This window comes from Molothrus ater, chromosome 2, assembly GCF_012460135.2.
Source record: "Molothrus ater isolate BHLD 08-10-18 breed brown headed cowbird chromosome 2, BPBGC_Mater_1.1, whole genome shotgun sequence".
Taxonomy (NCBI): Eukaryota; Metazoa; Chordata; class Aves; order Passeriformes; family Icteridae; genus Molothrus; species Molothrus ater.
Genome location: NC_050479.2, coordinates 74,679,147 through 74,793,963, shown reverse-complemented (window position 1 = coordinate 74,793,963; position 114,817 = coordinate 74,679,147). Strand labels below are relative to the sequence as shown.

The window sequence follows — 114,817 nt, the reverse complement described above, 5'->3', positions numbered from 1 at the left end:
GCCAAATATCCTAACTACTCTCTGACCAAATTTACAGGTGAAAGAAGATAAATATTTCAACAGTACTCCTTCATGCCCATTTACTTTAATATCCCTTAGGAAAATAAGATTTATACCCGTATAGTAAGCTTGTACAAAGGGATAAATACCACATTTTAGTAAATTTGATATATCTAAAGGGTTTCCCAGTAGTTAGAAAACAGAAGTACTTTATAGGCAGAATAATATTTTTTTCTCTCATGGTATGAAGTCATCAATTGGAAAACTTTATCTTCTGTTTTTTAATTAGCTGTCTTTGATAAATGCAAAAAAAAGCCTATTTATTCAGTAAAATGATGTTAAGACAAAGAAATGTCCCTTTCTAGAACAACCTTTCTTATGTTCTTTGTTAGAAGAAAGAAGAGGAAAGAAAAAGATTTGCACATCTTCCAACTGTGGTATTGAAATTTTTATAGGGAATCAGCACAAGCCACTAAGCAACATTCCAGTCAATGGGAAGACCAGTGTCAGCTCACAAAAAAAAAAAAAAGAAAAGAAAAGAAAAAAATGCCAAACTCCACAGTTCCAGCTACCATTAATGTCAAACAGAGAATGTGCAATTGAAACAAAAACAAAGGAAGAATTCTAACAGTACTCTCAAAACTGGACAGTACTTGGAGAAAGTCCTTGGAATGAGTCACAGAAAGGCTAAATCTTTTGTACTGAGCTGGCCCTAGTAGTCAAGCAGAAATCCAAACATCTTGTTAGAACGAATCCAGTGGGAGATTGATCCAAGGAAAGAGAGAGCATCTCCGGAAATGCCAAGAGTTGTGCACAAAGGCTTGAAGGGGACATACAGGCAGAGAAAGGTCATGGCACAGTGGAGAGAAGTAACAACAGCAGAAATCAAAGTTAGACAATTGTAAACAAAATTTTTACAGAAAGGTAAAAATGGTCAAACATGGAGACAGGCTGCTCAGAGGGACTGTGGAGGCTCCATTCTCAGGGGTAATTAAAAGTTGCTGGATTTGGTTCTGAGCAACCTGATCTAACACTATGTCCTAGCTCTCAGTGGGGGTTGGTACGGAAACTTGCAATGACCTTGAGCTTCTTGCAAGTTAATTGATATTCTCTAAACATTTTTCAGTGGAGGCCTGTTTCCTTCCTGTCACTGGCTCTTCAACGTGGAGCAGCATTGTTCCTTGAATGGACAATCTAGAGAGAGATAGAAACAGTTTTGTTGTGGCCAAGCAGATCCTACGTAGTGATCTAAAGAGCAAAAGGCAGCAGAACTGGCTGACATGAGACTTTGGAGCCGTTCTTAAAAGTATATTGCATACGTGGGATTTTCTTTGCAACCAATGTGGCAGTAATGAGTCACAAAGATGAAGGAAGCAACAAGTTTCCTGGGACAGAAGGAACAGGTCGCTGAGCAGGAGGTTTATGCTTAGCATGTGATACAGCACTGTGTGCTGGGAGATGATGTGGAGGGTGCAATTTAAGGTGCTGATCATACACAAAATTTAGGAGCCAACAGCACACCCACAGATCCCGATTTGTCCATCCCGGTGGGGAATTGGCATTCTTCACCAAGGATTATTCATATCTAGTAAATGGTTATTTTTAAAGGATGAGACCACGTATTAAACAGTTGCTCCTTATAATGCCCAGCTTCCCCACAGCCCCTTTGCTCTCTTGGCTCCTTTCATGACCATATATTTCCCAAATCTCTTTCACTAAGAGAACCCCAATTTTGCAAGATCCATGTGTAGTTGCCTGAACTTCTACTGTCCATAGGCACACAGTTCCTTATATATAGGAAAAAGAAATAGTTTCATTTCTAAAAGACATTTAAGGAAAAGCATAGAGACAAAAGAATGGGGAGAGCAGCTATAGCAAAGTCCCAGCAGAGAAAAGGAGCCATGTGATAGATGCAGTGCTAAGGTGGTTATCATCGCTGAAGGGAGCAAACAGTTGTAGCAGAGTAAATGCAAACTGTTGCAAATTAATTATAGAATCATTTAGGCTGGAAAAGACCTTTAAGATTGGTAAGTCAACTGCAAATCCAACACTTCCACCTAACACAAGTCCACCACTAAAATATAAAGCTCAAGAGGTTGCTGTTTTCTGGTGTTTATTTTGGAAAAACACATCATAATGGTGGGATTACAAGGACATAAGCAGCATCTGCCAGCACACAAGATAATTTATACCATATAAAGATAACAGGGAAGAAACACTGGGGTGTAGGCTGGTCACTTGGTATCACAAGCTAATTTTTTGTGTGGTACATGCTGACTCCATCCCATGATACCCACCTACCACCTGGGGTGTTTATCTTCTTGAGGCACTTACACCTTGATTGTTTATTAGCATGGACAATTTGGGCATTCCCAAATTGCTCTTTTCAGAGACTCACAGGGCTACAGTGAAGAGGGAAAAATTACAAGCGTCTCACTGGAGGGCACATTTGTCACAGCCCACAGCACCTCCTGTGATGGTGCTGGGCTTCCAAATGCCACTCAGAACTGATTTAAACCCTAACTTTTTTCAAGGTTAAATACGGCTACTTTCTGCATCCAGGAATTTGATTGTGTTGTTTTGCCTTTATGTGCTAGAATACTCTACCTTCTGAAATCTCCCATGTAGATATTTCTAGACCTTAATCAAGTTATGTTGTCAAGATATGTTCTCTCAAATAAATTAAATTGATCTATTATTTAAATAGCTGATTGTACAGCATTTTTTTCAACCTGGAGCAGCTCTTGATCCCTGCACCCTTGGGCTGTGTCAGCACAATGCTTTAATCAGCCATATTTCATATGAGACCACTTTGGCAGGGGGGAGGGAAACCTCTCTGCAGCTGTGAGAGACCCATCCAGACATGTGCAGTTGAAGACAGAAAGCTCTGCCTTGCCTGGCTTTAGCTGTAGATCTGCCTGACCTCTCTTCAGGGACGTGGCAGGTTTGCTGTCCCAGCAATGACACAAATGAAGAGATGCTCCTCCCTGCTGCCACCCGTCCCTCCAAAAGCAGTCAAAGAGGGCAGTGCCCAGACCCCACCACAGCCACCAGCCTTGGACAGACCTCAGGGAAGAGAAGAATGAAGCCAAGCTCCCAGCCAGGACCCCTAGGACAGGTTTACCCGTCCAGAGCTGATCCTGGAGCAACTGGCCAAATCCCAAGGCAGCCACAGACTGTCAGAGGGAGGACAAGGTGGGATGAGAGCCCAACCACACTCGGCAGTGAGCTATTATCACATGCTGCAGTGAACATGTGGTGGCTTTTTCCCTGCCTACTCCTTGCGGGCCGACAACCTTGCTCTGGTAATTTCAGTGGGAAATGTGATGAGTAGGTGAATATGTCCCCTGAATTGGTATTTCAGGCAGAAAAGATTAATTTATGTATATTTGATAATTGGTGATGCATTTCTTAATTTGATTTTTTTTGGATAATTTCCTATGTACCCACACATACACAAAATAAAGGACAAAAAGTTTTTTGGCTGCTGTATTTCATTTATATTAGTAGCATGGTTGGTGGGTTGGACGGTTTTTTTTTTGCAAAATACATAGACACTGCTAAAATTTACCAAACAGACTCCATTTGAAACTGAAATTTCTTGTATAGCCCTGGGAAAAATATTCCACAGGCACTAACAGTGCTGGCTGCCCCCAGACCACACCAGTAAATCTTGACATCAGCCTTTATTTAAAGGGAAAACCACACCTCAGTTACCCTTCTCTGTGTTTTGCTTCTGGAGATGAACTGCCCGGTACTATGGTGACAAAGCTGTCTGTCCATCTGTAACCCTCCTGGGTCACTTGGTGATGTTGTCAAACTTGGGTGCTGAGGTATGGGAAACCACTGTAGGGGAATACCTGAGAATTGATTTGGGCCATTCTTTCTGCTGCTGACATAAATATGCTCAGCTCTTGCAAGCCTGTTTGTCCCTGAAGATTCTCATCACCTAAGAAACAGCATCTCTCAGGGCTGCAGAGGTTGATAGTAGTTACACTGGAGGTCAAATTTCAATAAGGAACAAGACAAAAATGTTAAATTTAAAAACTTTGTAGGTGTTTGGGTTTTGTTCTCATAAATACCTTGTTGGAATTTCCTTTAGTACTTGTTTGAAACAAGTTCCTATCTTTGCTCAGTCCCTACTATTTTCCTTCCTTCTCCAGTATAAAAAAAAAAATCTGTATATTGGGTAAAACTTTTCCAGCTAGCCATTGTACCCAGGATTTGGGAAATCTAAACAGGACACTTCAATTTTACTACCCACCTCACTATACTGGTTTAAAAAATAATTTAAAATTTCAATTTGAACTCCGGGTTGAATATGACAAAGGAGCAGAGATAAGTCTAGAAAAAATATCTCTAATAAAAATACAGGATTAATAAGATCACTGTGGAATTTACATTGGAAAAACAAAGACACTGTCAGAAAAGCAGCTTGATGGGAAGATATTGGTTCACCTGAAAATATAGTCTCAAAGTTCCCTGTTTGCTTCTTTTCTGGTATTTATTTTTAGTTTTCAAATTAAAATTTAGTCTAAACAATGCCATTGTGTCACATAAACTGTATCTGTCACAGCTCTGGAACTACTCACTCTTCTCAGACACTCATCCCAGGACACTTCCATAGCCCAGGCCTTTGACAAGAAATATTCCATCAGGAAAATCTGCTTTGCAACTAACCTGAGCCGTTCCATTCTGTCCTTCCAGTTTTATGATTTCCTTTTCCTCGGATGCACCACTAAATTTCTGAAGGTCTCACCACAGAAGTTCACCATTGCTTTTGGAGGAATGATTTCAGACAAAAATCCATTTATCTCAGTATCATAGAATCAGTTTGCATACCCATTATAGTCACTTCTTAACAATGGGACTTGCTTCTTCCTTTCTTTTTTCATTCTCAAAGAGGCACTTTTGCTTTTTCTTTAGTAGACTTTGGATCTGAGCTAATGATGTTCTTCTGGTCATTTGATAGGGCAAGTGCTTTAAATTTCCTTAGGAATTGCTAGTGTTAATTTGGTCTCTTCCTGATAGTATCTCTGAATTCTCTGACAGTCGTGGCTCTCCATCCTTTTGTTCTTTGCTGGTTCCACTTATAGAAACACAGCAATGGTGGGGAGGCTGTGAAGCAGATGGAAAACCTGCCACAGGATCCAGAATGCTTGTGCCATGCTGGACAAGACTAATAAAGGAAAGCAACAACCTCCTCCCCTCCTTTTGTGAATGAGTGTTGTAAATTGCTTAAAGAATCACCAGTAAAAGTATCAGTAAAAACAAGTTAATTATAAATATAAGTGACAGCATGACAAAGTTCATTGGCAAGGTTCACTCTGCTGCTTACTAGATGGTTAAGCACAGTGAGAAAAAACAGCAAGAAGAAATCCAGGGTCAATCAATCCAAACCAAAATGAACCAAAATAAACCCAAAACCATCTTTGCAGAGATGGGGGAAAGGGGGGGAGGTACAGGAAAAGAGTAAAGGATTCATATGGGATTTACAATAACACAACAGTAACATACTTACAGGCCTAACTTACTTATAAATCTAAAGTACTTAAGAATCCAGGAGAGCAGCAGGAAAAATCCAATTTTTCCCACTTTGGCTGTAGCACATACACACTTGTATGCACACAGACACTGTGGTCCAGGAGAGTTCAAAGGGTCTCATTTTGGACTGCTGTGTATAGGGCCTCAAGAGAGCGAGCTCTAGTCATAAGGATCATCCTGGCCGCACTTCAGGTCGGCACCCTTTCTTTGAAAGTTTGAGAACAAAAATGTCATTCCACTTGGGTTGGTACTCAGGCAAAAAAATGTTTCTAAGGCAGTCCATTACAAAAAATAACAAGGGTGGGAGGTTGTTAGGCATCAGAAGTTCCTGAGAACAGAAGGTGTTTCTGAAAAGGTCAAGAGGAGCTCTTTCCAAGGACTGTTTGTCACAGGCTGAGGCCTCACGAGCATCTCCCAGACCACAGTGTGGCCTGAGAGGAAAGGAGGGATGCACCACCACACGTCTCACCCATGAAAACCACCCAACAAAAATGTCACATGTGTCGGATCTGTAGCGCGCACCTGGGTAGGAGTACAGCAACACTTGAGGCGAGCGTTCAACTGCATCACCCACAGGCTGAGGGGCAGCTCTTATCTTGTGGTCCATGGGGTCCATCTCCATCAGAACCTAGATTCTCCTAAACCTCCTTTGGTTTATGTGCACACATAGACCGACACATTCCTGTCCATGTCTCCATCAACCGAAGAGCAGTAGAGATGCTGCTGAGCCTTCCAAGCTTCCCTTAGTGCAGACAATGGTGGGGATGCCAGCACAGTGCTCATCAGGAGAAGGACTGTGACCCTGATACCATCTGTGCCATGCAGAAGGTTCTGCTGATGCCAAGGGAAGCCGGCAGATAAAGTCTGCAGGTTGTTCCTTTTCTTTGACACAGCAGATTCAGGAGAAGCTTTTCAAAGTCTGCTCCACTTACACTGTTTTTGTTTTTCCCCTAACCTCTTTCTGAACTCTTGTATAAAAAGCTGTGAACTGAAGTTCATAGAGCTTGATTTCTTTCTCAAAAGACTTTTGTTCTACAGGAAATAACTCTTTTCTACAAAAAGAATAAACATATGAACTAAGACTTAAAAATGCTCATGTATCAAAAGGGAGAGTATGAAGAGGGCACAAGGCATTTATTTTCTGAATGGATTTGCTCATCCTGAATAAAAGCTGGCATCTTTTAATAGACTGAATTTTCTTTTCTGGCAAACAGTCCAGCTAAACTGACAAGCTTCTGAGTATAGCCTCCTAAATAAACAGCCCTTTCTCCATCTTTCAGAAACATTGCAACTATTATAAACACTGCAGATGGAAAAACAATCTGAAGGAAGGGAAGCTGGCAGGCTCCAGGAAGAAGGAGGAGCTGGCACGTGCACTTTGATTCACAGGAAGGGTCCTTTTGTTATAAAAATGAACTAGTTCAAGTGTTTGTGTTCACTCCTGCCCCTGAAAGAACTGCTACCAGAAAATATTTTGTTTTCAAGACAAAAAAATAGATTATCTACATCTTTTATATGAGGTCAACTATAAACCAGTACTTTATGTGACAATGCCTATTTGACATGACAGAAATGCTTTTTCTTGTATGTGAGACAGTTCAGAGGCTGGCAGTAACCCTTAGCTTGTCCTTTAGAAGTAAGAGCTCTCCTGCAAACCATTCTGGATTAGCCCACCCTTTTTCCTCTATATTTCTGAGCCAAAAGGTCTCTCCAGGTCCAACCTCTAAGAGAAAGAGTGTTAGTTCTTTTAACTGTAGTCTGCTCTGAGTGATTTAGAGAGCCATTAGTGCACCAGCCACCATCCCTGGAGCAGACCACATGCCAGTGCTCTGGGAAGTCTCTACAGGGAGACCTGCACACATCTAAAAGCAGCTGTACTCTTGCCCAAGCCCTCTGAAGATCTTGAAAAGTAGCACTCACACAGCCACACAACAAAAACTTTTTTTTTTAATGTTTTCATTAGACTGGTCCCTTTTTTTCTCCTGCCCTCAGCTCTGAGATTTTATTGTGTATTAAAACCAATCTGAAAGAATAGTAACACTTATCTATGTTTCCTTTCCTTTCTGTATTTTTTGCAATTCCTTAAGCTTTGGGGCAGTTGGAAGAGGACAACCACAGTTCAATAGGATGCTGAACCTCTCCTCCTCCCCAGCTGCTCAGAATTGGCACAGGCTGACCCCTGGGATCCCAGGCTTAGGGACAATCACACTCCCCAGGGGTCTGTGCTGATACTGCCCACCATCTTAGTTTCACCTCCTGAGGTCTCAGGTCCTCTCCAGAAATCTTGAGGCTTATTCCCCAAGGAGGGATCACCAAGCAGATCTCAGTTCTGCAAGAGCTCAAAGCACTAGCGTTGCTCTTGCTGAGCACATCTGAACCCAGGCATGGTGTCATGGTTTGACACTGGCACAATGCCAGTGCCCCCATGAAGATACTTTCTCTTTGGTTTCTGCTGTGAGATGTGACCAGGAATAAGCAAAGCAGGCTCTTACTTAGGGAAAAAAAGAACTAGAACTTTATTAACTACTCTACAACTACAGATAAAAAGGAACACACACACAGGGAAAATGAAAACTTCACAAGTGCATTTCCCCCTCCCCCCACTAAATTTCTAACACAATACATTTGGTTCTTCAAATCACTAACTCTCGGTCCAGCACCACCTTTTAGACAATCAATCTTCAGTTCATCAAGAGGAGAGGAGTCTTTCTTGTGCCATGGGCTTCTCCTGGAAACACAGCTGAAGCTTCGTGTGTTTCTGTGTCACTCGTGGCACCGCCCGGAGTACATCTGCCGTCGTGACCTCTTCTTTTTTATGTCCAGTGCTCTCACTACTGAACACGGACCAGAACTGCTTCTAGGGTTGTCTTTTTTAAGGATGCTCTGTCCCGTTCCAAAAAAGGCACAGTCTCTCTTTTGGGACAGCTGTCCCCACAATCTCTCTTTTGGGACACCTGTCCCCCCCATAATTTCACCCCCTGGGGCCGAGGGGCATCAACACTGAGCAGTCTCTGTATCACAAACAATCTCTCTTTTGGGACACTTGTCCCCCCCATATTTTCACCCCCTGGGGCCGAGGGGCATCAACACTGAACCTTCTTGGTTCTGAGGCCATTGCCTCCCCCTAGAATGCAGTCTCTGTATCACAAGGAACATGGTTCTGTCTATGGCTATACAAAAAGAGTCCAGCAAAAGCCACTCTATCATCTCTTCCTACTAGGATTTTTCTCTATTCTTCTACTATCTCTCACTCGCTCAGACCTCTCTCACACTGGCCCATTTCTTCTTCATCTTCCACTCTATCTTCTAGGAAAGGTCAATGTTCTGTAAAGTTCTCATTCTCCAAAAAGGGGTTAAAAGCTCCTACAAGCGGCCAGCTGAACCCCCCCCCCTCTTCTCCGTCCCAGCCGTGCTGCCGGCACAGGCCCATGTTTATCCAGCTTCAAGGTTACAGTCCCAGGCAGCGGCTCTCTCTCTCTTTCTCTCTCTCTCTTTGTCTCTCAGGGGGGGGGCTGCCCGATGGCTCCCGGTGTCTCTCTTTCTCTCTCTTCCACCCTTCCACCCCGGGCTCAGGCCTACCTCTCTCGGCCACATGGCTTTCCCCTCCCCCTGCCCAGCCAGCAGCTGGGCTGGGGGAGAGACCCGAACTCTTTCCCGCCGGAAACCCAAGAGAACCCTCCCAGGGGAGAGCTCTGCTTTTAACTCCGTGTTCTCAGAGGCGTGTCCATGTCTCAATGGTCAGGTTAAATGCCAATATTAAAGTCTGAATATCCATTGGCCAAAAACACAGCATCCCAAAAAACACATTTCCTGTCAAACCACCACACATGGTAAAATTAGTAATTCATCTGTTTATCTTTGCATATTCAGTTTCCCCACTTTTTCTGCTGCGTTTTTACTTTCTTAATTGCTATCTTGATGCAATAGTGATGCATAAGATGCATACCGAAAGTGGAGCGACTAAACAAATGATCTGTCTTCACAGTACTTTTCCAAAATTCTCTTGGGTGGAGCAGTTTGCTGTTCTCAGAAACCACCTGAAGTCCTTCAACTAAAAAACTTTTGGATTAGTAGGATGTATATAAAATAGTAGCAATGTTTCCATTTCAAAGTCAGTTGAATACCTGAATCAATAGAAAAGCATATTGATCCTATAGAGCCAAAAAGAGAGGTGAGATGCTATCCATTCTGTAGCTGCCATCATTCTTGGCCTTCACCCATGTCCCTGAAATTCACTTACTGACTCTACCGCTGTAATCCAATTCCAGATGTGGTCCTTCTGTGTTGTTCTTTTGTCATTATAGCTAGCCTTGCCATGTTGGTTTTGCTCATCTGCCATGTAGGGGATGCTGGAAGGAGCTGCTCTAATGGAAAATCCAAAGCAGTGCTGTATTGTTTCTTCTTGAGAAAGGGGAGGAGGCAGTGGAAGGCAGGCTCTGCCCACCCAGAATGCTCTGTCTGATGCCTCCTTTCCTCTCCATACCTCCTTGTCTCCCTACTTGTTAAGTATCACAGTTAACTCCTTTCAGCTGTCTTAATATCCACTATCAGAGCAGAGTGTGTACTACCTATTTCACCAGTGTAGTCCTCCTGCTGCCCCTTCTCCTTTGAACTACCCCTAACTGAATTCTGAACCTCAGACCTTTCCCAAAGTTTTGGATACAAAATGACCTTGAAATAATTTGAGACACAGCCATCTTGCCTTGCTTTGGTGAGATGACAAAATCCCCATTAGGGTGCCAGACCTTGGCTTTCTGAGGGGTTTTTAAGTTTGTTATTTCTCACTAGTGGGATCTCGCTGGTATTCCTTGGGAGAAGGATTATATACAAAAAGTGTGGCAGATAGGATATAAGATGGAAAAGTCTGAGATGCAGCCCCAAGCAAAAGTCAAAGAACAATGAAGACCAGAGAATTTTATAACATAAATAGGAAAAATTTGTATTTATGTTCAAAACTAGGAATAGGTTGTGACCTCCTATCTATAAAGATACTCAAGAACAAGAGTTTTGCTTTATTTAACCAAAGCAATAGTCTGTCTGGACAGAAATTCTGTCTGTGTCTCCTAGCAGGTCCTTTTCAGAAAAGTGTACACATGTCCCACTAGGATCAGGCTTTCCTCTGCTATAATCTCAGGGCACTAGGATGTCATTTGTCCCTAAAGGCCACAGCTCTCTCCACCTTTACTCCATTGGCGTGGCTGTCCTGCCATCCCTGCAACCCATGCTACAGTCTTGCACCCCATACTTGCAACTCCTTCCTCGCTAGGAAAAGGCACTCCCTATATCCTATGATTGACAGAACATTGCCGTCACTTCAGAAAATTGTTTTACTCACAGACACCTCTATGACAGAGGAAAAAAAACCTTTGGAAATCTTTTTTTCACAGGCCTAGCACTGAGCAATAATAGTAGTAAGATGATGAGCTCATTTCACATAACCCTTAGAATAGTTATAAGAAGCAGGTAATGATTTTCTCCAGTACATTAAACAGGTGACTAGAAGATTGGCAATCCATTAACAGAATAACACACAATAGCTTTCTGTGGAAGAACATTTAATTTTTATCTTTCCTGGTTTGCAAACCAAAACTTTATAAAATGCTTTTCAAACTTCAATTTTCTCTTTCAAGTTCTCATTTCTGTAATCTCTACAGTAAGATAAATATTGGTCTGCAAAGAAGTATTCAAGTAGCTAAATTGACAGAGGAGCAAAATTAAAAATTTGCTTCTTCCTTTAACTCTTATATGCTCTGTGATGGGGCTATCCATCACAAGTGAGCTATCTCAGGATTGATCACAAGTCTGGCACAATGTAATTACTGAACCAAAAGCATTGTATTATATAGCATGAAATGAAATAGCAACTCTGCCTTCCACATTATGAACCCGTTGACTAATGATGGAGTGTTGCAATTAGAAAGTATGGAAGTAACAAGACAAGGTATTTCACAGTCTACTAATGTATAGAATAAAACTACTGATAGAGTGAAGCAGGGAAATTAAAACCAATAAAACTGGAAGAGAAAATAACAATGGCATTCTTAATAATCTGTAAAAGGAGAGGATGGAAGCGTCCTCTAAAGCAGGTCAAGTTTACAAGGATTATGTGCAGCATCTGAAAAGGGCTTCTTCTGCTCTTCTGTCAGGTGACCTATTTTTTTTCCTAGTACGTTTTGTGATGGCTGAGAACTCTTGAATTCATTGGCATCATGTGACATAGCATCAGGAGATTTTGCTTTAAGAGACTAGAGAGAAAAACCCAAAGAGGTGTGGGCAAGAGCTCCCATTGTCCATAGCTCCCTCCCCAACTCCCCTATGATGCTGTCTGAATGGCAAAAGGCTGATCACTGTGTCACTGCTCGATCACCTGGGGCACAAGCCAAGAGCACAAGTGGCATAACTAGTGCTTTGGAAATCATGGGTTTGGTACAAATTGGCACACAAAAAACAAAAACCAAACCAAAACAAGCAAATAAACAAAAAAAAAAACCCAAAGAAAAAAAAAGGAAAATATGAAGTACTACAAGTTGCCCCAAGCCCATACTAAAGGTGTTCTTCACTCCTTGTATTTGCATCTTCAAGCTGATTATCTGGAAACAAAAAAAACAGGTGGGAATTCATTAAAAATGCAATCATTTTTCTTTTCTTCTCTTTTTTCCTTTTTTTTTTTGAACTTGGATTAAAATCTTTCCATAGTCCTAATACCAATTACAAACATTCTGAGCCCCTGATGCAAAACAAACCCATTATCCTACAGAATAATCCAGCCTACTTAAATTTCATCTTAATGTTAGCTGCAAACTTCAACAGTGTCTGAGTGATGCAGGTATTCAGACTTATAGTGATACACAGAAAAGAAAATGAAAAAGAGAAAGAAAAGAGAAAAAATTAAAAGCAAAAGGAAAAAGACAAAAGAAAGGAGGAAAAAGATAAAAGAAAAGAGAAAAAAGGTGAATACTATTGCATGTGGTGACATTTTCTGATACAGTCTGGCTTAAATTCACTAATAATTTCAGCAACAACATAGAAAAATTAGTCTTTCCTCCTCTCTCTTCTCCCACCTATCACTTCTGTCAAGGCTCCTGACTGACAGAGAGTAGGATTTTTGAGGGTATTTTTGTGTTTGTAAAATATCAGCCCTAGGTCTGACTCCATCTCCTTGGAGCACTCCGTGCCTTTCTGTAGGGAGCTTTTGGGGGCGAATGAGCCAGAGAGGTTACTCATCACTGATGCTCTTTTGTGGTAATTGCATGAACAGTTCTGTGAAAAGGTGAACAAATATAAATTATGGGCTTCTGTTCCCACTTGCAAGGGGGCTTTTAGAAACTCCTCCTCGCTGGCTGATAATTCCCTGGGTAGTAAAAATACCTTGAGGTGATAAGGATACAAATGCTTATGAAATCCAAACCATCTCTTGTTCATCTTAATAAACTAGTATTTTATACCTTTTGTATGTTTCTTGCAGCACCTCTTTTTGTGCAATGAAAGTTGCTCAAAATGTCCTAGAAATAACATAAGACCACTGACTCAAGGAAAGGAAGTTGTCTTTGAATCCTACTGTGCTTTGTCAGCTGTGTCTGTTGGGACACTGCTCATCCTGGGCTGTTTTTGGGGACTGCATTTACAACCTTTACCCCATGATCAATGTTGGTAGAACAATGAGTTCATGTGTATGTCCTAACCTGGGTGACATTTACAGGGTTGAAACCTTGACCTTAGGCTTCACCATCAGGATCACAGGTTGGTAAATCAAGCAATTAAAGTTTAAGGGATTGCAGATTACTATTTAAATATATGACATTTTAATTCAAATTATCACAAAATGACTGCATTTTCATATGAAAAAAGCAAGCTATAAAATAGACAAATTAAACTCTGTAATTTTCTCTAAATTTTATATTGAAACTGTATTTTCAATGATTTATCTTAATACTTAATTTCATCATTCAATATTTTCCAAGACGTTTTCTATAACCAAAAGATGTATCATTTCCCTAGGAGGCTGAACAGTTGTTAGTAAAAATAATTACTACACAGCTCTATTAACATTTGGAAAAGTGTTCAAATTTCTGAAACAATTAAGAATTCAGAGATGGTTCAGATTTATCTACCTATTTTTCCCTAAAACCTTTCATGCTCTTGGGGTACACTTCTGAAGTCATGAAATGTAAAATACAAATCATTATCCTAATGGATAAATGGAGTAATTCATGAAGACAGAAGTACTGGTATCAAACAACAGCTCAAATACCTGTCAAAACAGGAGCCAGAATCCACATCTGTTCCACCCTGGCAAGACACGTCTTCCAGGTAAGATTATAGGAATGTTCTCTCTTTCCTGGTTTGGTCCTTCTGGGCATTACCTCTTGTAGAGCTGGCAATGTTGCTCCTTGTTCCTACTCTGACCCTGTTTGGCAGTCAGAATAGTTATCTAGAAAGCTGGTCACCTCAGGGCACACAATCATAAAATCCATGCTATCCCACTATCTTGGTCAATGTCCTATGCACTAGACACCTGACTAACTCCGTGAATTCTGCCTCTTTCATGCTTTAAAAAGAAAAGATTTTCTCCAAATCACAGAAAGTTACTTTAATATCAATTTGCATGATGCATACCAGGGAGCTGCCAATTTGTCCCTTTGTTTTGGTATATTGGATTTGTGAGGTAATGTGTTGGTAGAAGGAGGGGCTACAGGGGTGGTTTCTGAGAAAAGCTGCCAAAAGTTGTCCACATGTCCAACAGAGCCAGTCCCTGGGGCTCCAAGATGGACTTGCCCCTGGCCATGGCCAAGTCCATCAGTGATGGTGCTTGTGACACTGGGATGATGTATTTAACAAGAGGGAAATGCACAGAAGCAAATGCAGCCAGAGAAGAATGACAATATCCAAGCAAAAAAGCCCTGGACACCAAGGTCAATGCACAAGGAGGGGCAGGAGGTGCCTCAGGTGCTGGAGCTGAGGTTCCTCTGCAGCCCATGGAGCGACAGCTGTGCCCCTGCAGCCCATGGGGGAGCAGAGATCCACCTGCAGCTCATGGAGGAGCCCATGCTGAAGCACATGGAAACATCTGAAGGAACAGGCTCCCTGCAGGACCTGTGGAGAGAGAGGAGCTCACACTGGAGCAGGTTTGCTAGCAGGACTTGAGACTCCACAGGGCAGCCACATTGGAGCAGCCTGTCCCTCAAGGACTGCACCCTGTAGGAAGCACACCAGAACACTTCAGTAAGAACTGCTGCCTGTGGGAAGGACTCCTGTTACAAAAATCCATGGAGGACTGTCTCCCACGTGATGAGACTCATGCTGGAGCAGGGGAAGAGTGTGAGGACTCCTCCCCTTGAGGAAGGAGGGGAAGAGACAGCATGTGCTGAAGTGACAGCAGTCCCCATTCCCCATCCTCCTGCACCCCTTGCAGGGAGAGGCAGAGAAAACCAGGAGTGAAGTTAAGCCTGGGAAGAAGGGAATGCTGTGCGAAAGGTGGTTAAAGATTTGGTTTTATTTCTCATTACTCTACTCTTAACTGATTGATAGCAAACTAATTTCCTCAAGTCGAGCCAGTTTGCCCATGACTGTAATTGCTGAGTGATCTCTCCCTGCTCTTATCTCCACCCATGAATCTTTTGTTATATTGTCTCTCTCGTCCAGCTGAAGAGTGATGGAGCAATATTGGTGGGCACCTGGCGTCCCATTGAGGTCAGCCCACCACATTTGGAAAGAAAAAACTCAGGGAAACTTTCCCCAGGGCATTTTTATCTAACTGGTTAGTATCACCTTCCTTCTTCCTTTCTCAAGTAAGTCCCAGGTGATTTAAGTCCAGCTCTGAGGTGCCTAATCTTTCTGACTGACTACACAGGGAATATAGGCACCAGCAACTCTGGGGTGCTGCAGTGTTCAGTATCCAGGTTTCTCTTCAGATGTAGCTTAGCTTCTCTGTGAAGAAAGCCTCAAGAGCCATTTTGGAGTGTAGTAGTCAAATTTATTTCCACTGTAGAATCACACTTGTTTCAGTAATAAAAAAATAATCTTTGCAGAATAAAAGTAAACTTGTAGTGGTATAAATATTATTTACTTGCACACAAATTCACCTAAGTCACTCAACATATGTTTAGACTTAGTATTCCCACAGTTCTACATTTCCAATGGAGTTAACACAATGGTTACTTGCAGAAAGATGAGAAAGGTGAAGTCTGGCTCAGTTGGGATTTAAACATATATGAAATAATAGAAAGCTTCCTTCCTTCCTTGGCTTTTTCTTTTTTCTTTTTTTTTTTTTTTGTTATATGACTACATTGCCTATGAGAAATACTAACAGCCTTCAGCACTGACCATTTCTGTTTGTCTAATTAAAATACATTACATAGAGAGCAACAGAAGCCTCTTCTGGCTGCCTTGCAGATGTGACTTTGGCACTGGCCAGGCAGAACCAGCAATGAGTGCAGAAGTGTTCAAGCTCAGAGGTTCTTAGGCTGAGCTCAGTCTCCATTTCTGAGATTCCTATCACCAGCTACTGCCTTCCAAGAACAAACAAGGTCTAGCAAGTTCCTACAGGAGGTCATCACAGACTCATTAGACAGCATGTCTGATCAATCAGTAAATCCCTGTGCTATCCTAACACAGGTGTTTTACTCCATACAGCATTACTAATGGCGAGGTGAAACCAACAGGCCAGCTCATAGTATGTATGGCTGATGTGTAACTTTGCCTAATATGAATATGTCAACCAAAAAAAAAACCACCATAAAAACCTCAAACCTATCTTCTGCACTCCCATTCAGTTCAAGCCATGGAACAACAGTAAACACAACTGCAACGAATTTAACTTGCACTTTAACTTCTAGATAACTCTTCAACTGTTTTTCCCAATTATGGGGGTGGAGAAAAAAAAGGGGGGGAGAGAATAAAATTTAATTAATTGCTCTCATAATGACTCTGTATTCCTGTTTTCTGCTGAAATGATACTTCTTTACCATATAGGCTATTGTCAGTACCATGTCCTCACAGCAAGCTGATTTATTCCGATCCTTCCTTCCTGTTAGTACGGTGACAAAAGTACAAGGTTCAGCCTGGACTCTTCTCAAGGCCTCTGTGAGAGGAGGACACCGAACTAATACAGCACAATACTGAAGACAAGAGAACATAACACTTAAGTTCTGATACACTGAAAAGCAATTTCACACGTAAGATCATTTATGTAGGCACACTGACATATTGAGCACCATTTTTTTTCAATTTAACATCAACATTCAACTCTGAACAGAAGAATGTTAAGCCTCTAGGACACTTTCAGTATCAAGGAAAGAACTACTTCTAATTTAGAAACATCGAAACACTAACGTTGACACCTTAGCTGAGATGTTCACTGCAAGTGACCCTCTCTCTGAATTCGAAGGCGCTCCTTCTCCACTTGCAGGCGCTCCTTCTCAATCTGCAGCTTCTCTGACTCAAACTTTAGGAACTGCAGCCTCTCTTTCTCTAACTGCAAACGTTCTTTTTCAAGTTTTAACTTTTCAGTTTCTAGATCCAGAGGCTGCATGATGGGCTTTTCAGTTTGGGTGAGGTCATTTTCCAGGGCAGGTTTTTCAGCATGCAGAGTCTCTAGCCTGAGTTTCTCCCACTCTATCTGAAGTCGCTCCTTCTCAATCTGCAGGCGCTCACGCTCCAAGTCAACGTGGCGCAACCGCTCCTTCTCAATCTGCAGGCGCTCCTTCTCCACTTGCAACCTTTCGGCTTCGATGTCCAGTCGCTGCTTCTCCAACTCCACCTTTTGCTTCTCCAGATTTATAAGCAAGTGAGAATCTTCATAGGCTAGCCTAGCTTGAGAAGAGCTCAGATTTCCAAACTCTTCCATGTGGGGGAAGTCTGGTAGGTCATTTTCCTTTTTTGAATCTGGTAGAACTGATGACAATATTTCTTCTTCTTCCTCAATAGGAAACTGCAGAGAGGAATGCGACAGACAAGAATTACATTCCAGTCTTTATGCCAGAACAAATTTGTTATGTACAACTTGACTGAAAAGAACATAGTGCATTTTTTTCATCATCTTTAAAGCAATTCAGAAGTGTTTAACTTATGTTGTAAAATAACCACGCTACGTCAGAAGATTTTTTTATCATTACAAGAAGAGAAACAGGCTTTATCTGCAAGTTAATATCTGGTAATGAAAAATGGAAAATCCTGTCAGTGAATATACAAAAACATCCATAAAATATAGAAGAGTAGTTATTACAGATAATTCAGAACAACTGATAAAAAACTGGATCTAGAAGACCATATGTTGTTCTTACCTTTCATAGAGCTGAGTGACATTTATGTAAGCCACCAGGCATTTGTTGTGACTAATTATTTATCAGAGCAGATGGATCCATAGGCTATGTGTTATGTAAGCTAGCCTAACCTTCAATAACTTGGGCTATTCCATTCCTAAAAAACATTTAACACTGACATTTTTCACATGCTCCTAACTCTCCCAACTCTATTAAGTGGGTCAATAATCAGGACTTGTTTAACCATTTTGTATTATCATATTTGCTATAAAGCTATTTGTGGCACATGATGAGGTGGTGAAGACCACTGCTTTCAGCAGACTGTAACATTTTGTGTATTATCACAGCCCTTACAAATTCATAGCACAAAAGAGATAAACTGTCTCCCAATATGCATGCTGCAAGAGAAAGGCAAACTGAGGAAGGCAAGTGTTCAGAAAAACTTAAGGACTAGGAGAGCCACTGCCAGTCTTCTAGCATTAGAGAAGACATACACTGTTCCTTCAGCACTGTCTGACAGCAGGTCTCACTACCATCTAACAGCTTACACTGGTTTTCTCCCAGCATACATATCACAGGAGTTAAGACAGGAGTTGCCTCCCCACTCCTCCCACTCAAAAAAAAAAATAACCCAACAAAAAATCTCCCCCCAAAAAAACCTAAAGCAATAAAATACCCCACACAAAATTGTTTGAGTACCCCTTCTGGAAAAGGGAACTATGTGTTTAAAGAGGAACAGCAAAACTATCCCAACATTTGACTGTACTCCAGCTCGTTGCCTATGCCAAGATGGTCACAGTATTACTAGGAGTATCAACTTGTCTATAGAATCCACTACTGCTTGCCAAATTCACACTAAAATTCTGACAGAGAGGAAAGGCTGACTGACTAATTACTAATTCAAGTAATGTTTTTATCTCCTGTAGGTTCATTTCAAAAAATGCAAGCAGTATCCTATATCTTTCTGTATTCTATTTCTTTCTGTACCTGCAGGTAACATTTACTTTCATTTGTTAAAGATGAGCACTTCTCTGTTCATCCATTGAGGCATTCTGAATACTAAAATGACCAGTTTCCTTCAACGGAGTATTTTCCTTGCATTGACGCAACTAATTCTTATCTGTGGCACATGCAAATGGAAAATACATGTGCAAAGACATACTCAAAGTTTAGGGATATCAAATCAGTAATCAACATCCAAGACCTTATAGACAATTCCAAGTTGCTAGATTTGAATACCATGTCTCTGAATTATATTTATTTCTACAGTTTAATTCACACGTTCAGAAAAAACAGAAACAGATGCTATGAAGAAACACAGTAAAACGCCTTATGCTGAAATGAAGCAAAGGCCATATTGCACATAGCTCATGTATATCAGTCACTCACTTCAAAATTCTGCGGGTCTTCCTCTTCCTCTTCCACTTTGATTTCTGTTAAAGATCCCCCGGCTTCTCTGAAGTCAGTGATATTTTGCCACTCAAAACTAGATTCAATTGCAAATCCCATTTTCTCATCCATGTCTTCATTGAGAGAGTCATCTAAATTGGATGAAGGAAGGTGAAACCCAGCACCTACTACTTTGATGTTTGCATTCAGACGTTTTCTCTTCATGAGTGCTCTCCAGTCAAGGTATCGCCTTTTCACTTCTGTCCCTGTTCTCTGCTCTCCTTCACCTACAGCATTGACACACTCTGCTATTTCCTCCCAAGCTTTCCGTTTCATCTCATTAATTGTTGTATTAAGTTGCTTCGAAAAGAGTACTTCTCTCCTTTTTCTGATTTCCTTAAGGAGAGTTTGAGTTTCCTGAACACTAAAATTGCTTTTTCTTTTTCTTTTTAACTGTTTCATTTTTTCCAGACTTAACCTAGTAATTTCACCAAGCAGACCACAGAGATAATCTGACACTAATCAGCCACTAATACAAATAAATTTAAAAGCAAATGAAAGCAGAGCTCAGTTCTCATGAAGTGAATTTTCTCTTCACTTTGTTGTATTTTTCTATTTGTCAGGCTTCCTAAGAGAAAAAGAGCAAACAAGATAAATCTCCAAGGTATACACCAGATATTTTCATTTAACAACTTGACTCCTAAGTCATCATTTAAGGAATGCATATTTTGAACTAACTGTTTATTTGATAAAGGAAAACCATTTTGCTAAACTTTCAATACAAAGTAGTCATAGATACTTTCTCTAATCTCCTATAAATCATAAAACCATGGATATATTAATATATCCATGTCACAAACTGTTAAGGTTGATTTGGTATTTCCATTACAAAACTACAGATATTTTCCTTCAGCTCTTAAGAGTTTTGTCAGTCGGGATTTCCTTAAGACTGAAATTTGACACATGCATTTCAGTTTGAACGCTCAACTACTTACAAAAGAAGCTAAAATTGTTATATCATTTCTTCAAACATATGAAATGTTTAGGGTACTGAAATTTTTGAGACACATTTTAAATAAGAAAACATTTTCATTAAAAAAAAAGTAAATTAATATGAAAAGTTGACATTTTCAAAGTTCTTCTAACTTAACATAATCATAAATAAAAGAACTGGAGCAATCTTGTTGAATGTCACAAAATAACTACTAGTTAAAACAAATGTCATTCATTAGAGACATTTTAACAGGAAATAGATTTAAGTCACTATATGCCCATGGTAAAACGCTCCTGCATCCTTCTCATGCTGCCGAACATCTCCTGTCAGACACCATGGCAGCTTTACAGGTCAGCCAGTGCTCTACCCTCAGCACCAGCTGGGCCTGTGCCTGATGGTGAGGAGAATACAAACCCCCCTAATTCACCTGACAGACTGTGTGCAACTCTGCAGAGAAGTGGAGAGTGAGGGGACTATTAACACAGTAATGAATATTATTACTGCATTAATAACAGATTATATTAAAAAAAACACCCAAAACAACCCACCAAATCGTGGAAGAAAAGACTACGAATCAAAAATGGCTCTTGCTCACAGACTGCTTGGCAATAGGTTCAATTTAGGATTATTCTGAACAGACATTTGTACCATGTTACCTACCACTGCAGGTAGGTTTAAAAGGCTTTAAGTCAAGTGGGCCAGGGACTCACTATACACTACAGGCAGCTTCTAGCTGCTCCTTGTTCACTGTTCATGCAGTAGAGACATTGGTCCACCTGAAGGGAAATGGCTTCCAGATTATAGATTCAATTGTTACTAACTAAAGGACTTAATTCTTAAATAACTCCCTCCCACCTATACAGGATTCTTAAATTACTAAGTATTTTTCCTCCTATTGTTCTCCCCAAACTTGATTAAAGCATACACATCAGCACACTGCACTACAACTCCCCACCTGGGGAATAAGGTCTCATAGTTTAGACATTGTTCTTCATCTCTGATATACTATTGACTGTAAGTAAGTGGCTCACTTGCAGTTTTCCATGCACATCCATGTTTTCTTTCATAGCCAACAAACACAGAAAAACAAACAAAAAATAAACTGGGTTTCCAAATTTTCATCATCTTCCAAATACAATTGTACATCAACATGGAAAATGCTGACAGGTAAGCTTTCTCCTTAGCTCTAGAGAAGGCTGAGAGTTAAAACATGCAAATGTTTTAAATGACCCTGTGGGCCAGCCCCCTGCTCCTTGCACCAGTGCCCTGCATCACTTGACTGATCTCCCCAGCCATGCTTTGTTAAATGTCTATTCTGTTTTGGATTTTATGCCATAAGCCAAGGACATGACCTTTAAGAACTACAATACTAACTTGGAAACTACTGGCATCAAATTCCTTTACTAGGTGAAGTTTTCTTTTAGACTTTTAAATAAAACTTTTGCTAGAACACATCTGATACAAACCCCTGACTTTCCCAGTGAAACATCAGCAAAACATATTTTTTAAAACTCATGACTATCAACTTCCAATTGGTATGGACATCCTGCCTCTTTAACTCTCTCCTTTTTGAAAGCATATTGCTTTGTTAAGGACAATTCCTTTCTAATTAATATAAGTTGAGTTAGTGAATTGTCTTAACAGTATATTTACTCCCAAAGATGGCTCTGTGTATCTATCTGATGTATTAACTAAAAAACATTATTATCTAACAAAAGCTGAGGTTTGGGATATTCAGTTTTTAGCCATTGCCAGATGGTCTCCAGGATATTACTCTTTAATGAGGAAAAATGGGCTGTTACATACTCAAAGTACCTAAGAGATGGGAATGTAAATAAGCTAGGATTTGTACACCTTCTAGATAGCTACAGGAAAAAAACCCACCAATATTCCAAACCTCAGCAGCTGGGATAGCATTACTGCTCATCCTAGTAGCTGGGACAATGCTATGTTTTGGACTAGTCTGCCAATAACGTTGGCAACACACCAATGTGTTGGTTGTGCTTAAGCAGTGCTTACTTTAAACCGAGGGCTTTTCAGTTTCCCATGCTCTGCCAGTGAGGAGGTGCGCAAGAAGCTGGGGAGAACTGCAATGCAAAATGCATACTTTGACAGTTTGGGTAGAAACATGAAGTGCTGGCTAAAAAAACCCAATTCTGATGACAACATAAAGACTTCAATGTCTTCCAGAAAAGATAGCAAGATGGAGCTTTGACTTAGGGCCTGTCAGGCCAAAAGCAACCTGTGCTCAAGAAGGCTCTCATCACTGCACAAAAGAAATACAAACTGTTGGGGTTCAGAAGACACAAGTACTGTAAAACTAAGCTGGAAACTCCACAAACAGACAGAATATGCATACACTGAGTACCTCTGGCACAGTTAAAGACAGAAGCATCCTCATTCTGCCTCTACATTTTCTGTCTCTTTTGTTCACACTTTTATTGTCTGACCACATGTTGGACCAACAAAAAAAAATTAGTAAAGGCACCAAACAAACAATGAGGCAAACAAAAAAATCCATGCATTCACCAGGAGTGGAAGACTGTTGCTAGCATCAAACTTGAATTTTACAAAAATCATTACTTTTTACAAACGATGATGTCTTGATTAAAAAAAAAACAACTTTTAGGGCTTATGCTTGAATAAAAAAAAAATCAAATTACAAGGACCTACTATCCCTAAGTTTTCTTAAACAAAATTAGGGTCTTGAGTATCTTCTGCTTAAGGCTTTCTAGAAAACTTTTTTGTGATTCCTAAGAGATGGCTACACTGGCTTGGAGCAACTTATGCTTTTGTACAAAGGATTTTACTACAGAAGCATCTGGACGCTGCACAACACATCACCCAACACAGCCCTGGAAGAAGCCTGCGTACACAAACGAAAAAGCAGGCACAGAAGGGAACCAACAGCACCGAAAAGGACAATTCAACGAAGCAGGGAGAAAGCGCGGAAGATGGGAAGCAGCTGAGGATTGAGGCAATTGAAGGCACAGACGTATCAGGCCGCAGCTCCCGTTCCCCCAGACGAGCCACGGCCACGCAGGGGAACACGAGGCCTGCTCCCCGCGCGGGAAGCGCCCTGGGAGGCGTCAGGGCGGGCTCGGCCGCGGCTCCAGGCTCAGCGCGGTCCCACCCAGAGCGCTGCAGGCAAAGCAAGGCGGCAACAAAGGGAGGCGGGGGCACGGCGGGCTGCCCGGCCAGCACAGCCCGAGGCCCCGGGAGCAGACGGGCCCGTGGGCCCTGCCGCAGGCCAGGGCCTCTCCGGCCGGCGGGGCCCTGCGACTCTCCCGGGAGAAGGAGAAATAGGAACGGGACATCCCCGTGGGGAGATAAGACGGCGGGCAATCGCCTCATCCCCCCCAGGGGCCGAGGGCGACGGAGCCCCACCGCTGTACCCCCCGAGGGCGGCGGGGGCTGCCCCCACGCCGCGGGGGGAGCGGCCGCCCCATCCCTGGGCCGGTCCCGCCGCCCGCCCCGCCTGGTCCCCGGGGGCCGCGCGCGCGACTCACCTGCGCCCGGCGCTCCCCTCCGGGCCGCCGGCCCTTTAACGGCCACCGCCCTCTCATTGGGCGAGCTGCCTGCCTGTCACTCGTCTCCGCACGCCTATTGGTGCTCCGTGTCCGCCGCTTCCCCCGCCCCGCCCTGCCTCGCCAGGCGGGCCGGAATCCCCAACGCGCCTCCGCCGGCGGGGCCGCGCCGCGCGCAGCCGCCGGGCAGCCATTGGCTGCAGCCGCCGCTTGTCTTCGCCAGGCGTGCCGATGATTGGCTGCGGGCTGTGGCGGCCCGCCCCCCTCAGCCAGGGACCCTCCGCGGGGTGGGTGTGGTGCTGCCGCTTCGCCGGAGGGCGCGGCCCGGGGTGGGGCCCGGCGCCTTTGGGCGGCGGCCTGCGTGGAAAGAAGGAGGGAGAGAAGGAGGGAGGCACAGGGGTGGCCCGACCGTGTGGGATAACCGTGCACAAGCCACCGGTGTGGCCGCCAGGTTTATGATGCTGCTGCCCAGAGCGAGCGCGCGGCAACCGGCTGTTCGTCCTGAACTGCGCGGTTTGTGATTAAAATTGAGAAATGACGTCTATCACATCCTGTTATGAAAGAAATAAAAGTATTTTTCGGGAAGTTCTGCACCACGCCATTGATGTGGCTCAATATACACATAAATCTCTTTCCTGGAGCTCTCGGGCTTGGGGCTCCTCGTCCCCTCCACCACACAAGATGTGTCTGGTCCTTTACTTCTGTGTTAGGTCCTGGCGCCTTAACGATGTAACCCCTACTTTTTCGAAGTTTGGTACCTCTAGTCTGCCGAACCTGATGTGTGTATTTAGTACTTCACATATTCATTAACAGTTACTTGCTCAGTCTTTCCAAGTTCTTTCACTGTATGGATAGTTATTTGATTAATACAGCTTTAAGAGATCATAACTGTGATGAAATCACAAATCTCCCTAAAACGGTATTTTCCAGTTTCAGCCAACTATTCATTTACCAGTTTGCTAACAGGTAGTGATTGTTTTGCTACCATACTTGCCCAGTGTGTACTGAAAATCCAGTTAAAAAGGAAAATGGTGAGGAGTAGTGGAGCAAGACCATGCCACATTGCTGACAAATATAATACTGGGGTATGTCTTACTGAGACCCATACATGAACTTGGCTTCCCTTTACATTTTTACCAGTATATGGAGGGGCTTGACAGCTGGCCTGCAAACAAAGCTGAGTTACTAGAAGAAATAACAATTGATGATTTTCGAGTGTATCCATAGCAAGAAAGAAGACAAGGCCATCAGCATGTGAACAGATTAGAAAAGATACATGAACATTTTTGTTAGACTACATGCATAAGTAAATGTGTATACGCATTTACTTATGCACGTAGTCTAACAAAAATTTCTGTAAATTTCTGTAAAAATTTCTGTAAATTTCCGTAAAACTTTTGCCAATTATATTGATGCTAATTGCTTTCCACCAATTAATATAATACATTATTGTGATGTAGTTAATGACTTAAGATCATGATTTGTTAAGAGTATATAAACGGGAGAATACGCAGAATAAAAACTTTTTTTCTTGGATCCTGATCACGTGTGTGTATGTCATGTCTGACCTAACGGTGACACCAGTATTTTAACTCGTAATTTTCTGGTGCTCAGAAATCAAATTCAAGCACTCTGTAAATGTCTTGCAAGGTAGTTCAAACTAGATTTAGGAGCAAGCAGGTGGATAAATGATGGAAAAGGGAGGTCATTAACAGTCTGATCCTCTGCTAGTCTGCAAAAATAATTAGTCCTAATTATACCTTGTTGAATGTCCTCCTTTTATTGTGAAAGACAAACCCACTAAATATGATTAGTATTCCTAGAATAATTTTAACTAGGAATCATATTATTTCCTAGAGTAGCTATGCACATAAACCTAGCTCTACTTTCTCCCAGAATTGTTACTCTCCTTTTATGGAGGCTGTTAATTACTGGTGAAAAATCCTGGTGTATAACAGATTCCTCCAAAAAAAATCCTTGGACCTCCTTCATTTATGTGAACCAACTTGATTTTATGTGTAATTTATGTGTATTTTAATAATTAAATCCAGATTCTTTCTTCCTTGCTTTTGATGACAGGAAGAAAATCCCTACCATATGGTCTACTTCAGACACAAACTGTTTAAGTCTATGGTGAATTCCCTGGATCTGTAGAACATACATATACAGTTTACTTTTGATTGTGCACAGGGTTATGCAACTTAAGCTCTCAGATTTGGTCTGTGAATCCCTTCATTGTTCAATATAAGCTTTTAAAATTGTGAATGCTTGGTACATGTCTCCAAAAGGCTTTTGCTAGTTGAAAGGGTATTGGGGCAAAGGCCTTGGAGTGTTGGAAAGTTAATTTGTATTGCTGTAACTCTAATCTATCTATAGAGGAGTCTCAGGGTTACAGAATTTTAAGTTTTGGAAGGATACAAGACAAAACTGGGCTCTGTCACTTTGTAGTGATGCCATTTCTGCAAGCCTTAGCATGCAAATTTTGGACTCTGTAGCCTTTTTCTCCTTCTGTATAAAGCTCCTTCTACTAGTATGGAAGGTCCATTTCAGTAACAATAAACACCCAATTATTTACAATACTTAAACTGTTAAAAAAACCTTTCTATCAATCTGATCTAATTTTAAAAAATTATACCAATTTAAATGAGTACCTTACAATGGTAAAACTTAAGAACTTTTCAGCACACAATTAAAATTAGCATGGGAACAATAATTCAGTATGCAAAGGAAATACAAATACAAGGTCCAAGGATAATTATAAACCCCCCTCACGGCAGTTTTCATTCATGCTAACTGCATTCTTGGTTATGGTATTCAAAATGTTCTCCAACTGAAGGGAAAAAAACAAACCAACAAACCCCAAAAGAGATTACCTGCATTAGAAACACTGTAGAATCTCTGCAGTTTAAAACTCACTGGGAAAAAAAAAAAGAAAAAAAAAAGAGAGAGACCCAAGAAGGATTCAGTTGCTCAGTGCTTTATTTCACAAAAGAATGAACATCTCAGCAAATGTGTAGTATCATACTTTCCACATATCAGCAGAGCCCAGGCAGCAGCGAAATGTTACTGTTCTCTATGCTTTACTGGCTGTTAGAAGGAAAAAAGTAAATTGAGCCTAATGCTCAACTATAAATATTGTCAAATACATCCCTGTTTTCAGTGTGTTTTAATTAAAATAGATCTTATGCTGCCTCCTGTTGGTCACCTACAAACAGAAACATCTAAAATTAGTCTCAACATTAGGAACTGCAGTCAGAACATTCTATAGCCTATACCTTACCTACTACCCTTTACTAACCAGAGGAGGTAAACAGTTTTCTTCACTGAGTAATACCATAAATAAATCTGACCCAGAAAATCTACTCAATTTTGTGAATATAACGAATTTTTAACAGCAGTAAACTGACTTACTACAAATGTATTTAGAATATAGAAAACAGATTAATTAGTCTTTAAATAATAATCATCAGGTCTGTGCAAACATAATCAATAAAACACCTGAATAATTGATATTTATTATAACAACTAAACCAGTATGATAACATTACCAAAGTGCCATAACATTTTGATAGCATTCTTTAAAAATTAAGATTATCCAATATAATCATCACTGGATAATAAACTCCCACATACAATATATATTATCTTCGTGTATATTATACTGGTCATGCTTATAATGTATTCTGTGACATAAAATAGAATACTATTAGAAATGTTTTGGTTACATCATTTAAGTGCAAATAGTAGAATATAATTTTACATGCATTTTGTATGTTTAAACATCACTCTATTTCAGTGAGAACATACATAGTCGTTAATCTAGTTACTATTTTTAGAGGAAGGTACTTTTTCATAAAGCTTTGATTCAAAGAGCTTTGGAAAGTCATAAAAGATTTTTAAAAACTCACTTTGCATTTATTTTGTGACTTTTGTTTTTAATTGCATTAATGCTCCGTAGACTGAAAAATCTGTTTGATCCAGACTACAACAGTTACTCAAGCAAATAATTCTCTTTTTTTGTGAAGTTCACTGAGAATTCTTACATCTTTAGCAATTAATCACAGAGTTTGGAACATAGGTCCTTTCTTCTATGATAAAGCCTTGTTTTTAAACATGACTTCCTAACACTTCTGCTTCTTCTGCATTCAGTTCTGCTACCAGATTTAATACTTTGTATGTGGAAATATGGCAAATTATCCTTTTTCCTTCTGTGAGAGCTGTAGTACAGGTTTACCTGCCTAACTGCAGAAAATCAGTACCATTTCACAGTAACTTTTCTGTAAGCAATACTAGAGAGTAACTGACATTACTACATTATTTCCTGATCACTGAGTAAGAGCTCAACTCCCTGTGAAATCCATGAATGATTTTTTAGACTGGGAACTGACATTAGTTCCTGCACAAGTATAGTGTAGAATATTAAAGCATGTCTATTTTCCCAATTCAGCTACAGTCAGTTTTCACTATCTATAATTCCTCTGTACTGAGGAATTTCTTACATACGTCATTGCTCTGTCTGATGTCAGATGCCAGAGTCTTATAGCAAGTAGCTGGGTGGAAGACTGCCAAAAAGATCTGCTGTAGGCAAAAACTTAGAGGAAAGAGCATCACCTGAATGACTCACTCGCTTGCAGTTTATGTGACCCAGCAATCTGGTCATGACAGTGGCAATTAAAACACCCTTGCAAATCTCTAGTCTCTTTCAATTTGCATAGCTATTTATACCCATGTACTACAGGCATATTATGTCACTTCTCTCAATGCATAAATTGTATACTCATATTACTCAGGTATAAACACAACACAAATACATAAGCAAAGGTGAATTGGGCCTTTTATTCCAATGATGTGACAAGTTGCAATAATTAATGGTTAATGAAGTCTCTATGCTACCCTGAGTAGCTTCATTAAAACTAAAACTACCATTTTCCTATGTGTTTGGTTTTTTCCTATTGTTTCAGTAAGTAGGAATAGCATTCTTCCTCTCTCTACTCAATACATTTGCTTTGCACTAACAAAAAGTAGTTGTGTCCCAATATAAAAATACTTGCATTTCTGCAAGGTGATTGTAGAGGTTACCTAGCTACGTTTAGTTAAAATATGGAGACTTATTATGAAAAAAAACCAAAATAAATGGGGAAGTTGCCTGAAATACTGTAGCAAGCTACTTACTTCTACAGAACTGACACACATATTAATATACAGAAATTACTGAGTGGAAGGGTCCTGCTCTCTTCCAAATGTACGTGATTTTATTTTACATGCTTATGAAAATTGCTATGATGAATGTTATCTAAATTTGTAAGGGTATCTCATAACAAATTACAGAGTCAGTCACAGAATCAGAACCTTCCATTGTTTACTGTTTAAAACAGAAGCCTGTTCTAGGCAATATTAAGCTTTAAGTATTAATATTCAGCTTGGGTTTTACAAAAAGTACATGCAGTAGTGATGTGATAATGAACTTACCACAGTTGTCTCAAGACATATGAAAGATGTCTCTGATGCCTCACTAAATTTTATTCATTATTTAAACTTCTTGAAAAGATGCGATTAAATGTTTAGAATCATTATTTTTGTCTGGCAGAAGACAACCTTACTACTTTCACAACACTTATAGGGAACATAAGGGCTCTCAGTGTCTTATCTGGATACCTGGTAAGAAAGGAAATTCTCAGGCTGTGGAAGAATCCAAATTAATTTATGAAACCTAGCTAATTTCAGTGTCCTCCTGTCAGAAAGAAGACTGACTTTGTAAGCATGAGATCAAATTTACTTCAGAATATATGGCTAGACTAATATTAGCACTAAAAGTCCATTACAATTTTAACATTATCATAGCTGACTATTTAAAGTTTATCAAGCAATATATTGTGTAGTGTTAACTGTGTAATATTTTAACATCTAAAAAATACAATGAAGTTCAAGATAAAGTGTTTGAATTAATTTAAACCACAAGAGATGATTTCTCACCTCAGAAATACTATTTACTATTGACTTTTAATTTGGGGGTGTAGTTTTGTAACTTTGTATTTGATGTATGACAAGATACAAACTTTTCCCATAGTTAACGGAAGCAACAGCTACGGTTCAGTTTACAGCTTGCTGCTATAAGCAGCCTAGTGACTGCTTAGTAGGTAGCACTGAAGACTTCAGAGATGAAGACTTCTGATAGAAAACATCCTGAAGTGTTCTTTCTTTAGTTAGCAACATGACTGAAGCAAAGATATCACATGAATCATCTGTCCTGTAGAAATCTTACCTACCCTGCAGTATGTTATTGAAGTTTACTTTGCCACAGTTAATGGCATGGAAACAGAAAATAGACCTACTACTAAGGCACAAGGATGGAGAAAAACTGGCAAAACTGAAGAGCTGAAGTAAGATGCCAGGAATTATCAGTCTCTTCAAGTTAGATACCTGGTTTTAATATGTGAAGGTCACTTTGGCTCTTGTCCTTGCTAAGGTCATTGTGATAAGATAAAGCTGACAATGAATTCCTCTTACAGGTTTATGAACATAGAAAATCTGAATAACACTAATGAAAATGTCTTTTAAACTTCAGTTACATAGGGAAAACAGTATCACAGTCAGTTTTCTCATTTAGCAATTTGTCTATTGGGACAACTGTGAATATTACAGAAATAATGACACATATTACACAACTAATTCCTCATGAATATTCTTTTTGGAAAATTAATATAATTTTGAAAATTATTCTAATAATTACAGAGAAAAGTTGTATATAAAATTAAGTATATAATACTGTCTGTATAACGACTAGCATGAATGACATTTTAATGGAGTCTTCCAAAAGCAATCCTACAGCATTTAATCGAAACTGAAAATTTAAACAAATAAGTACATATTTCTCCATCTGTAAACTAATACTTAAAAACTATTCTACAATTTGTGCATTTAAATAGACTCTTTTTAACTTGGGAGTTTCAAAATTCTCCAGAGCAAATAGTCAGTACAGGTGACCAGGGGTCCCTATATTTATTAAACTGAATGACCTGACAGTAAAACTCAGTTAAGGCTCTTGGCATTGGCGAAACTTCTTCCCACTCAGACCTACTACTGTGGTAGACTTGAACTTCATCTGTGATTTCTTCTGGAGCATAATCACCACCTAGTATATAAATTTTGTCTTCTGTCCCAACTGCCCCTGCATTAAAGCCAGCGCATTCAAAAGATCCTTCCCCTTTCCAAACACAGGTTTCTGGGCAAAAACTGTAAACCTTGTAGGTGGAGAGATCACATATGTACAATGTGCAGTTCACTGGAACAGCTTTGATTAGAGTTGCATGGAAAAACTGCCCAAATTCTGCTACAAGCTCAGACCACTGATCAGTCATAGCATTATACTTAAAGAAACAGTCAAGGGATGGATTAAAGGCATCAGTAATCTCTACTTCTGAGCCAAGGACATAAATTATATTCTGGCATGCACTTGCTTCCGGATAGTAGATACCTCTTGGTAACTGGCTTACAGATTTCCAGTCTTTGGAAAGAGGGTTATAGGATTCTACATCCAAAAGACTCCGAGTTTCTTGAGCTCCTCTGGTCTTTCCACCTATCACAAAGAGCTGATTTAAGGTTACAACAGATGTGTGCATTGTCCTCGGTTTTTTCATAGCTGACACTATGGAGAATTCATTGCTGACTGGGCAGTAGCACCACGTTTGGTCAGTGGCATCATGAAACGGTTCAGCAATATGAAGCCTGACAGTCCTATAACAATTACCCTTGCATCCTCCAGTTATAAATATTTTTTCTCCATAGCTAGACAAACTTGACCCTGGCAGATCAATCATGTGCGTATGTGGTAGTTCTTTCCATTTATCTGTTTTGATGTTGTAGCAGAACGTATGTCTGTTTTCTCCATCTTCATCAGTTTTATGAACGAATATATATTTTTCTGTTGTTGAAGGACGTGCATCTGGAAACAATCCACTGAAGTTCTGCACACTTTTAACTGCATCATTGATTATTACTGAGCAATTAGCACTCTTAAGTAAGTGCTCTTCAGAATGCAGAAAGTCCTGCAAAGTCTTTTCAGGTAACTGGTGTAATCTCACTTTTTTAATCAAATTAGGCAGGTATTTCTGCCGTGTTTCTAAGTTGTGTTTGGTCCATTGGAGGACAGCTTTCAACACTGATTCTTCCTCAGGGACATCTAGTTCATCAGCCTCGAGGCATTTTTGTAATATCTCAAAATTCATGTCCAAGAAGTCACTCGATCTGAGCAGCAATGAAAAGTGGTGTTGTACAAAATCTAGTGCATGATCAAACAAGCGGACAGACCCATAACTTTCTGATAGAGAAAGCAACTGTAAGCAATTCACAAGATCAATACTTTTTATTAGGAAGTCACTGCAAGCTTTGGAAAGGAGTGAAACTTGAAGAAATGACGACAGTTGGAACAGCATTTCCACATTATCATTGGTTATCTCTGTTTTTCCTGTGTAAGCATAATCAAGAAAAGCTTTCACTGCCTTGGGTGATAGGTTACTAATAGTAACATTGCCATCATCCCGTTCTTTCATATTAACTTCAAACATGGCTCTGTGAATAGAATACAGAAGATATACACACAAATTAAAGATTTAGGAAACAGATGAGAATACTGATGTGGAAGGAGACAATTACAGGCACTTAATAATGTGGGCTGGTCTAAAATTGGTCTAAATTGTGGAAGTTCTTATATGAACAATGAAATTACTTGGTGTGTTTGAAGAAAAAAAATATTGGTGATAAGAACATATTCAATGTGATGGCTTAACAAAATCATAGCAGCACCTGTGTTTTGTATGCATTTTCACAAATGGTGATGAAGTCTGCAGCTCTCAGCATGAGAGAATATGTGAAATATTTCAGGACAACATCAGTTTCAACTTTGGGAAAGAAAGCCTGATTTAAAAAAATACATAGTAAAAAAGCCCCACGAGTTAGGTCATGCAATGTGGATGAGTACATAAAATTATGTGGAAAAAAAACCCCTTCCAAATTGCAGGCTGAGCAAATGGCCAGACAGATGATGGGTGTAGTCCTCAGAAATAAAAGTAGGTAAGGGATAAATGAGGAGAAAAAACACAAGGAAACTTAATTTTTGCTTTAGAGTTGAAGAGAGATGTATGAGCACAAGCCAATGTCAGAGAAAAAATGAGATTTTGATATGAGTGCATGACATAATGAAACTGTGCAGAAAGTAGATTGTGACTGAATACAAAGATGATGGTTGAAATTGCAGAATGAACTATTGACCAGGAGATTTGTGGAAATTTTATTACCACTTTAACTGCTTTATTCTAACTATGTAATTACATTTAACTCTTTCACACAATCTAACACGGCAAGATAAAATAATTAATTTTACAAGCGGTAAGTGCAAGCAACAGAACAGTGCTGCAATATCCCTTGCCCTACCCTTCCAGAGACTAAGCCTCAAGCTAGGATATCAGTGGCTTCTGAATATGACACAAGATAATAAGGGAGGAAGAGTTTGATAAATCATCAAATGCCAAGCAGAGAATCTGGATATTAATAGATCGTAGTTAATTCATAATAAAAAAAGTGTTATAGTTCAGTTATACACTTAGTATCTCTGTTGCATGGGATTTTTGAAATCTCAGTTTTTTCTGAAGCCAAAGAGGAAAAAAAAACATCCCTGTGTATAGCACATACTCCTTGGGATGTGAACACCTGGTAAAGGAGGAACTTGTCTGACTTCCCGAACAAGAACACAAAATTACAGTAAGACAACTGTGTCACAAAGACCTCTTTGCATACTAAGTGATGATGTTTATAATCCTTTCCTCATTAACCCATGAGCTATTAAAGCTCTAATTCGGGAGTAAAATAGCAACTGAACAATACTAATAGAAGAAGAGCAATGTAGGCAAGGGCTTTGACTCTTAAAGCTAACAAGTGAGGATCAAAATGTTGCTGATTATTCGGTTTACAAAATGAAGCCAAAACTAAGAGAAGTCCAAAGGCCAAGGAAGACAAAAGGTGTTCCATATCAAAATGTTTGTAGTGGACCTAGGTACTTTTTATTCCTTGAAGGTAAAAAATGGGCCTTGCATTGCAGGACGACTTATGAACTTGATGGCTGCTATTATCTACCATATCAACCATTATGAGCAGGGAGAGATCCCTCCTGGCAGATTTTAATCTGAAGAGTCTGTAGGTAATGAAAAGGACACACACGTTTCCATGTGCTTAACTTCAATTCTAAAAACTACCACTGGAAGCTATTTCATCCTAGTATTTCTTTCTACCAGATCATCTCGGTGCTGTCAAGCAGTTAAAGACAAATTAAAGTAGTCTTATGTGTCAGAGAAAAAAAACAAATCTGCTCCTACAGTGGAGAAAGTGCTCATTTCATCCACATTTCTTCTTTTTTTCAGTAATTATTAGAACACATCTAGCTACCTTCTGTCATACATGGCAGACTCACTTAGGCCATGGGATATTCCAGGACATTTGAAAATAACACTCACCTATCTATGGGCAACCTAATTGAGGCTATTAACTCATTCCCAAGAGTCCATTTTTTCATTGTTAGAGTCTTAGCTTTGTTTTTAGTAAACTCTATTCAGAAACACCTTCAGTGTGGAACTGCAAGTTTGAACCTTTCTAATAAAAAGGTTAGCAAGGCTTATTTATAAATTAATATTCTGTATGTGAATGAAGACTGTCCCTTAAGAATACACAGCTTTAAGCACAGGAAGGAAGATCCATTTCATGCTGAAAGGCTGAAATCTCTAGTTTAGGAAAAATATGCATATCTATTTAAATGCCTCTGAAGACAATTTCTACAATATCGACCACTCTTCTTGGACAAACAAAAACCAGTTCCATTCCAAAGTTATGTACAATTTATCCACAATTGCTCAGTACAAGATGTATTTGTAATCAATCATTTCACAACATGAATGTGTCAAAGTACATAGACTATCATATAAAAATTGATATAAAAACTGAAACAATATCCTTGCAGACCTTCAAGTACTGATACAGGCAACAGGTAACTCTTAAACATACATAACCTGTGTCAGTTCAACCTAACAGCAGAATCACACATTTATGATTTGAAACTTGCATTACAGAGTTTCAACTGCTGTTGGAATCTGATTCATAAAGTCCTCATGGCTTTCTGAAAATACTAAGAGCTGTAGCTCGCATACCCCTCAAAGGATGTTTGAATGCTGTGCTCAAAACTCTGCAGATATATGTAAATTGTGATAATTTTTTTAACTTTTGGTTTGTTTGGTTGGGTTTTTTTTAAATTCTATTCCCTCCCTCCTTACCTCCCAGAGAACTTAGAATCTATTTCCAGCAAACTCACACCAAAATTAGGTTTACCTGAAAAAATCACTGCATGCTGCCAGTACGCAACGATGACAGGGAATTATTTCATCTTTCACACGAATTTTAAAATCAAAAAATATATTTTGTTCTCTGAACTTTTGTAGTACTTTTAGAATTTGTTGTCCATGACCTTCAGCCACTAAGGAATTGATTTTATTTTCAGGAACAGAAATTCCATTGCAAATAGGTCTGCTAATGTAATCCCGTTGATTGGCCATGTTTTCTTCAATCTATTCCTGAAATGGAAAAATAAGTCATTGATTCTACAGTCTTATCATTAAAAAAAACAAACTATATCAATACACCATAAACCAAACAAAGAAGTTCCCAGCATTGAATTTAGTTTGTGTATCATATCCACAGTTAGAAATTTGTGTTACAAGTGACTTTGATAATACTAACACTTTGTAAAATATATTCATATGGCAAATTTTGTAAAGTAGATTATCTGCCATATATCAGAGAACAATTCTACAGAGAATACCCACCTGTAAGAATTTTTTTAATAAAGTCCACGGGAAGCACATCAAGGAGTGTGTTTAATTGTCAATTAAGAGAAAGACTAGTCCTAGGCGTACCCTCAAAAAACCCCAAATTTTTACAATTTTATGTAAAATTAAGATGGAAAAAGAAAACTTAGTTACATATTTTACATTCCAAAAGGCTGATCACTCTACATCTTGTAGTGGAAGGGAGACAGTGGCTGTTAGACTGCATCCTAAGTGGATTCCCATGAGGCATTCTGGACTGCAATAATGGCATACAAACAACACCAAGAGCCTGGCTGAATAACAGGATTGCTGGGGCTTACCAAACAGGGTCATTTAGAGACAGTTTTTTGACAGTGCACCTTTGAGTGCTTAGTCAATTGAAACTGATTTTGTCATGTACCTCTAGTCATGTTAGGAAGCTTTGTGTTTGCCCACCCTAAGTTTCATTTACAGTGGCGTAAATTAACTGGCTTTAGAACACATTTAAATTTAAGACCATCTCCCTTTCAGCAGCTAAGTTTTTCTCTGGTGAAAATCCCTACACTGAAGTGTGTTTTTTTTCTATGGTAAATTGGTTTGAACTGTTTTTTACAATGAAAATATTTTATACCACTTTGTCAATATAAAGAAACTTCAAACATGATTATATTTTATTTACACCTATTTAAAGAGCTATTTATTTATTGCAGATGCATAAATTGCCCTTACTGAAAATCTGAGTCAAGACTGCCTATTTTAAAGCTTAAAGAAACATTCCAATTTTTTTTTATTCCAGGATTTTGCTTCCACAATTCCAATTAAAATCAGTAACAGATAATGGCCCACCTGAATTGACAGGGGACAAAATATTCCAAACAAAACCCAGAAACAAGAAAATACTGGTTTTGGTTTTTAATTTTCTAAAAAGGCTCATCTGATGACACGATATATTCAGCAGAAACTAAACCATCAGGCAGTCTTCTTCATGTGAGGTACTTTCACAGCAGACTGATCTATACTTTATCTAGTCAGGTAGCTCCAACCACAAATAGACCTCCATGTCTCCTGGAAGAGAAGAGATCCAGTGATCTTGCTGCCAGCACTGGAACCCTTGGAGCAGGCATCTTCTCCTTCCCATGGCCAGACAATCTCAACGTATTCACTCTTTCCATTCTAAGCCTGAGAAACTAGGAAAATACAGAAGAACAAGACCACCATTTATTCTGATAATGTATGGCCTCATAAACCCCAATTCCATAAATCATGAAACTTTTTCGTATGGTAGAATTCTCTAGAATACCTTTTTCTTATGAATTTAAAAGCCTGCTCCTCAAAAGGCTAAATCTTCAAAAGCAGAGTTGCTTCAATAACATTAGTTTCCCACATTTGAATGAAACTTTTTTTAAAAAGAAAGTGAATTTCAAAGTTTATTTGGCATCACATCAAATAACACTTCTTCTAAAAGAAACATAAACCTTTCTGCAAAATTCTAGAACTGACAATTGATACTAGACATCTTTCTCCACTTACATGTAATTTCTATAGCAAGCTCCAACCTACAATGTGCTTTCTGATGATAAAATTACCAATTTCAGTAATATTCGTATTTGTATTATGAACATGGAAACATCTACTGTAATCAAGTCAAACTATGCTATTTTAGGCAAGACATCATATGAACACTTTCATACAAGCAATCAATGTTTCAGAAAGTTTTCTTTTACCACACTATTACCACAAAAACTCTATTCCAGTACATTGGTGTAGACTGTAAACCTCTTAATTACACATCAATTTATTAATGCTTATGTATATTTGTTCTTCTGTTAAAATTGTTATTTGACTTAATTTTCCTTTGTATATTTATTCATTCTTACAATTATCAAGAGTATTGATATCCTGTCTCAACTTTCATTAGAATGAATAATTGTCAAACTTTCCAAGGTCCACTTATAAGGCTGAGTTTCTGGGTTTCCTTATTGCTTGCAGTTTTCTCTTTACTCTGGTTTGATCCTAAATTTCTTTCACTGATACAAGATTTGTTGTACAACATTATGGTTCAGACGTCATTACTGTCTCACTAGACCAATTTCCAAGTCATCTAGTGCATCCTAATCCTAATCTCTAATAGCAGTATCTCATAATTTTCTAAAAAGCAAAATTCAGCAGTGTATCTTTAATGTTTTTGTCCACAGTTAAGGAATATAGTAATGAACACTGTGCAGGGACTTAGCCTAATTCACCCTTCTCTCTATTAAAAAAATACATATTAATAAATTTAATTTCTAGCTGTCTTGTAGCCAATTCCTGACTTACTTTATAATTTTGGTATTAATGTAATACTTCACTGAATCTGCTGATGATTTTAGAGCCCTTCAAACTCTCTTAACAATTCGGCTAAAACTTGGTATGTTAAACAAGGCATTTATAATTATTTCATGCATTCTTCTACAAAGCCATATTAATTATGAGTAGGGGATTTTATAAATATTTGATCAGTAGGGGTTTTTATAAATATTTGATAAAAAGGTAAGAAATGTAGGGGGTGCAGATATACGTGGAAGAGGTCTGCAGCTCAGGAATGCTGGGCAACACCCCTCCTTTTATTTGCTCCATAAACTCCCCCAGGATTCCAATTACAAAGCCTGTCTTATTGTGGATTACCAAGAACCAAGCTCCAGTAAATGGTTCATTAGATCTGGGATCTCTTACTTTTCCTTTTAAGACACGTCTGTGTGTTGTTCAGCAACCGGCCTTGCAGCCTCTCCTGGAACATGACACAAGTACTGCTGTACGTGATCCAATCTCTCACCACCTGGCAAAACCTCCCTGCTCCTCCTGGACCTTTACAGTCTTACACTGGCAAATGCCCCCTTAGCTATTAGCCTGCTTTTCTGAAAAAAAAAAAAAAAAAGAAAAAACAACAAACCAACAACTGGTTGACAAAGACAACTGAAAACGATTCCAAAACTAAACTCCCCTAAAGTTAAAATTTAAACATTTGCCCTGGCTTCTTTTTATTGGATAACACCTGAAACACAAGGCCAGTTGGCTGCTACAGTGAAAACTGATATAAACTTCACAGTTATTAAGGTCAACCCCATATAACACATGTGTGGGGGACATATATGTACCTCTCAAAACTATCTGTACAGGTGTCCAGTTGAGGGGCCAGATTCTGCATGCCTGACAGTCAAGTGGCAAGCAATGGCCAGTCTGTGTAAGGCCACAGAGCAGCAAGCAGTTGAACAGAAGGCTGGGGATATGTCAGGACCCACGACATCCCTCTGGCTGTCCTGAGCAGCCAAGACCCCTGCCAGAGGTCTCAGAGACCCTGGCACAGAGCCCAAAATGACTGTGGCTTTGATTATGACCTGTGGAGCAAGTTACCAACCTTAGATGAAGATCTGCAAGCCACGACAAATTAAGTAGAATGATAGTGAATTTATCATGAGGTGAAAAAGTAGATTTTGAGGTTTTTAGAATGGCGGTCCAAGGGGCAAGATGAAGGGATCTGGACGTGTCCAGCCTTTCTCCTTCTTCTTCTTGGCCTCCATCTTCTGCTGTGATGTTGGCACTTTTAGATTGGTTTAGAGTAGAAGCTCACTGTCTAACATAGGCGATAGGAATTAGAAAGTAATTGTAAACGTTGTATACCTAGTTTTTAGTATAAAGACATAACACCGCCCCAGGGGCAGGCAGAGTGCCTCTGACTGTCTTGCTGAGGGGACCTCAGCAGGACAGGAGAAAGAATTTTATAGATAAGATACAATAAATAACCTTTAGACAGAGAAATGAAGAGCCCTGACTCTTTCTTCAAGTGCCGGGCTGGGAAAAGGGACTTTCCAACTTTTCTTGGGGCCACTCTGACAAGCTAGAGGCCCTGACAGGGATAGTAAGCTACTTTTGGTCATTATGGTGGATGAAATAAGGGACTGCCTGAGAGCTCGGAGGGTAAGAGCATTCTTATGATCTGTCACAGAATCCAGTAATAAGGGTCCAGACCTCATTAGCTGCACTGTTTATAAGACCCCTCTGTCGTAGAAGCATAGAGTGGTTTGGGTTGGAAGGGCCATTAGGGATCACCTGGTTACAAGCCTTTGCCAGATTTAACACTGTCCTTTTCCCAGGACACTAAGGGATGGAGCAGTCTAGAACATAAAGAGCTCATTGACCCAGATGCCAGGTAACTACACTGAGAACTCTGATAAGACCATAGTCAAAATATGAGATATACATACATTCCTCTTAGTATCTAAGCATTTGTAAAAAGCTACAAGAAAGTGTTTAACTGACCTTGATTCCATGCAAACAGCTGCCAAAACATCACTGAATTTTTAGTGGAACCTTTCACTTCACCAATGCTAATGTTCCCTTTCCAAAGATATATGGAGGATGTAACATATTTGATTGTTTTTTAGTTAGCACCGTCAACAATCCTTAAGTGTTCTTATAATTCTGTACCTAGAAGACACTGAAATGTGTAATTTATTTTCTTATACTTTTCCTATGGGAAGTTCAAATGACCTTTAGACATGAATTTAATAACCTGGATATATGTTGAATCCTAGATATTATTCTAAGAGACTATAAACACAGCATACTGTTAAACTCATAAAGGAGACTGTTGTGGTGTGTTAAGTTGGTATGTTCCGTTCCCCCTATTTTGTAATGGTTCTGCCCTGGTTGCAAATGTATCCTCTCCTGAACCCCTCTCCAGTTTCCTTAGAAACCAATGTATCTCCTTCTGCCAGTTTCCCTGACTCCTCCCCGGTCTCCCTGGAGACCAATGTATCTTCTTCCAAACCCTACCCCAGTTGCCTGCCAGTTACTCTGCACCCCCACCTTTTTCTCTGGAACATTCTAGCTAGGGCGTTGAGTGATTGGTTCAGGGGCCACGGCCCCTCCCTTAGTTTGTCACTATTGGTGTTTCTTCTATGTCAATCCCTTGTACCTCACTTCCCCCTGGATTCCCATTTGTTCCTGAACGGTTTCTAAGCCTGCCTCCCACACCCTTTATAACCTGACGTAACCCCTCCCTCTTCCTCTTTGGTTCCTGGCCCTCCCTGAATTTATAATAAACCCGGACTAGCTGCAACTGAAGAGTGCTCTCTTCTTTCCTGCGGGCTGAAGCTTAAGGCACTGACCACGTCCTCGCTCAAGGCAGCACTGCTATTATAACGTAGGGTGCTGACCTTAGGCGCTGTGCCTGACATTAAAGTCAGGATAGTGCCCCCTTGGCTGCAAGCGGTGCTGGCCTGCTTGCCGGGATGTCTCTAGCCACACCGCTTCAGTTCTGGCGCCCGACGTGGGGCCTGAGAGCAGCTCCTGGCCTCGCCTGGCCTGAGCGCATCGCCTGAGGGCGTCTACAGACCCCGCGGGCAGGATAACGAAAGTCTCACTGGCCGCCGAACTACCCCCAGTGGGAGCAAACCCAGTTCTAGTGGGTGGTGCTCCTGGGGGACCAGGAACAGCAGCTCCTCCTGCCCAAGAAGTTGTTCCCACTGCAGGACCCCTCGCTCCGGATTTCTTTTGGCCCCCATCGGATTTGTAAGTGCTTCTTCTTTTCTGCCCTGTCCTTTTAGCCCTTTTTATCCCTTTGCAGCACGGGTGGTGTCAAAGGTTTTTTCTTCTCACTCTTCGCTGTTCAGCTTTATACTTCTGACCAGGGGCTGGTGTGGGGCTCTTCCTTATTTTCTTTTGCAATTTTTCCGGAATAGGGGGGCGATTTGGGTTGCACCATTTAAGATCTTTCGTCATGGGTGCTAGACTTTCTGCAGCCCAAAAGAGAGCTTATACCCAGGACTGCGGGAATCCTTGCGGGGGGGGGGATGCTTTAAAGTTCAAAAAAGGGAGTTACATAAGTTGATTAAATGGCTGTCTTCTCAATTTCCTGAAGTTTCCCCTGAACAAATATATGACCCTGATTTTTGGCAAGGTGTCAATGTTAAATTACAAAATCTGGTTAAGTCAGGGGACGCCTCGTTAACAAATATAATTTATTGGGTTTCTCAAATTAGATCTATATTAAAATCAAGTTCAAAGTTGGGAAGACAGCCTTCATTTTCTAGTTTGTGCCCCAGTTCTACCTCTACCCCTGCTCCTAGCCCTTTTCCCTCCCCTGTCTGTCCTAAATTTGGGATTTTGAGAGGAGCAGCTCGCTCCAGCCAGGCGCAGGGAGTCCATCATTCCCCTGGCTCCCCTCAAAGCTCCTAATCCCCCCTGCCCTAGGAGTCCTGGCCAGATTCTCAGGGATCCCTTTCCTTCTCCCTCTTTCCCAGTTCACAAGCCCCCAGTTAGGAAACCCTCGGTTTGTTTCTGTCTCCCTCCACAGGACGGCTCCCATGGAATCCAAGATGGAGAGAGCCACATGGCTAAGGTTGGAAAAATCCCTTCTTCTCCCCACAATCCCTTTCAGTCCAGGAACAACCCCTTCCTGTCCCTGGACTCCTCCCAGTTTCCCTCCGCTCCTCCTCCCTTGTCAGCCCCTCCCATGACACTTCCCATTTCTCCCCCCCCCCCCCCCCTTTTTATGAAGCTCTGCCCCCTATCTCCTCCCTAGGAGCGGAGACTTTAACATCTGACGTTTCCACCCAGTCCTCCAGCCACTCCCCTTCCTCTCACCCTTCCGGTTCCTACGCTTTGGTGTCCGGCGGGGGAGGGGGGAGGGGGGGGGGAAACCTGGGAACCGGGGCCGGTTTCTATTCCATCTGCGGCTCTGGTCACATACCAACCAGAAAGGGAGGGGAGAGCCCAGGCCCAGTGGGTCCCCTTTCCCCACCACCAGATCAAAGAACTATGCAAGGCCCAAAAGGACTTCTCCCGGGAGAGTGAATACTTCCGGGGGATCCTGAGGGCCATGTTGTTGGAATCGGAGGTCACCCCCTTCGATCTCTGGCGCCTTTTTTCATGCCTCCTCAACCCCACGGAATTTGTGATGTGGGAGGAGGCATGGAAAAAGGAGGTGGTGGGGATCCTTCCATCCCTGTGGGACGACCCCCACAGAGGATACGACCTAGATGGCAAGGTCATTTCCATCGACCACCTGTGCAGGACTGGGAACTGGGCAGAGAGTCCCTCCCAGGCCAGAGCCATCCTCCCAGAGGTGTTCAGGGAAAACGCAAAGGCAGCAGAGCGGGCCTTCCTGGGGCTGCGGACAGCCGCCCCTCAAATTACGTATTCTAAGATCTTTCAAGGTGCAGACGAACCATTTATTGAGTTTGTGGAGAGACTTTGCGGATCAATCGAAGTGCAGGTGCAGAGTGAGGAAAGCAGAATGGAGATTCTGGAAGAGGTGGCATCCGCAAATGCCAACTTCACCTGCAGGGATGCCATTCTCAGTCTACCACTGGACCCTCCTCCCACTCTGCGCCTAATGCTTGAAGTCTGTGCTCGAAAGGTCTCATTACCATCAAGGGACTCCGATCAGAAGGTCAAACCACCATCTCGTCATGTTGCTGCTGCTGATTCTGCTGCCATGGACATTGCATCAGCAGAGCAATGCACTCCCTCATCAGACCACCACATCATCCTAACACTCCGGGACCGGCCCAGAAAAGGACCTCCCCATGCCACCTGTGTGGGAAGCTGGGGCACTGGATGCCCGACTGTCCTTTGAGAAGGGAGTTCTATGAGTTTAAAAAGGGGCAAGGGCTCTGGGGGAATCCCCTGGCAAAAAACTAAGATCCGAGCGCAGTCCCCCCCTGCGCTATGACAAAAATAAGGCAGGTTTGGTTCCATCTTGCGGGGAGGGGAAAGCAGGAGAACCGCCTGTTGCCATGACTGATTTTGACCATTACATACCAGGCTTGTCACGTTTATTACGCCTCCGACCTATGCCTGTACTTACTACCTCTTCCAAAACTGTACCTTTCAGGCTGCAGCTGATGGAGCCTCTCCACCTAAAGGACTCCAATTTCCACCTGGTGACCGCGTGCCCAGAGTGCCCAGGTAACTGGGGACGGATCAGCTGTAAGTATGTAGTTGTCGGAGACACAAAGTTCACACCACTTGAGGTAAACATTGTCCCAGGTCTCTTAACATCAGACCTGGGGCAGTTCTCCATCGGGCTGCCCTGTGTCCACCCCCTCCCCTTCCTGCCCAAAGGCCAAATTATTGCGCAAGCTATTCCTGTGCCTGGGCTGACCTGGGTCCCAGGACTACCTTCCACACCATCTCAAGACACACATCCTACGGTAGTCTGGACTCAGGTTCTAGGGCGGGAGAAACCTAGAATAACATGCCAGCTCTCGAGGCGGGGGAGACCAGAAACCTCTTAAGGGTCTATTGGACACAGCAGCAGATGTGACGATCATTCCTTCTCGGGAATGGCCGTCGCATTGGGAATTGCAGGATGTGTTGGGTCACATTCGAGGTGTTGGGGGTTTACAATTGGCGAAACAATGAAAGAGCACCGTGCAAATTAAGGGGTCAGATGGGCAATTGGACTCTCTATGCCCATGATTTTGGACTACATGGAACCCTTGTGGGGGAGAGACCTCCTTGCCCAGTGGGGAGCCTGAATTGACCTTCCAGCGGCTCGCCAGGTTTTTTGGGCAGCGGTCACTGAGGGGCGCCCTACCTGGAAACTGAATTGGAAATCGGATAAACCAGTACAGGCAGCACAGTGGCCGCTCAACAAACAAAAATTGAAAGCGCTCAACAAGCTCGTCAAGGAGCAGCTACTTAAAGGCAACCTGATGGAGACCATGTCAGAGTGGAACTCCCCAGTGTTTGTCATCAAAAAGCCAAACAAAGATAAGTGGCGGCTCCTTCACGACCTCTGCCAAATTAACATCATTGCAGATATGGGTCCTCTCCAACCAGGGATGCCGTCCCCAACGATGCTCCCCCAAAATTGGAATTTGGCTGTTATAGACTTAAAAGACTGTTTTTTCCAAATTCCTCTTCACCTGGATGATACCCTACGTTTTGCCTTCATGGTTCCTGCCATCAACCGTGGAGCCCCAAGTAAGCGCTACCATTGGCATGTTCTTCCGCAGGGAATGAAGAACAGCCCTGTCATTTGCCAATGGTATGTCACTTCCTTGCTGTCCCCAATACGTACAGCTGCTGAGGATGCCGTCATTTACCATTACATGGATGACATCCTCGTTTGTGCTCTGACCGATGACACTTACCCACGCGCTTGATCTGACAATCAATGCATTGGTTGCTGCAGGGTTCGAACTTCAGCAGGACAAAATTCAACGGATGCCACCTTGGAAGTACCTGGGTCTGGAGATAACTAGGCAGACCATTGTTCCGCAAAAATTGGCCATCAGAACTAACATTAAGACCTTTGAGGATGTCCACCGGCTGTGTGGGTCTTTGAATTGGGTAAGGCCTTGGCTAGGAATACCAACTGATGACCTAGCCCCCCTTTTCAATTTATTGAAAGGGGGAGAGGAGCTCAGTTCTCCTAGGTCACTTATCCCAGAGGCACAGGCAGCACTGGAGAAAATCCAAGGGTCCATTTTGGCCAGGCAGGCCCACAGATACCAACCGGGGCTGCCGTTCAGGTTTGTGATTCTAGGAAAGTTGCCACACCTCCAGGGGGTGATTTTTCAATGGGACGATTCTATCAAGGGCAAGGACCAAGGCTCGGGGGACCCTCTCTTGATCACAGACTGGGTTTTCCTGAGCCATCATAGGTCCAAAAGAATGACACAGCCATCAGAGCTGGTGGCAGAACTGATCTGAAAGGCAAGATCATGGATCAGGGAGCTGCCTGGTAGTGACTTCGACTGCATTCACATCCCTGTCAAATTGGAATCGGGCCAATTCAAAAAGAGAACTTTTGATGAACTGCTTGAAACTAATGAGATGTTACAGTTTGCTCTGGACAGTTACACCGGCCAAATTCCTGTCAATCAGCCGGCCCATAAATTGTTTATTCAAGATGTTCAATTCTCCTTGTCATTAAAAAGAATTCAGAGTCGGACTCCTTTGGAAGCACTGACTGTGTTTACTGACGCGTCTGGAGCATCCCACAAGTCTGTTATGACTTGGAAGGACCCTCAAACTCAGCGCTGGGAGGCTGATATTGCCAAGGTGGAAGGATCACCTCAGGTAGCTGAGTTGGATGCCGTCGTCAGGGCTTTCGAGAGGTTCTCTAGCACAACAGAGCTGTGCTACAGCACTCGCCAATTAAAAAAAATTAAATCTTTGTACTTCATAGCAGGTAACTTATGAGAAATAAATTGTTCTTCAATGGAACATTGTGTTTATTACATGGCCTTTTCCCAGCTTGGATCATATGTCTTACTAAGGACCAGGATTTTAAAAAAGGGAAATCTAAGAGCTGGTATTTTACAGAACACTTTATGCACCTAGGATGAAAGAATTAAGCACAGTGAAGATGAAGAAATTGTATAGATTTCTCTAGAGAACTTTCAGGGGGTGTTTTCCATACAAAATTTAACGGCACATTAATATGTGTTTTGAAAAGTTCAAGATCAGCATTCTAAGATCTAATATTAAAATATTGTATTATTGAGTCTACTGTATACCCATCAAGATGATTTGCTATTTTCATTCCTTGTCCGTTCAAAAGGAGAGAAATTAATAACTTCCTTTTAAAGAAGTTTTAAAGATACCACTCTACACTATGCATCTAATTTACATTCACTAAGATGAGTATGAGTGGAACACATATCTGTAGGATTTGGTGACACCTCTAATGAACTAAAAAGACTGACTAAAAAGCCAAGAGTCATTTAAAATGTAATTAAACTATAAATACTGAGTACAAGTTCTGTGCTTTTATATTCCATTAATGTGTTGATTGTCACTGATTGCCTAAGATTGAAAACACTAAGAGAATTCCAAGCTCCTGCCTGGAAATTTCAATGCAACTGAGTCTCACAGGTTTTTCATAAATAACTGAACTTCAAAGGAAAATCATAGTCAGTCAAACATTTCAGCAAGAAAAAAAATAAAAGCACAGGACCTGTTGAGACATTTAATCCACAAAAATGACATTTATCAATAATAAATGTTGGGATAATATTCTCAGATTGAAAGGTGACACAGAGACTTTAAAGCTTTGTATTCTTTAGAAGTGATTAAAAAAAATTGACATGGAAAAAAACCTAGCATGGTATCAGTAGGAAGTAAGGAAATTGCAGTAACTCCTGGAGGATTCCCACTCTGCAAGCAGTGATGATTAAGTGCATGTTCCCTGATAAACACATGAACCCATTAAGATAAAGCAGTAATCCTTTAAAAGAAGTAAAACTGGCTGGACTTTCTCTTAAAATTAAATTTCTCCAATTCATCAAGTTACTTTGCAAATTATTTCCTTAGCCAAAAAAGATCAAGAACTATAATTTTGATGAAAAAAATGGAATTAAAATGACACACTGTACTTCTAATTCTGAAAATAACTGCAAATTCTGTAAAAGAAAATGACAGCTTTTAATGGCTTCTGTAGTCTGTCACTTTTGCATGTGATTAAAATTTCAAAACATGCATGCAATATTGAGCATCTTTAGAGATTAATTTAACATACCTTATTATAATAGCATGTTCTACTCAAAAATGTGGGTTTATATGAATACATCCATAATTATATTACATATTATACAAAGCATCTTGAGCTTCAGATTGCACTTACACAAGAAGCTAATTTTTAAAAAAAAATCATCCACTATTGAAAAAAAGTGCTACATGTTTAAATCTCTTAAGTAGAGAGCATATCAATCAAACCAAAGGAGTTTTTTTTTTTTTTGGAACTAGGTAAGATCCACAATTCATTAGTATTATAATCTATCAGTAACTAAATATACAAACTGCCAAAATTTTCTCATCAAAGTGCACAGAATACAATGTTAGAAATGTAAGCCTCAGCTACAGTTTGATATCGGTGAAGAGCATTTTCCTGTTTTTTTTTCTTGACTGTGTAAAATCCTCCTCTGCTGTCAGTTAACTTTGTCTATGGGTTTGGATAATGCATCAGATTATGCCATTCCTTGCTTCGTTAAATCATGGAGAAAAACAGGAATAATATTTTAAAATAAGTCAGATACCCAATTGATTCCTTGATTAAACATGTTTTATTCAATGTTACTTCTGTGTTTAAAATATTTTGCAAAGACCAATCTATACTCAGCTATAACGGAGACTTATTCTGGACAGAAAGACCTTCTGGCCTGTGCACAAACAGCAGTTTTCCATATTAACAGTGAGCTAGCAATGGTGAACAACAACAACAACAAAAAAGGAGGATTATAACAAATACCTGCAATAATACAAATTTCAGCATTTTTGCATCATTTGTACATGGTCAATAGAGGATGGATGAAGTGCAAGTATTTCTAAAGGCAAGCAACATGAAAGACAGGTTGTAAATTTTCAAATAGGCCCCAGTTTTTTAGCTATGGCTCAACTCCAAAACCAAAGGGCAAACAAATTTATTACCTTTTGAGGATTTACAGATGGACTATTATTGAGGAAAAATGGGAATCCAGTTGACAACCATTGGAATTCTTAACAGAACAATCAGCACGGGATACAAGAGGCTTTTGTTTGCACAGATCCTTAGGAGCCAGAACCCCGCTAGAGTGATGCAGCGCGCTGCATCTGCTCTCGGGACAATCAGCTCCTCTTTATAGTCAATGAAAGGTAAACAGAGCCCAGCCCGCTGCGACAGCTCTGCCAGGGGCCCGGAGGGCTCTCCAGCGGGACGGATGCGCTGCTGGCAGAGATGGGCCGCGCATCACCTGTCCGCAACGGGGCGCGCTGCCACCAAGAACCACCTCCCCCGGACCCCCTCGAGGGCATAACCACCTCCCAGTGCCGCACAGGGCCGAGGGAAGCGGAATTTAGAGGGAAGCGGAATTTAGAGGGCAGCTACGTTCCCTGTGCCACGGCCAGGGTTATCTGCCATCCCCAGCCCCGCGTAAGAAGCGACCGCCATCGCCCCCGCCCCGCCCGCCGCGGAGAGGGCAGCGCCGACAGCGCCCCTACTGCGCATGCTCAGGCCGCCTGCGCCTGCGCCCCGCGGCGGCTCCGTTCATTCTAAGGGAGGACTAATTCTGACAGGACGGGCGGGATGGGGCAAAGGGATCCCCTTCCCTCACAGCGCGACCCGGCCGCGGCATGCGGCGCTCCCCGCCACTGCCGCCTCTCCGCAGGCGGCGAGGCGCCAGTCCCCCCTGAGCGCTCCCTCCGAGCAGCGCACACCCACCTGCAGCCAACACCCGCAGCTCACCGACCGCTCTAGCCCACCCTCCGCAGCAGCCACGCCGGCAGATTGGCTCCTTCCGGCATCATTCTCCTGCTCCTTGCACTCGGAATGGCTCTGCCGGCCGCCACTCCAGGTGAGGGCCCGCCCACCTGTCCTCGCTGACGACACCGCGGGTGCCGCTCCGCCGCAGGCACCGCCTTTCCTCTGATAGGTCGGTACCTGGCGCATTCCGCTGTCACTCAGAGGGCGCGCTGACATCGGGTTGGGTATTGCTGTCGGGGGCGGGGCCCTCCGCGCTTCCCGCACGCCGATTGGCCCCCGCCAGACGCGAGGGGCGGGCGCAGGGAGCGCGGCCGGGCCGTGGCGGCGGGGCCGGCCATGGGCAGCGTGCGCTGGGCCTTCCCGTGCGGCGCCTGGCGGCCCCGCCGCCGCGAGTGGCTGCTGGCCGCGCAGCTGGTGCAGCCCGAGGAGAAGGAGCGCATCGGCCAGTTTGTGTTTGCCCGCGATGCCAAAGCCGCCTTGGTACATGGGGAGCCGGGGCGCGGTTTTCTCTCTGCACAGTCAGCGGTGCCCAAATTCCTGATTTGTCGTGGGAAAACATGCCGTGTGAGGGCATTTCAGGGGTGTAAAACTAAAGGATAAGGCTTGTATAAAAGTATGAAGCTGTGCCTCACTGAGGAGCCGGGAGGGACGGCAGGCTGCTGTCAGTAGGTACTCTGAAAGACTTCACAACTTCCAAGTCGCGATACCAAGTCAGGAGACAAAATCAGCGTACCCTGAGGGACTACATAGGACATCGGGGTAACGACTGGGAGAATAAAGCTGTTTTCCAAGATCCGGAGTTTAAATCTCGCCTAATAGCATAGTAGTACACGCTTGCTAATTAGTCTGAAAGGAGTTACTCATCACTTTTAGCTGTTGAGAATTTCATTTAGCACCTAGGTAGTAAATGGATGTACTGAAAGGAAGTTTATTGAGATAATTTTACTGTTCAAGGTGGTGTTAAAAGTATTTATTTGTGCCATAAAGTATCGTAAATAAGTTACTAATGTAGAGAAAGGAACTACTGCGATTTGTCTGGGCTGGGACTTACTTACATTAATTGTGCTAATAGTGACCATGTGTTTGATGCTCTGATGGACTCTTCTGCTTAAACTTACTTGACACAGGTTTTATAAAAGGGAGAAATTTTAATTGAGATCAACAGTAATAAACCAACATTTTTTAGGTGGGTGATTTTTTAGCAACCACGTAGCACAATAGTTCTGTATGAATTACTTCCATTTTATTTCACAGGCTGGTCGCCTGCTGATGCGGAAATTAATTGCAGAGGAGCTGTGCATACCTTGGAATGAAGTCCACTTGCAAAGAACACCAAAAGGAAAACCCTTCCTGGCCAGTAACTTAGTTGGTATCAACTCAAATTACAACTTCAATGTCTCTCATCAAGGGGATTATGCAGTCCTTGCAGCTGAGCCTGAGCTTCAAGTTGGCATTGATATTATGAAGACTGATTTACCAGGTAATTCATTATGGTGACTGAAGCAGATTCTGTAGTGTTTGAATACTGAACATTTTCATGTTTCCCAAAGAACCAATCTGTGTCCTAGAAATGTAGTGTAATTAGCAGAGAGTGTGTGAATGTTTTGTGTATTTGGGATTTCTAATGCTGTTAAATGCACTCCTCGTTGTTTATTTTGGGGAGCATTGTAGGACAGATACAGATATATTTCTCTTTTATAGAAGCAGAACTCTGGGAAAATAAGATCATGAATCCTTCTATCATATGGGCAGCATCTGCAGATACTTTAATTATGGATTTGCTGTGTGTGAGGCAGAAGGAAGAACATCTTTCCAAACAGGGACAATGGGATCCATCCCCATGAGAACTTCATAGACTCTGTTACTCAGTTTTCCCATATGTATGGACATTTTGTGTGTCAGCAACACAGATTAGCTGTGAATGTGCAGTAATCCTCAGTGAGAAGGGATCATGAGGAGGGAACATGTGAGGTGGTCTTGGGAAAAGACTAGACTTTACAAACTTTAGCTATTGGCCTATTTATTAGTATGAAATGACTGTATAGGTTAGTGAACTTCAGGATCCAAATTAGGATTGTAGCAAAGTGTATTCTTAAATACAGTTTTATGGAGGTGATTTAGCTTGCAGATATTCATCAATGCATAGTCATGGGTTAAAGGAGAAACATACTGGGATTTCTGATTCACTGGAATTCTTTTTTTTTTTTTTAGAATCTTCCTTAAACATTTAGCCAGATATGGCAGTAGTAGTTGTGTTCTTAGAGGATCTTTCTTCTAATTTTTTGGAGTTGCCCAGCATTTTATGCTGCAAAATATGTGGTATTGTAAGGGAGAGGTTCAGGTAAACCCTGACTGGATAACTTTCTGTCTGATCACTTTACACCTTTTTAATGATAGCTACAAGTGTATAGTTTTGCACTGTCACATTCAGCTAGGGTTCACAGAAGCTTTGCTGCAATCTGAAGTTCATTCCTGTGACTCACACCTGCTGTAGACCCTCACTCTGAACACAGTGGTCAGCAGGTGAGGCCACAGGACAGCCTTTGGAGAGTCCTCCACCAGAGCTGTTGTGTGTTTGGTGACAGGAGCTGTGTCCAGTGGGTAAGGCTGCTTTGGTACAGGGCCACACCTGACAGGACTGCAGTAACACAGGGCCCAAATAACCAGATTAAGCTTGAAGCTGGTGCTTCTGTCATAGCTCTCTCAGGCAAAGCAAACAAGGTGATGTCCCAGCTGTGTCTCCTCACAGCATCTTGCACATGCTCAGCCTCTTCACTGGGGGAGCAGAGTGACAGAGAAGGCCTTGATGCTGTGCAAACACTGCTGATACCGGTGTGGTATCAACACTGAGTTAGGCATAGACCTAAAACACAGCAGTCCATAGGCTGCCATGGCAAAGGTAACACCTGGACCCAGTATCCTTGGAAACACTCTGGTTGGGCTGCCACTGGCCTTACCACAGGACTTGCTAATTTTAATTCTTCATTCCAAAAAGTTTCTAGTTTCAGCAGGTAAATAGTGAAAATCAAAAGATTCAAGCACTTGTATTTGAAGCTTTTCTTGGGAACTGCAAAATTCAAATTTATACAGAAAAATAAAAGAATTTATATGTGGAAGTAGGGATATCTTACATCCTCTGCTGGTATTTTATGCAGGGGTAAATGTAGCTGGCATTTTAAAGGCATGTGGTCAATGTCGAGCTGACAAGTTTTATGAAGGGTTTTAAACTTTATTTCTGAAGTCTAAAGACTAAGTAATACTTTGAGATCTGATACAGACAGGCTTTAGTGTTTTTGGGAGATGCTGGTGGTTTCAAAAACTGAACAGTGAAGGATGACTCATATGTCTTCCTTCTTGTAATTATAATTTCTATTTTTGAAAAAGAAATAAGATGCTAAGGGAAATGTAATAATTGTATGTTGAAAAGAGAGCCAGTAAATAAGTAATATTAAGGTTAGAACTTCTTATTACAGAGACTATAATTTAAAGCTGGCCATCTTCTCACCTGAAATTATTCTGAGGAAGATTTTTGTCTTAGTAGAATCACCTTCAGCTCTTTTTTGTTGCTGGGCTATGAATAAGTAGCACTGACTTTACCAGTATTATTTTCTCTGATAGTTCCACTGAGTGGTGCTCTTGTCCTGCACTTGCTAAGTACATTCTATTTCTGAAGGTGCATCCACTATAAATCTCTTTCCTTGGAACAGCTACAAGGACAAAGAGTTCCCTATGAACAAAGTACATTTCAGTAGGTTTGTTTGTTTTCTTCCGACACTTGTTTAAATACAAAGTTCTTCATTTTATGATGTTATCCAACAGAATCTTGATTGAGGTCTGTAGTATTTTAGCTCTTATATTCCTTAATTGTTCAACCAGTGAGCATGCAAAATCTGCAGTGCAGTTATACAAGAATATCGTGCAGCTGAAAGTTTTGAGAAGTCTGCTGTTTGTGTGCTACTATGTAACAAGGAATCCTGGTGCACAGAAACTTTTTTTGTCACTTCTTAATCCATCCTATGTATTTTTGTTTTACTTATTGTTCATAAGAAGCTGCTTCTTTCCATATTACTTGTGCTTCCTTATTAAAATCTGAGAAATGAAACTACTGCAAGACATAGCCTTCTTCAAAGGTGAAGGCTGGCCACACTAGAAGCTTTTCTTACCATTGCAAAAAGCAGCAGTTCTACAGAAGTTTCACAGGTGTGCAATGGTTTATCACCTTTTTTCCTCTATTCAGATATTGCAGTAAATACTGTAGTGATGGTAGAAAAGGAAAATATCCTCTTCAGGTATTGTGTGTTGCTACCTTTTGGTTTTCTGGCAGGTTATTTTAGATTTAAATAAGTCTTTCAATTTAATTGTTTTTGAAGAATTACTGAGATCAATGGCTATTTTTCTTCTCTTTAGATCAGTTTAAGATGAACTCTTGAGTCATTTGGAACAATGCACACTGTCCTGTAAATTTGTTTGTAGAAGTGTCTGTGTACATTATTTGGCAAGGTAATGCGTATGAGTTTATTTTAAGCCTTTCAAAAAAGAAATGAGAAGGATTCTCACAGTACTGTTAACTCCTGTGGAAAAAACTGAGCTTGTGTTTGATTTTTTCGTTTATGGAAAAGAAATTCTGCAACAAGTGTCAACTTGGTTTGAGTGGTGTGTGGGATGTTGATTGACCAGTCACTTAAGCTCTGTAAAGCACAATGTTTTCAGAGACTTAGGAAATAATTACAGCTTAATAAAGATTGCCTTGAGCATTTGAAAAAAGTTTAGATCTTAGGCTCAAGAGCTTTCCTGCTGTGCAAGTGAATTTCTTTTCACTAATGCAATTTTTTAGCTTAGATGGATTTGCAAAGACAAATAAATTAACAGTTCATTCCATATCTTTGAAAATCAGCCTGCAATCTTTCTTACATATCCCACTATATTTACTTTGATCCAGATGTCTCCAATATCAGTTTTATTCCAGAATTAAATATTTGACATGCAGTAGAATTAGCTTTTCTCATTAATATTTTGATTTTATGCTAGGCTTGCTTGTTAAAAGACACAAAAGGGTAAATTATCTGCATGTGAATTTCACAGAAAAATTAATTTGATCTAAAAATACTCAAATAAATGCTTTTTTAAGAAAGTAGGCTATTGTGTGCAAACACCTAATTATTTGAAACTGGTTTTCTCTGAGGCAAGGAAATATAAAAAAAAACTTGTCTCATTTTTCTCTTTTTATTCTCATGATCAGATTATTGAGGTGAGGGAATGCAAGAGATGGTAGAGTTCTTCAAATCAGAGACAGGTCAAACATGTATCTAAGTCCCACATGAAGAAGCTAAATACTGTACTTCAGTCTAGCTAGTGGAGGAAAGCTCTGTCTCCAGAGAGTTTTAAACTTTGTGCTGTTAATTTTGGTGTATTCCTAAGCCTAATTGAGTTAGGCTCACCTACATCATAGTTCAGATATTTGGCATGTCTTTTATCTAGCAGCCATGTTCAGTTTTTTTAATTGCAATGCTTCTTTAATTGCTGCATTTCAGCTTTTCAATAAGAATTTCCTGACCTAGAAACAAATTCCAAATCAGATTGTTCTTTAGAGTGCTTTTGTCCTTAAGGTGATTTACCTTAAACAAAGTTTTAACTGTTCCTGGTTTTATTGTTGTATTTCAGTAAATCTTATAGCAGCAATCAGTATCTAATCTTTTACTGCTAGAGATAAACACCAAATTGTTAGCTAATGTTACAGCTTTAGGTGTGTAGGTGCACTGCTTGGAATGAAGAAATTAACGAAAGGTTTGATTTAAATGTTACTTCTTACAGATCAAAGAAGTCCTAATTTATCAATACTTCTCTAAGCACATCATTTTTAGATGTGAAGGATGTTAAAACAGCTGATATCCTTGCTGAGCTAAAGAATCACAGTGATGTTATGCACTTACACTGAGTAAACAGGGAGGCATTTCTTTGTTCTTGTTCTGTTTGCAACTGGGAAGAAACAGCCATCTTAAATGTATTCTTAAAGGATGTATGATATGTAACAATTTCATTGCTGTGCTTTATTCACGCTTCTAACACAGTTTTAACTGGGAATCACACAATTCTGTAATTGATAAAGCACCAATGCTTGATAAACTGTGAAAGAGAGTTGATCTTGTGATTAAATCTCCTCTTTAAAGGAAAATTTCTTTATTTCCCAAAGAAAACACTCTTAATCCTTTATGACTATTTCTTTAACAGAAAAATGTAAAACAATTTGGATTAAAATATAAACTGATGGCAAAATGCAAAACTATAAAATTAAGTTGTGAAGAATATTTATTTAAAATGAGGAATAAACTAGTGATTAGGAAAAGAAAAATCCTAAACTAGGAGCTTTTATTAAAAATAAGAGTTGGAATAAAGAGTAACTATAAAAATGCTTGTCAGATTGTTTTGGTGTTGTGGTTTTTTTCATTCTGCACAATAATCACAATTTATTACTAAATTGGTATTTTGGGAAATTAAGTTGTACAGTCACAATAAGCAGCTAAATAGAACTGATTTTTTTAACAAAACTAAAAGTGCTTCTCAGGCTTTGACAGTTAGCTTTGGCTTTCCAAATTAAGAAAGTATAGCAGAAGAATCTGATCCAAGGACTAAGGTTATGTAATTACTATGTAGGTGTTAAAAAATTGCCATTTGAGGAGTTTCTTGCTAACACTGCCCAGTTCCGATAGCTTCAGCTCTACAGATACATGTATTTGTTGCAAGACTGCAACATAGAAGCTGACTTTGCTTTGTGTTGTTACAAGCTTATTTGGATATTGACTGTGCAGGTATTACAGTTTGGAGCCCTTACTGGTTTCAAGGTTGTGAGACAGCCTTTTAGAGACAGACTTGCAGATTTTTTTTATACTGACTTATGAAATGCTAGAAACTTATCTTAAATATTTCACAACTCTTCTCAGTAAATATAAGAAAAAATAGCCTCAGCTGTATTTGCCTGATATATTCCTTTCTAAGAGAAATTCTTATTTTCAACAAGGCAAATATTTTTATATTTCCTAAATAAAGATGACAGGTTGCTTATGTTATGTCAGGTTTTCAGGAGTGTTTCAGATTGGGAGACATTTGCTAGTTCCACAAGTAGATATTTTCTTTCCATTTATTGGGTTGGTGCTGGGAATTCTAAGTATTCATAGCTATTATGTGCTGTGTTGTATTTTGATAGAAAATGCAATTTTGTAGTGTATTAAAAAGTTATTACTTGCCCTGCACAGTTTTCTGGTTTGTTCATCAGATTTGTTGCGTTTTGTGTTAAGCTTATATATCTTCCTTTTTCTTTCTTAGTAAAAAGAAATTTAATAAAAGCAAAGCAAACACTTGGAGGTGATATCTACAAGAGTAGATACAGCTGATACAGGTGAATAGACCATTGAAGTTCATCAGTTTTTCATCTGTGGGCCTCTGCTTTTTCATCTGCTTTTGCCACGTTGCAGCACATTTATCTTACACTTGCATCTTTCCTTGTATATTTTGGCTGGATAAAAGACAGCTCCTGTAGTGGCAAAATTTAATTTGTGTGATGTTAAGGGGAAGGATGTGGGGGGACAACATGCCAATGACTAGCTGACTGCTGTCTCCTCTCTGTGGGAAGACCAAACAAAGCAAAATGTGCTGGATTTTAGCTGTCAGGTGGGACAAACAGTCTTCCATCTGCTGGCAAGCCAAACAAATGGCTTTATAAGGTTTTGGTTTTTGGATTTTTGTTCATTTGTTTTTAAAGAATGTCCTTATGTAGGAGAGATTGATTCCCAAATTTAAAACACTAATACTACTTCTGTCATCGTGTGGAGTTTTTAGGACTTCATTATTAAGGAGGGAAAGATGGAGTACCGACAGAAGTGGGAAAGTTCTAAGTCTGAAAATAAGGGATATTTTTACTGCATTCAGCTGTGCAATTCATGTTCTGGGACAGCTTCTGTGCAGTGTCCTGACTTCTGCCATTAAAGAGCAATTCTCATCAGACCCGTTCAGGGAAACCAGCTCAGTTTGAATCAGCTTCTGCTTTCTAAGGTCGCAGAGCTTCCCAGGAAAAATTTGCATTAGTCAGATGAAGGAGGTGTTAGAAAGTATGAATCATGTAGTGAAATTCATGTGGAAGATGAAGATGACTTAGGTACTGAGAATTTGCTACCCCCCCACCCCTTTTATACAGTATAGTATTTTATATACCAAATATCAACTGGATTCCAGTCCAAACCAAGGTTCTGCAGTGGTGTTAGCTTCTTAAAGATGGGCCTACTTTCCCTATAATTACATTGTTGCTAAATACCTAACTTTTTCTGCTTGATAAACTGTGAAAGGGAAATCATAAAATGTAATAAAACTTTTCAGAGATCTGGTGGCTTGGTAGTACTAGGTAGTGTAAGGCTGAAGGTGGTCAGACACCATCTGGACTTTCTGTTTACATCTGTAGTTGTGTCATCATGACTTGTTTTATAAAGGAAAATATATTTTTATGTTTATTTATATTTTTGGGGTTGTGTTTTAGTGTGATGTACTGTAACTTCCTAACTGTTGAAAGGAAGTAGAGTTCCTGCTATTCTGGCAATGCAGTGATTGCTGTAACTGTTTGATATATGTTCCATAATGAGAAACTGATCAAAATGTCTTTTTTGTGGGGTAATTTTTGTTTTTGCTGAAATATTATGGCTACCTAGAGCTCTGTTAGCTGTGGTCATGCAACTTCTTGTAAAGAGCTTAAGCAAGTAAAAGGTATAAGAGTTGGCAAGCACAAGTTAGGAAACTTCTTATTTTATTACTGCTCATTTTCTTATTTGCTATCACTTATTTAGTTGTATGTGCATTTTTCTCAAAGAGTTTGAGGTCCCTGAGTCATCTTAGTGATTAAGAGCTTTTGTATTTTAGATGATTTTATTTTCTCCACTCAGAAGTAAGCTAAAACCATGAGCTTGCATCTGGGTGAGTTTGTCTGCAAGCTCTTCAATAGCAAGTGTATATTCCAGCTGAATGTTTGGCATGGTAAGAACATGTAGAAATATTCTGGAGTCTGAACAAAATTTGAGAGGATCTGGATTTATTTTTTTTCAATTTTAAGAATAAATGACAAAAAGCATGAATCTGTTGCAGACAGTGTGCTACTTGTCTTTAAATTGATCAGCTATGTGATATGCTGTTAACAGCTTTTAATTTTATTTCAGTTTTTTTTAACCAAGTCATAGCTGCTGTTTTTCCAGCAGTTTTAGAGTTAGAGCTATCTAAGCCATTATGACTCTACTTCCTTTTGTTTTACATTGACTGTCAAGGCAGCTTGCTTAAAGTTTCATCACTGCTGTTAGACCCAACCACATTAATGCAATTGAAACCTTAGCAGTTTCTCTAATATTGCAGAGACTTAATGATGCTATCTGCAGAGAAAATATCAAACATTATCAAATTATTTCACTCTCATTATGGCTGAATTTTCCAGCTTGACATTTTTATAATCTGAAAGATGTTGGGTAATTCAAAGGAGGCAATGTCAAATTTTCAGACATTTTAGAGTTAGTGCTTCTCTGGGGTATGCCAAGATAAAACACGTGGAAGTTAACATGATGAGAATAGATGTTTAACATACATATAATTGGGAGAATTGTGGGATACCAACAGGAAGTGTGGAGGTCAGAGAATCTAAATCCAATTTCCAATTCACACGAAAGCTGTGTGAGCTGGTAGATTGAGAAAACATAAATTGTTAATGTTCTATCTGGTTCTTGTAAGTTACTCATTTATCTCACTAATTATTTGCCTTGTGTTGTTTCTAAATGTCTGTACAAGGGTTAGTTGGTATTAATAAACAATTAGGGCTTGGGCATCTGTTGCAGCAGAAATGTTTTCTCTGTATCAGGTTTCTTTGGTTTCCTTTAGAGATGGTAAAATGTGATCAAATATGGTCCTACATCAAAAGGATTGTCAGCCCAAGCATCCAGGACTTGAACCATCCATCCAATACAGTTGGTTAGTTTAGAAGCTTCATAGCTATCTTGTGTTTCACATTTTAGGTTCACATTTAGGTTTCACATTTTAGATTGAGCTGTTCACGCTTCAGTTGTTTGTTTTGCTATGTATGAGGTGTCACACTGCCACTCTACCTGTTTTCCATCTGACAGTGAACTGATCATATTGATTAGATATTACTTCTGAATCACTGACCTCTTTCTTTTATGCAGTTCAAGTTGGTGAGGAGGCTGTTTGCATTCTGGGATTTCTGTCATATTTTTGTTTTGGGTGTTTGTTTGGGCTTGGTTTTGTTTGTTTGTTGTGTTTTTCAGGAGATTAGTTGATCAATGAGCTGGCAGAAGTAGCTTTATAAGCTAGTTTGTTTGGATCTGACCAAACCAAGTTGAGGACTGTTAACTCATAAAACCTGAAGTGAAGATGGTCAGTCATCTACTCTTCTCATTGTTTTTGAGAATGCATGGTATGGTTTTAATAATTTTTGATACAAGTTTGTACCCTGCCTTTGTGAAGTATACACTGTATTAACAAAGCTGACTTAAGATTAACCTGATGTTTGTAAAAATGTAAAAAATTTCTTTATTAGCCTTACAGATTGTAATTTTCACTATTAATAGCATCAGAGTTTATATGGATCTTAATTCTGATTGTCTTTATCTTCCTACAAATGTAGCGTGTTGGGATTCTTTAGCAGGCAGAAAAATACAGTGTATTTATGTGCTATTTCTACAGTGCATTTGCAAACAGGACTAGAGAATACAGTCTGTTTTCTTATTTCTCACTCCTGCCTCTTTTTAAAATCAGTCTTTTATATCTGGTCTGTGGCATTTCTGTTCTACAGGGAAAATGCAAAGCATATTTTTGTCTAGTCTTTAAAAAACTGCAACAAAAACTCATTGTTGTCATTGCAGTGGAAAAAATGGCATTATGTATTAATGTAAATAGCTCATGCAAAAAAATCCAAAATGCAGACACATATGCACACATAGGAACGCACACACACTTACCTGTATATAGCATGTTTACTTTACAGGCTTAATATTGGAGTCTTTTTTCCAGTATCACTCACTATTTCCTCTCATCACTCTTCCTGAAATTTTCAGGGTGTTGTGTGCTTTTAATTTAATGAAGAAACTTAACTTTGGGTTTAGGGTTTATTTATAATGACTAGAATGCAATTTTTGAAAGATTACTCAGTTTATATTCTTAAGGAGCTGATGTACTTAAAAGTTGATTAACAAGGCATATATTTTAAAATCAGAGACAGCAATATGATTAATGCTCAGCATTAAAAGGAGTTAGTTTGTTATTTTGAAGAACTCTATTTCCTGACACAGGCAAGTAAGAAGTACTTACTTAAGAAGTCAGTTTATTTCTGAAACAAATTGACAAGGGAGAGCTACTTTAGAAATGCAAATTTAAAACCAAATAATTAATTTAATTGCTATATGGACTTGTTCCAGTTCTTTCAAATGAAGTTTTTTATAAATTGTGGCAAGTAGTTGGCCATAACTTGAGGCTGTTTTTTTAAATCAAACTAAAAGTAAAAAACATAGCATTTAAACATAATCTTTCTGCTGCTTCTAGTTTTGTCCCCTTCATATCTCCTATGTCATGAGAGACAATGGGAAAATTGAAGGGGATTTAGCAAAGGGCCACCAAGGTGGTTAGAGGGTTGGGGAACTTGACTGATGTAGAAATGCTGATGGAGCTCTGTTTGTTGAACCTGAAAAGGTGAAAGTTCTGAAGAGGGGAACCTAATCACAGCCTCCCTGAAATGTAGCTGCAGAGAGGATGTTCATAGTTGTCCTTATGAGGGTGCACAGGAACAGGGCAAAAGGCAGCAGGCTCAGGTTGCTTCAGGGAGAGTTCTGTCTCTGTAGAACAAGTCTGCACCATGAGAACAGCAGAATACTGGACTAGGTTCCCCAGAGAAGGGGTGAAATACTCTGCTTGACAGAGCCCTGGGTAACCCAACATAAGGCTCTGTTTTTCAACAGAAGTTAGACCAGGTGGTCTCCAAAGGTCCTTTTCAACCTACATATTCCCCATAGTTCTGTCAACCTGTCTTTCTCTGATACTGAAGCACATATGGAGAAGGGACTAGGCAGGCTGTGGAACTGCAGGCAGCTTGTGGAGAATAGGAGTCCTAAGTCTTCTGATCCACTCCTCAGAGCAAAGCAACTGTACAGCCTTAGGAAACAGGGAGTAAGTGCACTTAAGGACAAAGGGGTGCCCAAGCTTCTCAAAGGAGGAATGTGACAGATGGAAATGGAGGGGAAAGTGCTGTGTGACTTTGAACTTGAGTGTTGCGAAGGGTAGCTGAACAGTTGAAGAAACCTAGGACAGGAAAAGGGGTGAACAATGAGGAAGAAAGCAGTAGCATATGGGTTTGATATGCACTTGGTGTAGTAAATGGTTTAAGCATCAAGTATATTCACCACATGTGATAAAGCTGGAGTGGCAGGACTGACAAAGCTGGAGCCTTTATATACATCTGCATGCTGAAGGTAGTGTAGTGTGAATAGTCTTGGGTGGTTTTCTCTGGTTGTCCTGGGTTATTGAAAGGAGGAGAGCTCTCTGAAAGTAATAAGGGAGGAAAGGTACACCAGGACATTCTGGAGTGTTTTGTAGTTTGAATCACAAGAACAGGCTGGAACCTCACCACTGTTGTCTTAAATATTCAAGAAAAGAGAGAAGGGTGAGAAAAAAAGTGGATTAGAGCAGGTGTTAATGTAGTTATTTGATTGTAAAATGGGCCATACAAACACAGAGGTGAAAGATACTCTTCTCCAAGTTCAACAATTTTTTTTCTTTTGTTTCAGGGAAGTTGGATTGTGTAAGTATTTTGCCTCAGTAATGCATCAAGGCATACTTAACATTGTGGTTGCTTTTTTCTTCTACTTTATTTTCTCCAGAGGGAAGTTAGTCCTATCCTTAGACTGTTCTGGATCATTCCATTCATAGCTTCGTGCTTCAACTGTCAACAAAATTCTGTCTTAAGGTGTTTGCTTTAAAATGCAATTGAGGGCATCTCTGAAATGTCACTGCCACATCTTGTGCAATGTGTATGTCAGACTTTGCAGTATGGTTTGGAAATTGTGAGAAAACCTGAACGTGTTGCTTTAGTGTTACAGTGGTTTGTTCAGATCAGTGATTACTGCTGTACCTGTACTGCCAGTACCTGTTTTAATTTACTGCTTAGATAGCTGTAGAAGACAACCACTTTATAGAGAAGGCTTGATGCCTTTACCCATGGTTGAGGATGGGGAACATAAGCACAGAAAAGGAAAGTTCCTTGCCCAGTCAACTCAAAAAAATTACTGGCACAACTAGTTAGAATCTGCATCTCAAGCAATTATTTAGTGAGTGAGTTCTTCAGAGTAGTGTGGTATTGGGAGGGGGAAAATGTTGTGGATTAAATATGACTAATGTTATATTTTTAGTAGGAACATTGAGTAACCTATCAAAGAACTTGTCTCAATATGTGGAATTGTCTCTACCCAGACTTTTATTATCCCTACTAGAGAAAAGAGATTGTTTTCTGTCATTGTCTCTTTAGCCACCTGTAAGTCCAGTTGGACTTGGATGCTTGCATGGGATACTGATTAACACAGGCTATGGGTAGTCAAGCTTGTAACAAGGTTCACAGATTTCAATGTACTATAGAAATGCCATTGATCAATATAACTACCCACTGTAGTGTTTTCTAGAAGGCAAATTTAGACTAGTAGGGAAAAGTGGTGTAGCCCCCAAAGAGCTGCTGCAGTGCCACTCAGCTATGATTATTTTTAGAGGTAGCTTGAATTTAATCTAAGGATTTGAAGGTTTGGTAGTTTTTTTTGGAGGATTTTTTTTTCCATTGGTATATTTCTTACTGTTATTATGGGCACCTCTCTATCCCCATTTTCTTCCAGAATAAATCCAATCCAAATAGCTTAATGTGTGTGATAAATTCGGAAGACGGTGCTGTTACAAGTGCTTAAAAAAGTGTTTCTTCTGTATCTCAGCATCCGAGGGTGGGAGGCAGAATAGCTTGATAAATTTTGACAAACAGCATGCTATTTTATAAAATGTTACTGGATCAAGCTGTCAGGTGCCAGAGACTATATATCCTACTTTTGTAGTTGAATATAATTTTTTTACGTTTATATAAAATTATCATTGGTTGAATACTTTGCCTTTTAGAGAATGCTGGAAATACTACATCCTGTGCAACCATCAGCTCACTGCTTTGAGGCTGTATAAATTCAAATTGTGGAGCAGAGTTGGTTCATAATCTTTTTTTTCTCATGAGTTTTTTCTAGAGCAATAATGTGAGGTAATTCATTTGCTTATTATTACTACTCTGTTAAAATTTCTGTAAATATCTCTGTCTGATTTATAGGTAGTAGCTCAATTCCAAATTTCTTTCACATAATGAAGCGACAGTTTACTGAAACAGAGTGGGAGGTAATCAAGTCCATGAGTAATGAATGGATGCAGCTGGATATGTTTTATCGGCATTGGGTAATGCTTCTTTTCCTATTTAATGTCTGCAAATGTTCACATTCTTTTCTGATGTAATTTTTTATTTTCATTATAGTAAAAATGCAATCTTTTTGTATTTGAGTACAGTCATAGAATGGTTTAGGTTGGAAAAGACATCTAAGATCATCAAATCCACCACTAAACTATGTCCCTAAGCACCACCTCTACCCATATTTTAAAGAATTTCAGAGTCACTCAATCACTTCCCTGGGCAGCTTGTTCCAGTGCTTGAAATGCCATTTGATGAAGAAGTTTCTCCTATTATCCGGTCTAAACTCCCCTGGTGCTGATACCATTTCATGTGAAGACATTTGTGGACTTTATATTTCAGTGATTATTTTAATATCAGAATAACTTTGAGAACCATGGTACAGCTGACATTTCCAATGGGATTTATTAGTAGTTTTAAACACATAGCCAAAACAAGATAAAGCATTTATATCTCTATGCGCCACTGAATAATTTCAGTTGCATATTTATTTTAATGCAGCAGGTTAGGCTGGGTATAAACTATGCTGATAACTTTTTCTCTTGATAATTTCATCAGTCTACCCTCACATTTACAGTAGTGTAAGTCTTAAATTTATTTTATCTGCAATGTGTGCTCAGAAGTAATGTTTATAGAGCAGTAAATAGCAGTTTAAAAAAACAGCTTGTAGCCAGTATAAATAAAATACATTTTTGTCTTTTAGGCCTTAAAAGAAAGCTTCTTAAAGGCCATTGGAGTTGGAATTGGCTTCAACTTGCAAAGAATTGAATTTAATGTGTCTCCATTGCAACTGGAAATAGGAAAGGTGTCTAAGGAGACAAAGATGTTTCTAGATGGAGAAGAAGAAGAGGAGTGGACATTTGAGGTAAAGAAAATGTTTTCACTAGTGATAAGCAGTCTCAACTCCTTATCATTGCATTGCATGTTTGTTGCATGTTTGTTTGGCTTTTTTTTTTAATTGCAGCTTTGCCTCTTTCCTCTGTAGAGCCCCATTGAGCTTATATTAATCAAAACTTAAAATATAAATCTGCAGCATTTTAAAGATTTTTTTAAGATTGCAAAGACGCCCCATAGATGGATTAGTCATAATGCCTTTTTCTTTTTTTCTGTGTCTGGAATATACTTCCTGCACTCTGGGAAGGACATTCCTATGCAGGAAGTTCACAGAAATATATTCCAGCCTGATTTCTTGAACAGGTCTAAGATTCTAAAGTTCTTCATCAGAAGATGTAGAATTGTTGGTCTCAATAGTCTGAGTCTTAGAGTTTAGGCTTTTGTTTTCCTCCTTCAGAGTTACTGGGGCTTATCACTAAAATATCTGTCCTTTCAGATTTGGTAATCAATTATCAGTATCATCTCGGGTAGCTTAAAGGATGCATAGGGAAAAAATGGATAGGGACATGTTTACTGATGGACCTGGCAGTGCTGGGTTAACAGTTGGGCTTGCTGGCATTGAAGGTGTTTTCCAGCTGAGATGATTCTGATTCATAATGTTCTCAAATTATTTAATTACCTAAAACAAGCTTTAAAAACAAAATAAATGACAATCCCATATCTCTACACCCCAGAGGCATGTTTATTCAGCCCCTTTAAACAAAGCAAAAAATGGCACAAACTGTCAAGTGCACTTTTCAGTAAGATTATTCAGTTTCAAATACATATTTGCATTTTGAAAATACCTATATTGTTGGAGACAGCTGTTCCAATAGAGCTGTCTGAATGACTACTTTCTGCTGTATGTTTATTTTCTTTAGTATACAAACTACATGTACCCTGTGCACGTGGTCTGAAAGAATGAATGTTCTAGTAATGTTTAATTTCAGAATATAAGTTTTTTCTTCACAGTTCATTCCTTCATTCAGCACTCCTGTCCGTTTTTGGTTTTGTGTTACAAGTCTACGCATACTAAATCAGTCCCCTTACTCAATTCCTATATAGTATAACAATATTAGTATGTCATGGAATTCACTATTTGGAATTACACTGGCAAAGGAAGTTATTGGGAAAGCCTGTGGTAGGTCTTGTACCAGAATGCTTTCTGTGTTCCTGCAGTGTCCCATGGCCAAGGGAACATCTGCCTGTCTTCACTGAATTCTGGAACTCCTAATTTTGGAGTTCAATGTGCCTATGGTTCATTGACAGAAATAGCCTGTAGACGATGATGCAGATAGCTCCCTGTAATACTTAAATGCTTTCTAATTATTTGGATTTTTTCCTACTACTTAGTAATTACTGCTAGAACATTCATGCAGTTTTTGTCTGAGGGATGTCTCCACTTCCAAGCTTGCCCACCTGCTTCCCAAAAGTACAGTATTATAATGAGGCAGATTCTTGTATTTCAAAGACAGGGCTTAATATCAAGTTTCCTTTAAATACAAGCTCACTTGGGATATAATTTCATTTAAATATCAACATTCATTAAAATTAAATAAATAAAATGCTTTTCAGTTACCAAGCTCTGGAGAGCCAAAAATTAAGCATAGCTTTACTTTTTTGTCTCTTCCCAAGTTTTCTTTCAATTTTGTGTCCGTTTTCTTACTTAGAACAGTCTTTTTTTGTCTCATCACTTTTGAAATAACCTTTTAGTTGAAAACACTAATTTTGAGAAATCTGAAATTGACACTTGTATCAGTAATATGTAGTCATAAGACTACATATTACCTATACAGTCTTTTCCTTAGGTTCCCTGTTGTGCCAGTTTTACTGTAGGGAGCTTTTTCTATCAAATAAAAAAATATAATGACCTCACTTCTACATTCCAGAACTGCCTAAATCTTAGTGAAAGGAAATGATCAAAGAGAGCAAGACTCTTTAAAATTCAGTTATCACATATTTTTGATTGATCATTTCCGTTTTTAAGAGAAAGATTTTAAAGCTTCGCTTTAAAGAGAAGCTAATTTACTAAAAATGGAAGGGAGAAATAAAGGGGATTTTATCCATTTAAGTTACACAAAATATTCTGAAATCTCCTTCAGAAAGTACCATGTAATATGAAAAAGATAACTTTAAATTCATAAAGACCAAGAAAGATCCTCCACCTTATACTTGTCATGACTAAAAGGTCAAGAGAAATACTAATGAATCAGAACAAATCAAAGTTGACACTATTTAGACACCCTGTAACTGTTCACAGTCAGAGCAAAGCCAATTCAAATTGGAGATAGAATTTTCTGTGAACAGTGCAGAAAGGTTTCTCTTATTTCATTGTAAATACCAAATTAACTACTATGTAGTTAATAGTTGACTGTGTGTGGTCCTTTTACCAAGGGCTTAGTTTTGCTAGAAGTATCTTTGCCCTCTTTCACACCCCGCATTTTTTGGCTTCAATGGAAGGCAGTTGATCAGAAATAGGCTCTTCTTGTTTGGTCTTGATGGAAGGATTTAGCTTTAGGGTCTTGGTTTTGTATATTACTCTAGAGATTGCTACGTGGATTCCCTTCAGCTGTTTTGGAAGGAGTTGGAGGAAAAAAAGCTTTGTTTAAAAGCATCAATTTCAATTTAAGATATGTCTGCTATACGTGTTAAATATGCTTTATTCATATAGACAATACATGCTTTCCTCATTTTATAAAGGTGACTTTAGCTATTGCTTAACAAAGGACAGCTAGCCCAGTGGAGAGTGATAACAGTATTTTGTCAGGGTGTTGATTTAGGATGGAGTCATTGTGATGATGGTGATGATGATGATTATTATGGGTAATTCTGTATGCTCCATTTACTTCCTTTGAAGAAAATAAACTTGGAAAATTGTACTAATTTTATCTCTGGTACAGTTAATTTTCTTCTTAGTAGCTGGTGTAGTGCTGTGTTTTGAATTCAGGATGAGAGTAGTGCTGTTAACACATGGAAACAAAGTCAAGGACTCCAGCTTCTCATAGTACCCTGCTATGTGGTATGAGCTGCCTACTACTATGACAAGAATGAAGTAATAGTTAATTCTAGTAAAAACAGAAGAAGTTGATTGAAAACAGCTATGACAAGTTCTATAATTTAAAGAGATCAATGCAAGTTTATAAGATTGACAAATTTGTAGCAGATCTTAAATATGGAAAAATATATTGGCACAGGAAAAGGTTTCCCAGAGAACTTATGGATGTCCCATCCCTGGAAGTGTGTAAGGCTAGATTGGATGGGGCCCTGAGCGACGTGGTCTAGTGGAAAGCATCCCTGTCCAAGGCAGGGGTGTTGGAATGAGATGATCTTTGAGGTCCCTTCCGATGTAAGCCATTATATAAGATTATGAAAAATAAATTCCTAGTTAGTGATTTGCAAAATGTTAAATATATTCGTGACCCTTTCCTTATTAGTCCCAGTTGTGTACAATTGATCAGGAAGAATAACTGGATAGTACTTACTGGAATCGATGTTAAAGAAGAATCTTAAATGAGACATAACACTTACTTTCGTATGTACCTCAACTTTGGATACAATTATTTCATACAGGAAGCACATGATTTATCCTAAACTTTGCTCTGGGATTAAGAATCACCTGGCAGGACTGCTGTTGCACAGATAACATTTTGCATTTTTTCACAACAAATATTTGCTTGATTTGTTTATATGCAAATAAATTACTTCCAGAATATGAATTTCAAAGAGAGATTACCTGGGTCAATTTGAAACATATTTAGTAATTGCTGGTGTGCAACTGCAGTTGGCATCTTTCACCCTCAGTAAGAGAAGTTAATCCTGTTGCATTGTCAGGAATAAATAAGAATAGAAACTTTCATTTCTAAGACTAGCTAATCCAACTGGATTCACTCATCAATCAGTTCTACTGGCTGGGAAGGTACAGATGCATCATAAGCTGTCTGTTGTTGAGTGAATTCATAATGATTTGAATTCCAGACACATCATTCTGCCAAGTCTTTGAAATGAGATCATTGTAAATCTCTGTGTGCTCTAGTAACACTTTTGTTCTGTGCAGACAAAAACAAATTTTGGTCCATTATATGACTTCTGGTTTATAGAGAGGAATCTTAACAGAACAATCTCTCTACCCTGAAGGAATTCTATAGGATTGTCCTCTTTTTTTTAATTATCTATTTCCATTTAAGATACTAATTTTATAAGCTGGTATAGCAATATCTCCAGGGAAACAAGCTGATCCACTGTTTTTTATAGTTTCAGTATGTTTCATTAATTCATTGCTTAAGGTTTTTGCTGGCCACTAGTAAAGGCCAGGAAGGATGTTCCTTTCTGTATTTCATCTGGATTTACATTGCTCTGAAACAGCAAAGATAGATGAAGGGCATAGTTTATGTTTTATTGTAAGATGCTGAAAACTCTCTTGTGACCACAGAGGATACATGAAATAAATGAAATGGAACCTTTTTCATTTACTGTTCATTGGGCAGGGTCTCTGCAGGGAAGGTCTATCTAAACAATCACTGCCTGTTAAAGGCAGCTTTGAACTGAAAACACCATTATTTTGCTAACAATATGTGAAATAGCATCTATAATATGTTTTTAGTTGAACAAACAAGAAGTAATATAAGTTGACCTCTTAGCTGATAAAAAGAAAATTCTGTGCTTAAAGCTGTTTGCAGATTTCTGATTACAGGTGTAAGCCACTGCTGAATGTGCTGTACTGTGCCCTCTGTTCTGATCTGTCTTTGACCTCTTGGACGTGCAAAAAAAATGAAGAAGGGTGGAAAATGAAGCAATTAAAAAGAGGATACAGTAATTTTTCCATCTGGAAGAACACAAAACACTGCCACCCCAGAACTATAGAAATGGTTTAGCAACACCTGATCAAGTATCTAGTATTCAGAGTCTTTCTTATTTTTGAGGAAGTTACAGAAATGTACACACTGACTACAAGTGTTACCTCTGAGATAGCATTCTTTATGCTTGACTTACTTTCAGTTTTGTATCCTAGTAAAGGAGTGGAAAAGCCAGTAAAATACCCCATAGGAAGTACATTAATAGCTCTTGCAGTCATATAAAGTACTGCTTATTCTGTAGATTTATTAGCTTTTCTTATATGAAATATTTTTCTTAATCTAGACAGAATTGAAATATTCATTTTCTTACTAGCACTTTGCAGAAAGGTCTGACAGCACAGGCTTGATGGGGGTTTTTTTTAAGTAGGTGAGGTTTCTAAAGTTCACTGCTAAAGCTGTCAAATGGGCACAGTTTTGGTGCTGAAGAGATCAAAGTAAAAGCACAGTTCTATTTCCTCACCAGCACCTCTCAGCCAAGGCACTGTGTTTGCCAGACCCGTCCACCAACTTTACAGTTGTCCTGGTGCTACACATGAGTGGAGCAGCTGCTGCCTTGGCTGGGCTGGGCTGAGTAGGTTTGTGCTAAGCAGCTGGGCTTTTTTCAATATACATATATATGTTTTTATATATATATATATATATGTATATATATATGCACAGGGCTGTTTTGGAATCACAGGAATGGTATCCTGGCAACTGAAGCCTTTGAAAATTCTGCATAGTAGATGAACTGTAGAAAAGCCTGATGCCCACTGACACCATTCTTCTAAAAGACATTTTGCTTAGATTAAAAGGGGAGAAAAATAAGGCAAGCAACAACCTGTCAGAGGAAATAGGAGAAAATCATGGTGCTTTCTTTATATTATAATATAGCGCAGAAATATTTAAAATATTTCCCAAGGAAGCCAAAATTGGAGATTCAGTCTTAAGTCCCAGGAGAATATCCCAATGACTTTCTAATTTTCAGATTAATGGCAATATCAAAATCTGTCACCTTCCTAGGTAAAATTCTTGTTATTCTTAATTTCTAGTTTAGAAAATGTGCAGAAATTGCATGAAAACTTTTGAATAAATAAGCAGGGAAAATTTTATTTTGTCCCCTTAGATATATATATTTTTTAAAGTCAATGGAATTATGGCTTGGCTATAGAATAAGCATTATTCAGAAACAGTAAATGTCTTTGGGGTTCTTTTTCCTGAAATTGTTTAGGATAAATTTTTAGTCTTTCTAGAAGAAAACACTTTCAAACCAAACTATTAAATAGATAAAACACTACATTACTAAATATATAGTTATACATCTAAAAATTGTTGATTAGTATTTACACATAGCAGTACACAGACTATGTCAGGAATTCAAAGTTGTGCTCTTACATGCTGTCTGAAGCCAAGAGGGAAAGAGTCATTGGTTTAAGTTTACACTGACATCACTGTTTTTCAGAATACCTTCTTGAGGTTCACAGTTCATCTCCCTGGAAAAGGATAACTAAGATGGGTTATATGGTTTGGGACTTAGAAGGGACTGGTAAAGGAATGCTTAGGTCACAAACTTGAATATAAATATTTACAAATGGATAAGATGGTGGTAACCTATAGTAATCTGTCCTCAGCCCTGTGAACATTTAATGTGTCTGCATCATTGAACTCTAGGAAAACTGCTAAAAAGTACTATTGCTTTTTGAATGTCATTATTTTAAAGTATTTTAAATGATCTTGTGCTATTGTTCTGAACCATACTCTAAACACTTATATAGTCTGTACTCTGGAAACAGAGTAAAGAAAATGCATTTACATTGCCATTCTTCATCTTTACTAGGAAACCCGCTTGGATGACAATCATCATGTTGCAGTGGCACTTGGGAAACAGGAGGGATTTGCACAGAAGGATTCTGATGTAAGGAATTGTGAAGTAGTTCCATCTCTTGGTGATCACTTGAATATAAACTTAGGCTGTAGCTAAAAGTGTGTCATCTCATATACAGGGCCAAGAAGAAGGCTTATCTTAGGCATAGTATTAACCAGAACCAAGCAGTGTTACTGAAGTGTTTCCTCTAGTTCTGTTGTGCCTATTTCAGGAAAGGTCTGTGAAGGAGAAATAGTTTCAGAGGATAGCAACAGATTAATGTCAAGTCTGTAATGCATGTATTTAATGTGTTCATTCAAGAGAAGATTAAGTGATTTTTGTCACAGCCTGCTAGTACTCACGTGGGAAAGATGGTTTTCACAGAGGGAAATGGAAACAGTGAACCAATCTGGACTGCTAAACTTGGTGACACCTCACCAAGTTGATTATAGTGGGGGACTGTCAGTGTGTGTATCCCAGAGCAGATCCATCACTCAAACACCATTATGACAAGATAACCCTTGAGACAAGCAGCAACAACCAACAGATGGGAAGAACAGCAGTGTTAGTCTTTATTCCATGTGGTGTCTCTGTAGAGAGAAAGAGAAAAGCTACTTAAAAGCTTTTCATTATTTTCAGTGTAATTTAAAAAAGACCTCAGTCCTGAAAATAGCAATAAAAGTCAAATTTAAGGGACAGGCAGATTGGCAAGTTGTAGCCAAAACAGCCAGACAGTCAGCAAATGAGAGTGTGACAAATTGCCAGATTTTCTCTGTTGTTCTAGTTGCTCACAAGGAAATTGGTTAGTTGTTTTCTGTTATTTAGATACAAAGATTCTACCAGGAACTAGAAAGAAAAAAGAAAATTAGTATAGGAATGGATAAAAGCATGGAAGTGTTAACGAATACTATCTATCATGGGAACAAAGTCTATGTTCATGGATAGCAAAGGGATGCAGACCTTTTAACTAGTATTGGTTAGATAGAGAAGAAGAGGTGTTAAACTACCGTTGAGGATTTAATGTGATGAATCGGTGGACAAATATTTTTTAAGAAATTATGTGCATTTTTTTTGGCAGGACATACTTAAGTTAATTACCCAAGTATTCTACAGGAATCCAGGATTTTAAAGTATTGACTTTCACCATCGTGGTGACTTAGCTTAAATGTACCATAGGAAAAATAGTCCTGATATCAAAGGTTATGATGAAAAGTCTTTGAATCAAGAGTCTCAAAGGCTTACTTGTCTACTGACTAAATTTATGATGGCCTAAATTTCATTATTTCAGTTTGATAAAGGAAAGTAATTTTAAGCAGAACAAGAGCGCATTCTGCAACTCCCCAGTAAGGAAATTAAGTGCAAATTTATGTACTGTTGCATTGTGCCTCTTTAGGCCTCTTTCTAACAGGAACATGGAGGAAATGAACATTACCTTCTCTCTTTTTAAAAGAACCATAAAAATTATTCTATTTATTGCTAGATGTGTTGAAAGAAAAAGTTGTTAATTCTAGCTTAACGTGTGTGTAAATGTTACCCAGTTGTTTTAGGATGCCAGTGTTTGTGTCTGTTCCCTCTCTGCAATCACAGTAGTAATTCATTATGGCCTTCTTGCAGAACATCTATTTTCAGCTTTCTTCACAAAATGATGGCATGTGCCTACAATTCCCAGGAAAGACCAATTGTTATGTCAATGTACTGTAATTAAAAATCTATAGTGTCAATAGTCTTACCAAAATGCTAGTGACTGTTATATGCATGAGGAAGCAGAATGTTTATCTGTGCTCTTAACCTAGATCTAGACATTTATCTGAGGCTAGTCTCAATAAAAGATGACTGAGTTTAAAATTCTTTATAAATCCTGTGTAGGATATAAAGCTTCTTCTGTCTATCTCTTGCTGTACTTCACAAGAGTTGTGATGCATTCTGTCAGGACATGCTTCCTTCAGACAAGCATGTTCTGTGGTTCAGACTACATCTCTTAACAACTACTTAGCTCAGAGGCTTGGTTCATATTTGGTATGCATCTGTCATGTCACTTGCATGGCTCTAGGCACCATTCCTGCAGCTTTACCTCATCTACAGAATGTCAGATGAGCAGAAATGTCTCAACACCGTGTCACTTGTGTAAGGATGTAAAGTGAGAGGCAGCTCAATCTTTTTCACTTTCCGTCTGCATTGACAGCTAAGAGTTCTTCTGTGTTGTTACAACAAGCACAAACCATTTTGTTGTCTCTGCATTTATTCTTAATACTAGCCTATTGCTCAAATACTGACGTGGAGAATTTTTGCTTTTTGCCTATTTACTGACCTACCTTCACTGATGTGACAGAAAGGGATAACAATATCCTCAAAACTGACCTTGGACCAAGTCACCTCCAGCACTTGGATGTAAGGAAGGAAGGGTCTACATGGCACAATTTTGAACAAATTCCCCAAATCTTCTGCTGAAACTCAATGTGCTGGAGTGCCTCTGAAGTGCCTGTACACCAGTGCACTCAGGATGAGGAATAAACATGACAAGTCACAGATCTGTCTGTGGCTGCAGGGTTCCAACAGCATGAGATGGTGGAATTCAGGATCCTAGCAGTGAGGAGGACTCACAACCCTTAACATGAGGAGACCAAACTTTCTCCCCTCAAAGGACAAAGAGGGGTCCTGTGGGATAGGGCCTCAGAGGAAAGCTGAGGCCAAGAAAGCTGCTTTTGATTCAAAGATCATCTCCACTCTCAAGACAGTTCCATCTCATTGCATATGAAGTGGCAAAAAGGCCAAGAGGTCTGCATGGATGAACAGGCCAAACTTGGCCAACAGGCCAAACATCTGCATGGATGTCCTAGCCAAACTTGGACATAGAAGGAGAAGCATACAGAGGGTGGGAGCAAGAGTGGGTAACATGAGAAGAATACAGAAATATCTGAGCATCCAGGGATGACAGTTTAAAAAGCTAAACCTTGAAGCAGTCCAGCTGGAGAAAGATTGTCCTTCTCGGACGTCCCGGCTGGCTATCCAGCACCGCTAGCAGCAGTGGGGCACTATCTCAATCTCCGTGGTTCAGGACAGCACCTAAGGCAAACGCTCTGTGCTATGACAGCAGCGCTACCTTGTGGTAGAACGTGGCTTGGCTTATGGCTACAGTCAGCAGAAATAAGAGAGCGCTCTCCAGCTGTGGTGAATCCAGATTTATTGGGTCCCAGGGGAAACCAACAACCAAAGAGAGCGAGGGAGGAGTTGCAACAGCTTATAAGGAGGGAGGGACACAAGGGAGGAGTCAGTCCTTGCACGAATAGGGTTCCAGAAGGGAGTGGGATACAAAAGATTGACTTAGGGAGAACACCAATGGGGATAACTTGAGGGTGGGGCCCGGCCCCTGAGCCAAGCACTCGACACTCTAGCTGGAAGTTTCTAGAGAGTTCTAGAGAGAAGGGTGGGAGCGCTGAGTGACAGGGCACCGGGGAGGGATTTGAGAAAAGGTACATTGATCTCCAAGGCAACTAGGGAGGAGTTGGGATAACTGGCAGCACAAGGGAGGGAAGGGAGAACTAGGGCAGAACCATTGCATGATGGGGGGAACAGAACAGTCCAACTTATACAGACACAACACAACAAAAGCTCAAATAGAATTTAATCTGACCAGGATGTTCAAAGCAACAAGGAGCACTTCTGTACGTGCAGAGAAGCCAGAGGGAAGGGTTTTACTCAACAAGACAAATGTTGAAAGAGGCTGAGGTGCTGAATGCCCCTTTTGCATCAGTATTTGTTAGCAAGACTGGATGTCAGGAATCCCAGGTTGCAGGGATGAAAGAGGAAGGAGCAAGGAAGATGTGCCCTTGGAGGAAGAGGATTAGGCCAGGGAATGCTTGAGCAAACTGGATGAGTGTAAGTCAGTAATATTTATGGGATACAGCTGGCATTGCAAGGCCCCTCCACCAAAGATTATTGAGTCCCCAAATATCACGGGGACTGGGAGAAGTGCCTGAAGACTGGAAGAAAGCATGGGAGAAGTAGGACCCAGGCAATTACAGGTCTGACAGCTTCACCATGACTGCTGGAAAGGTGGTAGAACAGCTAGTCCTGAGCACCATTTCCAGGCACAGCAATGACAAAGAAATCACCAAGAGTGGTCAGCCTAGCTTTGCCAAGAGAAAATCATGCTCTACCAACTTGGTAAATTTGTGTCATGAAATGACTGGCCTGGTAGATGAGGTCAGAGCAGTGGGTAATTGTCTACCTGTATTTCAGTACCTTCTGTCTCTGGCACTGTCTCTCATAAGATCCTCCTAGAAAAATGCTGAGAGCTGGGTAAGCAAACAGTGATGTAAATTGGAAACTGGCTGAATGTTTGAGCCCAGGGTGTGGTGATAGAGATACAAGGTCTGGTTGGAGGCCAGTTATCACTGCTGTGCCCCAGGGGTCAGTACTGGTCCAGTCCTGTGTCACATCTTCACTAATCAACTGGATGATGGTGCAGTGCACCCTCAGCAGGTTTGCTGGTGACACCAAGCTGGGAGGAGTGGCTGCTACACCAGAGGGCTGTAGTGCCACACAGAGAGACTCTGACAAGCTCATCAAAAATGAGTCAGTTTGTCTGATGTACTGAGTAACACCACTGCAGAGGAGCCCTACTGAATTTTATGAAATATTAAACATAAAGAATAGGTCGCTCCAGCAAATGCCTATTTAGAAGAATCAGCTATATTTACGTTTGATTCATGCAGGCTGTACTATCTGCCCTGCTGTCTCCAAACAATTACATTTGGAGATGGCATACAGCAGGGTGCACAGTTGTGTGCTCAAAAAAAAAAAAAAAAAAGAAAAAAGAAAAACTGAAATCTTTTTCTTCTTTGAAATGTGATTTTTCTTTTCTTGGAGTGATGAACCTAACTTGGAGACTGTGAACCATCATCTCTAATATCTCAGTCCACATTTAATTGGTTTTAACATGGGGAATTGCAGGTTGATTGTGACCACTTCAGTTTTTAAGTAGCACTTGAGTCTGAGAGAAGCATGCAAAACATCAGTGACTACTATATTAAAATGAGTACAAATAGGTACACCTAGTGGAATAAATCCTCACACAATTGACTCAAATAATGTTATCTGCTGAAGAATGAAGTACAATTTGTTTGATGGTGGTCTTTCTCTTTACTGGACTTAAATAGTCATTCTATCATACTTGCAGCATTCTGTAGCCCTTATTCCATCAGTTTTGTGAACTGTGTTTCAACAAAAAGCTCAATTTTTCTGTGTGGCCTGTTACATGCTTCTAATAGTGACTGCATTGCCTAAATGAGGTGAAGTGACATTAGTCTCAAATATAGACTGTCTTCTTTCTTCTTCAGTTAGCAATGTGTAGTTTAATGTGACAGAAAATTTTACAGGAAGAAAATTGATATTTATTGATTCATGTTGTGCTAATATGTTTTTTCTTTAGGCCCATTCCATGGAGCCTAACCAACCACAATTTACTTTATTGACTTTTGAAGACTTAGTTGCATCTGGTATTCCTGTCGCACCTGAGGATTCTGCATATTGGGACAGTTTCTGTTCAAAGCAGGAGAGTCCAGTGAGACAGAGTTCACATTCAAGATAAGACTGTGTATAAGAAAAAGAAACTTGACAAAGTTCTTACGCTGTTATCCTGTTTAATTTGAAGTACATGAATAAGTGCACATATGTAAATGAAATGTATCTTTCTCTATTTAAGCTGACAACCTGATTTTCATGACACTTCATTGGAATTCTAAGGAAGACATGTTTCCTTTCTGAAGGAATTCTGAATCAGAAGCCTAAACCAACATGCCTTTTTGCATCTCCTTGCCTGTGGTTCTTACACTTCAGTAATTATCCAGGCTAGAACAGAAAGCAGCTGTACAATAATGTTGTTTACAATGAACAAGTGTTTATAAAAATGTGTTTCCATACTAATTTATGCTGAAACTTAAATTATGATATTGCTTTTTCTCTTACAAAAATTATTCATTTATTCTCAGGTGGATGAATAAAAAAAATGCTACAAATTCTTATGCTGTACAACACTTGGTGTTTGTGTAATGCCAGGCTGTAAAGGTCTGTAGTAGTCTGGAGCTACATGTGTGGACGGGAATTAACTTACAAATATTTCATAATCTTTTCACTTCTTATCTTTGTTTATTAAAGCTTCCTGTATTCAACTTAGTATTTGTCTTTTAACAGTTCTTTTTTGTATTTTTTTTCCTCAGCAACAGATGCAAGCCAAGCAGCAGTTCAATTTTCCTAGGCTTGCATTTGCATCAGTCATGCAGGGAAGGAAGCTCAAAGAAAAAAGAAAGCTATTCACTTTTTTCCAAATAGTCTTGTAATGTCTGATGACAGAACATTTTACTGTCCTAACATCAAATGAAGGTTTCTGGAGATCTGTAGATCTTGAGTGCGCATCTAGAGTATTTTGTCTTCTTTTTCAAAATAAATCCTGTTTTGTGCCATTACTTCTCACTCTTGTTTCTGGAAGTCATAGATACAATGTGGTCCAAATTTGAGAAAACATACTGAACAGAATGATCTTTGCACAAAAATAATTGCCTTCTGTCCTGCGGTTAAACATAGATCTTCATTGAATTTGGGTTTGTGTGCAACTAGGCTGCACCCTGTATTCTGGTGTACACCATGAAAAGGAGAATCTACTTGTAGTGTAACCACTGAATCTATCCCATATTACAAAGATGAAAATTTTGTGAGAGAGGATGATTTTTACAACTATTAAACAAGCAATTGGAGTTCTGAACTCCATTGAATAATTCTGAATTCAACATGCTGCTAAACTCTCCTGCTTCCAGTGCTGATTAATTTTTTTTTCCATTTCTATGAGTCTCTCATCCTGCATGCTAATCATAGTTTTTAATGTTGTGCTTTTTTTCCCCTCCAAAACTGCAAATCAGTGAAGCAATGACTCTTCCCTTCAGTCTCCACAGGGGCAAAATTAGATGTTCAGTAACTTCAAATCTGAAGTTTAAAAAAATACAGAATACCTTATATACAAATTCTAAGTCATGTATTCCAGAGTGTTTGTCTTTTAGAAAAATGAAATTCAATTTGCAGTAAATAATTTGCAATCCACAGAGGTCCAGTATATGCCAATCAGTCACTGGACCCATCAGTTGCAACTTTGCCAGACAGTTTGAAGTTGCCAACTTTTTTGCTAGGCCAATGACTCAAACTGCAAATATGGGATGAGCTGAATAGAAAAATTTCCAATCTAGATTTCTGGGGATAAGAGAATTAATTTCATATTAGAGATTAGTTATTTTTGCATGACAGCAGTGTCTCAAACCAGAAATTTTCTTTCATTGGAAAGAGTTTTAAAAGTATTAATGAAATTATTTATAATATTGTGCTTGCATGTAAGTAGAGGACAAGCCAATTTTGTTAAATTAGAAAATTGTGCTTGATTTTCTTGCAAGATATATGATAGTTTTCAAGACTATATCTAATTAGGAAGAGTTTGTTTTGGTTAGTTTTCCATTAAGTAAAATCTTAGTTTAGAGTGGTTCATAAAGAATTTTCTAGAAGACTGCAGTTTCTCACAGTGTGATTTTTTCTGTGTCTTTTAATTTACACTGAGGTGTTTGAAAAATAAGGTCAATCTCATTTTTAATTTTAATAGCAATTAGGTTAGGTGATGGTAATGCCTTTTGAAGAACCACTTGAGTCAGGTTGTTTTACGTCATTGCAAATGGACACAATTGTTATACTTGCTTTTACCTCAGTGGGAAAGAGCAGCTAGATCATTGTGGAATGTTTGGCTAAAAGCATGCTGCTAAAAGGCCAGCAGGACATTCTGACTCCTTATGAATGTGAATGATTCTTCTTAAAGTCAGAAGTAAGTTTTTCTGGATATCTGTGCTGTAGAGGCACATACTGAAATAAGTGTTGTTAGTGTGTACAAATAAATTAATGTTATTTCACAGTTCTAAGATAAATTTCTTTTTTAATTCACCATCACACTTTTTGCTGATAAAAAAGATAATTGAGCCTTTTCCCCAAACAAGGCCACAACACTGACATTTCCACAGAATACGGAGCCAATGGCCACAGAACCCCTCTGCCATTTGAGAACAGCTCCAGCTTCCCTTGCTTGGTCAAGCTGTCGGCCCAATCCAGGGTAGGTGAACTGACCTTTGCTGTGTCACATCATTCTTCTGTTCCATTTACATCTAAAAGCCTCAGGGCCTTTCTTTTCCTTCTCCAGAGCTCCATTCCTTCATCTGTTTTGTTTTCTATATAGTGTCCTTGACATAACTGTACCAGATGCCTGTGAGGGTAAGAAGCTGTAAAAACACAAGCTCTGCTCCACATGAGCCTTTCCCAGCAGTGGCTGCAGCTGGGTAGACTTTTCCCCTATGGAACAGCATTGACCCATCCTCCTGTTTCTCAAGTTCTCAGATTTCGGTCTTAGATTAGATCCTAGGTGGCATATCAACACAGTGTTTCTGAGAAGTATTTCTTAAGTCTCTGATCAAAAAATAAATTTCAAACGTTTTGGTCTGCAGTGAAAAGATGGTTAAAAGTGAATAGATGTGTTTTAGTTTGAACTTGTTCAAAACTTTTTATATCTTACATCAAAAACGGTCGAGTGGATTAGGAGCTTCAGGGAGTAAAACTGGGTTCAAGGCAGTTAGCAACTGTGTGACAAGAGACAGATGCCATTTGATGTGAAAATTGTAACTGAAAAGTGGATCATGAGAGTTCACTCAGCCTTTTACAGAGTCTGTAAACTTACACAAGATGTAGATTGTTACTATCTTATGGGATCAAGTCCACTGATGTTAATCAAGTATGCTCATCTTAGACAAGAAATCAGAGGTGCATCAACAGAAAAAATGTATATATGGTTGTTATATGTGTGCTCTGGGAAGCATCTGGGGAACAGCTCAACTTTACCATCTCTACCCAAGACACTGCAATAAGGAGATGATTTGTAATAAGGAGATGATTTGTGAAAAAGTTGAAAAGATGGTTATACAAGTCAGCATAGAGTGGCCTTTGTTGGAGCTTTACACAATTATATGCTACATTCTACAAAGATAAGTGGTTCTTGGCAGAATTGAAACCATGTCTAAAACAGCAATTGAGACTGTCAGCCTTAACTGCTGCCTAATTCTGCAGGTGTGCTTCATTATCCTCCAGAATTCAGTTAGTTTTGATTACTTCGCTCTTTGTAGAAAATGTAAGCATGAAAATAAATTCTGAATTTTCAAGGGAGACAGCATTTGAAGTAAGGTTTGTTTTTTTCAAAAAGTAATTTTTTGCAATATGTTATTTTCTTGCACTGCACAGGCAGATTATTATTATGAATCCTGTTTCTTCTAAGATTGGGTTTAATTTCTTTACTGCAATAAAGTGTGGACTATTTTGTGTTTGAGTTGTCTGTTTGTGGTTATTATTTTATCTTGCTATTACTTAGATTGCGACAGAGGTAAGATTATTGAAACACTTGTCTAGCACTCCTTTGCCATTTTGGAAACAAATTATGGGACCATTAAACTGTACATTCTTAATGACATCCTTTGGATGAATCTTGCAGCCAAGGTCTGGACCAGTTCTCCACTACTTAGCTTTCAATTTTAATTTTATAACATGCAACCCAGTTTCTGACAAATAGGACATAATATTGGTGCATTCTGTGCTGGAGTCTTTCTCATCTTGTGGTTGAAACTGGCATAGTGTGAAGTTTAGCACTCTTAGGAAGATGAACATTTTCAAATACTAGACTACAGTGCTGCCCAATGTTGCTTAAAATGAAATTTCTTAAGATTTGTTTTTTAATTAGGACATGGAACACAAAGGTTTTTTAGGCTGTAGTAGGAGCTTCTTCACACAGAAAAAGCTCTTTTACTTGCACAAGACTTTCTTTAAAATATGCAAAAACCTGTTGGTATTTAGAAGTGAGTTAAACAGTAAGGAAATGAGTATTTCAATTGAAATGCATCTTCTGTTTTCCAACACCTCTTAAGAGTACTTCAGAGGATTGCCAGGATGCTTGCCAGATATGTCCTAAGGATTTAGTGATGCCTTTTGACATTTGGAGCAGGAACACCAAGATTCCCAGCATTACCACGATGCAATGCCAGACCAATAGGCAATGCCAGAACTTGGAAGGACTTTAAGAGCTTTGATAAATGGTAACGCTATAGTTACAAATGGCAAAGCTCTGAAGGGGTTGTATAAGAGTTTTCTTCAGGTTCATACTTTTAAAAGTTGTATAAATGTCTCACTTTGGACTTGGTAATTACCTCATAAACACAGACATTTAAGTCTAGCCAGATATTCTACAAAAACACTGAGATTTTCATGGTATACTTGCCCTTTTTTGTTAAAACACCTGAGTAGACAGGTACCTCATTTCTGTCCTGTTTCTCTGTGTGTTGGTATGCCTTGTGCTGTGCCCTTGGTACCATAGGACCTCTAACACACCCACCTGAGGTACTTTTGCTGCAACAACTTTCCGTAGGGCTAGTCCCAGCATGCTGACAATTCCTGCTGGCAAAGTTGTCTTTGAGCTGAGAAGAAAATGTATTGGTACCATTACCAAACTCTAGTAGATTAATGGAAAATATGAGTAAAGAAATTACATGTAAAGACTTTAATGCTGTAATGCAAATGATGAAAAGTAAATATAAAAGAAAAGGTATATTAATGCTAGCTTTTAACTCACATTAGTTCTTAGTTTTGCTTTGTTCTAAGTTTTCAAAGCAGCTGAACTTGCTTCAATCCTATTATTTGGGCTTCTGGGGTTTTTTCCCCTCAAGGTTAAATAGCATCTGTGTTACAACTTCAAAGTCCCAGTTAAGATTTCCCAACTGTGAGTTTCTCTTCTCCCTGTAGCTTAATGTTTCCAGACTTGGTTCAGTGTTCTGAAAAATTGCTTTCCTTTAATCATGAAATAGGCTGAAGTTCACCCAAGTAGCCAGTCACATCCACTAAAGCCCTGGGAATCTTTGTCCAGAGGCAGAAGTCAGGAGCTTGGTGTGCCCTGCTTCAGCAGCCTGGTGCTGCTTGAGCAGGCAGTGATATCTCAGCTGTTGGGTGTGACACTGGTTTGCTCAGAGGAGGAGAGGACATGCTCCTGCTGCAGGGGCTCTAAAGCTGCCTCCTGGTTTCTGAATTACCTAGCTCAGCTGAGTGATGTCACTGAATATCAAACTCTCCATGGCGTGACTGTTTTGAGTTTTTGTTTTGCAGTGTTGGAGTCAAACATTCTGCCCCATGAATTTGCTACCACCTGTTGTCACCACTGTTTTCAGTTTTTGCCTTTGTATGAATATACCACTGGTTTTGGCTTTAAGGCATCAGAGATAGCAATCTTAATAACTAGTGCAGCAGGGAAATGCAATAAGACTAGCAAAAATATTAATAATCTTAATAAAAATGATTACAGATTTTATATATATTATTGCATGTTGTATGTAGTAAGCTGTATATGTAATATTTTACAATAATAATAAATGTATTATACATTTATAAATGCGGACTTCTATATAAATGCACACACTGCTTGTCTTTCAATTAAGCACAGGTCTGTATTTTCCTCTGCAAATAAGTAAGTACACAATTATCTGTACATAGTTGAAATACTAATCTGCTATTTTTCATCCTAGGGGTGTTTTGATATATTTAAATGATTCCCTATTGAAATTACTTGGGGTTTGCATTTAAAACAGCACACAGGCAAAAATCAAAAAATACTGCCTTGAAAATATTTTCTCTTTAAAATGGATACCCTTTGTTTTCTCAGCTTCAGTAGCAAAGTTTTCAGTAATTTATCACAGCTGCCATCAGGTGAGTGGATTCTCAATCCTTGTATCTGTTGTACAATGTACTCCTCATCCTAACTGAGAGCTTTTGTGAAAGGCACAGTGAAATGCTTATTCAGTGAGGTCACTGGTCTCTTTGTTAGAGAAATGGAATTTTCCTGCCGTTATTAAGTTCAAACACTGTTTACTGAATAGAATAATACTCTCAGCAAGCAGTCTTTACTACCTGCATAAAAGCATTTTATTAATCTTGTGACAGTTACGTGGTCTACAATTAATTAGCTGCCTGTACAACATTAGGAAAATGTATTAGATTAATTTTGTATAGTAAAACTGTGTGGGTAGAGGTTGTACTCTGGTTTTGTATTTCCACATACCACAATTACTGTTCTCATGTGAGTGAAAACAGTGTATTACAAAGAGACTGATCTTTCTGCTATCGTTGTTTCTGCCTAATTGCTTGTTAGGATCTTTAGATTATTTGCTTTGTTAATTTAGAATGCTTTCCCTAGAGTGCAGTAGGATATTTATTTGCATTTCAACTCTAGCAGTCAGACTTCTCATGTTTGCAAAATCATTGTTATCTCTTGGTCACCTTTTGGGATAAAACCAGAAAATAAGAAATTGCTGATTGCAGTGGAAGGACATTAGTTTCAGTTGGATTGGATGAAGTCAGATGTGCTGGCCATAGGGCTATAGAGCACTGCTTGTGTAAATGCCCTTAAGAAATCAGAAGATACTTTTATTCTCTGAGGTGAGCTTTCAGTGGAAGGAAGGAAGGAAGGAAGGAAGGAAGGAAGGAAGGAAGGAAGGAAGGAAGGAAGGAAGGAAGGAAGGAAGGAAGGAAGGAAGGAAGGAAGGAAGGAAGGAAGGAAGGAAGGAAGGAAGGAAGGAAGGAAGGAAGGAAGGAAGGAAGGAAGGAAGGAAGGAAGGAAGGAAGGCAATAATTTCTCCTGAAGGACTGCTGAAAGAGTGAAGATCTGAATGTAGTAGGAATTCTAAAACACATATGATTTATTTATAGATGCCAATTTGGGGACTTCAGAAGTCTTCTAATAGAATGATTATGGTTTTGGTTTTGTTGGGGCTTTTTTTGCGCGACAGCAGTTGGATTGCAGCATTGATTGGATTGAGTTGTTTAGTTTGTATACACAGGCTTTTAAAAGGCAAATGAAAATTCAATTGCATTAGAATTTAAATGTGTTGATGCAAGTATCTGTTTGCTACATTGATACAGATATGTAGAGTGCACGCACATACTTACGCATATATATACACACATAATCAGCCTTACAAGAACTAGAAACCAACCCCATCTTTATTAACTCTGTAATCAAGAAGTGTCAGAGAAGTGCTTCAAGAGTTGGTAATACAAATGGTACAAATAACTTGGGCTGATGCAGGAGAAAATTTAAGATCCAGCAGCTGAGAAATAAAAAAAACGGTGCCTTGAACAAATAGGAGAAGGAGCAGATTAAGATATAATTTTTCATCTGTTGGAAGCTTTTGTTAAAAATACATGAGTTAAAATACTGTGAAAATGAGTGAATATAGTAGGCAAGTATCTATTTTCTTTATCATTTAATGATTGGTACTTTGTATGAAGGAAGTCAACAGGAACTGAAGCAACTGCACTGAATTTGTTTTGCTTTAGTCCATTTCTCTTAAGGGCTTTCCTAGTTCAACATTGAGTGGGACACAGGAAAAATCCATGGTACCTTTACAGGACATGCTTGCAATTTTTTTTAAAAGGAGAGACCAGATGCAACTGTTTCAGAAAACAAATGCTTCTGAGAAAGAGAAGCTCATGGTGGCTTGGCAGGTAGCAAAATACCTGTTAATTAGAAGAACAAGTGGGCACATCACAGTCAAATAACTATAGTGTCCTGCTTTGAAAGGGTGGTTTCATGGTACTGGTGTAAGGCAGGGTGCAAGAAATGCTGCCTACATGTTCTTTGTGCAGTACAGGTCCTTAGGACTTAGACAAACCTGCTCTGGGTGTCTGTAAAATTATTGATAAAAGAGTAATCAAGAGTATAAGTGTTAATGGAAATCTGAATCTCAACTCTTGTGAATTCTTCAATCCTGAGCTTCTGAGAATGGACACCTGTTATCTGTTATGCGTGATGATTCCCCAGCTCTAAAGTATCCCATTTCTACCATAGGACACTGAGTCAGATGTTTGTCCATTACAGCATGCAGGTCTTACCTCCTGGACCCACGAAGTTCTCTGAGAATTCACATAGGTTGGGGAAATTTGGTGAGAAAAATGAATCAGGCCAAGCACTGCAAACCAGTCTAGCACCTGAGCTGACATCAAACAAGACTTTGGAAGAAGAAGCTTTAATTCTTAAAGTAAGTACAAAAGCAGCTAAAACTGGAATCTCTAGTGCACTATTTGTGGTGAAAACTACTGTTCCAGGATTTATAGAATCTAAGATAAGAGCCCCAGTCTGTCAGTTTTTCATTTATGTACATCAAAGCATGCACTTTCAATTACAAATAGTACAGGACAATAGCACTGTGGGGAGATAAGAATTAAGGAGCTTCACATTCTGGTGATAAAGTATTTTTTAAGGAGTCTTCCAGTTCTGGTGGTAAAATATTTTTCTCTATTCCTTTAGCTTCCAAAGTTTAATATTTCTGCATGTCTAACATACATTTTCTTGTTATTGTGATATATGAGTTTTTATTTATTTTATTTGTCTAAAATTGCCTTTCTTCTATTTTAACTATTGAAGGGTATGTAGTTATGTTTTAACTGGATGTCTGCTAATACAGAAGTGTCATTTAAGAATTAGTGTCTGCCTGCTGCCTGTATTTCTGTGCAACCATAATAAAATCTTTTCTTGTTGCCTCTGTTTTCCCTCTGTCTGTGTATCATCAGCTGAAACTGCAAGCCCCTTTTGAGAAAAAAAAAACTGTCTCCCAGTAAAATGGAGGCTTGGTCCCAGCTGGAGCCCCTTTGCATTACTCTTCCATAAATACTGCAGGAATAATTGAATCCACCAATAGCAAACTTAATAATCCAACAGCAGCTCCTTCGAGCTCTGATGATGTTGTTGTGCATGGGGATCATCCTGAGCTGCTGTGCTGATACAAGAATGACTTGATGTTTGTCTGCTAATACACTACAGAGATGAGCAGAGACCTTGGGTGGCTCCTGTGAGTGAAGACATTGCTGCCATCCTGGCACATTGCATTTCTCCGTCTGAACCGGAGGTGGGTTTCAGATGAAATTTCCAGCTGGTTTCATGCCTGCCTGCTCCTCCATTTGAATTAGTAAGTCTGTAATGGAATTATAGAATATCTGTGCCAGTAATGTTTATACAGCAGGCAGTATGCCAAAGGCTTGACAATATCATAACTTAATTAAATGTGAGTGTATGTATGAACAAAAAGATAATTCAGTTGTGCTTAGGGTATATAGCCTCTGCTTGTCAAGCTTTCCTGCTTAACCTACAACTTCTTGGACAGGATATTTTTATCTTCTGCAGGCCAAGGTCTCTTTTGTGATGCTGCTTGCATCCCAAGCCAGTTCACAAACACTTTGTAATCACAGCACATTTCCAGCACTCTCTTCCTCCTGCTCCTATTCTTTTACCCATTTCAGTTTAATTTCCTTCTATGGGGACTGAGTCTGAGTCCTTCCTTGCAGTGGAGATTTTCCTTCCCTTGACTGCAAAGGTGTTCTGAGCAATAGGCTCCCATTTTATACAAGTGAAATTGAGTATCTGCAGTGTGAGTCTGGGTATTTTCTCTCCCAATTTTATGATTTCCCTTTTTTCTTTCTCAGTTCCTTTTTATTTTTCTGGATATGTTTTCCTCTTCTTCAATCTAAAGCTTTTTCTATTTTTTCTCATAGAACATATCCACATTTTGCTTCCCAGTTTGCTCCCTCTTCACAGCCTGAAGGTCTCACCCTGCTGTGTTCTGCCTACAGAGGTGGGGAAGGTGCATTGAGTTAGACTGACTCAATATGCCCTGTGACACTGTTTTCAGGCAGGAGTAGAGTCTTCCAGGTTCTGGCATAGATGATGTTCACTCTTTTTGAACAGCAGTCAGACTAGGGTTATGTTGATTTAATAAATATTTTTTATTTTATCTTTTTGGGGCAGGACCTGAATTTATAATGAGGCAAGGAAAGTGTATGGGTTTGTACCACACGGGTCTCACTGGCCTTGTTTTCTTCTTCACGTGGGACCTGCATCAAGTTATCAATGCATTTGCTTCCTCACATGTAAAATGGGCTGAGATATTTCTATTACCCAGTGGTTTGATTTGTTTAGTGCCTCAGAGCCCTTGGATTCAAGCTTTTAAAGAGATGAAAATGTCTTAAAAAATTGTTAGTCTGGTTGGGTCTATGGGTTTTGGAAAGACATCAATGGATTTTAGAGGCTTTGGTAGCTGTGCTCAAGCAGAAATCAGCATAATCCATTGTGAAGGTTTCTGAGTGCATCCACAGACATTACCAGCAGAATAGAGTTAAGTTTTAGACTATACCTAAATGGATTTAGGTGACAGCCTACTGCTTTCTTTACCTCTAGTAGTGCAGTCAGAGCCAAAAAAGCCAACTACACAGCCACTGTCAACCCTCTGGGATGCACTATATGAGCTCTCTGGGATGCACTGAGTCACTGCTGCTTCTTTGCTCCTCCAGGCTGGTCCAGTCTGGCATCGAGTCAATTAAACAAAAATGTTCAGATTATCGGTTTGATGGAAAGGATGACATCACCCACAAAACAGTTAAGTCTCCTCACTGAGGTGGCTGATGCTAGCCAAAAGACTGCAAAAAGCAGATAACCCCACCCAAAGACTTCAAAAAAGAAGTACCCCAACAGTGTGGCAAGTCAAAAAAGAACACTGGTTTCCTGTGGTTTGTGTGAGCAGTCTGAATGCAACTGGAATTTTTGATAAGATCATTTGCATAAAGGGCATATAAAGTTTCATTTTAAGTCTTAAGTTATTTAGAAGTTTATAAGGATAAATTATTTCTCAGAGGTATCAAAATGTAGTAGATAGCTGGAGGTCACACAGCTAAGCTGTAGGAATTAGATAAATGTTCATTTAATGTGACAAGTGAATAATTTTACGTTAGCTTAATGTTTTCAAAAGCTTGGTTTTTATTTTAATTGCTTATCAATGATTTATGTTGCACACCACAGGAACAGAAACAGTGACTAGCTTAATTATGCATAAAAAGTAAAATGCTTATGAGTTTATTAGTTTCTGCAGTACATAATAAGTTTTCTATTGTTTCCCCATGAGAGAAATATGAATATTTCAGTATATTTGAATATATTATCAAATAAATATAAACGGAGCCGTTGCTTCTCTTCAATCTTTGTCCAACAGACTTATGAGGTCCAAATTACTCATTATGTCATCTGTGATAGAGAACTGTGTATCTGGGCATTGATCATCTGGCTGCTGACTTGTATTGGACAGTGAACAAAGCTGTAACCAAAGCAGCATTTAAACTTGACATATAAATAGTTTGCTCCTTCTCTTCCAGTGGACATATAAGTCATAAGAAATGAAGATTGCCATTGTGGGAGTAGCATGAAGCAATCTAGAAAAGATACCTTTGAGGTTTTAAAATACCAGCTGTTTTGATCGGTTTTAAACATCCTGAGGCAACTTCAGATGAAGATCTCAGGAGCAGCTATGTCCAAAAGGCATGTATGAGCCAGTGAAGAGAATCTACAACCCAGAAGCCTTTAAATAGCATTCTCAATAGAAGATATTTTGGGCCCAGATGTATATAAACTGTGAAAGAGGAAGCAGTATCTTCTGATTCCTGGAGGACGGACAACAGGTCAATGTATGAGATGGAATTCCATCATTGTAGCTGACAAAGCCCAAGAGGCAGAGACTCCAGACCTTTTATGCCCACAACCATTTCAGAAATAAGAGCAGTAGAGGCAAGAGAGAACATCCCATGCCCCTCTGGGCACCCACTGAATTTCATAAACTGTTACAGGTTACAGGATGATGGGTTTGAAATTCTGTATTATGTTAATTTAATATTATGTTAATTTTTTAGTTCTTTGTATTATGTCTGACTAGGGAAGGAAGATGTAAAAAACTCTGACTTACTGAACTCTGGTAAGAGCTGGATTGTGCCATACAGTGGTAACTCATAAGAAGCAGACCTCAGACTCTTCAAAAGGTACAGCCCTGTACAGCAATGGAGGCAAAATCAAATTTTACCACAAAGAGGATGAAAACAAAATAATGAGAATGCACTGCCTGGGCTAGAAAATGTATCATTGCCATACAGAGAAGGTGAGATGAAGAGAATATGGTTACCCTGTGCTTCCCTCCCTTTATTCTGCTCTGTGTCTAATGTAAAGACATTCCTCTATTGTGACCTTCTCCTGTCACTGTCATATTTTCTGGAAAAATCCCCTTGCCCAGGATTCTTCTCCTGGGAAGCTGAGAAGCCTCAGAGAAAAAGGAAAACAATATTATCTCATTTGCTTCTCCTGTGTTTTGCTGCTTTGGAATGTGGTTTGGAGATTGTTTATCACGCAGGTGGTTGTCTGATTGGTTTCGTGTGAATTGTTTTGACTTTATGACTATCACGGTCCAGCTGTGTCGGGACTCTGGCGAGAGTCACGGGTTTTTCATTAGTATCTTGTTAAGCCTTCTGTAAGTATCCTTTCTCTATTCTTTAATATAGTTTTAGTATAGCATAATATAATATAATAATACATTAGCCTTCTAAGAACATGGAGTCAGATTCATCATTTCCTTCCTGCCACGTGGGACCCTGAAAATACCACATTCTCCCTCTATTTCAGGGGTGGCCCATGGACAGTCACTGGGTGAGGACTGAGCTGGATATGCAGCAGGGTGGCCCAGCTGTCACTGGCACTGGGGAGGTCCTTAGATGGAGTCACACAGAAGTGGAGCCTACCCCTGCCTCTTTGTTTGCAATGGCAGCTGAATTCCTGCCTCTGCCTGAAGGCAGCTGGGACTTGTGTGATCGCTGAGCAGTGCTGCAGCCAGGAAAACTTGATATGCCCATGAGATTAAAAGCTTGTGCTGGCTATTGATGCTGGACTTTTTCTGCAAGTTCCTTACTGTCCCACATTTACAGGATCAGCATCCAGCTTAGCCTATAGTTAGTCCTATCTGGATGCAGCAGAGGAGAGTATTAGAGGCAGCAGAGCGATGTGAAACAAAAAGAGTGTTTGCACTGGTGCATATGGGTGATTGTCCTGCAGGCACTGACTGATAGATGGACCAGGAGAAAGTCAGACCCTTGTGTGTGAGCTGCACTGCCATATGGGAGCAAATGAGACTTTCTCCTCCTTGATTCCAGATTCTCCTCCTTGAAATCTCCAGAAAGAATCAGAAAGCAAAGTTCGCTCATCAGCTTCTTTCTCTGTGACTTGTCTCAGCAGTTGTAAAAAGGAGAAAACATTTCAAAATTTTACTTAGGCTTCTGCTCTAGTTTTTGGTTAGTACTCACAGGTTTATCCTCTCCCTCAAGTTAGAAGTAATCATAAAAATGTAGAGAAGTTAAAATAGTGTTTGGGAATATTTTCTGGAGAAAAGCCTTTCCTGGTTTCTCTTCTCTATTCCATATACTAGGCTTCTGATTACTTTTAAATTTGGTTTTTTTTTCATGATTTTTTGTTTATAAAAATTGTATCCTTTAAGTTTGACCAGACCAAATCTCTTCTCTAACTTTCCTTACTTCAATACAACATATTTTATTCTTGAAACAACTTAAAGAATATGATGAATGAATAAGAGCTGCTCATATAAATCAGCCTTTGCTGAATGGCCAATATAAGTTTACCTTTAAATTATTTCTGTAACATAATTATTATTTAAATTATTGCAAGAGAGCACATTTCTGGTGCTATTGCCAGACAGCTTTTAATGGATGTAAATGAGGATGAGTTTACCCTGAATCAGCAAAGGCAGATATCTGGGCAGACCTCTCCGCCACTGAGGTGTGTCAGGCTTAGAGGCTTCCAGTGCAAACACTGGGTTTGAATTTCCAAAGGACCTGGAGCTATGCCTAGGAAGAGCAGGGACTGTATCCTCTCAGTCTAGTTAGGTGCGTGCTGTATTAATTTTCTGTTTCAAATTTATTTTCAAGTCACACCTTTTGTACAATTGTCTCAAAATCCTCCAGCCTATTTCCACCAGATTATAGTTTGGCCCAATATTCTGGAAATAATGATCCCATTCAAAATCCACACCCTGCCTGATATTTTCAAGGCTGGCCTTGGTTTGAATGTAGAAGTACAAGGTGTCTAATGCAAGTCTAATGATGCATAGAAAGTAACTATTTCAGCTAAGTGGAGTGTAGCATTACAACTAGAAGCCATTTAAGTATTCTCAGAATCACTACTACTTAAGCTGTGTTTATAATGTTTATCTAAATGCAAATGAGAACACCACTGTTCATATTTATGTTTGCCATTTTGTCTCAGTTTGTCAGGAAAAGAGCTTTGATAAACTTTCTGAAAAGAATTCTTACAACTTGCTAAAATAAAACTTTGGTGCAAGAAACAGCTGCAGAGGTTTTTTAAATTATAACTCTTAGCCTAAAAAATACTGCTGAAGTTTTATGTTTTCTGTATTAGGTGTTTAGAACAGGTCCTGTACCTTGGTATATTGCAAAATAATAAGTAAAGCTAAATCAATAGATGTTCATCCAGTTTGCCTCTCTTTGCTGTGAAAGACCTCCTTCATCCTATTCATGATTCACATGCTTAGGCTACTGTCCCCTCTTCACTACTGCAATCCATCAAGCAAAAGGTTGAATTTGTCACAATGCTGAAGAGCTGAAGTGCAATGAGATGCTACCTCTAAAAGGTGCAGCTTGACAACGCAAGTCAAACACAAAGCATATGTTGTGTAGGTGTCCTCCAGAGAAGCCCATGGACTTCTGAGGGCACAGTTTTCAGCTCACCCAGTTCCATTCACTGACCTGCCCACCATGGCTTCAGCACTGCTACCTGGGAGGGGAGGTTGAGTGGCAGAGGACAGGGCACATGGAACAGCCTCAATCACAGCCTCCAACTGCTTCTTCATTTATCTTGTGCACGTTTCCATATGACATAAAGGCCCATTTTTAAAGGTCAGCCTTTATTTCAGCATGAAACAGTGGTGAGATATCCCTGCCTCTTACATCATCACTTACACCTCTTCACATTGTAAAAAGAATACTGGTGGAGACCAAGGCTTCATGTTGAAGCCCCACAGTTACTGGTGGGCTGGAGTTGATGTCTTGCTCTCCACATGGATGACAAAAATTTTGCCTGAATTCTGGCAAATTCAGATGCTCCTTATGGGGAGCAGAGTCTGTGTAGCTGCTCAGCCCAGGAGTGGGTAGTGACTGCAGTGCCCTCAGCCTGCTCTGTGGCTTGTAGGAAATATCCAGCTACAACTGAAGCTGAAGGACTAAACCCATGCTTCTACCTTTAACAAGGTACTTTTCTAGCAGTGGATTTGGCTTTTCTTGGTGCTGGGGCACAGACTCCAGAGAGGAGGAAAGTTTGAAATGTCGGTGAGGTACTGCAGCAGTGCAGCTGTGAGAGAGACGTCTGGCTAGCTTGCCAGCACCGCTAGCAGCATGGGGGAACTTGACCCGATAACCAGGTTTCAGGACAGCGCCTAAGGCCAACGCTCAGCGTTATAGCTGAAGACATTGCCTTGTGCAGGACGTGGCCATCTCCAAGCTGCAACCAGCGGAATAAAGAGGGTGGACTTAACTGCAGTTAATCCAGGCCTTAATGGACTGCAGGGAACCCAGCAGAGGAAGACCAAGAAGGAGGGACTACAGCAGCTTTTAAAGGGTGGAGGATGTAAGGGAGGAGCCAGTCTTTCGACCAATGAGGATAAAGTGGGGAGTGAGATCCAAAGCACTGACATGGGGAAAACACCAATGGGAGCAATTCGAAGGAGGGGCCCTGACCCCTGAGCCAATCATTCAGCTCTCCAGCTGGAAACTTCTAGCAATAAAGGGGGGAATGGAGAGTGACTGGCAGGGCACTGGGGAGGGGTTAAGGAAAGGATACATTGGTTTCTAGAGAAACCAGGGAGGAGTTTTAAAAGATACAATGACAACTGGGGTGGAGTTAGGGTGACAGAGGCTAACAGGGAGGGGAGGGAGAACCGGGGCAGAACCATTACCAAACAAGGGGGGAACAGAACAGTCCAACTTTAACAGAACACAATACAACAAGGTAGTTTACATTCAGCAGTGCTGAGCACATGGGTGTCTTTGGGGAAAGACATACATCATTAAATGGAGTCTGTTGGTGCCCAGCACTGGGGGGCCTAAGTGCTCTGTTGGGCTTTAAATCCTGTAATTTGTGCTGTCCAACATGAAGAGTGGCTGTAATTTGCTGCCTGCTTCCCTCATAGATGGTGAAAGAAGGCTAATTATTTGGCCAGACTTATTGGTATTTGGGGCTTTATGAATTTTATCATACAACTTGATTAGTTTCCCAAAGAGGTGCTCCAAGTTATGTTTCCTCAGGGGACAAACAATTTGTGGGAGCTCCTTCTGAGTATCTCCCATTCCCCCTCTACCACTCCCCACCCCAAAATCACACGCTATCTCTTAGCACTCAGTTGTTGATCAGCCTGGGATCAGCACCACCTCCCAGGTTACTCAGCCTTTCATGCAGCTCAGTTTCTAACCACATTAATGTGCAATGTGCTTTTTGGGCAAAAGCCCTTCTCATTTCTTGGAGACTAGCTGCTTTTCAGTTTTACTCTGAGTGAAAGGTGAATGCTGATGTTCTTGGCTTTGGGAGTCTTCATCCGCCCTCCTGGTTGAAAATTTTAATAGTGACTTACCTAAGCAAGGTGATACCTTCTGAGCAATTAATGATTAAGAGCTTGCACAAGACATGGAATGTGTAAAAGCCTTAACATCAGCAACAAAGTAGGAAAACAGTAATTTCAAAATTATTTTTAAATTAAAGTATTTAAGTGACTTGCAGTACATTAAAATCTATCATATTGTATTATACATGATTAAAATCCCTCTAAGAAACACAACAGATGTAAGGTTACTGTATCATCATTGTAATTTTAAGAAGCATTATTATGCTTTGTGCTTTGCACAATGCTGCATTGTTGACAGCTCAGAGAATTTCTTCAAGAATGCAATTTCATTTGTGTCAGACAATTGTTTTGGTGAGTGTGTACTGACTTCAGTAAGAATGGCAAATTAAATCCAGCCTAAGGTGGAGTCAGCACTGGGCTGGTGTAGGGAACAGGTGTTTATTTTGCAGTCTGTCCCCAGTGCAGATGGCTTTAGGAGGCAGGAATGCCTCCTGCACTGCTGGTCTGAGGTGTCTGCCAATGAGGAGTCTTCCTCAGAGATTATATAGTATTTTCCTTCTATATTTCTGTAACCTATTTAGAATTCTATCTAAAAATGGCAGAAAGCAGAACAGTAACTTGACTTGTCTTAGACTGGCACTCTCCAGGAGACGAAAAATACGAGACTAATTACTAATTTTTCCTGCAAAACTGCTTGGCTAAATAGCTGTAGCCATCGTAAGTCACTATTAAGCCCCATGACCAAGTGCTGCTGAGGAAAAAGCATTTCTTAAAAATCTTGCTTAGCTGTTTTCCATTCATGTTTAAACAATCATCTGTGATTACTTCAATTTTCAAGATGCAATGTACATAGGGAGCTCTGAAACTCATTGCTTTTCGCTGTTCAAACCTTATTTAGCTAAACCTGTTAGAATAAAACCAAATAAGAATGTACAAAGTAGATAAGGGGTGATTTTTTCTTTCTGATAGAAGTAGAGGAATTTTTAGTAAACCACTTCAATTCAGCATTTGTAGGTGAAATTGCAGAGGTTAATATGTGCTGCTAAGATAGAGCTTCTGAAAAAATTGTTTCTTCGTATTTATATGGAAGCTATTAGCTACAATCTGAACCATCAAAAATATAACAGTTACTGTTTGGAGTATGAGTTTTCCATTGCTTGAACATTATTGACAACTTCTAAAAAGTGGTCCAAAAAAGAAAATTTTGAGAGAGTCAGCAGTAGAAGCCAAAAAAGAAGAATGAAGACAGTCCAGAGACTTACATGTTTCTCAGAGATAATTGCTTTCCTCTTTGCAAGCAAACGTCACTTCAAAAAGTATGAGATATTGCAAAAAGAGGATTTTAAAAAGAAATTAAAAACAGGTGTGAAATCTTTTGGAAAATAGTATAAGATGGAAACCAACTAAATTTGCTGAGTTATAAACAACTTCTCCAACTGGCCGTATGACAAATGAATGGCTGTGCCACTTGAATCAGCATGGAAATCCTGCAGCACTTCATGCCAGATCTGAAATGGGGCAGACTGCTTGTTATCTCTGCAGCATTTCAAAACTGTAGAAAAGAAATGAAATTACCTATCCAAAATAAATCCCCAATAAGAAATGTTTTGCACTTGGATGTTAATTTTCCCATCTGGAGAAGAATGACTGTCAATAGTGAGATGATTATTAAAAGAGAAGCCAGAGGATGCAATCTGGCTGCTCCTTTGAGTTCAGGGGCCGTCTGAAAGTGAACAAGTGACCCAAGGGCAGCATCCAGGTTACAAAGTTTTTGCAACTTTTCATGAAAAAGGCTGTTTATACTAATTAATGTAAATATTAAAATAAACACTATAAACATATAGAGAAAAAAGACCATCTCTCTGCAGAGACACTTATGGTCCAGCATTGAACCAAACACAGAAAGTGGAAAAGGGCAAAGGGATGAAAATGAAGATTTTCTTCTAATTCATTCATCAGTTTCTGACAGGAGCATCAGCACAACAAATGCATGGTCTCCCTTTGAAGTTTCCAAGGGGAAAAATAAGGAAAGATGAACTCTTTGTGTGTTGGTGGCTCTTCACTCAGGGCTAGTGTCCAGGCTCCTGCTCCACAGGACTGACCAGCTCATCCCTTGGCTGCTGAGAGAGGCCCCAGTCACTGCCTGGGAAGAGCACTGCAGAATGAAGTAAGTATAAGAGGTTGAATAAGTTGAGTAAGCTAAAACCATTGTATCCTTTTTATTTTTATTCTCCTTTTTAACAGCAGAATATGTGATTTCTAATTGGTGGCAACAGCAGCAAATCCCAAAGGCTTTAAGCCTGAATGAAGGATTAACATTTGTTGGTTTTTGCCCATATGCTACTGAAAGGTATGGTCCTTTATCAAATACACTGTGCCTAAGACATTCAGGTAGAGTTTGTATTCTGGCATTAGTGTTATTAGGAAGTACTCTAAACTTTTTTTTTCTCTCCTAAGACACTGGGGAAATAATTTCATATCTTAGAATAACAGTAAATAACATAGATGGTGTGAGCTCTGTGTGTTAATGTAGATATTTCGTGAATTACCTTTAATTCGACTGTCTATAAATTCTCTTATGGGTTCTTCTCATAACCAAAATTTCCAAGGAAATCCATTTGATTAAAGCAGGAAGTAAAGCTTCCAGAAACTGCATACAAGCAAACAATTCCCTCTAGCAACAGTTTGCAGATAAAAGTTTTAAAAGCAGTTGCAGGTGTGAGGACCATGCATGGAGTTTCCCCTTTTTGGAATGTCTCTGGTTTGTACTAAGGTCACACAAGTGACGGTCACTCAGCTCTGTGGTCAACCTTCCACCCATGTATCCTTTGGGAAAGGCAATATTTGTCTGCTGCAGTCCTGAAGAGATCTGTATCTGTAGAATTGGCTTTTCAGTCCACTTTGTTGGATGTGATGTGCTGTCTCATCCCCTTATCCGTAATTGCTGTTTTTTGAAGATTAAAATCTGAACAAATAGTGACTATTTATATTAAAGATTTTTAAATCTACTGTTTATTCTAACTTCCATTTACTCTCAAATCTACTGTAAACAGTAATTAAACAATATTTGAAATGTCACTATAAAATATAATTATAGAAATAGCTGATTTTCATGAAAAATTAGCAGAAGAGATAAAACCATGAGTTTGAAGAAATCCACTTTAGCAAACCTAGATTAAATATTTTAAAATTTACTTTATGAAATCATGAGCTATAGTTAATGTTCTGTACATATCTTAACATTTTCCTTAAGTTTTCCACAATGCTTATTTTTCAAATTTCAGAGCAGAAGAACTTGGGCAGGTTTTGCTGTGGATTCAAGACAGGAAATAGATCCTTCTTAGCCTTGAAAGCAGTTGTCACTTCCCTGTTGGGGAAGTTCTCTCCATGTACAGAGTTGTAAACATCTCTGACACAAACACAGATATTTGCAGCCTCCAAAATTTGCTCAGAGAATTAGAACAGAGGCAGCTGTGCAAACTTTGTATCTGAAATTCTTTGAATGGACTGGGCATTGACTGAAAATCATGGTTTTTAAAGTGATCTGACCCTGTGACCAGAATATGCAATATTTGAATGGAGGGAGAATAAAAAATATAATTGCAACAGAGTCGAACTCTGCAAAGTCACATTTAAAGATGCTGGGTCAGTGAAAGGTTTTCTAACTTACAGTTCCCTCTGGGATATACATTGATGTAAACTGTTTGTACCAGCCTCAGGAGCACAACCTCACCAGCACCTGATACAGGTTTAATGGTGGTGTCTCAGTTCTATGGTCCTAGATTAAAAATGATAATAGATTAAAAATTTTAAAAGAAGTTTGGAATGGAATTGCCAACCTGAATTTGCTTTTGTCAGTGTGTGTTGCATAGCAGCCTGGACGACAGGTTTCTTTTAAGACCATGTTTTAATTGAAGATTTTTTTTTAGTGCGTCATACAAAGCATGCAGGTTTGATTTCTTTGTAATATTTTTGCTTGCTTATCAGTTTCTGTATGATCACATCCATTCTTGGAAGGAACACTGCAGCACAGTGTGTTTGTTTGCATTAGGTTATCAGAAATGTGGTTCAGTCTGAGATTAAAAAAGAAGAGAATGAATTACAAGTCTCTTGAGATATGATAACTCAGTTCAGCACTTCAGTTTTATATAAGGAGGGCAGGAGAATAAATTAAAACTACACAGATAGTCTTATTCTTCTTAATTCTTGAATTCAAGTGCTTTATCCTCCTGAGATAGTTCCTTCAACCTATATTTTTTTGTGCATAATGTATGTAAGTATTTATATATAGCCTGCCTCTTCACCTACTGTTTCGAAAATTTCAGGTGATAAGAGAGAGACTTTTTAAAAGCCTGACATAAAATTGGTGCAGTGCAGGGGAATGTTAAATGGGAAAGAAAAGCAGCAGTATAGTAATATTGACAGTCAAAGCCTGTACCACATAACCTTTGGGCTGGCAGCTTGGCATGCACAGCCAGTCTGGCATTAGCATGGCCTCGAGGGAGGCCTCAGGCTCTTTGACCTTGAGAGTCTTTGAATGAGCAGAAAATGGGATAATACTGAGGTAATACCTTCTCTCCTGAGGAATGTGCCATTTATTAGCAGCTTTTACATGTTGCTATTTTGTTTATCATGGAAAATAGCCTCAGAAAGAGCAGGTTGCCTCAGTTCCCTGAACACAATTATGTGTTAAGGGACTGTGGGAACATCGGGTTAGAAGAAGCAGGCCACAAAAATAAAGGAAAGCATTGCATTAAAGGCACAGCTGACACAAAAACTGAGCAGAGCTTCTCCAAACATGCCACAGAGAAGTGTGGGGTCCTGATATATCCCAGCCACAAACATCCTCCTGTCCTGCTCAAGCAGGTCAGCATCTCTGGGCAGGTTGATTCACTCTCCCACGGTCAGAGACACTCAAGGGTTTTCTGGTTAAACAGTTCCCTGTTGGAAAGGGCTGCCTCAGTCAGGCTGAAATGTGTAGTCAATTGTGACACAATTCAGCTTGAAGCAAGCTTTGGTTTTACTTTGAAAAGAAACCTGTTGGTTTTGACGGTGACAAATAAAACATTTCTTCAGTGATGCTTTGCTTTACCACTTCTGAATTATTTTTATTTTTATAGTGTTTTCTGGCTTCCAATTTGTTGTCTGAGAGTTGTATGTATAAGTAAATCAGACATGAAATAGAGTCAGTGATCATTTAAAAATAATATTTAACAGGAACTTTCACAAATTTGCCCTTAATTTTAAGGAGAAACCATTGTAATTGTCTAGAGCCCAATTCCAGCATGATATGCTTCAGATTTTCCTCTGTACATTTCAGTTTTAACTCCAGTGGTCGGAATAGGAATCCTCTCTTAGTACAACACCATTACACATCTGTACAGTCACTGCTGAGTTCTCTGGAAAACAGTGCTTGGATGTGCATTTTTCATTGAAATACCAAAAATGGGAGTGATGCACGACCATTCTGCTCAGCTAATACAAACTGCACTCTTAAAATATCAACTACAAATTCATTGGAACACTATGAACTCCAGAGAAGCACATAAGAAATTAAAGAAGCAGCATCTGTAATATAATAAGTAGACATAAGGTGGGCAGGTACTCAAAAACTACAGCTGTCCAGTCTCCCAATAAATTTATGCAGAAATGAAAATTTTGATGATACAGTGCATCTAACTAGGTTATACCAACATTAAGGGATGTTCTGAGTACATTGGTACAGTAATTTACCATAAAGAAGCAAGCAATCTGTTTTCCTTACAGGAAAAAATCAAGTATGACAGCACCAGTCAGACAGATTTAGAAAGGGCTTTTTACAAAGGAGGTTGACAGATAGCCATCCATTTTCCAATTATAATCTCATTGAGTGTCTGATTTTCTCTGGTTTGTATCAAAATCGCAGAAAAAAATGTACTTGTTTACATCACATAACTGTATATTTGAGTAAAACATTATTTGCTTGGCTATAGCATATTTCCCCAAAAAACATCAATATCTTCACCTGAAGGCAATAGAAATCTTCAGCTGAGGACACCAAAGGGTGAAAAATCCCCCACCTTCTCAGGTGCCTTCTTAATAGCCATTGTTCATGTCACATTTTTCATGGTATGTCTGATTTCATTATTGCTCACATCATTGCTCACATAAGGCTTCACCATTCCTCATCTGCATGTTTTCCCTGCTGGACATCTGATACCTACTTTGAGATTATGGATTAAAAACATTCAAAATTGATGGTCTTTGTTTTGATTCCTATGAGTGTCTAACAGGCATGCTTATACACCACAAGCAGTTTAGGCATGAAGTCACAACAAGGCGATCTTGCTCATCATATTCTTTCATTCAAACAATATTTTTTCTGTTTTCTAATTTTGTTGTGATGCTGTTTTGGAAAAGCAAAGTACATTCTTTTTGCTTCATCAGTTCAAGGTGTTTTTTAACATTTATATAAAGACATACTGTTTACATAGATGTTCATTATTCATTTTTACTCTGAAGTTTTGAAATCATACTACCTAGAAATATTGCATCTGGGGCAATCGCTATTTCCCAACACTGATCAAAAAAATTTTCTAATTGGTCTTTACATTAGAGTTACCCTCTTACTATAGGCATGTAAAACTAGTAATAACATAAAAAAAAAGACTGGGCTTGTTTATAATTTTGAGAGCAAGAGGTCTATGAACCTGTTCTAAGACTTCCCAAATATGGATTAAACACATCCACAAAGTGTCAGTAGACCTTTATACCAGCTCCAGTTCAGAAAAGTATCACAAAATGTCTAACGTTACAGTAAGTTTTGAAAATGCTAAAAAATATGATCTCCTGATGTTGAATTTTGCTCTTCAACAGCTGTATTTCAATGCTTGGTTCCAGTTTGTCAAAACTGCTCAGAATTGCTACTTCTCTGAGGAAGATACTCCCACACACGAGCAGCCTTGGGTGTCATGGTGTCATTTGGGTGCCAAGCAACCTTTAGACAGTGATATGGGTATGTTTTAAATTGACAAGTCCCAAAATAGCAAGCTTAAATTCCAACTGGAGAGGTTTTGGATTGAAAAGGATTTCATGTGCAGCCAACAGGTAAAAAAGCTGGGAAACAAGCTACTAGCCATATTGTCACAGGTGCACAATAATGCAATATTGATTTTAAGCTTGAGCAGTTTTGGCATGGAGAACAGTTGTGAAGAAAATGTGTGTCTGCTTATTAGACCTAATTCAGATAAAAATGGATTTGATGCAAATCTTTGCATCAAACTGATAAACAGACTTGAAAGGTAAATATGCTACTGGCAGCCCATGGAGTAATGCTCATTTTTCAGTTTTAGAAAGAAAATGCAGGAACAATAAAAAGACTAATTTCTGAATGCTTTATGTACTTGAAATTAAAAATCCTCTACAGACTTTGAAATTGTTTGGATCATCTGCTTGTCAGAGAGCAGCAGCTGCAGGCTGCTTCACGGAAGAAGGTGGTTTGGGAGCCAAGGGTGACAGCCACAGCAGCACGGCTGTCCCGTTCTGCCAAGGTGCCATGCCCCATGGCACCCAGACAGCAAGGACAGAGCAGGTGCTGTGTCCATAACCACAGCCCAGTGATTGCCAGACAGGTCTGCAGTGGCAAGGCAGGACCATGGCCAAGCCAGGAATTCAGGTCACAAGGCTGGGGCAGGGGGAAGTGTGGGACAGTGCTGGGTGCAGGAACCCCTGCAATGAAGCTCAGGCAAGGGCTGAGGTCATTAACTCAGCTCCTCAGTGAAGAAGTGAGGCCCCAAAGTCTTCCAGCTCTTGTGCTGCATGTCTGAGCCAAGGTTCCCCAGCCACGCTGTATCAGGACAGGCTTGGAACACAGGCAGCCAAATCCATGGGAGAGGGGAAGGACTTGCAGAGCCTCTCCGTGCAGACAGACCCCTGACACTGCTCACCTTTGGGTAACATAGTTGAAATGTTTGGGCTAACAGAATTTAAAAACTTTCAGAGACCTGGAAACTTTTCAAAGATCCTTGCCAGCCTGTGGTTACTGCCCTATTAAGAAAATGCTATGAGTCAAATTATTTTCTGGTACTCCTCTGTTGGTATGTTTTGAGCATTGGAATATTCTACTGGAGCAAGTCACACTCCAGCAGATATGACAGAAGTGGAAAACATTTAGATAACCAGTCCATCTAGGTTTTAGTGAAGAAATAACAACGACAAACAAGTTATAATGTGCTATTTAGCAAATCTAAGAGCTATCTGAGCTGTACAGAATCCACAGACCTGATTTTTCTCACTGGTGCTTCAGAGAAACAAAAGCAGAATTTTACAAAAACAAAAAGTTCTGCAGAGCTGTTAATTCAAAACAAGCAGTTTTGGCAATACCTAACAAATAGCTGCAAAAAAATGGAAAGTCAACATCATCTTAGGGCACTCTGTTCTTCCATTCACATTAACCTTCTGCGCCTTGATTAGCAACTGACTTTTTACTCATAGATCATCAAAACAGTGAAGACATGCCTTAGTCTGACAGCATTGTCTACTTTCAATTCTGACAGGAGAAGGATGGTTGAATGTTTCAGAAAACAGATTCTGTTCTGATGAGTCCAATAAAATTACTGTCAATAACTTTCTGCTTGTGGTGAGTGCAAACATTTAAATACAGTTGCAAAGTGTGGCTTGTGTCTGGTCTTCTTTGGTGTGAAGCTAGCTCAAGTGTTAGACTTTTAGGAATGTATGTCAAAAATAATCCTTGTAATGTGCTTTTGTACTAACTAGCTGGCTCAGCCCAGTTGCACATGCTCATATACTCCCCCAGTCTGCAACTCAGCTTCAGAACTCTGTTCATCTCTGTTGTCATAGAGAGCTGATTGATGTGTGGTTCTGTTTCATTCTGTTTAACACATGAAAATGTTTCTGTCTTCACAGTTGCTGGTGTTAAGCATATGTGTTCATCACAGGAATGCAACTCATTAACTACTAAGGAAGTTCCAAGCTATCATTTGTCTTCCGTTTGTAGTCTTTGAAATAATCCCCATGGTGTAGGACTGAACACAGATAATCTGGAGTCAGTTTGGTGAGTAATATGTTCCCCATCAGGAACAAGAGAAAGATTCAGCAGTCCTGCAGTCTGGAATGAAGACTCTTCAATGGCACCAGCTGAACATTGGCTAGTTTGCAATCAGTTTATAACCCAGGGGTGGCCACTTTATTTGCAGAAATAAATAAAGAGCGGTGAATAAAGAAGACAGAAAGCAGACTTCTCTTAGGAGTGATGGCATTCCTCAACATGACTAAGCAGACAGGAAGCTGATGATGAACTTGACAAGGGGAATGTATATTTGTTGAATGGCGAGGCTCCCTAGAAGACACAGTTTTGCAATTCTTTGTCTATAACTGTTCATTCTTGCAAAGCTTTTGAAGTTGCCACCATGATGGATAATTCTGCCTCCATTGTTGCTTGTGTGACCATAACATGAAGGTTACAAACATGCCTTCTGTCTTAGGTTGATCCTAATGGGATCAGGACTTAATTGTATGTACAGCCCCAAGGCCTACTTGTTGGTAAACACTGCCAGTTAAAAAAGTTCCAAACTTCTGAAGCTTGAATATTTTTTGAAGTTAATACACCTGAGCTGACTTTAAGGATTTTCCACTTTGGAGAAAGGGAGGCTGAGTGGCAACGTCATCTCACTCCACAACTTCCTGAGGAGAGGAAGTAAAGAGGGAGGTGCTGAGCTCTTCTCCCTGGTATCCAGCGTCAGGCTGTGTGGGAATGGTTCAGCTCTGCAGTACGGGAGGTTCAGGGAGGAAATTAAGAACTATTTCTTTACCTAGATGGAATATTTCTTTACCAGTGGTCAAACACTGGAGCAGGCTTCCTGGAAGGTGGTCAGTGCCCAAGCCTGGCAGTGTTTAGAAGACATTTGGACAATGCCCTTAATGCAATTGGCCTGGAACTCTTCCAGCAATGGCAGGTTCATTTTAGGGGCAACTCAGTAACAGAGACATGCTTGCACAGATGTAATCTGTAAGGCATGAGCAATAAGTTCATTGCTGCACAGTAGTGATGGATCTATTTTCTCATTTGGCCACCGATTTAATGCATTTAAAATATTTTTTAGGAATGTGATATGGTCTAGTAACAAAAGGCTATCAGGGAATTTGCATTTGAAAAATTAAATTGGATCATTGTACCTCTATAATTTAATAATCTTATATAGTTTATGAATAATAATCTGATCAAAAGGTACAATATTCACTCTTAAAACTGTTCACTATATTCCAGTCTGAATTTGATTTACTTCAAATTCAAGCCATTTTACATTGTTATGTTCTTAACTGCCAGATTAGAGTCCACTAATGTATTTGTGTACTGTACTCGAAAAGGAGCTGGAGAACCAATTTGAAGATCAGAGAAGATTAGACAGATATAGCTGCTTAATTCCACCATTTGGATTTATCATTAAAACATATATTGCTTTGGTCTAGACATTGAAGTGTTAATCACTGTTGATTTTCAGCTCTCAGAATTAAATTTGATCAGGATTTTCCATTATGGGAAAGGATTTCTTATTTAGAATAAACTCAAGATCAGAAGTCCTATGTCTATATTTTGCAAGGAGCATCTGTATGTTTGCTTCCAAGAATAAAAAACCCTCTAGGCTGTACTGTAAGAACTTCCTTATGCAGAAAAGATAGTTGCTTACAAATAATGCTTAAGGGCAGCCTGTGAAGACTTGTAGCACTGAGAGTCAATCCCTATACTAAAAAATCCCTTCTCACTCCTTTAGAAGCCTAATAGCAGCATGTCACATAACACTGTCAGAGTTAATGACTGTAACTGTTATTTTTTGACTACACTGAGCACACCAGTGAGGTAATGCATGGCCACAAAAATCAAATGATGGGGAAAAAATCCAGCACTATCAAATCAGACTCCAGGTACTTTCAGAAGTTCAGTGAGGCAATTGAATGAACTGTTATTTGTGCCCAGTTCCCTCCTCCTGAGTGTGTTAAAATGTGCTACCTTTAATTGCGTGGGAACAAATATTTCCCTACTTTCTGGAGACCATGACAAGGACAGCTGACACAATCTGTGAAAACATCAAAGGCTCTGGCTTATTCTGCTCCATGCCAGAACATAAGAGGCTGAAGTACAAGCACACACACAGTGTCTTGGCAATGGTGGACAAAGGGCATCTTCACCCACCTGGATGTGGTTGCAGATCAAGCCAAAAGCACATGGGTTAATCATGTTCCTACATCTGTGGAGCCTTAAAATCAACAAATATTGCAAGATTAATGAAGAATGTAAGGAACTACAGCCCTGAATTATTTTTTGGAAGTCTAAATGTTAAGCCTCCAGTTTTAACAAGTAGTTATATCAAAGCAGTAATCAAAGCCAGATTGCCCATTTGCAAAGAGCTCAGCACAGACTGCTGGGTTGTAAATATGGCCTCCTGAGATAAATTTGGATAATGTGTGCTCTAATCTGCTGGCACAGCTTGAGAGACGGCTCTGATCTGCCAGAGGAGGCTGCAATGCATATGCTTGTCCAACATGGCCATGGGGGGTTCACTGCCTTGGGCTCACAACAGGCCCCTTGGCTTCCCCTGGGAGCAGCACAGTGCAAGCTATCCTGCCACCTGCACAGTGCCAGATGTGCAGCTTTAAACCTCATTGTAGAGGCTTGCAGGCCCCTGCAAGGCTGAGGAGGGCTGACTTGAGAAGATGCGACCATACTGTCCACAGTTGTTGCCATTTGGATTTGTAACTCAGTGTTTCGCATTTTCCCAGGAACATCCTCTCTGGGAGCCACGTAATAATATGAGATTCAGCACTGATAAAGCTGAGTATAATGAGATTTAAGGGTATCTTTCCCAAACAATAGCACAAGGAAATCTCCTTCCTTCATGTACTGAACAATATAAGCATTTTGATCATGACTTAGGGAAATTTGAGAGTAAGTTCCCATAGATCCTAATTTCAAAAGCAATCACTGCACTGCCTCCAACTCTGCATTGCATTCCTCTCTGCATCAGGACGTGTGTGACAGAAAATGAGACTGCTCTGTGCTGTATCTTCTGGTAGCATCATGTAGCAGACCTCCAAGGACTTCTACATGGCTCTGCTGACTTTGAAACGCCCCTCATGATGAATAAGACAGGGGATCTGGTAACAACTGTTATGGAGAAGACTGATGTTTTCAACAACTTTTTGGCATCAGTTTTCACTGGCAATTGCTCTTCCCACATCTCTTGAGTCCCTGAATCTCCAAAGAGGAAAAAAGTATTCAGTGAATATTCCACTGAAATGTAGGCCAAGCAATAGACAAGACTTCTTGATCAGGATAATGCCCTTATGTGTATCAGAGATGATATCATGGTGGAAAGCAGAAGAACATAAAATTAACATGATTTTAGTAGTAACTTCAGCAACTTCCTACAAAAGTTTTCTTTCCTCCAGGCATCTGAATAGCAACAGACATTCCCAGAAGCACCTTGCTTCTCTGAAAGCATAAGTCATCAAAACACACAATGAGAAGGAAAGAAAGCAAGAAAAACAAGAGAAGAGGGAGCAGGTGAGAGGGAAACCTCAAAACCAACTTCCTCTTCTCTAACCCCCAACTTCAAAGAACAAAAAAGACCTCAGGGCAAAAGAAGCCCAAGTGAGTCCTAGAGATTTGAAGGGCTGTATGGGAAACCTTGTAGGGAAAGCACTCCTGCTGGTTTCAAGAGGAGGCACTTTTTTACTGTATCAAGAACAGAAGTAAAAGTTTTTTGTAAATGACAAATTCATCATCTGTCTCTTTGGTTTCCAAATGTGGGCAGAGTTGTTGTACCTTCATCTTCCCCATGAGGAACACTCAAAGCTACCAGGAGGAGGAAGAGAAGAAGAAGCAGCAGGAAAGTTAGCTAACACAAATAAAGGTTTTAAAACTTATATTATCATGATGTCCCTTTGTTCCTGAAACCTCCAGGCTAAAGAAGCAAGAGGAGTCTTCTAGCAACAACAACAATGGGCAACAATGGGCAAGCAGAGCAGAGTGTGCATAGGGAAAGCCTTCCCTGCCACATGGTCCTGGATCCCAGTTGCTCCCAGGTTTGGTGCCATCTGCAGTCTTGCTGAGGGGGGAATTCTGTCTCCTCCTTTAGATAATTGATAGACATGTGTTATTCCCCTTGTTCTTGGCCTCCAGAAGGAGTACAGCCCATTAAACACTGCACTCCACCTATCAAAAGCATCTGCTTGTCCACTGTCCATCATGTCCTCATGTGCATCTAAAGATATTGTGGGAGGCACTGCTTTCTTTCATCCAGAAACACAATCATTTTGTTAGAGAAGGCCACTGCGTCAGGTGTGTCCTGTCTCTCCACACTTAACCTATAGCCTCAGACTGGGTCTTGGGGTTTTAAGGCCTCTGTCAATCAAACACTCCCTATTGACAATGCTAGCTATGGAGCTGGCTGTGGACCTGCAGGATCTACCACCTTCTCCTCCAGCCCTTCCCTCTCAGGCAGGATCAGGCAGAAACCAGGGACAGCATGTCTTCACTATGGTCTTGACAAGAGCCCTGGAGATCTGGGCTCTGTGGTTTCTGAGATGCTAACCCTAGGTGTAACCCTAACCCTAACCCTAACCCTAGGCAGTAAAAGCATCCTTGGCCTCAGGGTGGTCGCATGGGAAAAGCCCTGGAGGCAGCCACGTTGTGGAAGTTTTGAGTTCCCTTTGGGATGCCTTTGGCAGCTGCAGTGGTCACTCCAACACACTCCAGCTCTTCCAGGCCATATTATTGGTGCCCATTTGGAGGAGCACTCTGAGTTATCATCCAAGGACTGCATGAACCTCAGCAGTCTTTTTCCTGGCCTGTTCACCTTAGCTAAGCCCCTTTCCTTCCTTTTGGCTGGGATAGTTGTGACCTTGCCTCTTTCTCCCAACAAAAATTACTGTAAAATAGCCATCTGTATAATGGCACTTCTTCCCTATGAATCACAGCAAATAATTCATACAGCTCTGCAAGGGAGAGCACTGCATCATTTGCTCTGCTTTCTGATCTAACTCATGGGTTGCTCTGTCCGCCTTTCTTCTAGAGTGAGTTGTGCTGCCTTGTCCCAGTGTCTCCAGGAATTTGCCACAGCAGGATTTCAGTCAGATTAGTTAGAGAAGATCCATCTTTTATCCCTAAGGAAATATCTTCTGTTGTTCACCAGCTGCAAAATTTTCTTCATTAAGTGATGTCAACAGCAGAAGGAGATTATTTCTTACCTGCATAAGAAATGCACCCTGGTGCCCTGGTTATGCTTTTTAACTTGTTGCAGGGAAGGATTTTTTTTTCTTTTTTCCTCTTTCTTTTAAATTACCTTAATACTGAAAGTTGCCTAACTCTTCTTTTGGGAAAGCCACCCCTAAGATACAGAGACCATACACCAGCTGTCAGTTCACTTCTCATCAGTTGAAAAACACTTAGAGCTTTCTGTAGGGCAAATTTATCAGGTGAGGATATGGTCTGAGGATCAGACTGAGGCTGGTGTTAGTCAGGGCAAATGGGCTCTTCCTCCTTTGTCTGGGCATGTGGGGGCAGTTTTGTTTCTGGAATGACTTGAGTCAGTTTTAAGAATTCATGTCTCTCAGTTGTGCTCAGACTACCCTGAGACACTGCAGGACTGTGGGCCCACCAGGACAGAATAATCCTAAGCAATTGCTGCTCCTACTCCACTTCTCAAAACAGAACTCCATTTCTCAAAACAGAAGCATCAATTCATCCTTGAATTTGCAAGAATATGCCTGAACATGGAGCAGATGCCCCTTTACTGGATGGGAAAGATAAATTTAGTCTCCAAATCCCTTTGCAGATCTGACTCTTTTTACCTCACTGCCTGTTTCTGTCTTCATTAGAGCTAATGAAGACAACACAAGAGCATATGAAATTTAGTATGTGAGTTGTAAATAATTGCAATGGTCATTAAGCATGCTGAACAAAATGTGAATATTTAAATGGAACTCTTTCAGGTGGGTGTGAGCCCGACAGAAAAGTGCATGCTCTTACATAGCCAGCTGGAAAAGCTTGACAGTGAGGAAAGACAGCATCTGGAAAGTATTTCTCAGACAGGGTCCTCATTACAAAATTCTGTGTGAGGAGCCATAAAACTCAGAGATCTTTTTTGGCTGTTTTTTACCTATGTTCATTTTGTCTGTGTAAGAGGGAAGGTAATCTCATGGAACAAGAAGCCACCTTGGTATACATTCAACAAGGTCTTGTTTCAGGTTCTATCTCTAGTTTTACACCATTTATAGTATCACTCTGTTTATAACTCCACTGGGAATATTACAGGATGAAATCAAGATGTCGGAGGATGTCAGAGCAAGCTCACTGACTGCTTATTATCATGTACTTTAATTGTAACTTTTTAATACTACTTAAAGCTCAGAAATCTTTTCAGGGACTGACATAGGCCCAAGATACTTCCATAGACATAGCCCTTGAGAATTTCTGAAGCCCCTCCTGCTTCCCAGGATGCTCAGCTCACTTGGAGAAGAGTCATTGTTTTACGTTGGTTTCATTTTTGGCTGGTTGCTTTGGTACAACTTCTAGGTGTTTTCTCTGAGCATATCAGCATTTTAATTACACAGAAGTTGATCTGCAAATGAAGAAGTTCTTATTTTGCTTTGTGTTTGGTTGCCACAGAAGGATTTCACTAGTACTGAGTCAACAGAACAAACAGTCATGTTTAGAGGCGAATGAGATGAAATGGAAGGCCTGGGTCACAGAAAGTCCAAAGAAGGGCTTGATAATAACAGTTCAAGGGGGTAAGAGTTTTCTCTTCAGGAGGGGAAAGCTTTAAAATTCACACCTTTAAAATGCTGACTTTTAAGCATCTTTGAACAATATTATTAAGAATAATCTGTCATTCTTTACCTTTTATGCTTCAGAAGAGCATTTTTGACAGAATACATTTTCAGTACAGTCTACAGTGTCTACATTTGCAAAGTTCAGTGGCACATAAACATTTACAGAAAGTTTTAATCAAAGTTTGAATGCCAAAATCACTGTGGGATTAATTAATACTTTGAAAGCACTTTGTAGAAGAAAAGTGCAAAAGAATAATATACTTTCCTATTTTTGATGCAAATTACATTTCCATAGTGCAGATTTTCCATTTAACTTAATGCCAAAAAGGTCCCAATACAGGACTCAGTTCAGTCATGTCTTCGCATCCAAACTGTTGAATAGAACGCTAAAAAACATCTCAATACTGTCCTGAATTAGGACCACGCTATAAAAAGAGAACGGCATGCAGAAATTGTCCTCCTGGACCAGTAAAGCCAATGACAACAGAATAGGAGATGCCAGACTTTCACTGTGAAACGTTCATAAATGCATTGTCTTGTCCCTTAGTACCCAGATAATGATTGCCAAATGGAACAGAGTGACTCTGTCTCCAGATTTAAAGAAGTTTTCTACATGAAATAAACTGACTTAGATGAAATGCAAAAAGGTAGCAAAAAACTAAAAATACCTGGAAGGAATCACAGTTCCATGTTTGCCTTGGCTAATTTGTATGGGCTGATGAAAATTTCCTTTCAAAGCCCTGAGGATGGCAGTGAGGGACCAGACTGCATTAGGGGATAGTAAATAGCTCTGAAACTGAGGATTAACAGAACAGGAATGTTTACTCTTTGTGTTGAAAGCTTTTGACCTAAGTATGTGTTCTTTGCCTTGGGTGTCTTGTTCACCAGCTCTGTGAGAGCAGAGGACCAGCACCCACAGCATACCTACGGGGGGATCACAGTAAGGGACAGGAGGAAGAAAAAGTGCCTGGGATGAGGAGAAGGGCACAGGGTCCATCCCAGAGGGGTCAGAGCTGGAGGAGCAGCATTTCAGTACTGAGTGGTTTCAGAAAGATTTAAAGGAAGAGGTTGCCATTTCCATTTCAACTTCAACTTGGCTTGTGACAAGAGCTCTTGAATCTAGCAAATGAAGACTACAAACTCTAGTGATTGGAAACTGGAATTGGATAAATTCAGGTTAAAAATAAAGTTCTGTTCTCCAGAGGGAGGGTAGCCACCAGCCAGGCAGCTGGCCAGTATGCCTGGTGCAGTCTCCATCACCAGTATAATGTTCTGCTGGGAAGCCGTGAAGTGAATTCAGAGCAGATCTCTCTTCTACAGGGTGTCACACTAAAGGATCTGTCCTTTTTCCCATGAACTTCTTAACAATAGTGCAATAAATTTGACTGAAAAGGAAGGATTTATACAACATTTATAGAATAGTGGTGTGGACCACTAGGATATTTAAGTTTTTGATCTCTATGCCTCTTATCAAGATTTGCAATGGCTTGTTCTGCACCTTCTTAGGCCAGACTGCAGTCTCCATCTGTGCTGTTATTAAACTCATCTTCTTGTTTAATTGTGGATAAAGTTTATGTCAATCTGATTCAGTTCAAGCAGCATAGATAAGAGTTGTCAGGTGTCTCAGATCTGGATCTGTCATTCATAAGCATCTCTCATGTGGTTTTTTTCCTACTGTACCCCCTGCAACCTTCAGAGGCATGGGGAAGTAGCATGCTGCTGCTCAGCTCTGCCACTCTGGCTCCTAAAATCTGACCTTGAAAGGGTAAGAAAAGGAAAACTAAAAATTACACCAAAATATCCCAGTCACCAAGACTGAGATAAATTGAGGCAAAAGAAAAAGACATGAGAGAGTACAATGCATATGGACTTGCCAGCAGAGTTCAAATCTAAAAAAGAGTGGGGGCCAAAAGTTGACAAAAACCATTAAGACAGCAATTCTAAAACATGTGCCTCTGCTCTGCATGCAGCATGTGATGTAGAGGTATATAAAAATCCTGTGAATTGTCCCCAGACATCCATCAAAAATCTAATCTTTACATGTTGAAAAAGAATTGCTTAAAAATAGATTTAAGTAAAGAAAATAATAAAATCCTTGGAAATTCATTTAATGAGACAGTTTCTGATGTACAGCACAAAACAAAGATTATATAATGGGTGTCAAGATAATAAATTGTACTCAAATTCGTCTCACGCTTCTGAGTCATTTAGCCTGCTGTCCTTTTGAGCTGTCACTTGAACAAAGCAGCTGAAATGAACTAATTTGATAGCTTATCTCATTTGTCTTTCTTTGGGAAGCATTCCTTTTCTCCAGAAGTCTCTAAAAGCAGGCTAAAAGGAGACACAAATATAAGTGAACATGCTAGTAGGAAAGACAGTTAGGTCTTTTCATTAGCTGAAAATTTGAGATATCTATTCTAGGCACATTGGTGTGTACACCACATATCTCTGATACTCAGCTCAGAATTTAAAGAAAGGCCATGGAAATTCTCTCACTTACTGGAGAGTCTTTGAGAATCCAACAACACAGCTACAGCACAACAAGAATACAGCACAACTGCAACGTTATGAAAGAGCACCCAGACTGGCCTGGCTATCAGAAACCATACAGCTGCCTTATCAGGACACCCCCTGAGCACATGGACAAATTGCAGAGCCAGTCGTTCCATCTTAGGCTGCCTGCCCACAAATAATGTAATTATTTGTACTCCTCTGACCACCGAGGCTGGACATGTGGTGAGGCCACCAGTATGCTCTTGCTGAGGCTTCTGGTGCTATGTAGCAAAAATAGATAATAATACAACTAACAGGCCTAATGAGAGATCTCTTTGAAGGCACAGGGAGGATGCCAGGCTCACCCAGCCCTGTGTGCCTGTTTGAACAAATGTGTGCCTCTTAACCCACCTGTCAAGTTATCTTTTTCTTGCACTCTTAGAGAATCCACAATTGTATCTCATTTTTCAAACAATTATTTGCTGTTCTTTTCTTAGCAATCACCTGGATTAAGACAGACACTTAAAGGGAATTTAGTAAGGCTTGCTTCATTACCCAGGCTGGGTACACTCATGCTTTCAGCATTTTGAAAAGGTTTAAGAGATTGAGGCATGTATGAAAACTGCATGAAGCCCTAAACTTCAATGGGATTTTTCAGAGGGGATGTCAATGTGTCAAACTCTCTAGCAGACAAGTGGACCTGGAGCTCAACAGAATAGATTTATTTTGGAATAAAACTGAAAACAGGGTTATGTGTGGGGAAATGTCTAGCAGCTGGACCAGGGTGCTCTGAAATGTAGTATGCCTTAAACCAATCAAAATGAGATGAGTGGAGAATTTAAGAACTCACAGAAATATATAGAGGATTATTTGACAGAATTATCATCCACAGAAAGAGATAGGGAAAACTAAGTAACAATATTCTCAAACATTATCATCACTCAGTATTTTAACATGAAACAAGAAATTTAATTCTTTAGCATTGGTGCTCATGCTATTCTGTAGCACCTCCACTGCTTTATCTCTCCCTCTTTTTGGCATTTATGAATATTTCACATTTTCCATATGGCTGGGGAGAGAAATCATTGGATTGTAATTCTCTAAGACTTAAAAAGCACAAGGCAAATAGATCTTTTTTTTTTAATTAATCCCTTCAATTAAAATAGAAGCTGGTTGATTTTTTTGAGCCAGGATAATGATTTTTGAATACTTACAACACTTTTTATGGATTTTTTGTAATTTTGATAGAAACTACAGAGTGCTGGACTACAGCACAAATGTACTGAACCACTCAATTCTATTTGCACACAAACAATTAAAACATGGATGAACAAAAGAAAAAACTAGTCAAAGCAGAGAGCAAGGTAAAAGCAAGTAGGAACACAGATACATTAATATATGTGTTAATAGTAGGGATTGTCCTATTTCATTTTCATGCATGAATAGCAATAAATAGAAGAATTATATGATAGGTAGGAGAGACACCTATTACAAAGGAGCTTAACAGACAGCCAAGATAGTAAAAATAAATTTTAAAAAGTTAATCTGATGAAAAACTAAGTAATATAAAAAGGAAAATCAATCTTTTAGGGTGGGATTAATCTTGCTAATTTAAAGCATTTAGGGTGGGATTAATCTTGCCTAATTTAAAGCATTTGAAATGTTAACTGTTTAATCATCTCATTTTATTATAATTGTCTAGTTTCTTGTGTAGTCAGTGAAAAGTATGTTACAGCCGAATTTAATTCATCTCACCTGTTTTGAACAATGCTTTAGGGTGGCTACCTTGAGAAGATCTGGGCTCTCTTTTAACTGTGAGGGAATTTGGAACCACTGCCTTTGGAACTACATACTGGATAAATAACTAATTAATCCAGTAATCAAAATTAGTTGAAATTAATGTCACTCTTATATGGGGGAAAACTGTAGGGGAAAAAAAAGCCAATACAGATTTAAGAACGATGAAAAAAAGAAAAACAAGTCAAAGATATAAAATTACATAAAATATTTTCTTACAGTTTTTAAATAGTATTTGAATATTTTTAGCCTGTGTTTTAATTAATACCCTAGTAATGCAGACAAGCTTGTCCTCTGAAGTATTTCTAAAATGTCTGCTCTTTTCCCCTGCATGTGGGGAACCTACCCATTTTTAGAGAACTAATTAATTACAATTTGGAAGCCCATCTCAGGTATTTAAATTTGAAGAATGAATTTGATTGCACAGCTTTGAAGCAAATTTTGATAGAAAAAAATTACAAAAGACAGAGGGATAAATAAATAAATGCAATATGGTTTTGTCTAAGTTCTGTCAAAATATTATTCATTTTCTTTAAAAGCTAAAGTTATTTTTTAAATTAAATATAGTAGGCATTTTACATTAAGAAAATCATGATGAGACTGAAGAACAAGAGAGCTAATTGTAATGTGGGTAATGTTTTAGTGTAACTACTTTAAGGTGGGTAGGGAAGTGCACAAAGACCAAATGAAAATGGTGTTCTCCAGAGGGTAAGTCACCAGGGAAAGATAACAGTGAGGATCCTCAAGAATTGCTGGTGAGATTAATTTGTTATTATTTTCATTAATTGTCATATGTCAAAAACAAGTATGTGATGATAGAACTCTCTGCTATGATGACTTTCCCAGCAGACAGGCAGGCCAGGAAGAAGGGGATGATGTTGGAAATTGCGGTGATGGAAATGGAATTAAATTTAATGGTGTATAAAATGAAAGACCATGTGCTTAAGAATTTCTGCAGTAATAAGGAATTGATCAGCTGAATGAGGCAGAGAAATGGTGATATGTGAGCACAGGTATCTTCTGAGGGACCATGGGGACATGGACATAAAAAAGTAAGAGCGTTCCTCAGATGTTTTGAGAGAGGCGTTTCCAGCAGAGGCTGCTTGTCTGTTTCACCTGCCTGGCAGACTGAAGTTCAGTGCAGGTAAAAAAATACTAATGGCTCTTGTGAGGAGTATTAACATTTTTTGTGAGATTTCCTCTGCTGTTCTGCAAAT

At 39.6% G+C, this 114,817-nt stretch overlaps 3 protein-coding genes across 12 annotated transcripts; 1 reads left to right on the top strand and 2 right to left on the bottom strand.

Annotated features, from left to right (window-relative positions):
* Nucleotides 1-15,495: 15,495 nt before the first annotated feature.
* Nucleotides 15,496-23,772, bottom strand: MSANTD4 (Myb/SANT DNA binding domain containing 4 with coiled-coils). 2 transcript variants are annotated; one of them, XM_036386133.1, is made up of 3 exons: nt 23,697-23,772; nt 19,194-19,821; nt 15,496-17,473 (listed from the first exon to the last, which is right to left on the bottom strand). In XM_036386133.1, the coding sequence occupies exons 2-3, from the start codon at nt 19,653-19,655 to the stop codon at nt 16,898-16,900; spliced, it is 1,038 nt and encodes a 345-aa protein (XP_036242026.1). In that variant the 5' UTR covers nt 19,656-19,821; nt 23,697-23,772; the 3' UTR covers nt 15,496-16,897. The 2 variants fall into 2 exon arrangements, with proteins under 2 accessions (XP_036242026.1, XP_036242035.1); XM_036386142.1 differs by lacking the exon at nt 23,697-23,772 and adding an exon at nt 22,207-22,416.
* Nucleotides 23,773-26,675: 2,903 nt separating this feature from the next.
* Nucleotides 26,676-48,831, bottom strand: KBTBD3 (kelch repeat and BTB domain containing 3). 4 transcript variants are annotated; one of them, XM_036391383.2, is made up of 4 exons: nt 38,273-38,453; nt 35,579-36,747; nt 35,085-35,326; nt 26,676-32,282 (listed from the first exon to the last, which is right to left on the bottom strand). In XM_036391383.2, exons 3-4 carry the CDS (start codon nt 35,306-35,308, stop codon nt 30,662-30,664), a joined length of 1,845 nt encoding a protein of 614 aa, XP_036247276.1. In that variant the 5' UTR covers nt 35,309-35,326; nt 35,579-36,747; nt 38,273-38,453; the 3' UTR covers nt 26,676-30,661. The 4 variants fall into 4 exon arrangements, with proteins under 4 accessions (XP_036247276.1, XP_036247287.1, XP_036247254.1 ...); XM_036391394.1 differs by lacking the exons at nt 35,579-36,747; nt 38,273-38,453 and adding an exon at nt 48,750-48,831; XM_036391361.2 differs by having other exon boundaries at nt 36,407-38,453.
* AASDHPPT (aminoadipate-semialdehyde dehydrogenase-phosphopantetheinyl transferase) lies at nt 48,813-80,266 on the top strand. Of its 6 annotated transcripts, none has more exons than XM_036391428.1 (6): nt 48,813-48,882; nt 50,046-50,271; nt 63,169-63,290; nt 64,004-64,165; nt 70,843-70,920; nt 76,301-80,266. In XM_036391428.1, the coding sequence occupies exons 2-6, from the start codon at nt 50,061-50,063 to the stop codon at nt 76,457-76,459; spliced, it is 732 nt and encodes a 243-aa protein (XP_036247321.1). In that variant the 5' UTR covers nt 48,813-48,882; nt 50,046-50,060; the 3' UTR covers nt 76,460-80,266. The 6 variants fall into 6 exon arrangements, with proteins under 6 accessions (XP_036247321.1, XP_036247341.1, XP_036247303.1 ...); XM_036391448.1 differs by lacking the exon at nt 48,813-48,882 and adding an exon at nt 48,906-48,960; XM_036391410.1 differs by lacking the exon at nt 48,813-48,882 and adding an exon at nt 49,124-49,271.
* The last annotated feature ends 34,551 nt before the right edge of the window (nt 80,267-114,817 follow it).

Coding starts and splice junctions, on each gene's coding strand:
- MSANTD4 (XM_036386133.1), bottom strand. CDS start 19,655: ATGAAACAGTTAAAAAGAAAAAGAAAAAGCAATTTTAGTGTTCAGGAA. Junction 17,474..19,193: donor AAGACCCGCAGAATTTTGAA/GTGAGTGACTGA, acceptor TCCTCTCTGCAG/TTTCCTATTGAGGAAGAAGA.
- KBTBD3 (XM_036391394.1), bottom strand. CDS start 35,308: ATGGCCAATCAACGGGATTACATTAGCAGACCTATTTGCAATGGAATT. Junction 32,283..35,084: donor GCATGCAGTGATTTTTTCAG/GTAAACCTAATT, acceptor TTCTATTCACAG/AGCCATGTTTGAAGTTAATA.
- AASDHPPT (XM_036391410.1), top strand. CDS start 49,128: ATGGGCAGCGTGCGCTGGGCCTTCCCGTGCGGCGCCTGGCGGCCCCGC. Junction 49,272..50,045: donor GCGATGCCAAAGCCGCCTTG/GTACATGGGGAG, acceptor TTTATTTCACAG/GCTGGTCGCCTGCTGATGCG. Junction 64,166..70,842: donor AAGAGGAGTGGACATTTGAG/GTAAAGAAAATG, acceptor CATCTTTACTAG/GAAACCCGCTTGGATGACAA.